This window comes from Spinacia oleracea, chromosome 4 (genome assembly GCF_020520425.1).
Source record: "Spinacia oleracea cultivar Varoflay chromosome 4, BTI_SOV_V1, whole genome shotgun sequence".
Lineage (NCBI taxonomy): Eukaryota > Viridiplantae > Streptophyta > Magnoliopsida > Caryophyllales > Amaranthaceae > Spinacia > Spinacia oleracea.
In genome coordinates, this window is record NC_079490.1 from 118,550,261 (window position 1) to 118,663,392 (window position 113,132).

Below are 113,132 nucleotides of genomic sequence, written 5' to 3' on the forward strand. Positions count from 1 at the left end.
TCAAAGTCTTCCTCTGGATCAGACTCATACTCCATATCCTCATTGTTTTGCTGTAACACACTGTTTACCTCATCATTGTCGACTTCAGGCTCAATTTATGTGTCACTGGAGATCTCAATAGTGGGTTCAAGAATGATAGGGTTAGGGTTCTCAATCTCAACAACATCATCATCACTGTCCTCATCCATCTGAGTCTCTGTATCATGATATACTCCTACATTGTGAACACTCGACACCATCTTGCCATCCACAAAATATTCCTCCGCTAACTCTATAACTGTAGTCATAATCTCCAAATCATATCTCCATCTACCATCTGGAGTACCATACTTGTAATAATTAGGAATACCATTCTCCATATGCATATCCCGAAATCGGTTCTTAAGCTCTATGTATGGGTTCTTGGAAGGTAAGCAATGAATAACCATCTCTGCCATAACATCTTTCTTTCTCAACTCAGGTAGGTTCTTCGCTGAAGCAAAGTAATTGCAGGCAAACTCAATCTTCTTGACATAAATGTGTGGGGTCTCACAGTCTAGCTTCTCTAGGTTTCCTAGATTTGCGTCTTTGAAATCAACATCTTCATCCTGAAAGTTAACAACTACAAAGTCTTACTAAAAGTGTTCCAAAACAAAGTAAGTTCGTTGAGCCATACAATTTTCAATGCACAAGTACATGCTTAATCATGAATCGTGATGCAATTAATCACATAAAGCAAAACAAAACATGATCAAACTTTAATTAAAAGATCACAAAAATCAAGGCATAATCACAAAAACACTTGATTAGAAAGGCATATTTAAACAACACATACTTAGACTAATTATACCCTTCTTATTCTACCCACTCCTCACTTAGAAAAGAAATAAAAAATTTCGAATTTAAATAAATAACTTCAAATATACGCGAAATTATTAAAATTAAAATCGAAAATTTAAAATAATTAATCGAATAATTTAATTAATTCGATTGTTTTCAAAAATAATTAAAAGAATTAAGTAAATAAATAAATAATTAATTAATTCAGAATTTTCGAAAAATATTTACTATTATTTTTTTTTCGAAAATACGGAAAAATCCGAAAATAAATATATATATATATATATATATATATATATATATATATATATATATATATATATATATATATATATATATATATATATATATATATATATATATATATATATATATATATATATATATATATATATATATATATATATATATATATATATATATATATATATATATATATATATTTTGAAAAATCCGGAAATTCCGTAGGAAAGAAAAAAAATATTCGGAATTTCGAAAATGTAATTCGAATTCATTCGAATTTAAATAAATTCGAACCATTTAAAATAAAATCGATAAATTTCAAATACTTAAAATAATTAGTTTTTGACCTTTCGAAATATTGAGTACTCAAAATAGCATTTTGACTTTAGGAAAACGATTTTTTCAAAAATCCTAAGCTCCGCATTAGTCTCCGATTACCACTTTGTAGTATTGCTTACTACAAAGAAGGAATGAAACTAAGCTCTAGTATACCACTTTGTAACACCCTAATAATTCCTTGCTTTTTATAAAACATTTTCCGACTTAAAACACAGGAATTACCAAGATATTACCGCCACCGTGATAACGGCTAAGGCTATTTACCAGAATTACGTAGCGGAAATAATTAACTTTCAACACATTAAATAAATAGTTAATGGTCATTAAAACAAGTTGGAACCGTTGAGGCCCAAACTAAAACAAACCGTTTGAAATCCATTAACTGAAAATAGTAGTATTAGTCATGACTATAAATAGAAATAGAGTTTATAAATTACGGAAGCATAAAACTCTCAACTCGAATCCCATGATAACTTCTCCCGCAAGTTATCTCTACAAACCTGCTTTATTGAAAATCTACTCCCCAACAACGCAATTGCAATTGATGGATCATCATAGGGTCATTAAGGCGAAGGCCGTGACCAGAAGACTTGAAGCACGAAGTCCGCGAAAGCTGAGTACGGACAAGCTAGAATAACATTCTATCCTAACATGCTTCACTCGACAATTAAGTAATCCACATGCAAAAGCCATAAAATAAACAAGTAAACATGGAGACAAGACTCGACACGAGACACGACTCTTGACTCACAGTTTAATATAAAGTAGCTTTGAATGGGTAAAGCAAGGTATCCTCAAAAGGAAAGAAAAGGGTGATGGGAGCCAACCATACACCAAAATAAGTCGGGCTACTACCGACAGTCGGGCCATACCGACAGTCGGGCCATACCGACAGTAATTCCAATGCACAACGGCATAAAAGAGAATGAAACAACGTCTTGTATCATTCTAGGAGTACAAGTTTTCCGGCAAGACTTCCACCATTGTTCATACTCAAGGTATATACGTTCCAAGAGTTTTGAAGCTCTTTGGGTTACACTTTACGTTAATTAGTTTATTATGTTCAAGGCGACTCAAGACACAACATACAAGCAATTGAACAATTAAACAATTCAACAATGACTCTTTAATATTTTACTTCTTTAGGACTTGTGATCAAACAAGACTCAAGTGAAATTACTCCCATTGTTCCTTCTCAAAAACACTGTTTGAGATAACCCGACATTGCCTATTAACAAGCGGGGTGTGCCATTAGCACGAATTGTCCTTAATTCAATTCACATAGACTCTCTAACATATTCTACCCCTTTGGTAGAATATATATTGCTCACTGGCAATATTCGACTGGCTCAATAATTATGCTAGACATCCTGTACTATAGCATAATAACGATAACAACTTGCATGCGCAATACTCATACATGCAAACCAACTTGAACAACATGCTTGACATAATTTAACGATTATAAAAGTCCATAACATGATAGTTCAATGGAATCTATAAAGCATAATTCAATTCATAACATGCTCGTTCACATAGATTCAACAATAATAATAACATGCTCGTTCTCAACATTAAACATGAATTCATAATAACATAATCATTCCCAATCATTAAACATGAATTCATAGCATATAAGTTCACATGATTCGCATTCAATACACTTCACAAAGTCCTCAAGGGATGGATGGTCACCCTAGTCTTGTACGTGAAGGAAATAATGCCCTTGGTCCAAGTATGCATTTAATGGTAAGTCTAATAAATGCGGTTCAGTATTAATTGACAAGTTAATAATTCAGTGAGATCAAGTGAGCTGAATGCCTAGCTACAGGCCGCTTCAGTTCAAGTGGAATTAATGATATTGATCCACAGGTTACTCTTGACTAAACCCGTAGGGTCACACAAATAGTACGTAAACGGATCAAGTATTTAATGGCATTAAATACTCCATCTATGGATATTCGGAATCGACGGATCTTGGTTTCAGTGGGAGCTGAGATCGTCAAAGGCAAGCAAATGAATACTCCGGAAACGATGATATTGCCGGAAACGGAAATATGGATCGTATCGGAAATATAAATATTATCCAAGTCGTAGATGTTGCCGGAAACGGAAACATGGTACGTATCGGAAAATATTATCGGAAATGGAAATATTGTCGGAATCGGAATTATTGCCGGAAACGGAAATATTGTCAGAATCGGAAATATTATCGAAATCGGAAAATAATTCCGGAAACGGAAATATTAAATATTTGTTCGAAACGGAAATTAATTCCGGAATCGGAAATATTAAATATTGTTCATATCGGAAATGAATTCCGGAATCGAGAATTTGATCGGAAGCGTATCGTACGAATTAGCATCAAACGAGGCCTGCCAGACGAAGGCCTAGCACAAAGCCGGGCCATCGCCCAGCAAGCCAAAGCGCAACAAACACACACCAAGCCTCGACCAGGCCCAGCGCGAAGCCAAGGCCCAGCCAAGGCTTGGGCGCGCATGCGGAGCAAAGGGGCTGCGACGACTTGGGCCTTGCGCTGTGCGCTCGGCGTGGGCCGTAAGGCCTGCGTGTGGGCGTGCGGTGCTTGTGCGCCACTCGTGTGTGTGTTACTCGAATCCTAAAGCTACCGGGATTCGTCATATGATTAAATCTAATCCTAATAGATAAAGTTTATTTAAATAGAGTCCTAGCAGGATTCTAATTAAATAAATTTGTATTCTAATAGGATTATAAGTCCTTTCCACAAATTCTATAAATAGGTGCCTAGGGTCACATATTTATATACAACATTGAAGTATTCAAAGGTAAGATTTTGAAGCAAAAATCAGCCAAACACTTGCAACCTATTTAGCCGAAATTCTTAGAACCTTAAGGGCAATTCTAGTTGGTCAAGCTTAAGGCGGATCCGGACGTTCTGTGGACTATCTACGGAGGGACGACACTTGGAGTACTAAAGACTTGTTTTTGTTCGGTTCGGGCGCAGCTAGGGGGGGCACGCTACAAAGTGTATGCACCTAAATTATGCTAAATGATTATGTGTAAATCATATGTTTCCTGGCATTAAGGTTTTTTCGCATGATTTATGTTTTGTCATATGTATCATAACCTAACAGTATGTACCTGGAATACCTAAGTACGGGGGCCACTGTGCGAATCACGACTCACTAGAAATCAACTCCTATAAAACAAAATAAGAGAACTAAATTATTATCCATGTTTACTAAATTTCCAGCAACTATTTAAGAAACTAAAACCCTTAGTTTAATTGAAAATCATTCATTAATTGGTAATTTAATAGTCTCAAATAGTCAACTCAAGTCCTAGCATAAAAACATTGACTTTTTCGCTTTAAAACCCTTAAAAACCAACTTTTTAAAGCTCATAAACATTCTGAAAATTTTGATTGATTCCCATAATTTAAATTGACATTAAATTATGTAAATCAATTGCTTAATTAATTTGAAACCAAAACCCTAGCAATAGTTTAATCCGAAAACATGTTTTGACTTCAAAAATCCACACTTTATAACATATAAAATCTGAAAATCATAATTTAAATCATCAAAACCAATCTCTTTAATTAAAACACAATACTAACCCAATACGGTGTTTATAACCGTTTTAACTAATCCAAACAATCCAATAATTAAATTTAATCACAATAATTAAATCAATTTAAAACTGAAAATTAATATTTTTGAAAACATAATTTGATTGGCCCAATTCAACAACACACACGCACACAACAATTAATTGTTTTATGTGCGTGTGCGTCGAACAATCAACGCAACAACACAACAACACACCCACACGCACCGCAGCAGTGCAGCGCGCAGCGAGGGGCGACGAGAGGGACACACGCGAGTGCTCGACGAGGGCAACAGCAGCAGCAACAGCACGAGGCTGGGCTGCGGGCTGCGAGGTGAAGCGAGGCCGGAGCAGAGCACGCGGCTGCGAGGCGAGGCGGGGCGGGGCACGGCACGGCACGCGGGCAAGCCACAAGCCAAGCAACACGTTGCTTGGGGCCGAAGGCAAGGACGGGTGAGAGGGGTGTGCCGCAAGGAGAGGAAAAGAGGAGAGAGAGAGATTTCTGAATTTTTAATTTTGGGGGTTTGATATGAGGTCTATTTATAGGTTTTCTCTCCCTTGTGGGCTAGGTTAGGGTAATTTTGAGTTGGGCTTGCTTTCGGGCTTTGTTCATTAAATTCCTTGCAAGCTTTGTTGGGTTTAATTAATACAAAACGACCGGGCTTTAAGTTTATTAAATTCGTTTTTGAAATACGACCCAACAATTCCCGATTAAATAAATTCCTTGAATTTATTTAATAAAAATACGGTTTTTGAAATAATTAATATTTAAATTAATTAAAAATAAAAGTGCATTTAATTCTCATTAAATGAAATTAATTTGTAAAAATACAACGAAATGCTTTATAAACATAATAAAATATATTTATAATAATAGAAAAATACGAGGTATTACAGTCTACCCTCCTTAAAAGAAGTTTCGTCCCGAAACTTGGGCACGGAAATCACAATTTTAAAACTAAACTTGAGACTATTTTGAGACTTTAGTGCGTTTTATTTGCAAAAAGTTTTAGTTGATGTACTCTTTAAGTAATTCAACATGACAATAAACAGTGAAGCTTCACTGGAAACAACAATTCAAGCATATCCTTAAGGGTAAATTGGGCAAATAAGGTAAAAAGCGCGAAATTCTACCGCACTCTACCCCCCTTAAAGAAAACGAGTTACGGCCCCGTAACTCAACTAACCTCGGGAAAAAGCTCGGGATATTTCTTTCTCATTTCCTCCTCCGCTTCCCAGGTAGCTTCCTCAGACTCTTGGTTAGACCACAACACTTTTACGATCTTAACATCCTTAGTTCGAGTGCTACTTGCTATGAAGTATCTTGACAGGTCTTTCCTCAAAGGTCAAACTTTTGTCTAACTCTATGGTCTCCGGTTGCAGTACATGAGACTTATCCGGGACATACTTCCTCAATTGGGACACATGAAACACATTATGCACTCTATGCAAATCCATGGGCAAGGCTAGTCTATACGCTACCTTCCCTATCCGTTCTAAGATCTCATATGGGCCTATATATTTTGGGCTAAGCTTTCCCTTTTTCCCAAATCTCATTACTCCTTTCATTGGTGAAACCTTTAACAACACTTTGTCACCTACTTAGAACTCTTCATCCCTACGCTTTAAATCTGCGTAGCTCTTTTGGCGATCTTGCGCGGCTTGGATTTTGGATTGAATAGTCCTAACCTGATTCATAGTGTCCTCTATCAATTGGGGACCTAGTACAACGGTTTCACTAATGTCACTCCAACATAGTGGACTTCTACATTTCCGTCCATACAGGGCTTCGAATGGTGCCATTCCAATACTGGCATGATAGCTATTGTTGTATGAAAACTCAATTAGATCTAGGCTATCTTCCCATCCTCCTTGGAAATCAATCACATAAGCTCTTAGCGTATCTTCTAGGGTTTGAATAGTCCTTTCGGTTTGTCCATCCGTGGCTGGGTGGAATGTTGTACTCCACTAGTAGAAAAAACCTCAAGTACTTTGAGCCAAGTGCTTGGGTTTTAGAGAAACCCCAAGCACTTAATTGAACCTTAAAAAAAGTTTGAGTAAGTGCTTGGGGTTTTTAATTCACCCAAGCACAAAATTAAAAATTTTACAAGTGCTTGGAGTTTACTATTCACCCCAAGCACTTAAACCACCTTTTCACTACATCAATTAGGTTTATTTGCAAAAAAAACTTTCCCCAATTCCAATTTTCATTTCCCCGCCCATTCTCAAACTACGTTCTGCGTTGCTGCGTTTCTTCCCCAACCTTCTCACCTGCACTTCTTCACCAGACCTTCTCACCAACGTTTCTTCCTCCAACACCGCCCACCCCAAAAGCACCACCATGTCGTGGCTGTCATATTCCCTCCCCCCCACCACTCGCGTTTCTCCTCCCTGTGTGACTGAAGCCGACTCCCGTATTGATGGAATCCCCGGTCTTTCTCCGACTCGCAGACTTCTGGAAGACGCCCTGCAACCACCTCGTCTCCTCTCCTGCGCGCACTTCTGCCGTCTCTAGCTCTCCTCCCACCGGCCACCGCTAGGTTATTTCTGCAATTTTGTTATTTCTCACCATTTTTGTTTATTGTGGCCTGTAAATTTGATAATTATCGCTCAAAAGTATCAATCAATGAATTAACAGCCAGTTAATTCTGTAAATTCACCGTTGATTTTATTAAAAACTTTGTAATTTTGGTAAATTAGTTTATATGTTATGTTCCATGTGTGGAGTTGATCCTGAAATTGCAGTTTGACAATTGAATTTCAGTCTGAAATGGGAGTTTTACATGCAGTTTTGGTAAATTGCAGTTTTACAATGCAATATTTTTGCTAAGTGCTTGTTTTCTTTGGTTTAGTGCTTGTTTAATATTTACGATTGGGAGAAGGCTAGATGTAATGATGATTGTAGGCATATTTTGATTAGCTAAGTGCTTGTTTGCTCCCCTTGTTTGTGAAGTGTTTTTGTTTTGCTGGTTTTTAGGCCGAGTTCAGCTTATTATGATATATGCAGGGGATATCTTTTGCTCTTGCAGTCTGTTGATGTCTGTTTGCAGCAGTTGTTGCGTGTTTCTGCTGCTCAGTACTGTCCTTCTGTTGCTGGGTTTAGGCTGTCATGTTGTTGCGGAGTTCTTTGCTAGCTGCAGTTCTGCTGTTTGCAGTTTCTTATTCAACTGCAGTTTGGTGTTGTGCCAATAACTGGCAGTTTGGTGTTCTGTTTGGTCGGGTTGTGGGCTGTGCACCCTGTCCATTTGTTTTTTTGTTTCTTTGTTTCGAATTCGGGTAGAATTAGGATAAATTTAGTTCGCTATTCTACCTAAAAAGAAAAAGTTACTTTTATTGCCATTTTTTTTTTATTATTTTATACGTTTTCTTAGTTACAATATTTTTATTTTTTGGTTATTCTAAGCTTTGGCTATCACTAGTTATTTTTATTTAAGAAAAAATCCTTTCATTTGGGATCTCTTTAATTCTCCTCAAAGTATATTTTCGAAATATCATTTTTTATACTCTTACTTGTTGACAATGAAAGAAATTAATGCTGAAAATTTAACTCAATAAGTGTAAAACTTGAAACATGGAAATTAATAGAAAGCAGAAAAAAGTGAATAATTTGCAAGTAATAAGTAAGGTACTTTAGGCCATATTTGGTTCAACTTACTATATTTTGTTTAACTATTTTATTCTAGCTTATCAGAAAATTTATCCAAAATTATTTGCACTTATCTAAATTTATTTTGTCTAGAATAAGTAGAATAAGTTCTTGTAAAAAAATGTGCTAATTAATGTGCTAATATTTATGATTGATTTTGTAGCGGTACGATTCAACTTGGAGCTAGCGAGGAGTGTAGCGATCGAAATTAGTATCCCCCGTTGATATTGTTATGTATTTCTAATATTTCATTACTTCTCTCTCTATTTAGTCTAGGTACAATATTTGCATACACGTGGTATTGTAAGGTTTTTGATGGAAATGATCTAGTTAATTTGTTATATATAATAGAAGTTAATGCATAATTATCATCATATTTTCCTATATACATGTTCAAGACTTATTCATTAGGAGTAAGTCTTGAATAGTCCCCGGTTGGGACTGTTCTTAAGCGGTGAATGAGTAACACAATATGTCCTATAATGGTCAAACGGGCCTCAAATGTGCTTAACTTTACCAAATTAGTTGAGAATGAGTCTTAGCAACCTAATCCTAATTATATTAAACGTGTAAAGGATGTAAAATACTTATTTAGGTTCGTTAGTTAAGAGTTGGGAGCGAAAACGCCCATTATAGTAAAAATATGTCCTATAATGGCCAAACGAGCCTTAAACGTGCATAAGTTGACCAAGTAGTTGATAATGAGTATTATCAACCTAATACTAAGTACATTAAACGTGTACATGTTTTAGAATACTTATTTAGGTTCATTAGTTAAGAGTTTGAACCGAAAACGACCATTTCAGTCAAAATATGACATATAACGATCAAACGAGCCTTAAATTGCATAACATGACCAAAGTAGTTGATAATAAGTCTTATAATCCTAATATTAAGTATACTAAACATGTAAAGGTTTTAGAATACTTATTTAGGTTCATTAGTTAAGAGTTGGAACCGAAAATGACCGTTTTAGTCAAAATATGTCATAAAACGATCAAACGGGCCTTAAATTGCATAACTTGACCAATGTAGATGAGAATGAGTCTTATCATCCTAATATTAAGTATATTAAACATTTAAAGGGCTTAGAACACCTATTAGCTTCATTAGTTGAGAGTTGGGAGTGAAAACAACCATTATAGTTAAAATATGTCCTATAACAGTCAAACGAGTCTCAAATGTGCATAACTTGACCAAAGTAGATGAGAATGAGTTTTAGCAATCTAATACTAATTATATTAAACGTGTAAAGGGTTTAAAATATTTATTTCGGTTCATTAGTTAGGAGTTGGGAGCGAAAACGCCCATTATTGTGAAAATGTATCCTATAACGGTCAAACGAGGCTTAAATGTGCATAAGTTGACCAAAGTAGATGATAATGAGTCTTATCAACCTAATACTAAGCATATTAAACATGTAAAGGGTTTAGAATACTTATTTATGTTCATTAGTTAAGAGTTTGAACAAAAAACGACCATTTTAGTCAAAATATGACATTATAACGATCAAACGAGGCTTAAATTGCATAACTTGACCAAGGTAGGTGAGCATAAGTCTTATAATACTAATATTAAATATATTAAATTTAAATGGTTTATAATAATACTTATTTCAATTCATTAGTTAAGAGTTGGGAGCGAAAATGCCCATTATAGTCAAAATATGTCTTATAACGGTCAAACGAAGCTTAAATGTGCATAAGTTAACCAAAGTAGATGATAATGAGTCTTATCAACTTAATACCAAGTATATTAAACATGTAAAAGGTTTATAATACTTATTTAGGTTCAATAGTTAAGAGTTTTAACCAAAAACGGCCATTTTAGTCAAAATATGAGATATAACGATTAAACGAGCCTTAAATTGCATAACTTGACCAAAGTAGGTGAGAATAAGTCTTATAACCATAATATTAAGTATATTAAACATGTAAAGGGTTTATAATACTTATTTAGTTTCATTAGTTAAGAGTTGGAACCGAAAACGACCATTTAAGTCAAAATATGTAATATAACGATCAAACGGGCCTTAAATTGCATAACTTGACCAAAGTAGATGAGAATGAGTATTATCATCCTAATATTAAGTATATTAAACATTTATAGGGCTTATAATACCTATTTAGCTTCATTAGTTGAGAGTTGGGAGCGAAAACAACCATTATAGTCAAAATATGTCCTATAACGATCAAACGAGCCTCAAATGTGCATAACTTGACCAAAGTAGATTAGAATGAGTTTTAGAAACCTAATACTAATTATATTAAACGTGTAAGGGTTTTAAAATATTTATTTAGGTTCATTAGTTAAGAGTTGGGAACGAAAACGCCAATTATAGTCAAAATATATCCTATAACGGTCAAACGAGGCTTAATGTGCATAAGTTGACCAAAGTAGATGATAATGAGTCTTATCAACCTAATACTAAGTATATTAAATGCGTAAAGGGTTTAGAATACTTATTTAGGTTTACTAGTTAACAGTTTGAACCGAAAACGACAATTTTAATAAAATATGACATATAACGATTAAACGAGCCTTAAATTGCATAACTTGAACAAAATAACAGAGAATGGGTCTTATCATCCAAATTTTAAGTATAGTTAACATGTAAATGGCTTATAATACTTATTTAAGTTCAATAGTTAAGAGTTGGAACCGAAAACGACCATTTTGTTCAAAATATGACATATAACGATCAAACGAGCCTTAAATTGCATAACTTGACCAAAGTTGATGTGAAAGAGTCTTATCATCCTAATATTAAGTATGTTAAACATGTAAAGGGCTTAGAATACCTATTTAGCTTCATTAGTTTAGAGTTAGAACCGAAAACGAGCATTATAGTCAAAATACGTCCTATACGGGTCAAACGAGCCTAAAATTTGCATACCTTGACCAAAGTGGATGAGAATGAGTCTTAGCAACCTAATACTAAGTATATAAACGTTTAAAAGGTTCAAAATACTTATTTAGGTTCATTAGTTAAGAATTGGGACCGAAAATGACCATTATAGTCAAAATATGTCCTATAATGGTCAAATGGGCCTTAAATGTGCATAAGTTGACCAAAGTAGATGAGAATGAGTTTTAGCAACCTAATACAAAGTATAGAAACGTTTAAAAGGTTCAAAATACTTAATTAGGTTCATTAATTAAGAGTTGGGAGTGAAAACGACCATTATAGACAAAATATATCCTATAACGGTCAAACGAGCCTCAAATATGCATAAGTTGACCAAAGCATATGTGAATGAGTCTTAGAAACCTAATACAAATTATATTAAACTTGTAAAGGATTTAGAATACCTATTTAGCTTCATTAGTTTAGAGTTGGGACCGAAAACGACCATTATAGTCAAAACATGACCTATAACGGTCAAATGGGCCTTAAATGTGCATAACTTGACCAAAGTAGATGAGAATGATTAGAAACATAATACTAAGTATATTAACGTGTAAAAGCTTCAAAATACTTATTTAAGTTCATTAGTTAGGAGTTGGGACCGAAAATGACCATTATAGTCAAAATATGTCCTATAACGGTCAAACGAGCCTTAAATATGCATACGTTGACCACAGTATATGTTAATGAGTCTTATCAACCTAATACTAAGTATATTAAACTTGTAAATGATTTAGAATACCTATTTAGCTTCATTAGTTTAGAGTTGGGACCGAAAACGACTATGATAGCCAAAATATGACCTATAACGGTCAAACGGGCCTGAAATGTGCATAACTTAACCAAAGTAGATGAGAATGAGTCTTGAAAACCTAATACTAAGTATATTAAACGTGTAAAAGGTTTAAAATACCTATTTAGCTTCATTAGTTAAGAGTTGGAACCGAAAACGACCATAATAGTCAAAATATGTCCTATAACGGTCAAACGAGCCTAAAATTTGCATAAGTATGAGAATGAGTCTTATAAATCTAATACTAATTATATTGAACATATAAAGGTCTTATAATACCTATTTAGCTTCATTAGTTGAGAGTTGGGAAAAAAACAACCTTAAAGTCAAAATATGGCATATAACGAACAAACGAGCCATAAATTGCATAAGTTGACCAAAGTAGCTGTGGATCAGTCTTATCATTCTTATATTAAGTATATTGAACATGTAAAGGGCTTAGAATACCTATTTAGCTTCATTAGTTGAGAGATAGGAGCGAAAATAACAATTATAGTCAAAGTATGACATATAACGATCAAACGAGTCTTAAATTGCATAACTTGACCAAAGTAGATGAGAATGAGTCTAATCATCCTAATATTAAGTATATTTAATATGTAAAGGGCTTAGAATACGTATTTAGGTTCATTAGTTGAGAGTTGAGAGCGAAAAGAACAATTATAGTCAAAATATGTCCTATAACGTTCAAACGAGCCTTAAATGTGCATAAGTTGACCAAAGTAGATGAGAATGAATCTTATCATCCTAATATTAAGTATATTAAACGGGTAAATGGTTTGGAATACATGTTTAGGTTCATTAGTTAAGAGTTGGAACCGAAAACGGCCATTGAAGTCAAAATTGTTCATATAACTCAATTATTGTTTTAAACTAATGTTTATATTATATTTTACAATATTCATTTCTCTTACTAATTTATTACGTGTTTTTTTGTTGGATTTGATTATAGGAATTCATGAACAAACCAAGGGAGCGTCCTTCACGACTGATGAAATAAAATGTGTCCGTGACAAGTTGGCACGATTTATTACAAAAGAATGTCTTTGATTGTTAGCGTTTTTAGCATTATAATGAATCTAATACTGTAGTTTGCTACCTTTTTCCATTAACAATTTAGATACAATATGTTTTAACCCGTTGTTTGATATTCATTTTGATTTTTATTTCACTTGTGTTATTGAATGGTGTATGGATGAGCTAAGGGCATGTTTATTGGTGTATAGTATATATGTTGTGGTTGAATGAGGTTGTTTGGTGCAGGTACAGGTTTTATAGCTATAACATATTGTGCTAAAGTGGTACAGGCCTGACAAAATTTATAAAAAAAAGAATATTATGTGCTTGGGGTTTTTTTTAAAAAATACCCCAAGCACTTGATAGTAGCAGATTTTATTTAAAAATATTGTTAATATCAAGTGCTTGGGTGTTTTGGAAAACCCCAAGCACTTCACAAGTCAAGTGCTTGGGGCTTTCCTAAAACCCCAAGCACTTAACATGTCAAGTGCTTGGGGTGTTCCATAAATCCCAAGTTAAGTGCTTGGGGTTTTTTCGTTAAGCCCAAGCACTTAACATGTTAAGTGCTTGGGGTCAACCCCAAGCACTTGAAATATTACAAAGTGCTTCACCCTCAAGTGATGGGGGCATAATCACCAGCACTTGATGGCATTTTACCCCAAGCACTTAAGGTTTTTTCTACTAGTGCTCATTTTCAATGTGGTACCAACGTTCTTCTGCACACTTTTCCAGAAATTCGAAAGGAACCTAGAATCTCTATCTGATAAGATATCCTTAGGAACTCCATGTAATCTCACTACATGTTTGATGTAAGCTTTGGCAAGTTGTTCCATTTTCCAGGTTTCTTTCATTGGTATGAACACTGCTGACTTAGTCAACCTATCGACCACTACCCAAATGGTGTCATTTCCACTTTTCGACTTGGGTAAACAAGTGACGAAGTCCATTGAGATACAGTCCCACTTCCAACTCGGAATTTCTAAAGGTTGGACCTTTCCCTGAGGTCTCCTATGCTCAATTTTAACCTTCTAACAAGTCAAACACCTTGCCACGAATTCAGCCACTTCGTTCTTCATCCTTGGCCACCAATAGACCTTTTTCAGATCCTTATACAACTTGTCACCTCCCGGGTGAACAGAATATGGCGTATTGTGACCTTCTCTCATCAACTTCTCCTTTAGTTCACTACACTTTTGAGGTACGCACCATCGTCCTTTATACCTCAAACGTCCATCCTCGTGGATCTTAAAATCAACCTCCTTTCCTTGCGAAATCTTCTCCTTGATCCGTTCTAACTTAACATCACCAGCCTGATTCTCCCTGATTTCATCAAATAGTGACGACTGGATGGTTAAGGCATTCATCATATTCTCAAGGCATTCTCCACTCACTATTTCTAGATTCAGTCGTTGCATGTCCTTACACAGCTCGTTAGCCACTACTAACACATTCACACCATGACTTTTTTTTTTTTTTTTGGCAAATAATAATGAGCTTTATTTACCAAGTAATCAGAGTGTTAACAAACTCTGAAAACACCAACTGTCCAACAGACACAACCAAACACCTAGCTAACCAACACAAGCTAGCTAATGAGCACAGAGGCTACTACTGACATCTACAGTCTTAACTGGATCAACATGATCCCTAAAGACCTTAGCATTTCTTTGCAACCAAATACAATAAACAGACTCAATGAAAGCTATACTATACTTGCAAGCTTGCTTCTGTGAGCTTCTGCTTTTCTTCACTGCAATCTGAACTTCCTCATGCCAAGGCAACACAGTTCTATTCACACCTAAAGAAAGCAGAACCTGCTTCCAAATCTCCTGAGAATAGGAGCAAGAGAAGAAAAGGTGCTCCAAGTTTTCATTTTCCACCTGACACAAACCACAAATACCATCAATATTCAGCTGCCATCTTATCAATCTGTCTTTTGTAGCAAGTCTGTTCTGCACTGCTAGCCACACAATGAAGGTGCTCTTTGGACTAGCATGGCTATTACAAATCAATCTCTTCCATCCCACCTGAGCTCCAACTGGATGAAGAAACTTGTACATTTTCTGAATTCTGAATTTACCAGCTTGCACAAACTGATCCACTCCATTTGCCTGCAGAAATACTTCTCTATTATGCCAAATTTTCCTTAATGACCAAGTTAAACCATTAGGAATTGGCATAGTCCAGAAGTCTCTATGCTGAATGTAATAAGCATGAATCCACCTCACCCAAAGCCTATCCTGCTTCAAAGCTAAAGCCCAACAGTGTTTCAAAACTGCTGCTTTATTCCACACAGTTAGATCTTTAAGATTCCCTCCACAACTCTTAGGGAAACACAATTGCTTCAAAGCAATTGTGTTTCCCTCCACAACTCTTAGGGAAACACAATTGCTCCCAAGAGATAGAAGCTTTCCTAGAATCTGCATCAGCACCAGTCCACAAGAAACATCTACAAATTCTCTGAATCTCCTTCATCACCTTTTTAGGCATAACAAAAATCTGACACCAGTAGAGTTGTATACCAAAAAGTACAGATTTCACCAGTTGCAGCCTACCTGCATAGGAAAGGAACTTAGAAGTCCAGCTCTTGATTCTAGCAACAGTTCTATCAATGAGAGGCTTGCAGTCTGTGAAGGAGAGCTTCCTAGTTGTAAGAGGGACACCCAAGTATCTGAAAGGGAAAGAACCCTTAGGAACCTCAATTGAGCTAACAATACTGGAAGCAACATGATTAGAAACACCTGCCAAATAAACTTCACTTTTGTGCAAATTAGCTTCCAAACCAGAAGCCAAAGAAAACTTGGTAAAAGCATCAAAAAGAGCTTTCACAGCACCCTCATCAGCTCTGGAGAACATCAACAAATCATCAGCAAACATCATATGGGTGAGATCCAACTTTTTGCATCTAGGATGATAAGAGAAGTTAGTATCTTCAGCAAGAGCAGCAAGACACCTTGACAGATATTCCATACCCAAAGCAAACAAATAAGGTGAAATGGGATCACCTTGTCTCAACCCTTTCTTTGCAGGAATTGGTTTAGTGGGACAACCATTTATCAGAATGGAATAAGAAACAGAATAGAGGCACTGCATCACCCAATTCACAAACTTCAAAGGGAATCCTAGCTCTGACAGCATGGTTTTCAAGAAAGGCCACTCTAAGGAATCATAGGCTTTTTTCAGATCCACCTTGATCATACACCTAGGAGAAACATGTTTTCTACATTCACACCATGACTTGATTTCCTACTCAAGGCATCTGCGACTACATTGGCTTTTCCCTCATGGTACTGAATATCCAGATCATAGTCCTTAATCAATTCCAACCACCTTCGTTGGCGCATATTTAAGTCGTTCTGTGTGAAAATGTACTTCAAACTCTTATGATCCGTAAATATCCTACATTTCACACCATACAGATAGTGTCTCCATATCTTCAATGCAAACACTATGGGGGCTAACTCTAAATCATGGGTAGGGTAATTGGATTCATATGGCATCAACTGCCTCGATGCATACGCAATCACTTTCCCGTTCTGCATCAACACACACCCTAAACCATTCTTAGAGGCATCACTATACACATCATAAGTACCACTCTCATTTGGCAAAGTTAACACTGGCGCGGTTGTCAATCGCGTCTTTAAGGCTTGGAACGCTTCCTCACACTGGTCATTCCATTCAAACTTCGCTTCTTTATTCATCAAGGTTGTCATTGGTTTGGCGATTCTAGAAAAGTCTTGCACAAAGCGTCTATAATAACCCGCTAAACCAAGAAAACTTCGAATATCGGTGACACTCTTAGGTGTAGGCCACTCACTGACAGCTTTTATCTTTGCAGGGTCCACTGCAACTCCTTCCTTAGATACAAATGTCCTAAGAACGCGACTCTTTCTAGCCAGAATTCATACTTCGAGAATTTGGCATACAATTGATTGTCTCTAAGGGTACTCAACACTGACCTTAAGTGTTCCGCATGATCCTCCTCATTCTTAGAGTAGACCAGAATATCATCAATGAAAACCACTACAAACTTGTACAAGAATGCATGGAATACTCGGTTCATTAAGTCCATAGAGTTTGCAGGTGCATTGGTTAACCCAAAAGGCATAACAGTGAACTCATAATGACCGTATCTAGTCCTAAATGCAGTCTTTGGTATATCGTGCTCTGCGATTCTCAACTGATGATAACCTGACCTCAAGCCAATCTTTGAAAACATTCCTGCTCCTTTCAACTGGTCAAATAGATCATATATCCTAGGCAAAAGATACTTATTCTTGATTGTGACCTTATTGAGTTCCCTGTAGTCTATACAGAGTCTCATGCTACCGTCCTTCTTCTTCACAAACAAGACTGGCGCTCCCCAAGGCGATGCACTTGGTCTAATATAACCTTTCTCTAGCAATTCCTCAAGTTGACCTTTCAACTCACTCATTTCTGCTGGAGCCATTCGGTATGGGGCTTTCGAGATAGGTGCATTTCCGGGTGCTAAATCTATGGTAAAATCGATTGGTTGACTGGGCGGCATTCCCGGGATCTCCTCCGGAAACACGTGCAAGAATTCACTCACCACTGCAATATCCCCTGGTTGCTCTTTCATTACATGGTCTAGGTCTCTCACATTTCATAAGAAGAAAGGGTTCCCTTTGTGTATTAATTTCACGAGCTCCATTGCCGTGACGATTCCTACACTCCTAGGCTTCCCAAAATGGCGATACGATACCACCTTTCCTAGACTAGACTTCAAGTGAATCTTCTGCTTCTCACAATCAATCTTAGCTTTAAACATGGCCAACCAGTCCATTCCCAAAATCACATCTAAATCTCCTAACTCAAACTCAATTAGGCTAGACAAGAATATGGTCTTGGCTATGGTTAAAAGTACATTCCTATGGATCTTAGTGCATTTCACGATCTCACCTGTTGGTATCACTATGGGTACTTTTATTTCTTCGGGTTCCTTCAGTTCTAACTTCTCTAAGATACCCTTTGATATAAACGAGTAAGTTGCACCAAAATCAAATAGTACTTTAACTAAAACGGAGTTAATAGAAAAAGTACCAGCTATGACGTCAGACGAGTTTGGGCTTCCTGCCTAGTGATCACATTCAGCTTCCCTTGGGCAACTCCCTTGTTATAGCCACTTCCATTGGCATTTCCATTGGCATTTCGGTTCCCATTTGGTTGATAGTTCCTTCCGGGTTTTCCATTACCCTGGCCACTATTGCCATTATTTCCACTCTGGTTACCCCTTTGGTTTCCACCATTATTTCCTCCATTCCGATTTTGGTTATTCCGGTTGTTATTCTGGCGGTTTCCTTGGTTACCTTGGTTGGGTTTCCCATTCTTGGCCCAACACTCAAATTCTCTATGGCCTTGCTTCTCACAAAACCTACAGACAACTTGGTTTCCATTACAGTCTCGACCTGGCTGATTAGTATGGCAACGTCTACACTCATAGACTCTCGTTCCATTCCCCGCAGACTGATTCTTATCTCCATTGTTATTGTGGAAGTTGTTCCTATTTCCACCATGGTTTCCCTTGAACTGGAAATGGTTGTTTCCCTTGTTTTTATTAAAATTCCCTTGATTCTGCTGACCACCACCTTGGTTTTGGTTGCCAACATCCTTGCTCTTTTCACCAATCCCATTCTTTCTTTGCTGTAGGCCATACAGATGGGCAGCTTTCCATATAGGGTGTCAAGAGATGTAAAGGTCTCTCCCGCAAGCATTAGTTGCAAGTCCATACTCAATCCACTCTCAAATCTCTGGGCTCTAAGCTCCTCCATTGCCACCACTTCCGGTGCAAACCTAGACAACTCGATGAACTTCGAATAATACTCTGTTACAGACATACCATCCATTTTCAACTCGATGAACTCTTGAGCTTTCTGCTTCTTCAGATATGGTGGGTAAAACTTGTTTCTTAAGGCTACCTTGATTGATTCCCATCCAAATCCAGGTGTAGCTCTCAAAGCATTCTCACATCTTTGCCACAATAGATCGGCTTCTCCCCTAAGGTAATAACCAGCACTATTAACCCTAAGGTTCTCTGGGCAATTGACAGCTACAATAAGCTTATCGAACTCCCTTACCCAGTTCTCAAGTACGGTTGGGTATATCTCCCCTTGGTACAAAGGAGGCTTACTTTGTGCCACCTTCTTAAACATCTCACCAGCTGGATCAATTCCCTGGTTATTCCTATTCTGTGCTAAGTTCTGCACTACTTCAGCCAGTTGCCTGACCACGTCAGCAATTCCTTGGGAAGTCATTTCCCTTCTCCTGAATAAAACAAAAGAATAACTTTAACAACTGAGGTTGGACACTGACTTACTAACACATTGCACTAGCTAGTCATTCAATTGGTGCACATACACAAAAATTTTGGACCCTAGGCCGGATAGACGCCTGTTTGTGGGCCGCTTTTCCCCTTAGTCCGCATCACAAAGTTCAAGTGGTGAAAGATTGAACCACCTTGCAAGTAAAATTTCATTGAAGAAATGCATAAAATTCCTTTTGCGATAATCGCTCAAAGATAGTATAGACTTAGAATTAAGGATATAAGAAGGAATTCTAGATTTTATTACTTCAATGGAAAAAATGATACATCCTTTGGATCGTACTTTATTCGGAAAGCCACAAAACTGAACTACTAAAACCATAAATAGTAGTGTACTACTTTATTGCTTTACTAAATCTAGGCAATAGCTATTACAAAAGCTTAAAATGCTACTCAACTATCCAGCCACCCTTACAAACAGGTGAAGAGGGCTCATGGTCTTCAAAATCATCAAAGTCTTCCTCTGGATCAGACTCATACTCCATATCCTCATTGTTTTGCTGTAACACACTGTTTACCTCATCATTGTCGACTTCAGGCTCAATTTCTGTGTCACTGGAGATCTCAATAGTGGGTTCAAGAATGATAGGGTTAGGGTTCTCAATCTCAACAACATCATCATCACTGTCCTCATCCATCTGAGTCTATGTATCATGATATACTCCTACATTGTGAACACTCGACACCATCTTGCCATCCACAAAACATTCCTCCGCTAACTCTATAACTGTAGTCATAATCTCCAAATCATATCTCCATCTACCATCTGGAGTACCATACTTATAATAATTAGGAATACCATTCTCCATATGCATATCCCGAAATCGGTTCTTAAGCTCTATGTATGGGTTCTTGGAAGGTAAGCAATGAATAACCATCTCTGCCATAACATCTTTCTTTCTCAACTCAGGTAGGTTCTTCGCTGAAGCAAAGTAATTGCAGGCAAACTCAATCTTCTTGACATAAATGTGTGGGGTCTCACAGTCTAGCTTCTCTAGGTTTCCTAGATTTGCGTCTTTGAAATCAACATCTTCATCCTGAAAGTTAACAACTACAAAGTCTTACTAAAAGTGTTCCGAAACAAAGTAAGTTCGTTGAGCCATACAATTTTCAATGCACAAGTACATGCTTAATCATGAATCGTGATGCAATTAATCACATAAAGCAAAACAAAAAATGATCAAACTTTAATTAAAAGATCACAAAAATCAAGGCATAATCACATAAACACTTGATTAGAAAGGCATACTTAAACAACACATACTTAGACTAATTATACCCTTCTTATTCTACCCACTCCTCACTTAGAAAAGAAATAAAAAATTTCGAATTTAAATAAATAACTTCAAATATACGCGAAATTATTAAAATTAAAATCGAAAATTTAAAATAATTAATCGAATATTTTAATTAATTAGATTGTTTTCAAAAATAATTAAAAGAATTAAGTAAATAAATAAATAATTAATTAATTCGGAATTTTCGAAAAATATTTACTATTATTTTTTTTTCGAAAATACGGAAAAATCCGAAAATAAATAAATATATACATATATATATATATATATATATATATATATATATATATATATATATATATATATATATATATATATATATTGAAAAATCCGGAAATTCCGTTGGAAAGAAAAAAAATATTCGGAATTTCGAAAATGTAATTCGAATTCATTCGAATTTAAATAAATTCGAACCATTTAAAATAAAATCGATAAATTTCAAATACTTAAAATAATTAGTTTTTGACCTTTCGAAATATTGAGTACTCAAAATAGCATTTTGACTTTAGGAAAACGATTTTCAAAAATCCTAAGCTCCGCATTAGTCTCCGATTACCACTTTGTAGTATTGCTTACTACAAAGAAGGAATGAAACTAAGCTCTAGTATACCACTTTGTAACACCCTAATAATTCCTTGCTTTTTATAAAACATTTTCCGACTTAAAACACAGGAATTACCAAGATATTACCGCCACCGTGATAACGGCTAAGGCTATTTACCAGAATTACGTAGCGGAAATAATTAACTTTCAACACATTAAATAAATAGTTAATGGTCATTAAAACAAGTTGGAACCGTTGAGGCCCAAACTAAAACAAACCGTTTGAAATCCATTAACTGAAAATAGTAGTATTAGTCATGACTATAAATAGAAATAGAGTTTATAAATTACGGAAGCATAAAACTCTCAACTCGAATCCCATGATAACTTCTCCCGCAAGTTATCTCTACAAACCTGCTTTATTGAAAATCTACTCCCCAACAACGCAATTGCAATTGATGGATCATCATAGGGTCATTAAGGCGAATGCCGTGACCAGAAGACATGAAGCACGAACTCCGCGAAAGATGAGTACGGACAAGCTAGAATAACATTCTATCCTAACATGCTTCACTCGACAATTAAGTAATCCACATGCAAAAGCCATAAAATAAACAAGTAAACATGGAGACAAGACTCGACACGAGACACGACTCTTGACTCACAGTTTAATATAAAGTAGCTTTGAACGGGTAAAGCAAGGTATCCTCAAAAGGAAAGAAAAGGGTGATGGGAGCCAACCATACACCAAAATAAGTCGGGCTACTACCGACAGTCAGGCCATACCGACAGTAATTCCAATGCACAACGGCATAAAAGAGAATGAAACAACGTCTTGTATCATTCTAGGAGTACAAGTTTTCCGGCAAGACTCCCCCCATTGTTCATACTCAAGGTATATACGTTCCAAGAGTTTTGAAGCTCTTTGGGTTACACTTTACGTTAATTAGTTTATTATGTTCAAGGCGACTCAAGACACAACATACAAGCAATTGAACAATTAAACAATTCAACAATGACTCTTTAATATTTTACTTCTTTAGGACTTGTGATCAAACAAGACTCAAGTGAAATTACTCCCATTGTTCCTTCTCAAAAACACTGTTTGAGATAACCCGACATTGCCTATTAACAAGTGGGGTGTGCCCTTAGCACGAATTGTCCTTAATTCAATTCACATAGACTCTCTAACATATTCTACCCCTTTGGTAGAATATATATTGCTCACTGGCAATATTCGACTGGCTCAATAATTATGCTAGACATCCTGTACTATAGCATAATAACGATAACAACTTGCATGCGCAATACTCATACATGCAAACCAACTTGAACAACATGCTTGACATAATTTAACGATTATAAAAGTCCATAACATGATAGTTCAATAGAATCTATAAAGCATAATTCAATTCATAACATGCTCGTTCACATAGATTCAACAATAATAATAACATGCTCGTTCTCAACATTAAACATGAATTCATAATAACATTGTAACATCCCGCTCTTAACGAGCTGCTAAGTAAAATTACTTAATAGCATTAATCAATCTTAGCTCTTAACCAACAAGGAACTAATCCATGAAATTCAATAACTCTTCATATTTAGCTTAAGAATATTCACACAAAAACTATTACAACCTTATATATGAAATTCAGCTAGCATATATCGCTTTTTGCATTCGCGATCCCTGATTCAACTTCCAGCATTAACTAAACCTGCAAAATCACGAATAGGAATCTGCCCCCACCAGGACAGGTTCAAAGAACAAAGTCAGGGAAACTGAGTACACATTGCCCAACCTGAAACCCATTTTAGTGGCTTAAAACATAATTTCGTGAGTTAATTTATTTGTAAGGTAAAATCGATTTGATCCGATCAAAAATCATATTTCAAATTTGCAAGAACTTAAATCATTTCACATAAAATCTTTAATCATAACTGTAGTATTCGTGATTGATTAAATAAATTAAGCAAAGGTTTCAGACTTATTCACTAGGTGTTCAAAAGATGTTCATAGCATAAGAAGTCTTCAAATCCACAATTCAACATAATCAAACCTTAACACATACCGGAAAAGTATCCATCATGGATTCACAATTCGTCTCTCATGATCTTAATGACGAACATAAGCTAAGTACAAACACATCTCGAACATAATAGCCACTAATGATTCTCCATACTGAGTCTCTCATACCAATACACATATATATTCTCTCAAAGCCATTCGAACTTCGATTCGTATCGATCTCGATAATTTATTTTTGAAATTGTATCATAATACTAGTATAAACTTTTCAAAAGAGTAACTATAAGTTATTGATACTCCAAAACTATAAATTTTCCAAAAATACTTCTTATAAATGATAAATAACGTATCAAAATCACACTTCGAATTTCGCAAACAATATATGTTTGATATTTCAAAACACATAAACATACTTATTCTTTCACAATATTTGCTTATTCCAGCAAATTCTAACATGTTTGTCTTTAAAACTTATAAACTAACTAGGGGAAGAGAACACGAATAGAGATGGGTTGAAGAACCACTGTCTCCAAACTTTTAGGGGTCGTCACCCACCTTTTCACACAAGCTTGCAAGACTTTTAGGACATGTCCCCACACAGATGTACATATATACATTTACACAGATGCACAGATGTGCATTTACAAAGATCACACACAAATACACAAGTGTTGTTCATGGCCGTTGTTAACGGCTTCTTCCCCACTAAAACACATTTGAAAACTCATTTAATAAATTTAAGAAATATAATTCTTCAAAGGCTTATATCACAAACCAAATCACATCTGAATTAACACAATTAAACACAATTGAAAATATTGTCACGATGATACTTATTCAATTTGACAGATCCATTCAAAAGATTTGCTTAAAGATCATAATAGCTTATCCAAAGATTTTTCACAAACTCTGTATACATAAATCTTGAAAACAAGATAACCTAAGCACCTATATGTTATTCGGTTCGCTTGAAAGCACTCGCATATAGTTAAAATACAAGATATATAGTCGAAATCCTTAAGCTTGTCAGGAATTATACTCATGAATACAAAGTAGTGAACTCAATATTAATCTATTGATATATTCTCGGTCCCAAAACGCAAATATTAAGTTTGTAGCACAAAGATCACCATTTCAAATTACTCCAACCTTTAGTCACAATAGTATAATAAACTCAAACCCTTATTATACTATGAAACATTCATAACTCCAAGTATAATAACCCAAAATCTTCCTTATCTAACTCCAGTTGCATATAGGTTATACCCAAGTTAGCTTAACAGCTCAATTAAGACTAGTCAACTTAATTTTCTCTTGATCGTACGTGGTTTCCTACCCAACACTGTAATTTAGATCTTAAAAATAATTCTCATTAAGAATAAAGTATAAAATGATGTGTAAGTACACAATCTAATCATATCAAAATATATATATATATATATATATATATCATTTATATTATTTTATCTTAGTTAAAGAATAATCTTAAACTTTTAAATTCAAACATACTCTTAAACCGGATAAAGATCTCAAATGAAATAATTTAATAAACATTGAGCTGCAAAACTCGATAAAGGATAACTTGGTAAATATAGGCCATAAATCATAATTCAGAACATTAAGATGCATTATATATTGAGTAGCTCAAAACTGGATTTTTAGAAGATCAATTAGTTTATCTTTATGGTTACCCAATTCATAAAACTTATTTCAAAAAGCCATTCACGTTGTAACCAATCCTTATCATCATATTCGAGTTAGAATTATACGATAACTAATATGTTAGTAAAACTACCGTTTAGTGATAACGTTAACTATAACATAAAGAAAATATTTATCTTATAGATCTTATTATAAAATTATATCGCTCAAATAATAGTTCAAGATAAACAAAAGAATATAGAGGAATATATCTATCGCTTATGATTCAACCGATAGTCCCTGCTAAACCTTATTAATCCCAACATAGGTTAATATTTATGAGTCACACTCATAGTTCCCTAATCATGTACTCCGTACCTTATTTCATAATTTGTCATATCTATAGCTTGATTGCCCATAATGATATTCAACTGTATTTTCCGAAATGCACTAAATATACTGAAGCTAACATGAGCCGACTTAGAGTATGGAATTCCGATTACATTACAACCCATATTATTCTTAATAAATATATGTATCTTTATAAATCTCACATGGGTCACATCCTCCAACTATGTAACCAACCCTTAATAAATCTCGCTACCAAGTCTTCACAAGTCTCACAATCGAATTGACACAAGTTTCATTTCCAAATGTATCAAAATGTCTCACGATCAAAATTTCAAGTCTCAAAAATCGAGCTTTCAAAATCCTCATGTTTAAATCAATTGAGATATATATAGATTAAAAACACAAATATTAAAATCATTGAAATTCTATAAATATAATGTTCATATTCACATCTTATATAGGATTTCCAAATCACAATATTATAAGTAAAACTTAAATCGAAATTCATATTGTTAAACGTAAAATCACATTCTTAAAATAAAGATAACACAAGCCGGCGCCATAAATTTTCATCAAAGTGGATGGACAATGTGTACCTTAAGCATGCGACAATAATACTCCAAGAGTACGATCTCAGGTTCATAATCCGATCATCAACACCAATTTCATGATACCCATCACTCCTTTGCTTGAACTCCCAATTATACATCCATAGTTCAATCTTCATAATATATGCATGAACTCAACTCTTTAATAAGCTCCATATATTATCTTAACAAGGGTTCTACTTCGCTAATAAAATCAGAGTTGGGAACTCAGAGGAAGGATCAACAACAACAAGGCCGCAACAACACTAAATTGAGGTATCAACAACAACTTGTAGCCAGCAGCAACGACTGATTTCAGAAGAGCATATCTCCTAAAATATGGCTCCAAATTGAGTGACGTTTGAGCCTAAATTCATCTACGCAAAGATATCTAAAATTTTTGTTTAGAAACAAGAAGGGAAAAATTAGCGTAAGATCTTCAAAACATCACAAACAGAAGCTAGTTCTGAAAACAACAACTGCAGCAGCAGTGACAAGAAGAGGGCGTATCTCCCACAATACAACTCCAAATTGAGTGATTCTTGAGGCTAAATTGATTAGCTTTTCAAGGGCTACAACTTTCCTGAAGAAACTATTGGAAAAATCCGAACTCGTGTTGTAGAAAACGAACGAAAAAGAAGCAGCAGCAGATAATCAAGCTAGAGGAGAGAGATTTTTTTTGGGTTGTGAGTGTTTGCACCTAGGAGAAACCATTAAACAAATTTATTTTCTACCTTACTTGCCACTCAATTGTGAAGAATTAACAAGAAAATGACACCAATATTTGTGTGTGGCAACTCCCATGAGTGACACATAGCATGGAAGAGCAAGGCATATGAAATTATTTTATTTTTCTCACCAAGGGCAAAATTGTAATTTTACATTTAAAATAATAAAAAAACAGATTTTCCTCTCTTACACATTGAAAAGATAAAATACAATAATAATACTCATCTTTTATTAAAACTGTTTCAATCTATTTTAAGATAATAAAATGTTATTAGCCTCTATTTAAAAACACCTGGAAAAAATTGCGCTATTACAAACATAATCATTCCCAATCATTAAACATGAATTCATAGCATATAAGTTCACATGATTCGCATTCAATACACTTCACAAAGTCCTCAAGGGATGGATGGTCACCCTAGTCTTATACGTACCTGGAATACCTAAGTACAGGGGCCGCCACTGTGCGAATCACGACTCAGTAGAAATCAACTCCTATAAAACAAAATAAGAGAACTGAATTATTATCCATGTTTACTAAATTTCCAGCAACTATTTAAGAAACTAAAACCCTTAGTTTAATTGAAAATCATTGATTAATTGGTAATTTAATAGTCTCAAATAGTCAACTCAAGTCCTAGCATAAAAACATTGACTTTTTCGCTTTAAAACCCTTAAAAACCAACTTTTTAAAGCTCATAAACATTCTGAAAATTTTGATTGATTCCCATAATTTAAATTGACATTAAATTATGTAAATCAATTGCTTAATTAATTTGAAACCAAAACCCTAGCAATAGTTTAATCCGAAAACATGTTTTGACTTCAAAAATCCACACTTTATAACATATAAAATCTAAAAATCATAATTTAAATCATCAAAACCAATCTCTTTAATTAAAACACAATACTAACCCAATACGGTGTTCATAACCGTTTTAACTAATCCAAACAATCCAATAATTAAATTTAATCACAATAATCAATTTAAAACTGAAAATTAATATTTTTGAAAACATAATTTGACTGTCCCAATTCAACAACACACACGCACACAACAATTAATTGTTTTGTGTGCGTGTGCGTCGAACAATCAACGCAACAACACAACAACACACGCACACGCACCGCAGCAGTGCAGCGCGCGGGGAGGGGCGACGAGAGAGACGCACGCGAGTGCTCGGCGAGGGCAACAGCAGTAGCAACAGCACGAGGCTGGGCTGCGGGCTGCGAGGTGAAGCGAGGCAGGGGCACAACACGCGCCTGCGAGGCAAGGCGGGGCGGGGAACGGCACGCGGGCAAGCCACAAGCCAAGCAACATGTTGCTTGGGGCCGAAGGCAAGGACAGGTGAGAGGGGTGTGCCGCAAGGAAAGGAAAAGAGGAGAGAGAGAGATTTCTGAATTTTTGATTTTGGGGGTTTGATATGAGGTCTATTTATAGGTTTTCTCTCCCTTGTGGGCTAGGTTAGGGTAATTTTGAGTTGGGCTTGCTTTCGGGCTTAGTTCATTAAATTCCTTGCAAGCTTTGTTGGGTTTAATTAAAACAAAACGACCGGGCTTTAAGTTTATTAAATTCGTTTTTGAAATACGACCCAACAATTCCCGATTAAATAAATTCCTTGAATTTATTTAATAAAACTACGGTTTTTGAAATAATTAATATTTAAATTAATTTAAAATAAAAGTGCATTTAATTCTCATTAAATGAAATTAATTTGTAAAAATACAACGAAATGCTTTATAAATATAATAAAATATATTTATAATAATAGAAAAATACGAGGTATTACAAGTTTAGTTTGCTAAGTTTTCGCCACTCCATCACCTATCTAGTTCTGTTATAACCAAACGTGTGCAAAGATCGATTAGAAACAAACCCTACAAATACAATATATAACAAAAAGCAAAAACAATAATAAAGACAAAAGTATTTGTGAGGAAATTTAGATTTCCTACCCTCAAATATTATCGTATTATTAAGTTCCTAAAAAATAATACAATAACCCCTCAATTAATGATTCCTCTCACCAATGTGTTTTTGCCTTTTATTTTTTATCTAGGCCTAAACTAGAAACCCTAGTCTACTTATATTATAGTTGCTCCCCAAGACTAAATAATTTTAGAGATTATTACATACCATAAAATCACTAGTTTCCTAATTAACATCGAGTAAACTAGGAAAGTAATAAGACACAAGATAAAAATTCCAACCAAGATTCCTACATTGTGTTATATGCTACTGCACCACGTAGTCACATTATGGTAATGTGCCACTTGGAAACATCTAACATAAGCATCCACACATTCACTCATAGTAGCCCAAAATTATCGTCTTGGTCTACAATTAATTATCTTCTTTAAACTTATGATTTTGACCGGTGTTCTTGCCGGTTGATGTAAGTTGCGTTTATTTTCTAACAAACCTTCCCTTAAGCTTAACTTACTATTCTCATGAACAAAAGAACAACTTTTGGAGCTTGCCTTTCCTTGAGCCCAAATCCGTCCCTCACTACCTCCTTCAAGTATGATGATTTTGTTTTATTAAATCGTCCCTTGAAGATCACACTCCTAGGTTTGGTGATCACTAACCGACCTCCCTTAATATGAATAGCATAATCCAAGCCAACCAAATGGCCCAAACATATGAGATTGCGATCAAGTCTCGAAATATACCTTACCTCTCGTAATTTTTGAGTCTTCCCATCATGTGTCTTGATATCAACCTCACCTATACCCTCAACCTTAGTCGATCTGTTCCCCATTAGGCAAGGTAACACACACCATTTCACTTTGTTTACAAGAAGTAAACCACTCTTTCCTACAACATATATGTTTTGAGCATCCCGAATCCAAAATCAAACCCTCTTTTGGATCTTTACTCTCCTCCACCATGAGAGCCATATTCTCATGAATAACAATAGTAGAAGCACCTCTAACCCTACAGTTCCTCAACACCATCATGTCTTCCTTGTACCTATGACATTTTGATTGTATATGTCCTACCTCATTACAGTACCAACACTGGATGATTGGGTTTGTAGTGTTCGCCTTCGTCTTGTCTTTCCATTTATTGCTACTATCCTCCGCTACCAACCTTACTCCTCCATGGATTAACGATGATCCGCCTTGCTGCATGAACCTCTCCTCCTTGAATAACGCCACCACATTATCGTCCAAAGCAATTATTGTCTTCCCTACAAGTAAACTAGTTATCACAAAGTTATTACTTTTAGGGAGAGATTTCAACAATAAATTGTCTTGTCCTCCTCCTCGATTTTCACATCTAAACTCGCCTATTGGGTGTAAAAGCCATTAAACTTATTTAGATGATCTTGTAGTGAACTGTCTTCCTCCATCTCGAGGAATAAGCACCAACCCATTCACGCACAGTAGCCCAAAATTCTCGTCTTGATCTAATATTAATTATCTTATTTAAACTTATGATTTTGACTCGTTGCTTGCCGGTTGATGTAAGTTGCGTTTGTTTTCTAACAAGTTCCTTACCTATTCTGTTTTTTAAAGTAAGAATTACATTAATAAGCCAAAAACTTGACAAGTCTACGAGGCCTAGGCTCAAATAGACAAGCACAAACTGTTTACAACTAAAACAAACAAAAGAACAACTTTGCAATTAATGACTCAATCAAAGCTCTATCTACAGCAGAAGTTTTCTTTTGTAGAACTGTTCAAACTCTACCATTTACCAATTCTTTGATACAAATGACAGTAGCCTTCACTATAGGAATCCTAGAATTCCATTACCCTTCATTTCTGAAATTTCAAATATGATATAATCAAGTTCTAGTAGCAACAAAGAATACTAATTGCTTCCCGAAGCTAGAGCATCTACTTTTCGACATCCCAATTGCACAAAGACACCAACTATATCCTAACACTTTAAAACATGCAAACTTGAAATTACTACTGCAGCAATAGTGTAGTTACAATTACACCCCCACCTCAACCTCTTTACTACTCGTTTACCCCTATGTCCAAATTACGCCCAGTGTCATCTTCATCCAACGTTTGTTGTTGAGTCACTTATCCTCTTCGGTCTTCACTCTTCAACTCTTTAAAACCTCTTTTTTTTAGGGTTTCCCTCTTTCCTCTTCGTCCTTTCTTTTCCTCCATTCCTCATCTTCCCTTCCCATCTCAATTTCTTTTTCTTTGTTCTTTGTTCTTCCTTTCCCACTTTCTTTTTCATCATTGTTCTTTGGTCTTCCCTTCCCGTCCTCATTCTTTCGACTTCAAAGGAATTTTAGGTATTTTCTTCTTATCATCCCTCAATATGTGATTTTTTTGAATTTTCTATGTTTGTTATTCAAGTTTCGATTTTTTGAGGTTTTGTTTTCAGATTAGGATTAACTATTTCAATCAGAAGACGTTCTCGATCAAGTATTTTCTTCTTATCTTCCGCAATTTCGATGGTGCAGGCGTGTGCACCTAGATCTAGGTGCACTGGGATTAAAACGCAAACATTTTAAAACAAAACGCGTATTTTCATTAATTCTGCAGTTAAAAAGAACAAGTCTCACAATACAAAAGAACATCATGTGCTCTGTTCTTCCCTGTTTAGTTTTCGCGATTTTTTTTGTTCTTCGCTCCTTTTTATATGTCTGGGCTTCATAATTTTGAATTCAAAAAGTGTGAATAGGAGAGAGAAAGCTTACATTTGTGCATAAATTTTTTTTAGAGAGAGAAACTGATGGAAAATTCTCAAATATTCCATGATTTCTCTGTTTCAACATCAATTTCGAATGATTCTTCTTCTTGTCATCTGAATTCTTCAGCTGAAAATCAGAGTTACGAAGGTATTATTTCAATTTGTAATAACGAGTTGCATTTTTCTTTGATTTTATGATTTCGATTTCATAATAATCGTACTTTTTATGTTTTTTGTGATTGTAATTAGTTTGATTAATTTAATTTTGAATCTCATTCTTCGTTGATTTTGGTGATTGTTGATAATGAAGGTTACGAATTGGTTTTTTTCGTTGATTTCGCATTTATTTCATTTATGTGGTGAAACTGATTCTGTAATAACTATTATATTTAAGGAAGATACGTTGATTTTGTCTGTTTGCAGAAAAGAACATTGTATCATTTCAGAAGAACATTTTTCAGTATCAAATGAACATGTTAAGAATACGTATTGAGACGTTCCTTTTTATTATATTTAGCTTTTCAAATAAACACTGATTGTTCTTTATTGATTGTTCTTTTAACTCTTCATTGATTGTTCTTTAAGTCATAGTGTTCTTTTCGGTCACCTTTTGTGTTCGTTTACTCTATTTTTATTGTTCATTTTAATAGTTACTGTTCCTTTGATTCTTTATTGGTTTTTTTATTATATTTGCACGGATTTTTCTTTTATGTTTTTATGAGTTTACATTGTTCTTTTGATTGACAAAATTGATTGTTGATAATTATGCCGATATTGTTCTTTTAGGTTTTAATGTGTTCTTTTGATTGACAAAACTGATTGTTCTTTTAACTGTTTATTGATTGTTCTTTTAATGCGTAGTGTTCTTTCCAGTCTAGTTGGAGTGTGTAATTTACTCTTGATGCATTGTTCTTTTCTAATAGGTACTGTTGTTTTTTATTCTTTATTGGTTGTTCTTTTATATCTGCCCAAATTGTTCTTTTAAGTTTTAATGTGTTCTTTTGATTGACTAATTGATTGTTCTTTTAACTCTTCATTGATTGTTCTTTTCATGCCTAGTGTTCTTTTCAGTCTACATGGATTGTTCGTTTACTCTGTGCATTGTTCTTTTTAATGGCTACTGTTCTTTTAAGTTCTTTTGTTCTTTTCTTTTTCTGATTTTTTTTATTTTATAAATTTCCAGATATATTAAATAATTCAGTTAATAATTCAGAACAAAATGATGCTAATGAGGATCCAGAATCCTATGTGGTTGTTGGCCAAGGTACATGAATTGTACTTTTACTTGTTTATCACAATGTTCGTTTACGTCTTGTGTTTGTTCCTTTATCATACTTATGATGTTCTTTGTGTTCTTTTTTATCGTCATGCAGATTTTGAAGAACCAGTTTCATTAGAGGGAAGTGTAGTTAAGGATGATGATGAGGCGTATGAGTTATACAACAGTCATGCATTTAGGAATGGTTTTGGTACTAGGAAGGGTAAAAAGGAGTATAGAAGTGGTACTAGAATAGTTCGACAACGGTTTTTTGTTTGTGCATACGAGGGGTTTAAAAATCCAGATGGTGTTGTGCCTAAATCCTTTAAAAAAATTGATAGGAGAACTGGATGCAAGGCTTCAGTTCAGTTTGATGTTGATAAGAAAACTGGAGTGTATGTTCTTTCTAAACATTCCCGTCTGCATAACCATTCAATGGTTCCTGCTAATAAGAGACACCTTATTAGGTCACATAGGCACATTTCAAAAGAACAATTGGCTTTTCTTACTACTTTTACTTGTAGTGGCACGAAGCTTGCTGATGTTCTTAGAGCTATGAGGAAAGAAGTTGGTGGCCTGACGCGTATGATGCGTGTTGAGGAAAGAGCATGGTGAGGCGAATTTAGGGTTCACTGTTCCTGACGCGTATGATGCTGTTTTGGCAGAGAAGAAGAAAAAGTTGGATGGTTGTGATTCAAATCAGTTGATCAGATGGTTCGCTATGAGGCAAGCTAAAGAACATGATTTTTATTATGATTTTCAATTGAATGAAGAGAATCAGTTGATCAATTTTTTTTGGAGAGATGGAAGAATGCGGTCTGATTATGAAGCTTTTGGTGATTTATTGATTCATGATACAACTTATCGTACTAATAAATACGATATGATTTGTGGGCCTTTTGTTGGAATGAATCTTCACACTCAAAATATCATGTTTGGAGTGGGTTTTATATTGAATGAGAAGGCAGGTACTTTTGACTGGCTTTTTAATTCTTTTTTGACTTCAATGGGAGGGAAGCAACCTGTGACTATCATGACTGATCAATCTTCTGCCATGGACAAGGCTATAAGGTAAAGTTCTTTTAGGTTGTTTGTATGTTCGTTCATCAAACACTTTTGTTCTTTTGTATTTTTGTACTATTTTTTATGTTCTTTTTCTTTTGTCTTTTTGTTTAGTTTATATTTTTATCTATTTTTTTGGTTTATGGTTTTTTAGGGAAGTGTTTCCAAAATCGAGGCATCGTTTGTGTACATGGCACATTGGGGAAAATGCTGTTGTAAACATCAAAGGTGTTATGGCCAAAGAAGGTTTCAAACGTCGGTTTGATTATGTTTTGAAATATACTGACACAGTTGCTGAGTTCGAGCATTATTAGAATAGGTAAAAATTATTTTGCTAATAGACTGATTAGTATTTAAAATTTTGTTTTGTTCTTTTCATTCGACGACATGTTTTTTGTAATGTTAAATAGTGTTCTTTTCATGGTTGATGAAACTTGTTCTTTTAATCTGGTATTTTAATGTTCTTTTCTTTGTTTAATAGAGTCCATACTTCTTGAACTGTGATTGTGTGTACTTTCTTTTCAAGTTTTATTGTACTGTATATTGTTCTTTTTTTGTCTTCATTTGTTCTTTGTTTTACTCAGGGTGTTCGTTTTGTGTCTCTGATTGTTCTTTTGTTCTCCTCGTTTGTTCTTTTGTAGTCTTATGACTGATTACAATTGCAAGACACACAAATGGATAGAGAGGTTATATGATTTGAAAGAGAAATGGTGTCCTGCATATAACAAAGAGTGGTTTTCTGGGGGTATTTTATCTTCTCAAAGGAGTGAGACGACAAATCATTCTATTTCTAGGAGGTTGCATAAAACGAATGGTTTATGTGATTTTTATAAGTGTTTTTTAGATGTAATTGATGAATGGAGAAGTAAGGAGAACAAGGGAGATTATAATTCTTCTACTGGAAATAGATATTACGCATGTGCGGATAACATGTTATGTTTGCATGCGCGGGATGTGTATACCATTGCAATATATTTGATATTTGAGCAACGATTCATCAAAGCAATTGGTTTGAGGTGTCAACGCATTTCCTATGAGTTTCCAGTTTCTAAGTACATTGTTGGGCATCCTACAAAGGATTTTATTAGACATGTTGTGATGTTTAATGAGCAAGAGTTGGTTGTTGATTGTACTTGCAAGTCATATGGAGAGATAGGAGTTCTTTGTTCTCATATTCTTCGAGTTTTCATTGTCCATAATGTTGAAGAGATTCCCAAACAATACATTATGAAGAGATGGACCAAAAAGGCTATGAACATGATTGTTGAAGAAGGAGAAGATAGAGATAATGAAGTAAGTGTTGTTTCTGCTTCAGTTTGGAGGATGCAAAGCATAAGAAATTGCATTAAAGTTATAAATGAAGCTCAACATTGTCCGGCTGCAAGGAAGCTTATTGATTTGGGTGTGTTGGATATGTCATGCAAAGTGAAGGAGTATATTGGTGGTGTTGAAGGGGATGGTAATGTATCAAACAAGTATGTGCGAGAAGAAACTCTACTTGATGGCATTGAGCCTTCAACAGACACAGTTTTGCCGGATGTTGTTGAACCGATTGCTGAAAAAGTCATTCCAACAATGATTCAAAATCCACCAAAGCGAAAGAGGAAGATTAAGAACGGGACTGAAAAGGCTAATGAGAGGAATGTGAGACCTAAAGGAATTGTTGAGAAGAAACGCAATAAACTGAAAGGTTGGAACAAGAGAAGAGAAAGACATGTTGATAATTTGAGGGAGGAAACTCAGTCTACTGATCAGGTAAACTGTTCTTTTTAAACATTTATTTGTTCTTTTATTACTTTGGAATGTTCTTTTTGTTTATCATTGTTCTTTTTTCCATTTTTATTTTCTATTTATCCTTTTTGTTTATGATCTTTTAGTTTACTTTATTATGTTCTGTTCTTTTTAATAATCTATTTGTTCTTTTATTCCTTTAGTTTGTTCCTTTTGTTTATCATTCTTCGTTTTTCTTTCTATATGTTCTTTCGTCTTTTTGTTTATGTTCTTTTGCTAAACAGTTCATTTTTAAAAAAAACATCTATTTGTTCTTTTAATGTTTATTACGTTCTTTTTTGAACTGTTCTTTTTTATTATCTATTTTGTTCTTTTTTCTTCTTTATCATGTTCTTTTATTCCTTATTGTTTGTTTGTTCTTTTTCAGTGTATCATAAATTTACCTGTTGGTGGGGTTTTGGTTCATCCAACATCTTCAAATTCACAATTGGAAGCATATGTTCCAGATGATTATTTTGGAGTACACATACAACCTTTGTAGATTCATTTACGATTGGTAATATTTTTATTTTTAGTTTGTTGTGTTTTTAATCATTTGTTTTTGTATTCTCAATAATGTTCTTTTACTCTTTTGATGTATATTTTTACGGGCTACTGATGTTTGGCTCATTCAATATTTTGAAATGAGAATTTTTAGTTGTATATATTCTTATTTTTGTTTTTATTTTTGTGCAATTAGGATTGCAAAATTATTGCATAAAGGAGTATATTCTTAAATGTGAAAAGAACTTACTAAAAGAGAATAAAAAGAATTTTGGAAAGGAAAGAACATATCCCATGATATAGAAGAACATGGTCTGGGATTGAAAAGAACTTGAACCTTTAATTGAAATACTTGTTTAAAATATCCAAACTACTTATCTGCAACTACTAGAACATCTAATTGTTTCCAAAAGAACACCACACATGTTTAAAAGAACAACCCATAACTCCAGCAATAACCATATCTACAAAATATACCATTGTTTTTTAAAGCATACTTCTAATAAAAGGTAAATATTATTCTGCCTTCATGAAAACAACCAACTATTCAACTTGATTAGCTCTCTTCAATGCCAGATACATTAGCTCATGCCTTTTGTTCAGAACGGATAATAAGATTTCAGTACCGTACCGCATTCTCAGCCTGCAAATAAAGTCTTTCTGAAAACATAAAATAGTACATTAATAAAAGATTATATATTAAAATAATATACGTACATATATTCAAAATTTACTTACATCTTCATCTGTGTTTTTGAAGCCACAATTCCAAGTCTGGTTGCCTTTGTAGGTCTCCATATGCCTCATTGCATATACCCCACAATCAGTCTTGTTTGTTCTGTTCTTCCATGGCATTTCAAGCAACACAATTTCATATGCTGAAATCTGTGCCTTCCGCAAAGGATGTCCTTCTTGTTCAGAAAATATTGTCCATGCTTCAAACTGAAATAAAAAGAACATTTAACTTAGTAAAAGAACAAAGAACAAAGAACAACAAAGAAACAGAGAACAACAAAGGAAGGAAAAAAGAACATTTAATTTAGTAAAAGAATAAAGAACAACAAAGGAAAGAACAAATAAAATATATAAGAGGAAATTCTTCAAATAGACTTACAGTTCTTTCTGCAAATGTTTTATATTTATCATCATATGTAATTCCTTCAGGTAAGGAGAGATTGTCAATGATCTCCACCTTCTTCGCCTTTTGGTTGATTACAATGAGATAAAAATGATCACCAGACCAGACTGGAAAGAACAACTACAAGCAGAGAAAAGAACATTAAACAAAGGAAAAGGAACATATGTAAAAAAGAAAAGAACAATTTTATAATTTTACCAGATGGAATCCCTTCAAAGACTTCACACCAGCAGTTTCATACTCATGGCGTACACTTAAAATAAAATTTTCTAAGCGTTTGCTTTCGGTTGCTTGACTATCCTGTGATCCACCATACGGTTCATTCTGGCAGAGCATATTCTGCACCGAAAAAAAAAAAATTTAAATATATGTTATATAATAAAAAATTATTGAAGAAGTACGAAAATATGATTTTTTAGTGATATTAAAACTTACGAAAGGGATTGTAGAGAAATAGAACTTCAAGTTACTCTTGACACTTTGATCTGGATCATTTTTGCCATATTGAATGGCAGACTTTTTTTGACATCAATAGTAGTGTCAAAGAACTTTCTGGACAACGACAATAAGTCGTTGAACTTGTTCATGACACTACTGAGTTCAGTAGTGGTTTTAGTGAATTCAGCATGGAATTCCTGTTTAACAATAACAACAATAAGGACTGGATAAATAAAAAGAACATTCGAATGGAAAAAAGAACAAGAGAGATCCCTAAAAGAACATTCAAGTAGAGCATAGAAACATTGTTAAAGATCGAAAGAACATGTTAAAGAGATAAATGAACATGTAAATAACATGCTTAAACATATAAAAGAACATTCAAATGTAAAGAACATCTTTTTAAGAAAAAAGAACATGCTTAAATAACATGAATAAACATTTAAAAGAACATGTAAAAGAACGTAAAGAACTAGTTTTTGATAAAAAGAACATAAACACAGAAAGCAAAAAACATGGTAGGAAAAAAGATTATATTGAGTACGTAAAAGAACATTTGTTGGAGGAAAAAGAACATTACAACAAAAACGTTGAAAAAATAAATGCAATGGTTTTGTTGAGTGAATTTAATTTTTACCTCAATTGTAGAAGGGACTTTTGCTTTCTCACTGGGGTCTGCCTGTTGCTCTGGCAAATCTTTGTCATCCCCGAGTTGAGTCACTGGTGCACCTTGATGTTCTCTGGACACATCATTTGTGGACCAGTTAGGCTCTTGGTGTTGATGTTGCTGTTGTGGTTGCTGCAGTGGTTGCTGCGATGGTTGTTCATCATGTTGCTGCTGTTGTTGTTGTGGGTGTTGAAGAAGAAGTGGTGGTGGTTGTTCACTGAGTGCTTTTTGCTGTTTGAGCAGCTCCATTGCCTCCCTGTACAGTTGTAGCTCAGGTGGACCTTGAATTCTGTCCAGAATCAAGCCATGTCCGAAGCCTGTAGCATTGTCATTGCGTACCCTGCTGCTTATCATATCTCTTGTCCAGCAAGAAATTAGGGGGAAGTTCCTTGGAGGGTACTCTTCCATGATCTGCACCCGATCGAAATAACATACCTAATTTAACAATAACAACATAATTTATTGTTAGTTAGGTGAAAGAAGAAGATGAAAGTAATATATATAACAAAGGGGAATGCTAGCTTAATGATTGAAATTTACCATTAGAAATGGTAGTGGACCAGCAAACCATCTGCTACGGTCCACATTCTAGTACATAGCTGCCCCAAGAAGGCTGGTGTATGCATACTCGCACCAATTTAGATTCCTCACTTGCTCCAAGTCAACAGTGCTTGCTAGGAATCTGAAGTTTGGCTTTTGAAACAGAAAAATATAAAAGAAAAGAACATTAATTATGATTTTAAATAGAATAAGAAAATAGAACATTCAATAGAAAATAAAGGAACATTAGAGAGAATGAAAAGAACAATGAAAGAAGAGCAAAAGAATATTGAATACAACTGAAAAGAACACAACTAACATTCATATAAAGGAAAGTACAACAATAGGACAGTGAAAGAGAAAGAAAGAACATGGAATTCGACAAACAAATAAAAGAACAATAAATATTAATAAACATTTAAAAGAACATAATACGCAAACAAAAGAACATTAATGAGAAATAAAAGAACATAAATGAGAAACAAAGGAATTTTGATGTAAGAAAGAACATGGAATATCATACAGAATAAAAGAACAGTGAGAAATATTTAAAAGAACATAATACGCAAACAAAAGAACATTAATGAGAAATAAAAGAACATTAATGAGAAACAAAGGAATTTTGATGTAAGAAAGAACATGGAATATCATACAGAATAAAAGAACAGTGAAAGAGAAAGAAAGAACATGGAATTCGACAAACAAATAAAAGAATAATAAAAATATTAATAAACATTTAAAAGAACATAATACGCAAACAAAAGAACATTAATGAGAAATAAAAGAACATTAATGAGAAACAAAGGAATTTTGATGTTTACCGATAAATTAGTAGTGGATTTAATGCAGGTGTTAACTGCAACCACTAGGAAAGATCTCTTCCAGTTATCATCAACTGGAGTCTCATCTTTGATCAGTTTTTCAACCATTTCTTTCAATTTTGGGCATCCAGACTTCACTTGCCAGTATGCCCAAAATTCAGCAAAAACCCTCAACACTTCAGGATCTTGTTCATCCGTCCATTCCACGACCGGAGCTCCTCCAATAGGTATACCGTACACCAGGTATACATCCTCTACAGTAATATCAAGGGAAGACTTTGGTAGATGCAAGGACCGGTCGGACGAGTTGAAATTCCTAACCAACTCGTACGGGAATGGATTTTCGTTTTGTGGGATGTCAAGTTGCAGAAGAGATCCAAAGCCTAACTCCACGATGGCTTGTTGTTTTCTTATATCATGTGGTTCATTAGATGCAATTCCCCTCAAGAATCGCATCATCAATTGCGGAGTTTGCCTTAGATTTAGTTTCCTTTCTTCAGGTTTTGGTTTGGCAACAACCAAAGATTTTGGTTTCTCATCATCCACCACCTCCATGACCTCATCAGAAACAACAATTTGTTTACTTCTTGTTGCTCTCTGGAAAAAAGAAAAAATATAAAGAACATTAGTCAGGGAGTAAAAGAACATTATATGGAAGAAAAAGAACAAATAACTTAAGAAAATTTTTGACCTTCTCAACTACTTTTTTCCCCTTCTTCATTAAGGGTTCACTTTCCTCTTCTACTTCTTCACCTTCTTCTTCACCTCCTTCTTCATCTTCCTCGTCTTCATAAACCTCCCTCACAACTATCTGATTAACTTTGCTACCCCTCTGAATGAAAAAAGAACATAAATGATTATGTAAAGAACACAAGACAGGAAAAAAAGAACATTCTTTATTTAAAACATAGCATTTATCTCTATTATAATATAACATTAAGGTAAATAAAATGATTGAAAAAGGGTAATGTGAAGTTTACCTTAAGTGCTGTAGTCTTTTTCAAAGTAACTCCATTCCCCTTCTTAGCATTTGGTGCAACTTTTTTTGTTGAAATTTTCTCAGCAGGCAACAAGCTCTTCTTCTTATGTGCCTCTTCCAATTCCTGCTTTACCTCTTTTATAAGATCGGGAAATTCTTCTTTCAGCAATTGACTTCTGTTGACCAAAACAATAGAACATAAGTAGTAAAAAAAAAAGTAAAACACAGAAAATAAAAAGAACACCATTTATGTAAGTTACCTTGTCCTTTTCCTGTTTGGTATTGATTTCCTAGACTTCCCCTTTGCTTTTTCAGGTTCCTCACCAGCTTCTTCTCCGTCTTTTTTCTTTCTAGTAAAAACATAAATGCAAAAGTATGTTTAAGAAACGAAAATAACAACTACAATGTAAATATGAAATAGTATTAACAAACACAGATGATACCTCAAAGTAATTTTTAAGTTCGTTTTCTTTTCTTTTCTTTCTGGTTCATCCAGCTCTTCTGGAACTTTTACCTCAGCCTCCTCTTTTTCAGGTTCTTTCACTTCTTCATGCACTTTTACTTCATGCTCTTTCTTTTCAGTTTCTTCCTGCTTTTCAGGATCTTTGCTGGAATTTTTTTGTCCTTCTCCACCCTTCTTTTTTTGTTCAATCAGATCCAGCTGCTTTTCCTGTTGTAGCAGCTTTTCCTGAAGTGCTTGCACCATCTTCTGTTGTTCTTGCAATGCTTTCCTTTGTTTGGAAAGTCTATAATGAAAAAACATATGTCATGAAAAAAAGAACAACACCAAAAACACATGTTATGAAAAAAGAACAACAGAAAAATCTTTAAAATAACACATGTAATGGAAAAAGAACAACATGTCGTGTACAAAAGAACACAGCTATGCTTTTGGAAAGAACACATATTATGAAAAAAGGAACAACACAAAAAACAAGTGCACAGTTCTCATCCTGCACCCTTGCACAATATCTTATTCATCTGATTTTTTTATTTTTTCATATACAATATATAAATAATGTTTGTCCTCCATATTCTCATTCATTCATCATTTCATAATTTTAGCAACACGTTTTAGAGAGAGAAAAATGAGAGGTTTTATTTTCTCTCAACAGAAGAGAGAATTTAAGAGAGAGAAAGAGTGAAATGCGATTATTTTCTCTCCAACTTTTCGCATTATTGTTCCTGTTTTTTTGAGAATTAGTGAATTAATCAGAATACTAATTCTCAGGAGATGAAAAAATACAATTTGCTAATTTTCGTAGAAAGAAAATTGAAGGAGATAATGAAATTCAAGAGGATTGTGATCATTTGCTGAGGATTAAGGTATGCTTATATGTTCCTTTTGTTATGTTCTTTCTATTAAGTGTTCTTTTACTGTGTGCTAACAGTTTTAGGTTTGTCTTTTAAATGTAGATGGTTTGTTCTTTTATCCGTGATTGATTGTTCTTTTTTTTTAAATACATTTAAGAACAAGTAAAAAGAACACCATCTCATCAAATCTAAGCACATTGTTCTTTTTAATTTTCATTGATTGTTCTTTTAATGCAAGTGATCTTTTAAGTAGACATGGACTGTTCTTTTCTTCCAGATGCATAGTTCTTTTTAAGCCTACATTAATACTGTACTGTTCTTTTGAGTGTACATTGGTTGTTCTTTTGAGTCTACATTGATTGTTCTTTAAACCTGCACAGTTGGTTCTTTTAAGTTTTTATAGATAAGAACATAGATAAAAAAGAACATAGATCAAATTCAATAGATAAGAACAAAATTATAGATCTAGGTTTAAGTTCGTCAAAACAGTAGGGCTAATAAAAAGAACAGACAGTAAATAAATAAAAGAACATAGATCTACTTATTCAATTTAAATTTCCACTGTTCTTTTGAGTTAACATTCGTTGTTCTTTTAAATCTATACCATTGTTCTTTTAAGTGTATGATTCAGTGACTTAAAATACATTTAAAAAAAACATAAATGTAGATCTTCTTTTAAATTCGTTAAAAAATGTATTTGGTTTCGTTATTGTAATTAGAACATTAAGGAAAACAAAAAGAACAAACAGAAGGTGTAAATGAACCAAGGTTTTTGTTTAAAAAATCCACTTACTCGCTCTCTTCTTCTTCTTCCGTTTCTGAAATTTCTTTGTTGATATCTTCCAACAAATCCGCATCAATTGTTGGTGTAATTTCTTTCTCTTTCTTCTTTTTGTTTCTTAAGTTCAATAAAGTCGTTGTCAAAGGAATATCATCCCTTCAAATGAAATTTTATAGAAAATTAAAATTCATGGGAAATTCTCTAAAAATTAAAATTAAACTGAAATTCAAGAAATAGAAAAGAAAAATGAAGTTGAATTCTTACTCAATAGAACATTTCGCATCAACTTCTTCTCCTTTTTTCGATTTCCCCATTTTCAATTGTTAGGGTTCAAGTTTTTGTAACCAGATTATCACTTCCAAAAAACAAATTGGGGAAGTTTTTAGAGTGAAAATAGTAGAATTCCAAATTGGGGAAGTTCGGATTTGCAAGAATTTGAAAGGTTTTGCACTGTTTTTTTGATTGTTGGTGAGTGAAGGTTTTGCATGTAGGTTGAGTGTGAAAATGAAAATAAATGTCGCATTCAATGATGTATTTATATATGATAAATTGAAGAGAGAGAAAATAACTGCTACAGTATTTTCAAATTTAAACTTCCTTTTTTTTTTGTTGTTCTTTTCGTCCGCTCTTTTGTTCTTTTGGCCTATAAGTAAAGAAAATGATGTTCGTTTGAGTCTCCTTTGTGTTCTTTTTATTATCTGTTGTTAGTATTTTTAAATTTGTTTTTTATTACTGTTTTTACTTAAATTATATTTTTTAATTTTTTTTATTTTAAACAGTAATCTATTTTTTAATTTTTTAAAATACAAAATGAAAGACAAGTAACTTATTTAATTTTTTTTTTATTAAAAGATTTTGAGGAGAGAGAAATTAACTGCCACGTTTTATGTTTTCATAGGAAAACTTATGTTTTGCGGTTTTTTTCTTGCCACGTTCATTATTTCAATAAAAAACATCTGTTTGGCGGTTTTTTCACTTTTTAACGTTTTTGTTGTTCTTTTCGTTGGTTCTTTTGTTCTTTTGTGCGTCTGGTGTTGCATTTGCCATGTTCTTTTTAAAAGTGCAGAGAAATCGTTCTTTCCTTGTTTTAACCTTTCTGGTTTTTAATATGTTTGTGTTTTTCTTTTTTTCTTTTTGTTCTTTTCCTTTACTTTCTGATCTTCTCTCATTTTAGTGTATTATGTTCTTTTACGTGTTTTAATCTTTTTGGTTTTTAATATGATTGTTCTTTTCTATTTGTTCTTTCGTTTAATTGCTGATGTTCTTTCTTTTTAGTGTTTTATGTTCTTTTACGTGTTTTTACTTATTGTTCTTTTACGTGTTTTTATTTATTTGTTGGTTTTCAATGCTATTGTTCTTTCCTGTTTTACTTATTGTTCTTTTGGTTTAATTCTTGATGTTCTTTCTTTTATGTTTTTGTGTTCTTTTATGTTTTTTGTTGCTTTTTTATGTTTTTGCGTTTTGTTCTTATTTTTCTGCGTTTTCAATGCTATTGTTCTTTCCTGTTTTACTTATTGTTCTTTTGGTTTAATTCTTGATGTTCTTTCTTTTATGTTTTTGTGTTCTTTTATGTTTTTTATTGCTTTTTTATGATTTTGCGTTTTGTTCTTATTTTTCTGCGTTTTGGTGCAGGTGCACCTAGATCTAGGTGCACGCGCCTGTACCATCCGCGCGTTGCTTATCTTCCCTAATTTTGTGAGTTTCGTTTTGAAAAAAATTAATTACCCAGATGTTCGACTTGTATAGCTTGCACGAATCAATTCAATGGCGGATCTCTTGGTCCTCACCAACATCAACCGGATGAAGATGGTGATATTGTTGCAACACCCAGCAAAAAGCAACCCATCAAAGCCCTGACATCCCAAGTAAGCGATAGAATAATATTTCTGTATTTAGGAATATGTATATTAGAGAATTGATTGACTAGTTTAGTTTTTTCGTTGATGAAATTGGAAAAAATGGCAGATAACTTAAAGGGGATGGCAATGAAGGCATCTGGGGCATACAAGAACTGCAAGCCATGTGCCGGAGGGAGGAGTGAGAATTGGAAGAGTTGTGAGGAATCAAATGGTGGGTCTGTTTCTTCAAGGAGATTCAAAGAGCGGATTCCACGGTGGTAGGTATGGCGAAGATTTGAGGGAAGGAATCGGGATGGAGGGTTATGGTAAGGGAATTAGGATGGGGATTATGAGCGGCAAGGCAACGCCGGTGTCGATTAGTGGGAGGTCGGAATCAGTGGTGTTTATGGAGGAGGATGAGCCTAAAGAGTGGGTTGCTCAGGTGGAGCTTGGAGTTCTCAGTTTCAGGTGTAATTTATGTTTTTGATGATTTTGGTTTTTGGTTTGTGATGGTTGTTTACTTTGTTTGTTTGATCTAATTTTGTTTTCATTTTTAGTGGGTTCGGATTATGATATTAGATGGGTTCAGATTATGAGATTAGATGGGTTTTGTCTGTTATTATGATTGCGAATTTAGTTGAAGAGTTAGAAAATTATCTTTAAATTAGCTTATATTATTTGCAAAACTATACTTTTGCCTAAATTGCGACGGAGTAGCTCATTTGAATGTGATTTTCCTGTCACTTTGTACTTGGATGAATCATCTGCTAAAGGGTTTTGGTTTTGGACTGTGTAATTAAACTTTTACTTTCTGACATTAAATCTGTTTTATGATTTTGCACCTCTTTACCTATTGAATCTGGTATTTTAATGTAGGAGGATCTCTCAGTGCAGATTAGGACTTCAAAATGACATTTTAAGGAGGCTGAAGAGGAACAATATCGAGTTGGAATTGAAGCTCACAAGACTAACAAGAAAAACATCAGGTAATCTTTGAAACATGACTTAGTTTTTTGGCGCATATTTTAGATTAGGAATTGTAATTTAAGTTCATTCATCAGAATCTGGGATCATACTCGATTTTCCATTTTGATTTAGAGAATCAAATTACTCTTCTTCAATGTCTTCGATCATCCCCATAAGGGTTATGTTGAATTTTGTTTTTCACGGGTTATTGTGAAGGTGGATATATTTGAGTTTATATGATTGTAATTGGAGTTGAGTTTATATGATTGTAATTCAGAACTCCTTTTAATCCCATTTTAAAGCTTTAGACTTTTACTTAAATGGGGCATGTGTGGTTCTTTTCCTGTTGTTTGACTATCTTTGAACATTTTAGAGCTTCAGTTTCAAAATTTGACTTTCTTCTTCTCTATGGTGCTTCTGGATATTTTAGGGAATTTATTTCCTTATTCATTTTTATTGATGTTTCGATAAAGTAACACATGGAAATTGTCATATTTTGCAGATTCACAAGTATTTTTTCATCACCTGAGGGAAGTTATACTTTCAACCCGTCACCAAAATTGGCTCCATCAAATGGATCATTTAATGTGATGCAAACACATGCCCTTGATTTTGCTGGTATGGAGGATGAGGTGCAGCCCCTTAGTATTGCAGTTATAGAAGCCACAAGTACCTCTCCATAACGCAAATATTTCCAGCATATATTACAATGGCTTTCTCTCTGAGGTGGGGCCTCTTCTATTTTCATGTTAGCTTACATTGTTGTAGTTCTTAACTTCTTATATTCTCTTTAGACTCTAGATCAGATTATATTCTTTTGTCAAATCTGTTGTCAGTTCGTCACCTGAAATAAACTTGTGAACTAATAGTGATTGACCTCATTAGTTGATTTTTATCCTAATAAATCAGCAAATAGGAGTTACATGTGCAGAATTTTGTGAAAGAGAGCTGAACCTCTGTTGTCAAAGTAAATCTGAGGCACATATAAGATGTCAGAGACTCAGAGTATCCAGGATCACCAGCTTAGAGATATTAAAACATGTAGAGAGATATAGCATAGAAATCGAGAGGTGGAGTTAGCATACAAAAATGAGGGAGTGAAGATATTGAAGGGATGTCCTTGGATCATTATTGCAGGAATGTATAATTATGCTTACCAGGTGTTAATAACCTTTTAATCATGATAGGTGTGAAACCCTCGTGTGCTCTTTCTAATGTTCTTTCCAAATTCAAGGTTTACATCATTCTTATGTTAATATTGATGTTTTTTTCTTTGGAAATGTATTACTAGATTTTACATGTTTCCCTAAGCGTAGTATTTCAGTTGAATTTGCTTTCCTTTTTTGGGGTTTAATCTGATGTTTTAATTGTGTTTTTCTCTTCAAATTATGGCAGGCGAGTTCGAGGAATCCCTCAAGGAATCATTCACAAGTATGGTTTGATATGTTGCATGCAGTTCTTCCGTAGGAATGTTAAGGAAATTGGTTTCATCAAGGTATCATCCCCTGATTTTTCTATTCATTGTTTTAATTGTTTATTGGCTTGAATTTTTCATTTAATTATTCGTTTATGGACATGATACATCTGGGTTATTTTTTTCGGTTTCACTTGTTCTTAGCTAAAGTTGATTAGTGATCAGTGTTTAAGTTAGTGATCAAATGATGTAAATTTCCCCTCAGTTTTTGTGAGCTAATGTGTAGAAATGTTTGAGGTAGAAACACTAAATACACAGGAAGAATCGACGCATATGATTTATTAGTTTAAGCTAATGTACTACATTATTTGAAATTGAACTCTATAAATGTTAGCTATAAAATGAATATTAGGTCTAGTCTAGGAGTTGATGTTAGTAATGAGACTCCCCTTGTATATGTCAACTTCATTCTCTAACAACAATGCTCTAGCTTGAATTTTAGCTGAATAACTTTAGAGTTTAGAAAATGAGATAAAATGAATATATGATGTGTTAAAATTAGTTTGCCGGGTTAATTTGGCCTTTCATTTTGGGTTGGAGGGAATTATGACGGAAAGACCAGAATTTGGTATATAAAGTTAGTAATGGAAGGAAATAGGGTAAATTACACGAATATTCCTGTGTTGTCAAGACTTGACTTGGTCTCTAACTCTTTTACAAACAAACTACTAAGTAGTAACTTGATGAATGATGATTCTCTTAAAACCAGGGCCATTTTTACGCAATTATGATTCATGGATAACCATCTTGACTTATTAGTAATGTTTACACATCGATGTTTAATGCATAAGCATGTTGACTTGAATTGTCTAAACTGATTTGTTTCTATAAATATCAAAAACTAGAACCTTAAACCATCATTTACATTTTAAAAAATTGAACCGTTTGCTTTTAGCAATAATTTCTTACCTCTGTTTCTAGAAATACTTTCTTATGTGCTGAAATCCGGTGATTGTTTACTCTGGGGGTATTTAGTTCTAGCTTGGTACATCTTGACCTCTCTTATTGTTTGCTTTTAGGTAGCCTTTCTAATGTTTAGGCGGAATAACCTCTCTTTCATATCTTGATTTGAGTTTAAATCTTCTTGGAGGTCCGATTCCAAGCTCAATTTGGGACATGCCTAATTTTTTTCGTATCTCTCGCTAAGTCAAAATGCACTTAGTGGTTTAAATACTCACTCATTCCTAATTTTAAAATCTGGATGTTTTTGTTCATCCTTTGGAAAATACCACTTAAAATGTTGGTCTTCAAATCATGTGCAACATTTGACATTCAATTATTTCTAGGATTTTTAGAAAACAATAAAATGGGCTTAAATATGTATAATTCACAGTACGTCTAACACATTTTATTAACATTTAGCTGCACTACTTCAGTTACACATGATTGTTTATACTCAGACAACTTTTGTGGATATTAAACCAGCTGTAAAGACAACTTTCCGTTATAGCATTGCTCTTGTTATAGGTACTATATATGTTGAGTTGTTTCTCTATGCTTTGGTGTTTTTCTATTTTCATGATTTGTTAGGCCTTGTCATTGTAAGTTTGTAAGGTCTTTGCATGTTTAAGTTCCAGTGGTAAGAATTGTTATATATTGTAAAATGCCGCCGCAAGAATTCATCACTGACATTGCGAGAGGGTTGAGGGATATCATGAAAGCTAAGTCTCTTCAATTTCAATGTGATAGATGACAGTACAGACTGGTGAACAATTAGCTAGGCTTCTTTTTCTTGTTGAAAATTTCTTGTTTCTTTTGTTCGTGGAGACCTTAGTAGTTGGTTGTTTGATGTTAAATGATGTAAATCCATATTGGTTTTGGAGTTCAGGGGCTATCTGAAATACTTATTAAATTGTTGTAGATGAAAAGGAGGGATTGCTTTGGTGTTTTAGGAAGGGTTTAGTTTGTTATTCCTTGACAAGTTTTGAAATCTTGTTTCCTAAGGGAAATGTTCAAATGTGTACCCTTTTCTGGCACTTTAGATCAATGAATTTGTCCATTTCGTTCTTTAATAGCACGGTCGTATTATGTATGGTGGTTGTTTGCAATAGCCTGCTACGTATAATTGATGGTGTTTTGTTATACTTTAGATCAATGGATTTGTCCATTTGGTTCTTTAAATATCACGGTCATATTATATATGGGGGTTGTGCATAAGGCCTTATATCAGGTGATTGAGTACGACAATAGTCCGTGTATAATCAATAACTGCAGGACGGACATGTTTCTTGCTTCATCATTGATCAACTAAGTAATCATGTATCTTTTCTTGCAGAGTTGTACGTTGCCACAAAGTTAGGCCAGGAACTATCACGACTGTTCTTTATGCTATTAGGATTGTCGTGTTTAATTTCTCTAAACTTAGCCATGTATTTTTTATGCTTAGCCATGATTTCTATATATGTAACCTACATCAAGTAATTAGCCGTGTTTCTTTTCTTGATTTCAACTATTTCTATAGAGTAATTAGGCTTATGATTTTTATAGTGTTCCGGGAGATGGTTTTTTATATCTTAGGGGAACGTCCGCGCTAGCGCACGTTCCAACAACTAATATTAGTAAAAGTAACATCCAACCAGGAAAATTTTTGCGAAAAACACCACTTCTAAAATAACAGTAAAAACGTAAGTGGTTATGAGTCTAAGATCCATGGCCACATATATTGCAACCATTCACACTATTTCTTGACGTTATATATAAGTTCTTATAGGGCTTCCAACCTAAGAGTTATTTCTATACCCAGCCAAGAACTGACCTTTTACATTACAAATCAAACGACGTTGCCAATTGTCACATTTAGGTGGAGAATAGCTCCATCAATCTACCCTTAAGATTTACATGATCCACCCATTTCACCCACAGACATTCAGCTTTAGAGCCCATTACAAACATACTTTTCCATACAAGAAACATTCTAATAAAAAAATATTGTGAACTCCGAGCCCCCCAACCAACTTGGGTTTGCAAATAAAATCCCAAGTCAATAAAGGAACTTTAAAACCACCAATTGACATAGACAAAGAATGCCTTTAGTTAGTATAAAAATACTAACCCAATAGAAATACATAGACAAAAGAACTGAGTTAATTAATTGTACTTCTTGCATACGACATATTGTAGGAGAATACAGTTAAATATACATAACATGTGCGGAACATCCCCAAAGCCAGGAAACATGTATAAAGCACAGTTTAAGCAAACTTACATTCGAAGCGTGTTTTCCCGTGTATTGTATCAACGAACACGAATAAAGAACTCCACTTGTCGTTCCTCTATTTGGTTCACCGACACGCCCAAATCCGTCTTGATTATTGTATCTTAGACAACGCACAAGATTTTTGCTTTTCGGGATGAACAGTTTTTCAGAGAGAAAAACTGAAGAACGTAATTTAGGCATTAGGTTTAGGGTTAGATGGAAAACTGATTGTATTGGAGTGTGTGCCTAATTATTATTTTAGTGTAACAGTCCAAGACCAAGGGCCTTGACCGGCCACACTTACACACGACCACACACCCGCGCCCAGCCAACACGCTGCAGGCTTCGCCCACAGCGCGCGCAGCCTAGCAGCATGGGCCGTGGGCCTTGCGTGCTCGCTGCTGTGTTGCTGTGCGGTGATGCGCTGCCACGCCCCGCTGGCTGGCTTGCTTGCTGCATTGTGAGCTTGTTGGCTCGTTGGGCCTTGCGCGCTTAACTTGGCGGGCCAGCAGCTCCAATGCGGCTCGTATTCGCGACTAACGCCTTACGGCTATTATTTATCGTATCGTATAGGACGAATCACCGTCGTACGTTACGATTATTCGTTTTGCCCAGCTTACGAATATTCATACGATATACGATTCCGACGCGAGGTCGTATCTTATAATACGTTTTCCAAACTAATTCCCGAAAAGCTATTAAATGAATTTCCGATTCATTTAATCCGGTGATCTGTTACATGCCATTGGTGTGACCTTATAGGTTCAGTCAACACTAAGTTGTGAGCCTAATATAGATTAGAACTCACTGATCGGAAGCATTGCTCTAGCTAGCTGTTCCGATCACTTGATCTTACTGAATTAATTGTTCGCAATTAATCTGAACCTTGGTATTAGACTTAATGCACCTTTGGTGAAGGGCATATTCAGACAAGTGTGCATTCACATTCCTTCGCCGCTTAGTGTTACTTGCTGAACATAAGGTAAGATCCAAGCCATCCTTATCAGGTCCAGAAGTGTTTCTCGGATTACAGAGCTCAACTGTTAAACTTTTACAGAAGGTTAAGCCTTAACCATTCTGAGCACGGCCATGCATTTTCACAGGATCTAACTCTCCGAGAGGCTTTGTTACACAACAACACCATATCCTATCAATAATAGGAGGACAATCCATTCTTGAAATCTATGAACACTCACTTTAATTCATAGTACGCCCAATAACTGCTTTTATAGCCTCCTTTTACGGTGCCACGTTTATCTAGTATCAAAGCGAACTAATTCTCAAACGAGCAGACATAATCACTCATGTTCTAAGGAATGGTTCCAATTACCATTAATGAGAACTACTTATGAAATGACTTTAATCTTTTAAAGTGTTCTCATGGTCAATCCGATACATGATCCAATAAGTATCTATGCAAAAGATTCTGACATCCAGTTAATCTAGTTAAAGAAACAGAACCAAAAATCTACTTGCAATCTAATCTTCATTAGTCATTGCTCGTCCACCTTTTAATGACCTGGATTAGGGATCCTTTGTGACTTCAATATTCAAGTTCACTTATGGGTGTTTCTTTGTCAATGAATCCATCTTGACATCGCATTTGAATGTCTTGAATCACATGGACTTATCATTTAATACTAAACCAAAATTAAATGAATATGAAATAAATTTCATAAATATGAAATGGTTAAACCAATTGTTTTAAACACAGATCTAACAGATGTTCTAAAGCAAAACTTAGAAAATCAAAGCCATCCTCCAATATGCTTGATTCCCATGGTTGCTACATGTGCATTGTGCTTCGCTTGTGGCAACGGTTTAGTCAATGGATCTGCAACGTTGTCGTCAGTTCCAACCTTGCAAATCTCGATTTCTTTCCTTTCAACGATTTCTCGAAGTATATGAAATCGCCGCAGTACGTGCTTGGACTTCTGGTGGCTCCTAGGCTCCTTTGCCTGGGCAATGGCTCCGCTATTTTCCTTTAATGGAGGGGAAAACCCCAAGTTCTTCGATGAACTTCCGAATCCAAACAGCTTCCTTTGTTGCTTCTGAGGCAGCAATGTACTCGGCTTCAGTTGTAGAATCCGCAACAGTGCTTTGCTTAGCAATTTTCCAGCTTACTGCTCCTCCATTAAGGAATAACACAAACCCAGACTGTGATCTGAAATCATCTGTCGATTTGAAAGCTTGCGTCCGTATAGCTCTTCACAATTAACTCATTTGTACCACCATAAACTAGAAACTGATCCTTAGTCCTTTTCAGGTACTTTAGGATATTCTTGGCAACAATCCAATGTGCCTCACCTGGTTCTGACTGGTACCTACTCGTTGCACTGATTGCGAACAAAACATCCGGCCTTGTACAAATCATAACATACATGAAGGATCCAATAGCCGAAGCGTATGGAATTCCACTCATCTTTCTACGCTCATCAGATGTCTTGGGACACTGAGTCTTGCTTAGATATGTGCCATGTGACATGGGTAGATGGCCTCTCTTGGTTTCCATCATATTGAACCTAGATAGCACTTTGTCAATGTAAGTGCTCTGGCTTAGTCCAATCATCCTCTTAGATCTATCCCTATAGATCTTGATGCCCAATATGTATTGTGCCTCTCTTAAGTCCTTCATTGAGAAACACTTTCCAAGCCAAGTCTTTACAGACTCCAACATAGGAATTTTGTTTCCAATAAGTAGTATGTCGTCTACGTACAAGACTAGGAATGCAATTTTATTCCCACTGACCTTCGTGTATACACAAGATTCGTCCTAATTCTTGATGAAGCCAAACTTATTGACTGCTTCATCAAATCAATTATTCAAACTCATTGATGCCTGCTTTAATCCATAAATGAATTTCTTAAGCTTGCATACTTTCCTTGATTCTTTTGATCGACAAACCCTCCGGCTGCGTCATAAACACAGTCTCTTCAAGAACACCTTTCAATAAGGCAGTTTTGACATCCATTTGCCATATTTCATAGTCATGAAACGCGGCAATCGCAAGGATTATCCGAATAGACTTAAGCATCATGACTGGAGAAAAGGTTTCATCATAGTCAACGTCGTGAACTTGCCTGTAACCTTTTGCTACCAATCTAGCCTTGTATATGTATACAATTCCATCTTTGTCTTCCTTCAATTTGAAGACCCATTTGCATCCGATAGGTGTGAACCCACCCGACAAATCTACCAAATCTCAGACTTGATTTTCAGACATGGAGTCTATCTCGGATTTCATGGCCTCTAACCATTTAGTGGAGCTTGGGATCGTCATAGCTTGCTTTTAAGTCATAGGTTCATCACTATCTAATATGAGAACGTCTAAGTTTTCAGTCAAGAGGACGCCTGTCCATCTGTCCGGCTGAACCTTAGTTCTATTTGACTTACGAAGGGAAACAACGTTTTGAGGAACTAGCTACTCCCACTGGCTCTTCTAAAGACCTTGGAGGTTCTTCGACCTGAACTGCTTCTAAAGATTTCTTGGTTCGTTGTTCGTCTCGAATCTCTTCGAGGTCTATTATTCTCCCACTTGTCAATTTAAATATGATTTCTTTCCAAAAAGACACCATCACGAGCAACGAATACCTTGTTGTCTGACTTGTTGTAGAAGTAATACCCCTTTGTTTGTTTTGGATACCCAACGAAGAAACATTTGTCAGATTTTGGTTCGAGCTTGTCCGAAATTAATCGCTTGACATATGCTTCGCAACCCCAAATCTTTAGAAAAGACAACTTTGGAAGTTTCCCAGTCCATAATTCGTATGGAGTCTTTTCAACAGCTTTTGAAGGAGCACGATTCAGTGTGAGTGCTTCTGTTTGCAACGTATGTCCCAAAAATTGTAAAGGAAGTTCGGCTTGACCCATCATTGACCTGACCATATCGAGTAAGGTCCTGTTTCTCCATTCCGACACTCCATTCCATCGAGGTGTCCCCGGAGCATTCAATTCAGAAAGAACACCGCATGCTTTTAGATTGTCATCAAACTCGTGGCTTAGATTTTCAACTCCTCGGTCTGATCTTAGAGCTTTGATTTTCTTGCCATGTTGATTCTCTACTTCATTTTGAAATTCTCGGAATTTCTCAAACGATTCAGACTTGTGTTTCATTAAGTAAATATAGCCATATCTACTGAAATCGTTCGTAAACGTTACGAAATAGCTGAACTCACCTCTAGCTTTCGTACTCATAGGCCCACATACGTCCGTACGTATTAGCCCTAGTAGTTCTCTTGATCTTTCTCCCACCTTCGAGAAAGGTTGCGTTGTCATTTTTGCCAAGTAAACAAGATTCGCATTGATCAATCTTCTTTAAGTCGAATGATTCTATAATTCCCTTCCGTTGAATAATTCAATGCGCTTTGTGTTTATATGGCCTAATCGACAATGCCACATAAATGTGAGATCGAAATCACCAGTTTTAGCCTTTTTAGTATTTATGTTATAAACGTGTTTACACGTATCTAGCACATATATACCATTTTCTTGTTGTGCTGAACGAATAAAACATTCCATTCAAAGAAAAAGAACAACTATTGTCTTTAAATTGAAAACTAAAACCTTTAGAATCCAAACTTCAAACAGAAATGATGTTTTTGGTGATACTAGGAACATAGTAACAGTTTTCTAGTTCCAAAACAAAACCACTAGGCAAAGAAATAAAATAAGATCCTACGGCTAAGGTAGCAATCCGTGCTCCGTTTTCCACGCGTAGATCCATCTCGCCTTTATCAAGCCTTCTACTTCTCCTTAGTCCCTGCGAATTGGAACATAGGTGTGAGCCACAACCAGTATCTAATACCCAAGAAGTAGAATTAGCAAGATTACAATGTATAACATACATACCTGAAGGAGAAGCAACGTTTCCGTCCTTCTTCTCTTCCTTTGGTTTAGGCTAATCTCGCTTGTAATGACCAATTTCATTACAATTGAAGCATTGCGATGTTGAAGGAGAAGCATTTTTTCTCATCTTGCTCTTGGAAGGCGCCTGTTGCCCCCCGGGAGTGGATGAAGATCCAACCTTGCTTTTCTTCCCCTTGTACACTTTCTTGAATTTGGTGCACCTCACATTCAAAGGGTCTTGCTTGAACTTGAGGATTCTCTCGAATTTCTCGAGCAATTCCACAAGTTCACAGAATGTGCTCTCTTTCTGATTGAAGAGATAGTGCATCTTAAACCCCTCATAATCCCTATGAAGAGAATTCAGCACTAGTGCAATAACTATCGACTCTTTGACAGAACCACCAAGTCTCTCAATTGTGAAAAATAATCCAGACATCATATCCACATGAGACCGAATTGGTGTGTTTTTGTCCATCTTAATTGAGTAAATGCGCTTTTGTGCCTCTAGAAGCTCGTTCTCTAGGCACAAACCGTGTGGGGTAATGAGTTTGAGATTGCTCATTGAATTAGCCAATTCATCAACCCTTTTGCCACCAGTTTGGCACTTGGGTTGAAACCCCACACGACATCTATCCCCAAGACGACTTAGGAGAGTATGAGGCTCAAAAGTAATGAACCTTCCTCTCCAAATTTCGGGAATAGACTTTAGGATAAACTCCGTGACAAGGTACTTGTGAAGTGACCAACTTCTGTACCTTTCTGGAGTCATACCCTGCTCATCATAGCTAGGAAAAGGTTTTTCAATGACATAGTGCATGTCATTAACTTTTAAAACTTCGATAAGTTTCCTTTCCCATTCAAGAAAGTTTGTCAAGTTTAATTCGACATCCAGAATTTCCGATGATTTGATTGTTGTTATGATTGCGGCCATTTGATTACTACATTTGAAAAGAATTCGCAATAAATAACCATTCATAACTTAATAACTTAAAAATAATTGCTAGCATATAATCATTAAAGCGATTAAACATTTCATTCATGTAAAAGAAAAAACATGGTCCAAAATGAATGAAACGATTCCAAAACCATAAAAGTCCTAAATCCTTAAGCAACTTTGGCATGTCTTAAGTATTTTAAGATTCTAGGTAAGCAAAACCTATTGCTAGTAATCTCCAAAACAATCTTGGTTAATAAATTAATACCATAATTTATCCCATTCCCACAACATAATGCCATTGTCGTTTGAGTTGAAACCACAATCAACGTGCTCCTTTGGGACGCCTTACCATCTAAGTCAACTAATGTAGCACCTCGCTTTGGCGCAAACCTACTACGTTTTGTAAGTGCTTGATTTGGAAGGCAACTTTTGAACTCAATATTTCTTTGGACCTAGTTGTTTCTATGTTAGTTCGATTATTTAGTGAACTAAATCTAATCGAGTAATACAAACAACCTACACTACTACAAAAATACCTTTATAAGTCGCCCTTTTAGAGTCGCCTCAAATTAATGTGCGACACCAAAACATTTAGAGTCCCATTTTATAAAACAGGCGACACGTAAAGTTGCTAGCAGATATTACAAAGAGACTAGCGTGTCGCCTGTGTTATAAAATGAGACTCTAAAAGTTTTGGTGTCGCACATTAGTAAAAGGCGACACCAATTTCTTCTTAATTTTCATTTCAATATTTTTTAAAAAAATCAAATTAAATACTTTCAGTGTCGCCTATGTTCAAAAACGAGACTCTATAAGTTTGGGTGTCGACAATTAATAACAGGCGACACCTATTTTATTTTTTCTAAATCAAATAAAATAATTTTAGTGTCGTATGCGGTATAGAATGGGACTCTAAAAGTGTTGGTGTCGCACATTAAAACAAGCGACACTAATCCCTCTTTAATTTTATTTCAAATTTTTTCTAAAAAATCATACGAAATAAGTTTAGTGTCGCCTGTTAATTATCTTGCGAAATAAGAGGCGACACTATACTAAAATACTGGCATACGAAGTATATTTTTAATTGCAATATACGAAGTATATTTTTAATTGCAATATACGTGAAAGAAATAACAATGCCTACACAATAAGTTGTTTCCAATCATAGGCCCAAGTGTATTTTTTTCCACTAAATTAAAAAATGACGGTGTAAAAAATTATTTTGGAGTGTTGGCTACTTGCGCAGTTCCCAGTTCCCAGATCTCTCACTAATCAAATTTCCCTCGCACATTGACCTATCCCTCCATCGATGAAAGATTGATCCATCTGCGGCGATTGAAGTCCTGCGGTCGTAAAATACTAGGTTGAGGCAAGGGCCCATCTTCAATTCTTAAAGTTTTAGCCATTTTTTGCTATTGAAGCCAAGCTAAAAAAAATTGAAGCTCTGCCCAAATTTCAAGTTGAAGGTGGGATTCATACGACTACTTGAGCACAGCCACAGGTAATTATTCTGCTTATATTTATGTTGTTTTCATTGAAGGATTTTGGGTAATCTCTACAATTCTTCCACTAGGGTTTTATCATTTGGGGTTTTTTTTGTTAGGGTAAATTCTTTGTCTAATTTGTTTATAATCGGATGTAATTTCCTTGATTTCGAGTCTGTTAGGAAAATTCTTGGTAGAATTTGCTTGAATTCGGGTCTGTTTATGTCTTGAATGTGAATTTGCTTGAGTTTTGGTTTGTTTATGGATTGAAAGAGCATATTGTTCGTGCTTCCATTCCCATGTACTTGATTCAGGTACGAGTTTTAATCATAAGTACAGATGAATAAACACTGCTTTATTATTTAGTCCCAAAAACTAATAATTAAGATCAAGGTGCAACCAAGCTCGTTGTTTTATCATATAGGAAAAAAATTACAATGGGGATATGCGATATAATAGGTGTTGTTTTCTTTACAAATGCATTTTAAATAAAACACATGACTAGAAGAATTATATTTGCTTTGGTGCCTGCAAAACTAGCAAACCAGACCATGACAGGAAGTATCCAATGAGTGGGATGCAACCCAAGTTCTTGGTGTTGCCACTGGTTAGCCTTCTAGTTACTTTTGAGGTTCAGAAGGGTTGCAAAATCATGGATTTAATAAAAAAAATCGATAATGTTGTAAAGAAATAGTGCAGATTCTCATTGAAATTTTACGGATGGAAAGCTAACTGATGACAAATCTCCACAATAATGATAAATATTTGAAGAATTAGGATGTTGTCAGTGTAACTCCAAAATCGGATTATAGGTATGCTAATATGTTTAATCCAACAGAGCTGACATGAAGAAGTACAAACTTTGGGTTGTATTCAAACCCAACAAAGTGTCTTTATTGAAATCATCTGGTTCAACCCTCTAGGATTCTTTTATACACTTCCACTAATGTTACCATGCGTATCTTGGACAAAACATAACGTCTTAACCTGCAACAGTAATAGACGTTATATTTGTATCTATATACAAATTATAAGAGGTGATTGGACCATCTCAAGAGGCTTCTGAACTTTGTAAGGACAAAATGAACTTAGGGTCTAGTAAAATTATAGGGTCAAAATGACCATTAGATAAATCCAACAGGCTTCCCTAAGATCAATTTCATCATCCTCTAACTGTTCCTGAGAAGATTTATTAAGGGACTTATTTTACAGCTTTGTATAGGGTTCCCTGGCGTTATCTCAATGCTCATCTCATTTGTGGTCCACACAAACCCCTAAACAACCTTTGTCACCTGAAACCTAAAGTATTTTAAGACAGTACTGTATACAAATGCTTGGTGTGGTTGCTTGTTTCTTGTTTAGTGGTTTTGATTGCCTTCTTTACACCGAACTCTTAATCAGAATCAGATTCGTCACAGTTGTTGTGTGAATAATATATATATATATATATATATATATATATATATATATATATATATATATACACTCTTATCTGATGCCCTTTAATGCAACTTTTTAGCTGTTGCTTGTCCGAAATTATGCTCTTCTGATTCTTTCTTATTGAAGTTTTGATGCAGAAATCATTACTGTTGGTATCTGAAATGTTCAATAAATTTTCTATGCAGTAAGCTGGTACATGATATTGCTTGGTCTGTTACTGATTGCAATACTTATGCAGGTTCCATGTACTACTATCATGGCTATGGGGCGTCTCAATAGGCCAAGTATCATGATATATATACATCGGTAATATCAAGGTTTTCCCTATATTCTTGATGTTGATCTAGCTTGTCCTAAACTTTACCTATTAGGCTTATTTTTCATGTTGGATTTGCGGTTATGCGGTCCTAATGGATGGTTAAATTTTATCAGACCCAATATCTCTTTGTCAGAATGATTCTAGGATCAGAAACTGATGGTTGGTTTTTGTTCTCAGTTGCAGCCTGCTCATTTTCAAGGACGTACCTTTGATATTTCAAAAGCTTTAGAGGTATCTTATTTTTCACTTTGATTGCGGAGTATTTGTTAATTTCATCAAGGTTGTCCTAATTGAAGCCAGAATATTTGCGATAACATGGCTTATAGTATTTTCGCATGTTAACGATCATATTAATCAGTTTATTTTACTTATCGAATAGATATAGTCCTTCATTGATACCTATATGAACACAATTTTGTAAAGTAAAAGTTAATGGCTTTATACTTCTATTAAATACAATGATTATGGTCGTGGCCCTAGGTGGGTCTACAAATGTTGTACTGCATCTGATTGCCATTGCTACGTTAGAGCCATTGCTCCCACATTTCGTCCCTTGCTTTGAGCTAAATTCCTAACAGGGTTAATGTTTTATTTTGCAGGTCTGTTGGTCTAGATTTGACTCTCAATGACTTTCAGAAGGTTAGTGAAAAGATTTCACTGCTTGCAGATCTTAAGCCGAGTGGTAAATATATATGTCATGGAAGCTTTACACAAGTTAAGTTTATAGCTTCTCTCAGTTAATATAGTGAACACATTCTTGGTCAATGCCTAGGCAAATGCAGATTGGTGGTACTCCTGCACTTATTTGTCACCTTGAACTGGGATACTTGGACTTGTGTTATTTTAAATCATTCATTTGGTCCTAGTCAAACCCCATCAAGAAAACACGGCATATCTAGATAATATATATGAGGAGATTATGTAAGGCTGTTGTAGTGGGCTCTCTGTTGTTGTTACAGGTGCTTGCTGTGGCTTGCAGGTGTGGTGCACTGGTATGGCTGCAGATTCTGGTGTAATTTTGCTGCACTATTGTTTCTGCACTGATGTTCCGTGCCCTGCTGCTGCTGGGTTTTGCAGCTGTTTCGTGTAGTGTTGATGCGTTTTGTTTCCCCGATGGTGCTGCTGGTTCTGCTTGTAGTTGTATCTTTTATTCTGCTTTTTTTGCTGCTTGTATTATACGTAGCTTCTATGTTCTAGCTGTATCTTTTTGCTGGTTGTGTAATTTGTCAGTTTGGGATGCAAGTTGTAATTTTTCAGTTTATTTCTTTGGTTTGGATATATATTACGTGTATTAAATACTTCCTTTTGGTAATATATTTTCTCCATTTTACCAAAAAGTAAAAATAAAATACACTTTCGGTGCCACATCCTGTAATCACTTGCGACTCCTAATAGTTAATTAATCATTTAAAAAAAAAAAAAAAACTTTTCGTGTCGCCTTTTGGTATAATAGGCGACTCAAAATCGGTAAAAAGGTTTTAAAAAATAATTCAGAAAATATTTTTCGTGTCGCCTATAATCTTAAGAGGCGACTTTAAAGGTAATTAGTTTAATAAAAATAATTTTGCAAAACATCTTTCGTGTCGCCTCTTAGTATATTAGGCAACACGATTATTAAGAATTTTAATAAAAATGTCCGGAAAATATTTTTTCGTGTCGCCTATAAACTTTAGAGGCGACTCGTATAACTAAAAAATATATAAAATAATTCCGAAAAATATTTTTCGTGTCGCCTATAGAGATTAGAGGCGACATTAAAGGTTATTTAATTCTTTTTAAATAATTAAAAAGTACCTTTCGTGTCGCCTCTTATTATAATAGGCGACTCGGAAAGATTAATTAATAAATTAATTTTTTTGAAAAATATATCAGTAGTGTCTCCTCTTCCATAATAGGCGACACGTATAATAACATTCGTGTCGCCTCAAAGGGGCGACTCCAAAACACCAAAAAGTTTTAGATTCCCTAGCTTCAGAGTCGCACCATAGGCGACACTAAAGGCAATTTAGAGGCGACACGAAAAGGTGTTTTTGTAGTACTGTTATTCATGCATAATATACATTCATTCAAGCATAATATATATATATATATATATATATATATATATATATATATATATATATATAGTGTAGAATTAAATTGGTGAACTAGTATGGCCCAAAACTCTTGTCTTGAAGCATCCAATCTTCTTCACCAACTTGTTAGCTTGGCATCGTCTTGAATCTTCATTCAATGCTTACTTAAAGTTCTAAACTAGAAATACTTGAAAAAAATAAATTACATCAAATTTTCCATGGTTCGCAGACCATATTTAAAACTTTACATTCAAAGATAGAACGATTCGCAGACCGTGTTTAACTATCCTAGATTGGACATACTAGTCACTTGGAGTACCTGCATTACATAAAATATACATTCTATGCATTACCCATTCGTATGCTAAAACGAATGACCCATATAATTATGCAAGTATTTAAATGAATTAATTAAAATTCACGTTCACATAAACGCGTCCTAAAAGATTAATCAATTTCCAAATTATTAATCCTTAGACTTTATTCTAATTAAAATTGAATTTAATTAAAATAATGCGACCTGCGAAAATAATGAAAATAATCATTTCATTTTTAATTTCATTTAGCGGCTCCCACTCAAATGAATAATAATTCCGGAAAATTAATTATTTAAATATTAAATTAAACTCACGGCCTGGTCCAAGTTAAATAAAATAATTATTAATTATCCCGTTAGCCAATTTTAATGCGAACATAAAATTCAAGCCCAACAAAACAAAACAAAATTTGTTCGAGTGCAATGCGGGCTAGGCTTGCGCCTAGCCCAGCAATGCACGACGTGTGGCCTACAAGGCACACGAGCAGCTGCCCATGCCCCCGCAACCCACGCCCACGTACCGCAGCTATCGCTGGCCCATGGTGCCTGTTGTGCTCGACGCTGCGCAAGGCATGGCAGCCTTGCTTGCTCGCAGCTCGCAAGACAAGGCGCGGCGTGCCTGCCTTGCTTGCCCCTTTCCTCGCTGCGGCTCGACATATGCGTGGCAGCCCGCATGGCTCGACGAGCCACACGTCCACCCAACCTCGAGTTCGTGCCTTTGGTTCGTGCCTATGGACCAACTAATTAAAAAAAATTAATTTCAGGAACATTTGCATTAAGTTAATTTTCACAAAATTTACGATTTTTATTTTCGAAAAATAATTTTATTACGATTTAATTAATTTAACAACAATCCAATTTCGTTAAAATTATTAAATCCAGGATAACATTATTCAAATTTTAAGAACGAAGAATTTCAACTGAAAATTTGAACTTTTAAATAATCGAACCTAAAACTTTAAATCGTTCTAAACATTTAAATTTCTGATTTTTACGAATTTGGTTTAAGTGTCGATTAAAATTAACGAAACTATTCAAAAAATTTATCCAATAATTTTTGAAATTCGCCACTGAACATGAAATTATATTCCCTTTCCCAATTTACCAAATTACTAGATCCAAATTATTTAAAAAATCAATTAAAATTTACGAATTTGGGAAAAGCAAAATTAGGGTTTATACATGATAAAAACGGCTGAAATTTTACCATAATTAAAGAATATACCAGCATTGTGTCAAAATTTTAATCAATTCCGAGTAGTTTAGGTCGACCAATTAATTGAAAAACTTTCCGAATTTATTTATTTTAACTCGAAAATTAACAAAAACGCCCAAAAACACATACTTCGAGGCTTGTTTTTGCAATTCCGTTCTCATTAGATTATCTTAGAAAATCGTTTTCAATCAGATTAGGGTCAGGAAAATCGAAATTTCAACAGTTTTCGAATTCAGAACTGATCCTGCGATAAATCCAATAATCCAGAAACATTCGAAAAAATTCTGAAAAATACAAGAAAATTCGACAATAGCAAAAACAATAATTCATGCTAAAAAATTCTTTGAACACATAAGGCTCATGATTCCATTGTAGGGGAATACAGTTTAACATACATAACATGTGCGGAACATCCCCAAAGCCAGGAAACATGTATAAAACACAGTTTAAGCAAACTTACATTCGAAGCGTGTTTTCCCGAGTATTGTATCAACGAACACGAACAAAAAACTCCACTTTTCGTTCCTCTATTTGGTTCACCGACACGTTCAGATCCGTCTTGATTATTGTAGCTTAGACAACGCACAAGATTTTTTTTCTTTTCGGGATGAACAATTTTTCAGAGAGAAAAACTAAAGAACGTAATTTAGGAATTATGTTTAGGTTAGATGGAAAACTGATTGTGTTGGAGTGTGTACAAAAAATATAATAACCTAATTATTATATTAGTGTAAGCGGCCAAGACCAAGGGCCTTTACCGGCCACACTTACACGCGACCACACACCCGTGCCCAGCCAACACGCTGCAGGCTGAAGCCCACAGCGTGCGCAGCCGGGCATCATGGGCCGTGGGCCTTGCGTGGTCACTGCTGGGTTGATGTGTGGTGATGCGCTGCCATTCCCCGCGGGCTGGCTTGCTTGCTGCATTGGGAGCTTGCTGGCTCGTTGGGCCTTGCGCGCTTGGCTTGACGGGCCGGCAGCTTCGATGCGGCTCGTATCGCGACTAACGTCTTACGGCTATTATTTATCGTATCGTATACGATGAATCACCCTCGTACGATACGATTATTCGTTTCGCCCAGCTTACGAATATCTGCGATACGATATACGATTCCGACGCAAGGTCGTATCGTATAATACGTTTTCCAAACTAATTCCCGAAAAGCTATTAAATGAATTTCCGATTCATTTAATCCCGTGATCTGTTAATGATAGGCTAAAGTTGTATCACCTAATAAAAAATAAACCTAAGTCCACTAGCTAGGTAGCAAGGGAAGTCAGGATCGAATCCACAGGAAAACATGCGTTCTTTCTACTATTAATCAATTAATCTAGACTATTGGGAACAAGAGTTTGGTTGATGGTTTGCTAAGACTACGGCGATAATTAAACAATTAAGAATCAAGAAAATAAGGAATCTAGGGCATAGGTTCACCAACAAATAACAATCCAGGACGATAAACAATCACAATAATCAACATAGTAATTAATTAGACTAGCATGCTCTCTCGAATCGATACTAATCATAGATTTAGAATTAATGGGCTCTCGCCACGTATTAACTCTAATTCCACCTATTGACATAAGCCTAAACATCAAATTGCATCTCTCGAATCTTAACTTGATATTTCATGACTATTACAAATAAACCTGCGCAAATCTAATTGCATAGTGAAATAAACCAATCAATAGGAATCAATTACAATGCCAACAATCACAATTATTCAATCATCCCTTCATATTATTCATGGATCCCAAACCATAGAAATTAGACTACTCAAGCATATTGACAATAAACAAAGTGATAATCATAATTGAAAGCATTATTAAAGCAAATACAATTGAATAAAAATAAGAGCAATACCTAATTCAAGAACAATGGAAAATGAAAGCTTCGATTTTCATTGAGAATTAAACTAAGTGTTTGCATAAATTTTGAGAGAAAACTAAAGCTTAAGGATAATAAACTAAGGTTTCAATACTAGGAATAAAGGTGCCTCTAAAAATAACTAAGGCTTGTTTATATAGTTTGCAAAAATAAAGCCTAAAAAACGGAAAAGAAAGCACGCGAAAAGCTGCAGAGGTTGGCGTCGCCCGATCGGGCGATGTGCTCGATACTCGGCCCGATCGGTCCAAATTCCGCCCGATGGGGCGGTTTGCGAAAGCCCAGGATACGCCCGAGTATGGGCGCCCGATCCGGACCGGGCGAAGTGCGCCCGATCGGGCGCGTACATATGACTTCAATTCCTTCTTCTTTCCACCCGATGGTCGCGTTTCGCCCTCAGCTCACAGCGCGATTTGCAATCCTCAACATCCTTCGCCCATATCACCGAGTCTAACTCCCGGGGCTCAACCATAAGCATCTAAGGCTCCCGAAAGTCGACGATAGAGGTCCCGAACTTCCTCGGGCTCGTGTAGTGGCCTAAATCACCATGAATCGGGTCTAAAAAGACCAATTTCTCATAATCAAACCTGAAACTCAAGGCACACTCAATAACACAAATTAGTACTAAAAACGGCTCCTAAGAGCTCATTTGACGCATAAAAGTACTAAGGGACGGGGGTAAAACACTATATAAAACACACATATCAAACTCCCCCAAGCTAGATCCTTACTTGTCCCTAAGCAAGGAAATCATCGACGAATACAAGACCAACTTCACCCCCAACATATTTCAAAATGAAAAATATAATTCAAGGCAAAATCCAACGAGCATGCATCAATGTCAACCAATCAAATCCATCCAACCGCTAATCCACCTTAACAATCGTCACGCAAAGCGAACCACAAATGCACAATGGAATTCAAGACTAGTGCTCACACACCCGTCACTCATTTATGTGGCGGATAAAAGATGTACCCGTTCGCTCTCCTCCCAACATATAAGTGTACAATGCCCTCCCAAACTCACAACACGTACTCGTGTATCTAGAAAAACATACACTCAACCTAGTAGTCGACTCGAAATGTGTCATGTCATAACTTGCGTTGATAAACAACTACTTTCACATAAGTACGACTCTATGCACAAAGGTCGGAAGGTCTTCAAAGCTTGTAATGTTAGGCTTAGGTAAGGGTGCGGTAAATTTGGACATAATGTGAGCTTTAAAGCCTTGGGTTTAGGGAGCATAAATCCGAAATACAACCATGATCAACCAAAATAATGACCATAACCCTCTCACTCAACACATGATGAAACAACAAACACCAACACCATACTTTCTTGCCTTTTTCACAATTATAACCAATCACTCATAAGGATATGAATTTGCAAAACTTGATTGAAACAATACTTTGAACTTTTTCTGAGAGTAATAGATTTTTCTCTCTCTTTTCTTTTTCAATCTCTCTTTTTTTCTTTCTTTTAGAAACCTTCACATTTGTTTTATTATTTCATCTCTTTCATTTTCAACTCATTTTCAACAACAAACATGATAAGACGAACTCCTTTTTCAACACTCACTTTGTGCTCAAAATGTAACACACTACAACTCCCTCACCTCACTACTATTAGCTCCCCCAAGCTAGGCTTGGGACTAGTAGCCAATGGGGTTTTGACAGGCTTGTAATGTGGCTAGTCATCGAATAAAGGGCACAAGCAACAACATGGGTAGAAAAGGAGGGAACAAATGTATCTAGATTCATCTGAAGGCTACCTAAACAGAAAAATGCCTTCGTCCTCCACAATGTGCATGTATATGAGTCATAAAACGCTACTAACAGGTGCAAACCAACACTCAAAATCAAAGACACACCAGGAAGCTATCACACATCATAACCAAGTCAACTAGCCAAGCACCAAGTCCACAAATAGTTAGTCAGAGTTGACTCATGCTAAGGCATCAAAGTAATCGAATATTAAATCATGGCTAACACATCTACATTGCTCATCATCAAATACCAAGAATCAAAACAATTTTCAACCAAGGGGCACAGGGAAGCATGATTTTGCATTCATCGGAACATATTTTTGTATTTTTTTCAAAGCAATTAATAAACTACTCTAGAAAGCAATAAACACACCAAGATAAACACACCAAAATAAGTAAAGCAAAAATAAAAAGAAAACATACCTAATATGTACAGGTAAGTGAAACACACACCCCCAAGCTAAATCAGACAATGTCCTCATTGGCTCAAGGGGCATCGAACCATCTCGATCATCCTCAGCATCACTGATGGCCTTGACCATCATCACCATCATCACCATCATCACCACCTCGACCACCATAACCGCTAGTGCCCGCTCCATACCCACCGTAGTGGGTGGGTGTGAAGGTGCCCATAGAACCGGGAGCTCCATATCCCTCCGCGGGATAGGTAAACCAGGAAGGGTGCTGAGAATCCGGAGCAATATAGCCCTGCCTGGCATACTGATCATAGATAGGGAACATGGCCCTCTGGTGATCACTTGCGAACTCATGAAAACCAATCTCAAGCCTCCCTAACCTCTCATGAACGGACCCCTGCTCCTCCTCTGGTGTCGGGCCACCCTGTGGCCTCCCCTCATCCCCTCGACGCCCCCTACTAAAGTAGGTGCGAGGCTCGGGCTGAAACTGGTGGGGCTCTGGCTGTGGGTCAGGCTCGGGCTGTCGGTCAGGCTGCTCTTGCTCAAATCCAACATATAAATAGTGAGCCTGGCCGGGTCTAAAACAGGTGCGGCCCTGAGGGTCAGGCAAGGAGAAAAGCATGTTCCCCTCGAACATCCAATGCATGGCACCCGGCCTATACAACCCATGCTCACCCTGCAAGCGGCGGAGTCCAGCAAAATAGGCCAAATCTAGTAAGTTGCTACCCAAAACCGGAGTCTGGTTAGCCTCAACAAAGTTTATCGTGGCCATGGCAATGTGGGTGATCAACCCACCAATGGTGATACGGGTGGTGTGCCTGCTAGTAGCTATAGAATAAAGTTGGGAGGCCATATGATGTGCTAAGTTCATGGTATACCTCGCTTCCCCCTCTAAAACATAGCCACCCAAAATCTCCAGCTCCGTACTCCTAATGTTCTGAGTCTCATCCCTACCAAATATAGTGAACCCCAAGAACCTGTAGAATACAATAGGGACAGGGTGTTGTATCTTGGAAGCATGCAAGTGTTGCATACTACCGGGATCATCATTACCAGTCAGCTTTCCCCACATGGTACAATTATTATGGGCACTATCAGGCTTCCTACTAGGGGTAGTGGACAAACCAAAAATTCCACCAAAATCAGCAATACTCAAGCTAACATTACGGTTCATCAAGCGAAAGTGAACCGACGACACATTCCTATAACCATCTTTACGTAATTGCAAAGAACTCAGAAACTCCAAAGTCAAACGCCTAAAGGTGAGACGCAACATGATATACATTCCTTTCACACCGACACCATAAAAGACACGTTTAACATCATTCTCAATACCCATATCATTCAAAGACCTTTGACAAATGAATCGGGCTGGAATTACCTCCCTCTTTTTGAGGTGGATGAATCGGTCTCGTTGCCACTCTGTAGCAAAAATAACATCCGAAAAGTCCCGATCGGCTTCGAATTGGGATGGCGGCGGTGGTGGTGTCGGCTCACGAGCGCGGCTAGTCGAAGCCTCATGTTGGTTCCTTTCTTGCATTGTGCAATTCCTTTTTGGTCGGCTAGACATTGTGGAAAATCTGAAAATTTGAAGGTTTTTGAGGTTTTTGGTGGAATTTGGGGGTTTGGTGGAGAGTTGGGAGTAGGTTGTAGAGGATGATGAGAGGAAGATTTTGGTGTATGGTGTGTTGAATTTGGTGAAGGATTGAGTGAGATATGAGGGATTGAAGTTTGTGAAGCTTGGGGTTTAATGGAGAAAGAGAGAGAAAATAAGTTGAAGAAGGAGATGAAAGTGAATGAAAGAGGGGAAGCCGTGCTTAAGTCCGCTGAAATCGCCCGACGCCCGATCGGGCGAAAAAATAAACTTCGGAATCCTTCCGTGCGCGCCCGATCGGGCGCACCTCGCTCGATCTATGCGATCCCCTTTCAGAACCCCTTCTTTGACCAAAATTTCGCCTCTTGACTTCCATATGACATCATCAACACTCGCCCGATCAGGCGGAATTTCGCCCGATCGGGCTTTTTACTCGCCATACCCGCCCGATCGGGCGGACCTTCGCCCGATCCGGGCATTCCACTCGACAGACGGCCCGATCGGGCATCCTTCGTCCGGTCGGGCAAAAAAGAATCCCTTTACTGATGTCGACACGCGCCCGATCGGGCGCACCTCGCTTGATCCGGATCGGGCGGATTGCAGTATGCTACGTATCAACTAGAATTTCACTTTTTCGAACTTGGAGCTTTAGGCCTGCACACTATTAAACACCCAAATAGCGTAATTCCCTCTTCTCACCTCTCTAACACCAAAAACCAATACCGAAACACACTTAGGTAGGGGAAAACACTAACAAAACACACAAAGGAAAGAAAAAATTGTAACATTATACTACCAAAGCAATAAAGTACGGGTTGCCTCCCGCAAAGCGCTGGTTTATTTCTAGGTCCCGCTCGACCTCATTACCTCGAATATGCAGTTCATAGGGCGGAAGGATTAAGGTGTTGAACCTCAACCACTCCTACAGTAGCCCCTTCGTGGTACAACTTCAGACGTTGCCCATTCACTTTAAAAGCACTCACCACTGGTGTTCTCTACCTCAACTGACCCAAACTTGTTGACCATAGTCACGGTGAACGGCCCAGACCACCTAGACTTAAGTTTTCCAAGAAACAACTTAAGCGTGCCTTCCCTAGCTGCTCCCGAACCGAACAAGAACAAGTTTAGGACTCCAAGTGTAGTCCCTCCGTAGATAGTCCACATCACGTTCGGATCCGCCTTAGATTCAATTAACTAGAATTTAGCTTAAGGTATTATGTTATTCGTTTATAATTGTGTGGCAAATTATTAACTTTAGTTTTTAACTTAAAACTATATGAATACTTGAATTGATTTATTATAAATTGTGAATGCCATCACTTATTTATAGGGTAGGATTATCGGAACTAGAAACCTACTAGGATTCAACTTATCTAATTCTATTAGAATTAAATACTAATTAAATCTATTAAATTAGTGTTTAACTCAACAACTAATTCTAGTAGTTTTAGGAAAATAATCTTTAATCGAACTAATCCTAAATGCTTAAGGATTCGAGGCATGCATGAACTCAACGCACACGCACGCACAGCCCACGAAGGGCGCAAGGCGCGCGCGCGGAGCTCGGCCCATCAGCGATGGCTCGCAGCCCATGCTTGGGCGCGCCAGCCTGCTGGCCTTGCCTTGCTCGCTGGGCCTGGCCTTGTGTGCTGCTTGGCTGGGCCTTGCTTGCCTTGGCGGGCTGCTGGCTCGCCTTGCTGTTCGCGGGCTTCTCTAGGCGCAGGCCTGACTTCGTGTTGGGCCTTGCTTCTAGCAAGCTCGTCCGATGTTTATTTCGTACGACGCGCTTCCGATTAATTTTCCGATTTCGGAATTCATTTCCGATTCGAACAATATTTAATATTTCCGATTCCGGAATTAATTTCCGTTTCGAACAAATATTTAATATTTCTGATTCCGGAATTAATTTCCGATTCCAATAATATTTCCGATTCCGACAATATTTCCGTTTCCGGCAATATTTCAGATTCCGGCAATATTTCCATTTCCGATAATATTTTCCGATACGTACCATGTTCCCGTTTCCGGCAACATCTACGACTTGGATAATATTTATATTTCCGATACGACCCATATTACTGTTTCCCGCAATATCATCGTTTCCAGAGTATTCATAATTTGCCTTTTGACGATTTAACCCACTGGAACCGAGATCCCTCGATTCCGGATATCCATAAATGGAGTATTTAATTCACTTAAATATTTGATCCGTTCACGTACTATTTGTGTGACCCTACGGGTTCAGTCAAGAGTAAGTTGTGGAATAATATTATTAATTCCACTTGAACTGAAGCGGCCTCTAGCTAGGCATACAGTTCACTTGATCTCGCTGAATTATTAACTTGTATAATTAATTAATACTGAACCGCATTTATTAGACTTATCATTGAATGCATACTTGGACCAAGGGCATTATTTCCTTCAAAAACATCCTAAGCCTATCTGCAATCCATTTGTGAACATTCAAGCTTGAGGATGACCAAACATCTATCTCCTTACTCCTTCAGCTGCTGCTGCTCATTCACCACATTCTTGCCCTTAATATCCCTTTCTGTCTTCTTCAAAATTTTGACACTGGTTGTTACAATTGTTGGGATTGTACCAAACAGGATCTGCTTTGTGACTGTATGCGGGGAAGAAACTGACGTTGTGGCCGCCTCTATATCAATAACCCCTTGTGCATTCTGCCCCTCTATTGTTGTTTCCTTATTTATTTCTGGAAGTTCCTTTTGTGGATTAGAGATTCGAGCAAATGGTGGAGGATTTAAAAACATTTTGTGGCCAATCGCCATACAGAAAGCATATTGTGCAAGGCAATGAGCCACCTTGTTCGATCCTCGTGGAATGTGAGTAAATTCTATGGACCTGAATTTGCTCATAAGACATGCAACATCATTAAGTACTGGTGAGAGCTCATGATGGTATGTATCATCGAGGTTCCTGAGGAGTTTCACCAAAATCTCAACATCCGTTTCCAGCTTTAGATTTTGAATATCATAACCCACTTCCATAGCGAGGCCCTCACGAATTGCATAAAGCTCCGCAACCGAAGGTGTGATAGCATCATACTTGCTTGAGAAGCCCTTATACCAATTCCTAGAGACCCCCCTGAACACATCCCCCCTATGCTTCATTTTGTTCTTTCCAACTACCATCAACATTTAGCTTCAAGTAATCAAAAGAAGGTGGGAACCAAGTTGGTTTTGATCCATTAGAAACTTCTTTCCCTTTCCCCTGAAGAATATGAGAAGTGGAAGAGTGATCCATGAACAAAGTATTATAAATAGAGAAGGGTTTAGTCATCTTTAAATCGAATACTACTTTGTTTCTAGCAATCCAGATATGCCAAATTGCTATACTAAACAAGGATTTCCAATTATGGGCTTGGGACAAATTATAAGACAACCAATTCCTCCAATTCGTGTTAAAAAACTTTGTCAAATCTATAGTGGAAGCAAAATTAACTCTTTGAAATATGTAATTCCATATTATTGGTGATTCCCAACAGTCTCTAAAAAGATGCAAATGACTTTCTGGGTTATTGTGGCACCTCACACAAATTGGGGAAATAAAATCCAAGATATAACAAAGCTTTTGAGCCACAGGTAGAATCTCATTACAACAATTCCACAATAGCATTTTGTATTTAAAAGGGGATTTAATTTTCCATAAGGATTTCCAATTAACTGTAGAGGGGGTGGAGTGGTTAGTAGAAGTAGAATTTGTTTAAAGAGAATAAGAAGATTTTGTATTGAAAATACCATTCTTGCTATAGGTCCATCTAATGTAATCTTGAGTGTTTCGGTATTGGGAGAGCGGTGTGCTTTTAATCAGATTACAAATGTGCGTGGGAAGGTAATCCTTTATTTTATCAATATTCCAAGAGCCATCCTTAATAATATCCTTTACAAACCAGTGACTAATTCTGTCCGGGATATCTTTAGAAGTCAATTTATAAAGTGGCTCCGGGCCCACACAATGATGATACCATAACGAAGTTGATTCCCCATTCCCTATCCCCGCAATTAAACCCTTAGAGAGTAAATGCCTACCTTTAAGAATATCCCGCCACATAGGTGATTGATGAGCCCCTGGATTGCAGTCAAAGAAAGTGGTTCTCCTTAAGTATTTTTCTTAAAAAATTTTAATCCATAACTTATCCTGACCTGTTAACAATTTCCATCCTAACTTAGCCATAAAAGCGATATTCCAATCTCTTAATCTCCTAATACCTAGCCCCCCTAGTCCCAAAGTCCTAGTGATATTAGACCAAGAAGTGCGGGCAATGTACCTACTTCTATCCACTTTATTCCAAAGGAATTTCCTACTTCGTTGTTCACTTAATTTAATAAATTTTATAGGGAGAACATAAGTTTGCACAGAATACAAAGGATAAGTGTTTAAAACTAATTTAATTATCTACCAGCCATATTTAACAGTTTTTCTTGCCACCTGCGAATTCTATCAAAAGTTTTGTCTAAATTAAAAGACCCATGAAATTTGCAATCTTTGATTTGTTTAGCCTTATATCTACTTCTATGTATTTCCCAAAGGTCGAAGTCTGAGTGAACCCATAAATAGACGCAATAGAGTTACGCACTACATGACTCATATGAAGAGGGAAAATAAGGGAGGATTTTCTCATATTAATTTGTAATCCCGAAATAGAGCTAAATTTAGTAAGAGTTTTCATGATATTAGTCATATTATCCGTAGTGGCACTACCAAACAAGAAAACATCATCCGCATAAAACACGTGGGATAAATTAATATTTTTAGTAATACGAAGAGGTTTCCATAAACCTCTTTGAACTTGTTGCTCAATCATAGTGGATAGTCTATCCAAACAAAGTACAAAAATGTACGAGGATAAGGGGTCACCCTGACGAATTCCTCTTGCCGGGGTGAAATTATTTTTAATCTCTCCGTTCCAAAGAACTGTTATATTTGAGGAACAAATGCAACTCATTATTAGATTTGTTATCTGTTCTGGAAACTAATAATGAATTAGAGTTTCACGAATAAAACTCCATTCTAGAGTGTCATATGCTTTGGTGAGATCCAATTTTAAAGCCATGATGTTTTTTCCTTTTCGACACTTATGGAATAAATGGGATACTTCCTTAACTACGATAACATTGTCTTCAATTCCCCAGTCTTTAATAAGTCTAGACTAAAGGGGACTTATTATTTTCGACAAAATTGGGCGAATTCTCCTGGAAATAGTTTAGTTATCAATTTATAAATCATATTAATTGCAAAGCCCTATAGGCCTAAAATCTGACATTGATTCAGGTGCATCTGTCTTAGGGATCAAGGTAATGTAGGACTCATTAATAGAATGAGGAATAGAAGCAGTAGTAAAACACTTAACACAAAAATTAGTTAAGCAATCTCCTAAATCCTCCCAATATTTCTGGGAAAACACTAGTTGGATCCCATCCAGCCCTGGGCTTTTAATAGGGTCCATTTGGAAAAGATTATGCTTAACCTCCTCCTTATTTATTGGTTTAGTCAAACTTCCCAAATCCGTTTCATCAATACAAAATATTGCTTACTTCTATAGCCTTCCAGTTACTTTTCATCTTTGTGTTGCGAAAATTTTGCTAAAGAAATGAACAACCATATTTTTAGATCATCCGGTTTAGTAATCCACTCCCCTACTTCATTCTTAAGAGCAGGCACCTTACCCCTACTTTTTCTAACAGTGGCTAACATGTGGATATACCTAGTATTATAATCTCCATATTTTCTCCAATTTATTCTAGCTTTTTGCTCCCAAATTAGTCGTTCCTTATTGAAAATTCCTTTTAATTCCCGGAGTAAATCTTTCTCCAAATTATAAAGAAAAGTATTATGATTCTTAGCTAAAGCAATTTGGATCCCATTCAGTCTTTCTAGTAGTTGTTTTTTTTATTCTTTAAATTCCCAAAAACATTATTATCCCAATTCTTTACATTTTTCAAAAATCAAGTTCTACCCACCAAAAATTCATTCCTATTACTCAACCAATTATTCACAAAAAAAAACCCAAAATTGTGGGTGTTCCATCCACACATCTTTACATCTAAATGGAAAGGACCCTTCACAATATCATTATTAAGTGAAATCAATAAAGGTGAATAATCAGAGTGAGTACGAGGAAGATGGTGTACCTTGGTATGCGGGAAAACTTGCCTCCATGGGGAATTCACCATCGCACGATCAAGCCTTTCCCTGATTAAGTGCAAACCCTCCCTTGAGTTAGTCCATGTGTAAGGGCACCTGTTGTTGCCCACATCCACTAGACCCGCTACATCTGTGAAATTGTTCAAGTCTTTGCATTGACCCGGTCTTAAAGGACGACCTCCCATTTTCTCTGCTTGAGAAGTGACCTCATTCATATCTCCAACCACCAACCATGGAGTATCTGGCAGCGGAAGGTTATCCTTCACCTCTCTCCAAAATTGGTGTCTTGGACCCGGAGAACTTGGAGCATGCATACTCGTCACCAGAACTTCTAGTTTAATATTTTTGAAGTGAAACAAAACGTGAAATTGATTAGTATCAGCTGTGAAGAGAATCAAATTCACGGTTTGCTTCCAAAATAACCATATTCTACCCCGCCTTTCCACTTGAGAAACCACCTTATATGCATCAAACCGGAGATCCCTCATAACTTCCCTTGCCCGGTGATCATCACTTTTTGTCTCCAATAGTATGAGAATCGACGGGTGTTGATCATCAATTATCTCCCAAGCATGAGGAATAAAGTCATCCTTCAACGCCCCCCTTACATTCCAAACACAAATCTTCATATATAGACTTAGAATAGGACGCTCCAACCACACACTAGATACCTCCCCCGATCCCGGTGCCGGAGGCCGAAAGTACTCCTCCCAATCCCGCCAATGTTCAGATACTCTCATCATTCCGACGTCCTCCAATCGAATCGGAGTTACGTATGTGAATATCCTCATTGTCCAGTAAATTTTGGTAATATCTCCCTGCACTTGCACCCTTACTACTTCCTTCTGAGTTACGTAAGTTATTGTATGGCAAAACGCCTTTCCCATGTCTCGTCCTTGAGTTTCGAACTGTAAGGGTTGAATCTTTACCTCGCTTGGAACTCGTGGAATCAGATCTGGTCGCATGTTGATCGGGTTTAAAGCGTTAACCTGAGTGATCAAAACATTAGGAGTGCAATAAAAAAAACTACTAGGAAAGAAAATGGGCGATGCCTTCAATAAAGAGTTTAAGCAATTTATTATTCCCCGTCATTCTATCTAGCTTGTAAAAAACTCTATTCCCCCCCCCCCCTCCATCTTGCTTATCATTCTAGGTACAAAAATAGCTAGTAGATTTTATATTCACCAAATTAACCATATAATTCCACACAGTTACGAAACCCTGCAATTTCATATAACCCAACAGTAGAACCAACTCGATCTTGGGGATACAGGGGGTTATTACACTACTACAAAAAATGGAATAGAGAACTGTTGAAATAGGCTTTAGAGGACGCCTGAGGACCGTTCTCCTGCTAAGCGATCTCTATAGCTTAGAGGACGGTTGGGATAGGCGTTCTATATACATATAAATAGAGTACGATGGTCTTAGCTAACCGTTCTCTATTCCCTTTCCTTAAATTAGAAAATATAAAAGGAATAGAGAACAGTTGAGGCACTTACTGTTATATATTTATTTGAATAGATGACATCTTGCTTAGATAAGCGTACTCTATTCTTCATTTTTTATATAAACATAGAGGACGGTTTTCTGAGATAACCGTCCTCTATTCCACCCTTTTTTTTAAAAAAAATATATAATTTTTTTTTGCATAAACAAGCATTAAATATATTAAAAAATAACGTACGTTTTCCAATTAATCCTATGCATTTACTCTATTCTTCGTACAGGTTCATTAATCAAGAAAAAAATGCAGCTTGTGGTGTTCTTGAATGAGCATGCACATCAGTAGGAGCAGCAAAAAGTTAGTGTTCGCGCCATTGGAGGAACTTCATCTTGCACTCTGCAATTCCCTGAAATTTGTAATACATCACAGCCAAGCTTGTCATCAATGGAACATAAAAGCCACCAAGGTTCTGTTTCAAAAAAAAGCACACAAAAACGAAGTAAGTCATTTAAGATTTTAATAGCAAAGTATTAGTTTGGATCATGTAAATACTAGATAATTCATGTGCAATGTAGGCTGACAACATCACCAGAACTGAAATTGCAAAGACCATGCCATACAGGCGATATAGTACCACAATGAAAATTAACTAATGTTTGACAAAATGCATTTACATATTCCTCAAATTCAGGGCTAAGAAAATGGGCCGAAAGATTTTTCATCAATAGCAGTACTTGGTAATTTCAAAGTAAACATCATTAACTTACACAAGAAAGTATAGATCATAAACATATGAAAGGTTGATCTGAATATTGTTCAGTTTTGTTGATTTGAATATTTAATACTTGGTTATTTTGTAACAATATCCTCATCAGTCATCACATATTATCGACATGGGAAGTAGGGCACGGCCAAAGTGTTTTTCCCAGTAACAAATAACAATTAGAATTTCCTTTCAATAAATAACAGACAGCTAAGGCAACTAACCTGAATGGGCTTATGATGAGCAAACTCCGAATCCGCCCGATCGTCTAATAATACTAACCTGAATGGGCTTATGATGACAATTAGGAAATCTAACAGGTGAGTGGGCACACTGGCCAGTGCCCACGTGGCACCAAGTGTCAGTGCACATTAACGCATGCCCTGTCAACTAAACACGGGACCATAACTGAGAAGATATGTCTTAGTGTCATAAAGACACACCCAAGCTATGGAATGATGTTGCAATAAGGTTCCAAAAGGATGTTGGGAGTTTTATGAAAATATAAAAAAAGAAGGGGGTTTTCAAACTTTACTTACGTATTGGGTAAGTAAATAGGTGAACCTCCTAGCATCACATCATTTGAGCGTAATCAATTCTAAGGCTACAGGGGATCACAACTTAAAATGATGACTAAAGGAAACAATGTTACAACTTACAACTCAGCAAAAACTATATAGATATAATAAGCTAGCAAGACAAACACGGACAAACAATCTTTGCACATATTCAGCAGCTGAAAATTCACACTCAGGAAATTCAGACCTGATCTTGTTTTTGGTTGAATAGCACAACTGAACCTAGCTGTTTATTTTCCAGGTCATTCTAATCTTGTGGTCAAAACTGAAGGCTTCCAACTTGGAATTGTTACTTGTTAGGCATATCTAGAAATTAATCGCAGGAGAACTAAACTTGCAGTTATGAGAAACATCATAGCAGGATTGTAAAATCCAACAACTAAAATAAGTTAACCCTACACCAAATATATAGATAATAAGTCCAGATATATTAAAAAAGAAATTAGAGCACGTTGCACAATGAGAGGGAATTTGGTGTTTGGTATATACTTGCGTGTGAGAGACGAGGGCAGAGAGTTGAATGCCCTGAGGCTTGATTAGAGATTCATAATAATACAAAACTTATTCTCATAAAATTTTAAATAAACTTCCAGGGAACTAACCTTAGAGGTAACAACAGAGCAAGAATTTTGGAGTCCATCCACTGTATCTAGCAACATAATAAACCAAGTACTGCGAGTATGTCCAGGAATATCCAATAACAAATGATCAAGATTTCAGTGCCTATAAGCAGAAAAAATATTACATTTAGCCGAGGTATGATTCTCGGCTTTCTCGCCTTGGGTACAGAGGTCCTTAGCTAGATCAATTCTCAGAATACCCCGAATAAATCCAAATAAGCAAAGATTTTTCCAAACTTGTAATAGATTATTCAAATCTAGGCTTATTTTAGGCAGAATGAAGTTATAATATATCCTAAACATACATACAATCATAGGAACATCATCCAAGAAACAAAGAACGGGAAATCAAAGAGAACAAAACACATCAGCTCGTCAACAATAGCATCTCCAACTTATAGAGAAGTGTATATCTCCCAGCACAAAAAACTAAATCAAATGATTCTGTAGTCAATATAAAATCACTATCCAAGAGTATTAACTTTAATCAAGAGGCCTGCTATAAGATGAAACTGACTGAAAGGTGACAACAAAAGAGAAATAACATTCAGTTATTGAAGGTCTAAATTAATTACAAAGTGTAACTTGGTTTGAGGTCAGGCCACTTGAATTACTAGCTTAATTATTTTGGTCTATGATTTTGTTCTATGACTTATTAACTTTGAGACTCATGGTTTACACCCATAGGAAAGGAAGGGATAAAAAAAGCAGACCAAATCCTTATAACTAATCTTCTATACCATCCAAACAACTATGAGACTTCAAGGCACAAAAGGAGATGAAGAAGAGTTGATGCAAAACACTCTGTAATTCAATCTGATATTTAATGCCATTAAAAAAGAGAAAAAATAGTATTCAAAATTAAAATTTTGAAACTTCAATAAAGTCATAATTGATCCTCTAAATTCAAAAAACCAATTAAATATAAACCCTAAAACCCCAAAAAAATGTCTAATTGAACAAACCCTGGACTAAGAACATGATACGAATGGGGAAACAAATTCACCCCAGGACAAAGAAAAATAATAAACTAAACAAGTAATCGAATTTCTTGACAAAATTTAGAAGTGATGAACAGAATACAAAGAAATTACCCAAGAATTTCTAGGGTTAGCCGCAATCAACCATCATCAACTTCACCTTAAAATCGAAAAAATATCGGTTTTCTTTAGATTAGAGAACAGAAGATTATATTAGGGAATCTAAAAGTTACAATTAAACTGATGAACTCAAATTGAAGACGGAAAGAAAACGAAACTAATAGTAAGAAAAAAAATAACCACACAAACCTCAGATTTGGAAGTTTTTGCCCACCGGAGGTTGGCAAGCAGTCAGAAGCAGCGGTGGGCAGATGAGTATCGGTGGTGCAGATGGTGCAGATGGTGCAGATGCGTAGCAGCGGTGGAGAGTTGCCTCTGTGGGTTTCTGCGGGACTAACATTCTCCAGTAGGTTGAGGGTAAACATATTCTTTTGGTTTTTTTTCCTTTTAAATTTTTTAATTTGTATTTATGCAAAAAAATGGTCTTACCCAATTAAAAAAATGTTTTATATTAAAGGTTTTTTTTATTGTAAAATAATTTTTTAAAAGAATATTAGACAGTTACATTGGACATAACTTTCTATTCTATTAATTATTTTGAATTTAATTAATTATTTTTGATATGGTAAAGAATACAAGATGGTCAGGTAAGGTAACTGTTCTCTATTTTTTTTCTTCACACAACTGTTATGAGAGAAATGCGTTCTCTATACTCCTAGACAACGTTTAGCAAACTTAACAGTTCTCTATTTAGCGTTCTCTATTCCCTATTTTGTAGTAGTGTTAAAATCCCCGCAAACTAACCAAGGAATATTCGATCAATTCAACGACTTTTCTTAAGATTTAAGTTCCTTACCTATTCAAGGAACTTAAATTTTAACTTTATGTTACAATAACGTTACATTATTGGCGTGGTGTTATTTTAAGCTATAAAACTAAATACACTAATCCATATTCATTCCCTCCTAGATACTTGGATTGTAAATTATATTGTGTATTTGATACTAGTATTACACATTTATATGAAAGGTTCATAACTTATGTCCTGATTGAACATTTAAATTTATGGATGTCTATTTGACCATAAATGACTGGATATATATAGGGAGGGAATCCTTTACATTTTGATAAAAGAAATGAATAATTCATCTAAATCAAAGACTGTGAATGTATGGAAGGGAAAAATAAACAGGTGGGGGGGAGATTTTCTAATTATATTTTACTAGTTTGTATATCATGCATCATCCTAATTAAATAGGAAATACCTCGTAGATTAAAAGAAATATATAAGAAAATCATAACACGGATACTTGACCCAAAATTTTCCAAAGATGAATGGATGTTCCATTTCCCGAGGGATGTTTTAGGGAAATCATCTTTAATACTTAAGGGGCCGTTTAGTATTGCTTTTAGTTTAGAGTTTTTCGTAAAACACAAAACTCGTTTTATTTATGTTTATAGTATTTTTCAAAACTACTAAAAAACGAAAGACTTGTAGCTTTTATTTTTTATTTATTTTAGAATAACTTGTTACTATTACTTCTTGAAAAATTCAAATCAAACCCACGTGACTTGTCTATGAAATTGGGGAATCTTCCTCACACCTCCCTTCTTTTACTTTTTTCATCCTCCATTCTCTTCTCGTTAATTTTTTTCTCTGGGGTCTTCATCCATCTTCAAATGTTTTAACCTAAATTATTTTTCTACATGTATATGTCTTCAATTTTTCTTCCCAATTATTTTTCCTACATATTCGTCTTCAACCTTTTCTCATTTCTTCGTATTCTCCATAATACCAAGAAACTCAAAACAAGAAAAATATTTTCATTGTCGCAAATTAATACTAATGTTTGATGTTTTATAACCAGATTCTTAAATTTTACTATATTTTGGCCACAATTTCTTTCATTTTCTTTTAAAATCTCTTGTGAAAGAAAATATTGAGTATTGAAACTTCCCCCTGCCTCCCTCTTTCCTGCCACAGGAGAAATTTCATCCACAATAAATTTGAGCTTAATTGTATTTGCACAACCACGACCGTTATTAAAAAAAGAAGTTGCCCAAAGGTGCTCTAGCTGCTCGAGTTGGTTCTTCCTCCAAAATGCCTGAAACTCACCCGACCCTTCATTTCTCAACATTCAAAGCAACAATAACATCATAATTTCTCAAAAAAATTCTAAAAAAGTACATGATTTATTAGGATTAGTCTTTTATCCACGCGATGCGTTGATGAGCGGCATATGTCGCTCTTAGCTTAGGATTTTATTTCATTTTATTAGCATTACATTATTATTTTTGCTTATTTTTATTGTTTTTAGTTCGTTTATCACATTTTTGCATTAATCGTTATATTTTCTGGTTTTGCGTATATTTTTGTCGTTTTTGCTCTAAACGTGCATTTTGTTCGCATTCTCATTGCGTAAAGGTAATTTTGAGTATTAACGTGTTAAATAATGTGTCATTATGCTTGACGAAGTTTAATATGATTTTACGATTTGCAAAAATACGATGCGAATTAATAATATGCTATGCGATTTAATAAATGTGCTAGGTGATTTTGATAACTTGGCTATGCGTTGTTTGTTGTGTGCAATGACGAAGTATGCCACGAGCATGGCACATACCAGCAACATCTATAGGGGAATACAGTTAAATACATATAACATGTGCGAAAGATCCCCAAAGCCAGGAAACATGTATAAAGCACAGATTAAGCATACTTACATTCGAAGCGTGTTTTCCCGAGTTTACAATTCACGAACACGAACAACGAACTCCAATTGTCGTTCTTCTATTTGGTTCACCGACACGTTCAAATCCGTCTTGATAATCGTAGCTTAGACAATATTCAAGAGTTCGTGCTTTTGGGAAGAACACATCCATGGAGGCTAAGAGAGAATTAGGGTTTCTCTCTCCTCCATAGGGTTTGATGTGTAAACTGAATTGTGTGTTATGGAAAGGTGTAATAAGGTTATTAGAATAAGCTAGTAGTCATAATAAGCAAGCCAACCAACTTGGTGGGCTACCCAACCAAGTTGGCCGGCCAAGCCCACACGCAAAGGAAGCAGCTGGCGCGCACAGCTGGGCCGTGGGCCGCGTGCCGCTGCTGCTCCTTACTCCTTTGTTTCATGCGCGCTACACAGCCAAGGCCTTTGGGCCAGCACTGCATTGCCATGCAAGATGCGCCCATGGGCCTTGTGCTTGTGCGCTCTGGCTCGTGGGTTGCTTTCGTATTGCGATTAAATTATCCTTCGACAATTTATTTATCGTTTCGTACTTGACGATCCAATGTCGTACGATACTTTTATTCGTCTCGCCTAGCTTACGAATATACGCAATACGATATGATTCTCTACTCTATTCTTTAATTCGTTCTTAATTCTTTAATTTCTTCATTAAATTCGTTTATGCTGTGATTTCATTGTTTGATTTTAGAATTAGTTTCATATTTTGAATTTTGTTGATTTTTGCCTCAATTTTCATGTTTGAATTCTCTGAGTTTTGTGGACTCAATTAGTTTAATTGTTGAAATTATTATCATGATTAGGATTAGTTTTAGTGTAATCTTATTTTTGATCATGCTAATTGAGTAGTTATAGTCTAGAGAATAGGGGTGAAGTTTGGGGATTAATTAGGGATTTTTTAAGTGAATTCATGGTAATGTTGTGATTGAATTTTGATTTGGTGATTAGGATCTCCATATCTAGTTAGATTGGTAGTTGCAAATATTAATTCTAGTTAGTTGATTGGAATGTTTTATGCTAATTTGTCAAGAGATTGAGGATTAGTATAGGCATATGGGATGAACTAGTTCTAATTGGTAGGTGCCTAGTCTAGAGGTCATGCGAGAGCTCTCCTTCGGATTAGGCAACTCAATGCACTCTATCCGAGAGGTGGCGAATTCAATATTTGTCGGTTTTCCCCCTAATTATCATTTCCTTGCAATGTTGATTGATTGAACTTCGACCTTTCCTAATGAACCCAAGCCGGTCCGAATTACCTAGATTATTCATTTACTTTTCCTTGATTTTCATAGATTCATACATACATACATACATACTTTTTCCCCTCGAACTAGCTTGTTAATGCATTAGATTGAAAAGTCAAATATATCCATTCTCTTGGGACGATCCCTAGATTGCCACTATAGTCAATCTAGTCGGTTCGTTTAGGTGGTTTATAAATATTGTTTGACAGGCGGAGTTCGTTTCAACGACCGAAAAACGCCTTATCATGCGTGCGTGGATTTTAGAATGCATGTATGATGACATTAAGAAATCAAAATTTATTAACGTAAAATGACTATTTTTCTTTATCTCCTTCAGATAGTATTATAACCAATTATATAATGTCAATTCCAAGATTTCATCACAAATGACTAATCACAAAGTTAAGAAAATGTTAAAAAGATCTATATCAATCCAATGTGTGATTATTGTTGTGGAAATTGATAAATCTCAATAAGGAAATTTATGGTTTTATTTTCTTAATTTGTGCATGGATTCGGGAGAAGAATATATATACTCACATGTGTCTGCTCGACTACAACAAAAATGGTGGTGGAGTTTTTTGGATACACTCATTTCTGTGATTACTTTTTTTCATTAGAATTGTTAAGACTCCTATTACTTTTACACTAAATCGAATGATAAAAGTCATTTGAGTAATTTTAGTTTTTCGTATATAGAATAGAGATTTTAGCAATTAATATATAATAAATTTGTAGTATTATTTGATTTTTTGTATCTTCTTTTGACTTTAATTTACAAATTTTAATTATTATCGTGAAAGAAAATGAGATATTCCGGGGTCGGTTTCAATATTTTTTACTTACTTGCTTTTATGATTGTTGGATAAATTATATAATTATTTGTTGCCTTTTTGTTGTAAATATTGCCAATAGGGAAGATTCTGAATGATATTATTTTATTTTTCTAACTTACAAATTTGCATTAAATAAAAGTGTTTGAAATTACTAAAATAACTAATCAGCTTTTAATTTGTAAACTAATTAAATTGTCGAGGGTATTTTAGTCTATTCTATAAGGGGACACCAAAAGACCATTTACAAAAATGACCTCATGAATTCTCGTATTGAATAGAGATGAGGATTTTAAAATGGAAGGAGTAATAGTTTGAATTATAAAAACGAAGATCTCAAATCGAGAAAAATAAATCTGGAATGTAAAGATCAATTATGGGGATAATAAAGTAGAATTTTCTGGGAACATTTTGATGTCAAGAGGAGAGAGAAGTTTTATTGAAGAAAGATAAAAATGAAGGGCATAGGAGGGAGAGCGAAAATCTAAACACCAATCAAGCAAAATCTAAACTAAAATTTGTATCATTTCGAAAACAGGGAGTAAATAATATAACTTCAATCTCCACATGGACCATCACACATTACAATAATCTCCAACAAGATAACTAAAATTAATAATGTAATATTTCTATTAAAAAATGGTATGATAAAATTAGTGGAGTTAAATTCATTTCTTTATCAAAATAGAACACCATTGTTAAATTCATTATCCGAATGGTACGATCGTATACAAATTTAGCAAAGCGATCCATATCAAAAACAAAATCATATATATATACATATATATACATATACATATATATATTAATATATTGTTTTCAAGGTATGTTACTTTGAAGTTTTCGATGCAAATTATAGTGTTTGATATTGATGAAGTACTTTCACTAAGAGAGGCTATGTTGATTTTGGGGATCATACTTTATGAAATATTTTTGTAAAAAAAGAGTTATACAAAATTATCCCATCAAATTTAATTGGTTTTAGTTGAACCAAGAACAAAGCATCTTATGATTTCTTAACCATGTGTGCTTTTGAGTGAGCATATACTATATATATATATACTGAAGGAAATAATGCCCTTGGTCCAAGTATGCATTCAATGCTAAGTCTAATAAATGCGGTTCAGTATTAATTAATTAAACAAGTAAATAATTCAGTGAGATCAAGTGAGCTGAATGCCTAGCTAGAGGTCGCTTCAGTGCAAGTGGAATTAATAATATTAATCCACAGCTTACTCTTGACTGAACCCGTAGGGTCACACAAATAGTACGTGATCGAATCAAGTATTTAAGTAAATTAAATACTCCATTTATGAATATTCGGAATCGACGGATCTCGGTTCCATTGGGAGCTGATTAGAAAAAGGCAAAATATGAATACTCCGAAAATGATGATATTGCCGGAAACGGAAATATTTATCATAACGGAAATATAAATATTATCCAAGTCGTAGATGTTGCCGGAAACGGAAACACGGTACGTATCGGAAAATATTATCGAAAATAGAAATATTGTGGGAATCGAAAATATTGCCGGAAACGAAAATATTACCGGAATCGGAAATATTGTCGGAATCGGAAATAAATTCCGGAATCGAAAATATTAAATATTATTCGAATCGGAAATGAATTCCGGAATCAGTAAACGAATCGGAAGCGCGACGTGCGAAACGATCAACGAACGAGCTTGCTAGACGCAAGGCCCGGCACGAAGCCAGGCCCGCGCCTAGCGAAGCCCGTGCGCCGCAAGGCCGGCGAAGCCCGCGAGCAGCGAGCAAGGCAGGCCCAGCTGCAAGCGAGCAAGGCAAGGCCCAGCAGCAGCGCCCAAGATGGGCCGCGTGCTGCCCGCGCCCTGCCTTGGGCCGAGCCGCGCACCAACGCCCATGTGGGCTGCGTGTGTGTGCAATGCTACGTACGACCAATTCCTTGGTCGTTTAGGATTGCTTGATTAAATCGTTTTCCTAATTCTCCACGAATTAAATGTTTTTGTGTTTGATTAAACATTAAATTCTAGTGGATTAATTGAACTAGAATCCTAATAGATTTAGTTATTTGAATCCTAGTAAAAATCTAAGTTCGTTATTTCCACCCTATAAATACGTGGTTCATAATCACAATTTATAAACAACAATTCAATAAGTATTCATATAGTTTAAGCTCAAGTGCGAATTTAATAAATTGCCTAAAAATATATAACTAAGGTTTCGAATAAACATAATACCTTAGAGAATATCCTAGTTGGTTGAATCTAAGGCGGATCCGAACGTGCTGTGGACTATCTACGGAGGGGCAACATTTGGAGTCCTAAACTTGTTCTTGTTCGGTTCGGGAGCAGCTAGGGAAGGCGCATCACATGTATGTATCCTAAATTATCCTAATTGACTATGTGGAAATTAATTGGATTGTTGGCTTTATGGTATTTCCGAATGAAATATATGTTTTATAGTTGTCATAACCTAACAGTGGTATCACGAGCCTCTAATTAATTCGATAATGAATTATAGTTAACATGGTTAAATTTTATAAATTTGCAATGAATTAAAGGGGTGATTAATTTCGTTGTATGTAATTAATTGCAAATTGGTGCGATTATTTGATTATACGTTCGCAGGATTTTTCGGCAGCTTTGTCAATAATGGTCGGAGTCGTATAATTTTATAGTCAATTTCACATGTAAACGACGTTTTAAAATTTTGACGACAATCAAAGATTTGTCGCCGAACCCAGAATTCCCATATTCGAAGCCTAACTATGACTTTTCGGAGGTTTTAGTTTTTCGAACGCAAAAGTTATAATTTTTATGATGTTAAATTAAATATTTGTGAATCTTGTATGTAAATCTTGAATCTATGATTGACCTACTGTATATGTTTAACAATTTTAAGGCCTTATCTTTTAATTATACAACCTAATTTGCAATTGTAATTAATTTGTTGAAATTCGAATAATTTAGAATTTGTTTTTATTTTCATAATTAATTAGCAATTTAATTAGGATCCTATGATTAAAAACCACTATAAAATTTGTAAAAATTGAAAACGTTTTAAAATTTAATGACCTAGATTATTGTGGAAAACACGCTTCAAATGTAAGTATGTTTAATCTGTGCTTTATACATGCTTCCTGGCTTTGGGGATTGTTTCCGCACATGTTATTATGTTTAACTAGATTCCCCAACAGTGGTATTATGAGCCTTATGTATTCAAAGCATATTTTAGCATGTTTTGTTTGTTTTTGCATTTGTCGAAATTTTGGAATTTTTTGTGAATTTTTCGGATTTATTATGAATTTTTGGATGAATTGCGTAATAAGGTCTGATTTCAAAAAGATTCGCTTTTTCGACTTTTCAAACCCTAATCTGATTGAAAACGATTTTCTAAGATCAACTCATGCGAACGAAATCGCAAAAACAAGCCTCGAAGTGTCGTTTTTTGGGCTTTTTTGTTAATTTTTTAATAAAAATTAAAAGTGTTGGAAAGTAATTCAATTAAAAGGTCGACCTAAACTACTTGGAATTGCTTGAAATTTTGACACGATGTCACTGGGTATATATTTTTCCGATAAGTATAAACCCTAATTTTGATTTTCCCCAATTCGTAGAATTTAGAACCCAAATTGATTTTTTAAATAATTTTGGTCTAGTAATTCGGTTAATTGGAAACGGAATATAATTTCATGGGTCAGTGGCTAATTTTGAAAATTATTGGATTAAAATTTTGAATGGTTTCGTTAATTTTAATCGCACTTAAACCTAATTATTAAAATCTGAAATTCAAATGTTAAAGAACGATTTAAAGTTTTGGATTTTATTATTTAAAAGTTCAAATTTTTCAAGTTGATTCGTTCGTTCTTAAAAATTTGAATAATGTTAGCCTTGATTTAATATTTTACGAAATTGGATTGTCGTTAAAATTTTATTAAATCGGTAAAAATCGTTGTTTTTCGGAAATAAAAATCGTAACTTTTATGAAAAACAACATTAATGCAAGTTCGTGAAATTAATTTTTTTTTCAATTGAGTTGGTCCGTAGGCACGAACCAAAGGCACGAACATACGAGTATGGTGGACGTGTTCTGCCGTACGAGTGTCGAGCCGCAGCGACGCGGGCAGCAGCAAGCAAGCTGCGTGCCGCGCGCGTGCTGGGCGAGGAAAGGGGCAAGCAAGGCACGCCTTGGCTTGTGAGTGTTGCGACGAAGCAAGGCACGTAGCCTGCGACGTCCAGCGCTGCGATGAGCTCGACGAGCGCGCAGGGCAGCGACGAGCTGTGGGCACGCGCGCGCATAGGCTGCGGAGGATGCGAGCTTGCTCGTGTGCCTCGTAGGCCACACAAGGGAGCAATGGGCTGGGCGCAAGCCTAGCCCAACCATGCACTTGGACTTTTTCATTAAAATTGTTTAATTCGTTGGGCTTCACATGTTTGCATTAATTTGGGCTAACGAGATTTTTAATTTAATATTTAATTTACTTGGGCCGGGCCGCGAGTTTTAATTTAATATTTCATAATTAATTATCCGGAATAATTATTGGTTTGAGTGGGAGCCACTAAATGAAATTAAAATGAAATAATTATTTTCGTAGGTCGCATTATTATAATTAAATTCAATTTTAATTGGAATAAAGTCTAAGGATTAATAATATGGAAATTAATTAATCTTTTAGGACGCGTTAATGTGAACGTGAATTTTAATTAATTCACGTAAATACTTGCATAATGATATGGGCCATTCGTTTTAGCATACGAATGGGTGAATGCATAGAATATATATTTTATGTAATGCATGTACTCCAAGTGACTAGTATGGCAATTTAGGATAGTTAAATACGGTCTGCGAACCGTTCTATCTTTGAATGTAAAGTTTTAAATATGGTCTGCGTACCATGGAAATTCTGATGTAATTTTATTTTCAAGTATTTCTAAGTTTAGAACTTTAAGTTAGAATTTGAACGAAGATTCAAGACGATGCCAAGATAACAAGGTGGTGATGAAGATTGGATGCTTCAAGACAAGATGTTTTGGGCCATACTAGTTCACCAAATATTTATGCATTTTGATATATATATATATATATATATATATATATATATATATATATATATATATATATATATATATAATATATATATATATATATATATATATATATATATATATATATATATATATATATATATATATATATATATATATTATGCTTGAATGTATGTATGTATGTTTTGCATGAATAGGTTGTTTCGTATGACTCGATTAGATTAAGTTCACTATAATCGAACCAACATAGAAACGACCAGGTCCAAAGTAATATTGAGTTTAAAAATTGCCTTCCAAATCAAGCACTTACAAAAATCTAGGGATCTAAGATAGTAGGTTTCCGCCAAAGCGAGGTGCTATTTTAGTAGACTTAGGTGGTAAGGCGTCCCAAAGGAGCACGTTGATTGTGGTTTCAACTCAAACAACAATTGCATTATGTTGTGGCAATGGGATAAATAATATATGGTATTAATTTATTAACCAAGAGTAATTTGGAGATTACTAGCAATAGGTTTTGCTTACCTAGAATCTTAAACTACTTAAGACATGCCAAAGCTGCTTAAGGATTTAGGACTTTTGGGGTCTTGGAATCGTTTCATTCATTTTGGACCATGTTTTGCTTTTTGCATGAATGAAATGTTTAATAGCTTTAATGATTGCATGTTAGCTTTTATTTCAAAGTTATTAAAGTTTATGAATGGTTATTTATTGCAAATTCTTTTCAATTGTAGTAATCAAAATGGTCGCAAACATAACAACAATCATATCAGCTGAAATTCTGGATGTCGAGTTAGACTTGACTAATTTTCTTGAATGGAAAGGGAAACTTGTCGAAGTTTTGAAAGTTAATGGCATACACTATGTGATTGAACAACCTTTTCCTAGCTATGATGCGCAAGGCATGACTCCTGAAAATTACAGAAGTTGGGCACTTCACAAGTACCTTGTCACGGAGTTCATCCTTAAGTCTATCCTTGAAGGTAAGAGAGGGGGGTTCATTATTTTTGAACCTCATGCTCTCCTAAGAAGTCTCGAGGATAGATGTGGTGCGGGGTTTCAACCCATGTGCCAAACTGGTGGAAAAAGGGTTGATGAATTGGCTACTTCAATGAGTAATCTCAAACTCATTACCCCACACAGGTCGTGCCTAGAAAACGAGCTTCTAGAGGCACAAAAGCGCATTTACTCAATCAAGATGGACAAAGACACACCAATTCGGTCTCATGTGAATATGATGTCTGGATTGTTTTTCACAATCGAGAGACTTGGTGGTTCCGTCAAAGAGTCGATAGCTATTGCACTAGTGCTGAATTCCCTTCATAAGGATTATGAGGGATTTAAGATGCACTATCTCTTTAATAAGAAAGAGAGCACATTCTGTGAACTTGTGGAATTGCTCGAGAAATTTGAGAGAATCCTTAAGTTCAAGCAAGACCCTTTGAATGTGAGGTGCACCAAATTCAAGAAAGTAGGCAAGGGGAAGAAAAGCAAGGCTGCATCTTCATCCACTCCCGGAGGGCAACTGGCACCTTCAAAGAGCAAGATGAGGAAGAATGCTTCTCCTTCCACATCGCAATGCTTCAATTGTAATGAAATTGGTCATTACAAGCGAGATTGCCCCAAACTAAAGGAAGAGAAGAAGGACGGAAACGTTGCTTCTCCTTCAGGTATGTATGTTATACATTGTAATCTTGCTAATTCTACTTCTTGGGTATTAGATACTGGTTGTGGCTCACATTTATGTTCCAATTCGCAGGGACTAAGGAGAAGTATAAGGCTTGATAAAGGCGAGATGGATCTACGCGTGGGAAATGGAGCACGGATTGCTGCATTAGCCGTAGGATCTTATTTTATTTCTTTGCCTAGTGGTTTTGTTATGGAACTAGAAAACTGTTACTATGTCCCTAGTATCACCAGAAACATTATTTCCGTTTCAAGTTTGGATTCTAAAGGTTGTAGTTTTCAATATAAAGACAATAGTTGTTCTTTTTCTTTGAATGGAATGTTTTATGGTTCAGCACAACAAGAAAATGGTCTATATGTGCTAGATACGAGAAAACACATTTATAACATAAATACCAAAAAGGCTAAAACTGGTGATTCGGATCTCACATTTCTGTGGCATTGTCGATTAGGCCATATAAACACAAAGCGTATGGAATTACTTCAACGGAAAGGAATTCTAGAATCATTCGACTTAGAGAAGATTGATCAATGCGAATCTTGTTTACTTGGCAAAATGACAAAGCAACCTTTCTTAAAGGTGGGAGAAAGAGCAAGCGAACTACTAGGGCTAATACATACGGACGTATGCGGGCCTATGAGTACGAAAGCTAGAGGTGAGTTCAGCTATTTCATAACGTTTACGGACGATTTCAGTGGATATGGCTATATTTACTTAATGAAATACAAGTCTGAATCGTTTGAGAAATTCCGAGAATTTCAAAATGAAGTAGAGAATCAACATGGCAAGAAAATCAAAACTCTAAGATGGGATCGAGGAGGTGAATATCTTAGCCACGAGTTTGATGACCATCTAAAAGAATGCGGTATTCTTTCTGAATTGACTGCTCCGGGGACACCTCAATGGAATGGAGTGTCGATACGGAGAAACATGACCTTACTCGATATGGCCAGGTGAATGATGGGTCAGGCCGAACTTCCTTTACAATTTTGGGGACATGCGTTGCAAACTGCAGCACTCACACTGAATCGTGCTCCATCAAAAGCTGTTAAAAAAACTCCATACGAATTACGGACTGGGAAACTTCCAAAGTTGTCTTTTCTGAAGATTAGGGGTTCCGAACCATATGTCAAGCGATTATTTTCGGACAAGATACAACCAAAATCTGACAAATGTTTCTTCGTTGGGTATCCAAAAGAAACAAAGGGGTATTATTTCTACAACAAGTCAGACAACAAGGTTTTCGTTGCTCGTGACGGTGTCTTTTTGGAAAGAAATCATATTTCCAAATTGACAAGTGGGAGAATAATAGACCTCGAAGAGATTCGAGACGAACAACGAACGCAGAACTCTTTAGAAGAAGTTCAGGTTGATGAACCTCCAAGGTCCTTAGAAGAGCTAGTTGGAGTAGTTCCTCAAAACGTTGTTTCCCCTCGTAAGTCAAGTAGAACTATATTTCAGCCGGACAGATGGACATGCGTCCTCTTGACTGAAAACTTAGACGTTCTCATATTGGATAGTGATGAACCTATGACTTACAAGCAAGCTATGACGAGCCCAAGCTCCACTAAATGGTTAGAGGCCATGAAATCTGAAATAGACTCCATGTCTGAAAATCAAGTCTGGGATTTGGTTGATTTGCCGGATGGGTTCACACCTATCGGATGCAAATGGGTCTTCAAGTTGAAGAAAGACAAAGATGGAATTGTATACATATACAAGGCTAGATTGGTAGCAAAAGGTTACAGGCAAGTTCACGACGTTGACTACGATGAAACCTTTTCTCCAGTCGTGATGCTTAAGTCTATTCGGATAATCCTTGCGATTGCCGCTTTTCATGACTATGAAATATGGCAAATGGATGTCAAAACTGCCTTGTTGAATGGTGTTCTTGAAGAGACTATGTTCATGACGCAGCCGAAGGGTTTTGTCGATCAAAAGAACCAAGGAAAGGTATGCAAGCTTAAGAAGTCCATCTACGGACTAAAGCAGGCATCAAGGAGTTGGAATAAACGATTTGATGAAGCAGTCAATAAGTTTGGCTTCATCAAGAATCAAGACGAATCTTGTGTATACAAGAAGGTCAGTGGGAGTAAAATTGCATTCCTAGTCTTGTATGTTGATGACATACTGCTTATTGGAAACGACATTCTTATGTTAGAGTCTGTAAAGACTTGGCTTGGAAAGTGTTTCTCAATGAAGGACTTAGGAGAGGCACAATACATATTGGGCATCAAGATCTATAGGGATAGATCTAAGAGGATGATTAGACTAAGCCAAAGCACTTACGTTGACAAAGTGCTAGCTAGGTTCAATATGATGGAAGCCAAGAGAGGACATCTACCCATGTCACATGGCACATATCTAAGCAAGAATCAGTGTCCTAGAACATCTGATGAGTGTAGAAAGATGAGTGGAATTCCATATGCTTCGGCTATTGGATCCATCATGTATGCTATGATTTGTTAAAGGCCGGATGTTTCGTTCCCACTCAGTGCAACGAGCAGGTACCATTCGAAACCAGGTGAGGCACATTGGACTGCTGCCAAGAACATCCTAAAGTACCTGAAAAGGACTAAGGATCAGTTTCTGGTTTATGGTGGTACAGATGAGTTGATTGTTAAGGGCTATACGGACGCAAGCTTTCAAACCGACAGAGATGATTTCAGATCACAGTCTGGGTTTGTGTTCTGCCTCAACGGCGGAGCAGTAAGCTGGAAAAGTGCTAAGCAAAGCACTATTGCGGATTCTACAACTGAAGCCGAGTACATTGCTGCCTCAGAAGCAGCAAAGGAAGCTGTTTGGATTCGGAAGTTCATCGGAGAACTTGGGGTTGTCCCCTCCATTAAAGGACCAGGGGCTTTGTATTGTGACAATAGCGGAGCCATTGCCCAGGCAAAGGAGCCTAGGAACCACCAGAAGTCCAAGCACGTACTGCGGCGATTTCATATACTTTGAGATATCGTTGAAAGAAAAGAAATCGAGATTTGCAAGGTTGGAACTGACGACAACGTCGCGGATCCATTGACTAAACCGTTGCCACAAGTGAAACACAACGCACATGTAGCAACCATGGGAATAAAGCATGTTGGAGAATGGCTTTGATTTTCTAAGTATTGTTTTAGAACATCTGTTAGATCTATGTTTAAAACAATTGGTTTAACCATTTCATATTTATAAAATTTATTATTTCATATTCATTTAATTTTGGTTTAGTATTAAATGATAAGTCCATGTGCTTCAAATCATTCAAATGGGAAGTCAAGATGGATTCTTCGACAAAGATGTTAGGTTATGATACATATGACAATTCATAAATCATGCGGAAAAACCATAAAGCCAGGAAAGCATATTATTTACACATAATCATTTAGCATAGTTTAGATGCATACACTTTGTTGCGTGCCTTCCCTAGCTGCGCCCGAACCGAACAAGAACAAGTCTTTAGGACTCCAAGTGTCGTCCCTCCGTAGATAGTCCACAGCACGTCCGGATCCGCCTTAAGCTTGACCAACTAGGATCGCCCTTAAGGTACTTAGAATTTTCGGCTAGTATAGGCAATTGTATGACTGAATTTTTGCTCTCAAAAATCACTTTGAATACTTGAATACTCTATACAAAATAATGACCCTAGGCCTTTATTTATAGAGGTATGGAAAGGGAATCGTTATCCTATTAGGATACGAATTAATTAAACTAGAATCCTAATAGAATTCTTTATTTAATTAATTCATCCTTTTAGGTTTAGAAATTTAATCATATGTCGAAACCTGATAGCTTTAGGATTCGTATAGCACACAAACACACACATGCACGCACAGCAGCCCAAGAGGGGCGCCATGCGCGCGCGCGCAGCCCGCGAGCTCGCAACCCATTGCCACGAGGCCCACGCGCTGCCGCAGCGTTGGCGCGCGCTGGGCCTGCCTTGCGGTGGGCCTGGCGCAGCCTTGGCTGGTGCGTTGTGGCGCGCTGGCTTGCTGGGTGATGGCCCGGCTTCGTGCTGGGCCTTCGTCCGGCAGGCCTCGTCCGATGCTAATTCGTACGATACGCTTCCGATTAATTTCCCGATTCCGGAATTCATTTCCGATACGAACAATATTTAATATTTCCGATTCCGGAATTAATTTCCGTTTCGAACAAATATTTAATATTTCCGTTTCCAGAATTATTTTCCGATTCCGATAATATTTCCGATTCTGACAATATTTCCGTTTCCGGCAATATTTCCGATTCCGGCAATATTTCCATTTCCGATAATAGTTTCCGATACGTACCATGTTTCCGTTTCCGGCAACATCTACGACTTGGATAATATTTATATTTCCGATACGATCCATATTTCCGTTTCCGGCAATATCATCGTTTCCGGAGCATTCATTTCTTGCCTGTGACGATCTCAGCTCCCACTGAAACCAAGATCCGTCGATTCCGAATATCCATAGATGGAGTATTTAATGCCATTAAATACTTGATCCGTTTACGTACTATTTGTGTGACCCTACGGGTTCAGTCAAGAGTAAGCTGTGGATTAATATCATTAATTCCACTTGAACTGAAGCGGCCTCTAGCTAGGCATTCAGCTCACTTGATCTCACTGAATTATTAACTTGTTAATTAATACTGAACCGCACTTATTAGACTTAACATAGAATGCATGCTTGGACCAAGGGCATTATTTCCTTCAGTCTCCCACTTGTCCTTAGGGACAAGTGTGCATTTCCTAATTCCTTTGTCGCTCGATGCTTGCTCTTGAACATAAGGTAAGAGTTGTCATCCTTATTATGTCCAGAGGTGTTCCTCGGTTTCAGAGTTCAACTGATCAAATAAACAGATAATCATAGCCTATGATTCATCCGAGCACGGCCATGCATTTCACAGTTTCTAGCTCTCCGAGTGGCCTTGTACAACTTTTAAGCATCTCATCCCGATTTATGGGAGGACAATCCCAATCTTGCGATCTTGAGATTAGACTTCGTTTGATAGGTGATTACCTGAGCGTTGCCTTTATAGCCTCCTTTTACGGTGCGAAGGTTGGTCAACGTCAAAGCAACCAGTTCTCAAACAAGTAATCTCAAATCACTCAGGTATTGAGGATTTAGTGTCTAATAATTTTAATGAAATTTACTTATGACAGATTTTCATCTCTTACAGTAAAGTTTCATAGGTCTTGTCCGATACTAGTCTTCCCAAAGTAAGTATCTATGCAAATGATTATGACATTGCCATGTCCACATAATTCAAGAAACAGAACTACTAGTCATCTTGCATTCTAATCGTCTAACGTTTTCTATGCGCCCAATTTTATAGAAAACTCCGACTAGGGACCATTTTCAACCTTTGACATTCAAGTTCACTTGATAGACATTTCTTAGTCACAGGACTGGTCCTGACAGTCTATCTTGAATATATCGTCAAATTGAAGGGACTCATCATTTAATAAACCACAAATAAAATGGAAAAATGAATTCTTTTCATTTGTTGTGAATGATTAACCAATAACGTTTTACAAAGATTTAAACTCTAAAACTTTTAAAACATTAAACAGGGATATCAAAGCCATTCTCCAATATGCTTGATTCCCATAGCTGCAGTGTGCGAGTTGTGCTTCGCCTGCGGCAGAGGTTTAGTCAATGGATCTGATATGTTGTCATCAGTTCCAATCTTGTTTATCTCGACTTCTTTTCTTTCAACGAACTCTCGTAGAAGATGAAATCTACGAAGTACATGCTTGACTCTCTGGTGGTGTCTAGGATCCTTTGCCTGTGCAATAGCTCCGTTATTATCACAATACAGGGCTATTGGTCCTTTAATGGAGGGGACTACACCAACTTCACCTATGAACTTCCTTAGCCATATAGCTGCCTTTGCTGCTTCATGTGCAGCAATGTACTCCGCTTCAGTTGTAGAATCCGCAATGGTGCTTTGCTTAGCAGTTTTCCAGCTTACTGCACCTCCGTTGAGGCAGAAGACAAACCCAGACTGTGATCTGAAATCATCTTTGTCGGTTTGGAAACTTGCGTCTGTATAGCCTTTAACAATTAATTCATCATCTCCACCATAGACCAGGAAGTCATCTTTGTGCCTTTTCAGGTACTTCAGAATATTCTTGGCAGCAGTCCAATGTGCCTCTCCTGGGTCTGACTGGTATCTGCTCGTAGCACTGAGTGCGTACGCAACATCCGGGCGTGTACATATCATAGCATACATTATTGAACCAATCAATGATGCATATGGAATCCCATTCATTCGTCTACGCTCATCAAGTGTTTTTGGGCACTGAGTCTTGCTTAGAGTTATTCCATGAGACATGGGTAGGTAGCCTCGCTTGGAGTCCGCCATCTTGAACCTATCAAGCACCTTATTGATATAAGTGCTTTGACTAAGTCCAATCATCCTTTTAGATCTATCTCTGTAAATCTTGATGCCCAATATGTACTGTGCTTCTCCTAGATCTTTCATCGAAAAACATTTCCCAAGCCAAATCTTGACAGAGTTCAACATAGGAATGTCATTTCCAATAAGTAATATGTCGTCGACATATAATACTAGGAAAGCAATTTTGCTCCCACTGACCTTCTTGTATACACAAGATTCGTCTGCGTTCTTGATGAAACCAAAGTCACTGACCGCTTCATCAAAACGTATATTCCAGCTCCTGGATGCCTGCTTCAATCCGTAGATTGACTTCTTTAGCTTGCATACCTTTTTAGCGTTCTTTGGATCCTCAAGGTTGTGTCATAAACACAGTTTCTGTTAAAACGCCGTTTAAGAAAGCAGTTTTGACATCCATCTGCCATATTTCGTAATCGTAATATGCAGCGATTGCTAACATTATCCGAATAGACTTTAGCATTGCAACTGGTGAAAAGGTTTCATCGCAATCCACACCGTGGACTTGCCTGTAACCTTTTGCAACCAATCTAGCTTTGAAAACTTCAAGTTTCCCATCCTTGTCCTTTTTCAGTTTGAAAACCCATTTGCTTCCAATGGCTTGGTAGCCATCTGGCAAATCGACCAAATCCCATACTTGGTTTTCAGACATGGAGTCTAATTCAGATTGCATGGCTTCTTGCCATTGCTTGGAGCTAGGGCTCGTCATAGCTTTTTTGTAAGTCGCAGGTTCATCACTTTCAAGTAATAGAACGTCATAGCTCTCGTTCGTCAAAATACCTAAGTACCTTTCCGGTTGAGATCTATATCTTTGCGATCTACGCGGGGTAACATTTCTAGATTGACCATGATTCTCACCAGATTCTTCTAAAGATCTCTGAGTTTCATCCTGAATGTCATCTTGAGCATTCTCTAGAGTTTGTTGTTCGAATCGAATTTCTTCGAGGTCTACTTTTCTCCCACTTGTCATTTTGGAAATGTGATCTTTCTCCAAAAAGACACCATCTCGAGCAACAAACACCTTGTTCTCAGATGTATTGTAGAAGTAATACCCCTTTGTTTCCTTTGGATAGCCCACAAGGATACATTTGTCAGATTTTGGATGAAGTTTGTCTGAAATTAATCTTTTGACGTATACTTCACATCCCCAAATCTTAAGAAAAGACACATTTGGAGGCTTTCCAAACCATAATTCATATGGAGTCTTTTCGACAGCTTTAGACGGAGCTCTATTTATAGTGAGTGCAGCTGTATTTAGTGCATGTCCCCAAAATTCTAATGGAAGTTTGGCCTGACCCATCATTGACCTGACCATGTCTAGCAAGGTTCTGTTCCTCCGTTCCGACACACCATTCCATTGTGGTGTTCCAGGAGGAGTCAATTCTGATAGAATTCCACATTCTTTCAGATGGTCATCAAATTCATAACTCAGATATTCACCACCTCTGTCAGACCGCAGTGCCTTAATCTTCTTGCCTAATTGATTCTCTACTTCACTCTGAAATTCCTTGAATTTGTCAAAGGATTCAGACTTATGCTTCATTAGGTAGACATAACCATATCTACTGAAGTCATCAGTGAAAGTGATAAAGTAGCTGAAACCACCTCTAGCATTTGTACTCATTGGTTCACATACATCTGTATGGATTAAACCCAATAGTTCATTTTCTCTTTCTCCAACTTTAGAGAAAGGTTGCTTTGTCATTTTGCCAAGTAAACATGATTCGCATTTACCATAATCCTCTAAGTCAAATGGTTCTAGAATTCCTTCCTTTTGAAGTCTTTCTAAGCGTTTCAAGTTTATATGGCCTAATCGACAATGCCACAGATAGGTGAGATCTGAATCATCCTTTTTGGCCTTTTTGGTATTTATGTTATATACTTGTTTGTCGTGATCTAATAAATAAAGTCCATTGACTAATCTAGCAGATCCATAAAACATCTCTTTAAAATAAAACGAACAACTATTGTCTTTTATTAAAAAGGAAAATCCCTTAGCATCTAAGCAAGAAACTGAAATGATGTTTTTAGTAAGACTTGGAACATGGAAACACTCTTCCAGTTCCAAAACTAGCCCGGAGGGCAACGACAAATAATAAGTTCCTACAGCTAATGCAGCAATCCGTGCTCCATTTCCCACTCGTAGGTCGACTTCACCCTTGCTTAACTTTCTACTTCTTCTTAGTCCTTCTGGATTGGAACATAAGTGTGAGCCACAACCTGTATCTAATACCCAAGAAGTTGAATTAGCAAGTATACAGTCTATAACGAAAATACCTGAAGATGGAACGACTGTTCCGTTCTTCTGATCTTCCTTTAGCTTCAAGCAATCTCTCTTCCAATGCCCCTTCTTCTTGCAGTAGAAGCATTCGGATTCAGAAGTGGGTTGACTGACCTTCCTCTTTACAGATTTGGCGCCAGTTTGCTTAGTGGGGCTGGCCTTGTTGCCACCTTTCTTAGCATTCCTCTTCTTTCCAGATTTCTTGAACTTGCCCCCACGCACCATAAGCACATCCTGCTTATCACTTTTGAGCATCTTTTCAGCGGTCTTCAGCATACCGTGAAGCTCAGTGAGCGTTTTGTCCAGACTATTCATACTGTAGTTCAGTTTGAACTGATCATACCCGCTACGAAGAGAATGGAGGATGGTGTCTATAGCCATTTCCTGAGAAAATTGCTGATCCAGCCGACTCATATTCTCAATGAGTCCAATCATTTTGAGAACATGTGGACTTACGGGCTCGCCTTTCTTAAGCTTGGTCTCAAGAATTTGCCTATGAGTCTCGAATCTTTCGACTCGAGCCAGATCTTGGAACATGTTCTTCAACTCACTAATGATTGTGAAAGCATCTGAGTTGATGAACGTTTTCTGCAGATCTGCACTCATGGTGGCGAGCATTAGACATTTCACATCCTTGTTGGCATCAATCCAACGATTGAGGGCTGCCTGAGTGACCCCGTCGCCTGCGGCTTCGGGCATTGCCTCTTCTAGGACATACTCCTTTTCTTCCTGCATAAGAACTATTTGCAAGTTCCTTTGCCAGTCAAGGAATTTTTTCCCGTTCAACTTCTCCTTTTCGAGAATTGATCGAATGTTGAATGAATTGTTGTTTGCCATATTTAAAACTACAATTGAAAAGAATAAACAAATAAATAACCATTCACAGTTTCTCTTAATAAACTTAAATTCTAGCATACATGCATAATTTAATGTTCATTAAGCATTTTATTCAAGTTATGTGTTCCGGCAGGTGTGAATAAAATGATTCCAAGATCCTAAAATCATTGAAGAACTAAGCACAGTTTGTCGACTTAATCCTAAAACATCTTAGGTAAGCAAAAGCCTTTTGCTAATAGTCTAGAAACTATTCTTGGTTGATAGGTACGTCTAAGAACTTATTAGGTAAACCTATCGATTTTGCCATGACATAAAAGGACTCCTTACTTATATCGTTGAGTTTCACCAAAACTAACATGTACTCACAATTATTTGTGTACCTTGCCCCTTTAGGACCAATAAGTAACACCTCGCTGAGCGAAAACTATTACTAGATTGATGTAAAGGATATCCAAGCAAGTGTATATTTTGGCATGGCACCTTTTAACTCAATTTTTAAGTTTGGAACTTAAGGCTCTTACTATGTTGGTTAGATTTTAAGTGAACTAAAATCCTTAATCATGCAACATAATCAAGCTTTTGATCTCATGCATTTTAAGACATATTTAAAAGCAATAAATAACTTAAAACATGCATAAGATAAATGTGATCTAGTATGGCCCGACTTCATCTTGAAGCTTTAACTTCAAAGTCCGTCTTGAAAATCTCCGTGGGAGGCACCATTTTCTTCAAATAGGATAAGCTATAATTAAAAAACTAATTACAACTATTTGATGGTACGCAGACCATATTTGAATTGAAAAGCAACTTTGGTACTTTAGACCAATTAAATTCAAATTAATGGTACGCAGACCATATTTTCTATCCTATTTGGGTCATACTAGTCACTTCATAACCTGCAAAACAGTACATATACAATATATACCATTCACCCATTCATTATCATGAATGGCCCACATAGCTGGTTAGTAAAACACATTATGCATCACATAAACATTTGCAGCAATTAATCAAGGGCACCAATAATCTATAAATTATTCAGCCCTTATTAATTCTAATCAAGTTGTTTTAACCTTAAGGATTTGTAGACCTAATCAAGAGTTTATGACTAAAAAGGGCTCCCACTTAAACCAATAAATTCATATGCTTTACTAATTTTAAACATAAAAATGTATTTCTAGTCTAACCGGAAACATACAAATTTAATTAAAATTTAAAGCTCATATAAATTTATAATTGAATCCAAAAAGTTTAATTTAATTTCAGTCGTATTTAAATTAATTCATGATTTTAATTTTAGTAAAATAATTAGAATAAATAAAATTTATTATAATTACAATATTCAAAATTAAAATCCAAGAAATTAATTTAAATTATTAATTTTAAAATTAATTAAAATTACGTAAACTGAAAATTTCAAATTAAAATTTCAAAACGATCTAATCGCAACGCAACAATCCCACGCAACGCACACCCATGGGCCACACGCACACAGCCATCGCTGGCCATGTGCGCGCAGCCCATGCGTTGCGTCGCATCGCTGCTGCTCACCATCGCAAGGCATCACGCGAGCTGGTGCTCGCTGCGCGCGCCAGCGCTCGACGCAACAAGCATGCTGCCGCAGCCCATCGCTGGGCGCAGCGCTCGTCGCACGTCGCAACAAGCACGCTGCCGCAGCCCATCGCTGGGCGCAGCGCTCGTCGCACGTCGCAACAAGCACGCTGCACGCCATCGCTGGGCGCAGCGCTTGTCGCACGCACAATAGCGCTCGCTGCGCGCGAGCGATCGATGCTTGGCGTAGCACTCGTGGCACGCGAGCTTGCGCTCGCAGTGCGAGAGGCAGTGCGCGCTGTGGCGCAGCTCGCTTGCTGCCCACACGCGACTGCTCGTGCCTTGCTCTCGCCCTCGCCCATTCGCCCATTGCACACAGCCCACGACACAAGGCAGGGCTGCTGCCTTGTGCTCGTGCACCATGGCCTTGCTCATTGCATTCGTATCACATGGGCGACGAGCTCCCTTGCTCGTCGTCACATGCCCGCACTATACAACACCCCTTAAGGGTAACACGTAGCGTCCATTGCTTTGTGCGTGCAAGTTATATGAGCGAATCGCATAAAAATTTAAAATTTATATTCAAAATTAATGACAAATTAATAAATAATATTAATTTCATAATTTTAGGGCGAAAAATCAAAAATTTATTATTTAATTGATTTCCGATTAACATGGATTCAAGTCTAGGTCATAAAAATTTAAAATTTAACATAAATTTACAATTTTTATGGTGGTTTTTAATCATAGGTATCTAATTAAATTATAACTAATTATGAAAATCAAATTAATTCTAAATTATTCCAATTTTCAACAAATTAATCATAATTACAAATTAGATTACATAATTAACAAGGCTAGGCATTCAAACTTGTTAAACATATACAGTAGGTCAATCAAAAATTCAAGATTTATCAACAAGAATCGCAAATATTTAATTTAACATCTTAAATTTACGAAATTTTGCATTCGAAAAACTAAAACCTCCGAAAAGTCATAGTTAGGCTTCGAATTTGAGAATTCTGGGTTCGGCCGAAAAATAATTTTTTTGTCAAAATTTGAGAATGCCTTTTACATGCGGAATTGACACAAAAATCACTCGATTTGGATGAGTAACGAAGAAACTGCCGAAAAACTGCGTACGTATAATTAAATAAACGCAATTTGCAATTAATTAACAATTACGAAAATTAATCACCCCTTTTAATTCTTGCAAATTTGTAATATTTAACCATGTTCATGCAATTTAGATTATGAAAATAATAAGAGGCTCGTGATACCACTGTTAGGTTATGATACATATGACAATTCATAAATCATGCGGAAAAACCATAAAGCCAGGAAAGCATATTATTTACACATAATCATTTAGCATAGTTTAGATGCATACACTTTGTTGCGTGCCTTCCCTAGCTGCGCCCGAACCGAACAAGAACAAGTCTTTAGGACTCCAAGTGTCGTCCCTCCGTAGATAGTCCACAGCACGTCCGGATCCGCCTTAAGCTTGACCAACTAGGATCGCCCTTAAGGTACTTAGAATTTTCGGCTAGTATAGGCAATTGTATGACTGAATTTTTGCTCTCAAAAATCACTTTGAATACTTGAATACTCTATACAAAATAATGACCCTAGGCCTTTATTTATAGAGGTATGGAAAGGGAATCGTTATCCTATTAGGATACGAATTAATTAAACTAGAATCCTAATAGAATTCTTTATTTAATTAATTCATCCTTTTAGGTTTAGGAATTTAATCATATGTCGAAACCTGATAGCTTTAGGATTCGTATAGCACACAAACACACACACGCACGCACAGCAGCCCACGAGGGGCGCCATGCGCGCGCGCGCAGCCCGCGAGCTCGCAGCCCATTGCCACGAGGCCCACACGCTGCCGCAGCGTTGGCGCGCGCTGGGCCTGCCTTGCGGTGGGCCTGGCGCAGCCTTGGCTGGTGCGTTGTGGCGCGCTGGCTTGCTGGGCGATGGCCCGGCTTCGTGCTGGGCCTTCGTCCGGCAGGCCTCGTCCGATGCTAATTCGTACGATACGCTTCCGATTAATTTCCCGATTCCGGAATTCATTTCCGATACGAACAATATTTAATATTTCCGATTCCGGAATTAATTTCCGTTTCGAACAAATATTTAATATTTCCGTTTCCGGAATTATTTTCCGATTCCGATAATATTTCCGATTCTGACAATATTTCCGTTTCCGGCAATATTTCCGATTCCGGCAATATTTCCATTTCCGATAATATTTTCCGATACGTACCATGTTTCCGTTTCCGGCAACATCTACGACTTGGATAATATTTATATTTCCGATACGATCCATATTTCCGTTTCCGGCAATATCATCGTTTCCGGAGCATTCATTTCTTGCCTGTGACGATCTCAGCTCCCACTGAAACCAAGATCCGTCGATTCCGAATATCCATAGATGGAGTATTTAATGCCATTAAATACTTGATCCGTTTACGTACTATTTGTGTGACCCTACGGGTTCAGTCAAGAGTAAGCTTTGGATTAATATCATTAATTCCACTTGAACTGAAGCGGCCTCTAGCTAGGCATTCAGCTCACTTGATCTCACTGAATTATTAACTTGTTAATTAATACTGAACCGCACTTATTAGACTTAACATAGAATGCATGCTTGGACCAGGGGCATTATTTCCTTCAAAAGAAACACCCATAAGTGAACTTGAATATTGAAGTCACAAAGGATCCCTAATCCAGGTCATTGAAAGGTGGATGACCAATGACTAATGAAGATTAGATTGCAAGTAGATTACTTAGTTCTGTTTCTTGAACTACAGTGACTGGATGTCAGGATCTTTTGCATAGATACTTATTGGATCTTGTATCGGATTGACCATGAGAACACTTTAAGAGATTAAAGTCATGTCATATGTAGTTCTCATTAATGGTGACTAGAAACCGTTCCTCAGAACATGAGCGATTATGTCTGCTCGTTTGAGAATTAGTTCGCTTTGATGCTAGCTAAACGTCGCACCGTAAAAGGAGGCTATAAAAGCAGTTATTAGGCGTACTATGAATCAAAGTGATTTTTCAGAGATTGCAAGAATGGATTGTCCTCCTATCTTGATAGGATATGGTGTTGTTGTGTAACAAGGCCTCTCGGAGAGTTAGATACTGTAAAATGCATGGCCGTGCTCAGAATGGTTAAGGCTTAACCTTCTGTAAAAGTTTAACAGTTGAGCTCTGTAATCCGAGAAACACTTCTGGACCTAATAAGGAAGGCTTGGATCTACCTTATGTTCAGTAAGTAACACTAAGTGACAAAGGAATGTGAATGCACACTTGTCTGAATGACAAGTGGGAGACTGGAGGAAATATGTCCTTCACCCAAGGTGCATTAAGTCTAATACCAAGGTTCAGATTAATTGCGAACAATTAATTCAGTGAGATCAAGTGATCGGAACAGCTAGCTGGAGCAATGCTTTCGATCAGTGAGTTCTAATGAATATTAAACTCACAGCTTACTCTTGACTGTACCTACAAGGTCACACCAATGACACGTAACAGATCACCGGATTAAATGAATCGGAAATTCATTTAATAGCTTTTCGTGAATTAGTTAGAAAACGTATTATACGATACGACCTTGCATCGGAATTGTATATCGTATCGCGAATATTCGTAAGCTAGGCGAAACGAATAAATCGTATCGTACGACGGTGGTTTGTCGTATACGAAACGATAAATAATATTCGGAACGATGTTAAGTCGCAAATACGAAGAGCGACCCACGAGCCGAGTGCGCGAGGCACTCGAGGCCCATGGTCGCTCGGCACGCAAGCAAGGAAACAATACGGCAGCACTGGCCCATGGCCGAGCAAGCTGCGCGTGTGTGAGCGCGGGCCAAAGCAATGACACAGCAACAACTGCGCGCGGCCCACGGCCCAGCACGATGTGTGCTCGTGTGTTGCGCGGGCTTGCTGGCCGGTCATGGCCCTTGTGGCTTGGCCGGTTAGCAAGGTTATGTTAATAACCTTCTAACCCGATTTTCCAACAACACAATTCACACATACTCAAACCCTAGAGACTCAGAGAACCCTAATTCTCTCTGTGCCTCCAAAGTGAGTTCTTCCCAAAAGCAAATTATCTTTATCGATTGTCTAAGCTACGATAATCAAGACGGATCTGATTGTGTCGGTGAACCAAGTAGAGGAACGACAAGTGGAGTTCTAAGTTCGTGTTCGTTGACAGATTATTGTGGAAAACACGCTTCAAATGTAAGTATGCTTAATATGTGCTTTATATATGATTCCTGGCTTTGGGGATTGTTTCCGCACATGTTATTATGTTTAACTGTATTCCCCAACAATATATCCATCTCAAAAATACATAAGTATATGACTATCTGAGTTTGAATGATACTCAATATGTTCTTGTCCTCAATTAAATAAGCCACTAAATTTCACTAATTCTCTACTCAACATAAACTAATCTCTCATCGTGTCCCTTTGGTTTTCTCTCTCCTCCAGAGGATGTGACATTTCTGTGTGTGCTTGCACCATAAAGTTGCCCCTTGTGTGTGTAATTTCTAACATGTATGATGTTAAAACAGAGATAAGCCAGTAAATCCATCAGATATAACCAATGAAGGAGGAAAGGAATATACTCAACTCTATCTCATCGTCTTTGGTTTGTTCTAAGGCTTCTACTTCTCCTTTAATCTGCATCAATTTTGTGTCAGGGAAATTTCCAAATAAAATTATTCACCCCTTTGATTTCATAGTAGTACTACGAAAACTGCATTGGTTTGAGTGGATAATCAAGTGATCTCGTGTCATAAAACACCATCAAGAACATTCTACATTACACACACACGGAATCATAATCGTAAAGGAAACAAAACTACAAAAGCAGCAATATTATAGACTATAACAATGAATCAAATTAAGAAATAAAAAACAAGGGAAAGCAAATCTTAGCATCACAATCAATTTTACCTCACTAAACCACCACTGAGTATCTATCTATGGAGAAAGAACATATTCTGTAGTCTAGAGACCAAGAGTATTCGCCTACAAATTTGATTGATACCAGATGCACATGAAAGGATCCTCAGGAAAACACAAACTTAAAGTAAATGTCAGTAGAGAACACTCAAAACTTACTAATAAAATCATAGCCACAAATGTAATACATTGCAAAATCAAAATCCTAAAGGAGCAAATCCGAGAAAAAAACTACTCGACATTTTTAGCAAAATCATACCACGCATGTCTACCGCACAGTGACTATGTAATCGATCTTTAAAAATCATCCAAACACACTCTGTTGCCAAATTGCACTTGTACTTGTTGGAAATAATGCAAAGAAAGAGTATTACCATATTGTGAAAATGTCCCACATTGGTAGAAATGAAAAGGAGGCTTTTCAAGTGGAGTATTTAAAGAAAATGACTTTGTCCCACATGGAAAGAAAACAAGTTTTTCCCTTTGTTTAAATATAGGGAAGTAATGTTTATACTTTGAAGTACTTCCCCAAGTGTTGTGGGCTGAAGGGGGAATCCCCACGCGCGCCGCCGCCGCCCGGCCGGTTCGGTTCGTGTGCGGTGCGGCCTCCTTTTTGGGCCAAGTCGTAGCTGACGGTCCAGTCTTTATGAGGCCGGTCAGTTACGTAGCTCACTCCACAATCGTAACGGTCGTATTTATTACGTCCCTTGATTTTCGCTTCCGTTTTAATTACTCAAATCAATTATGATTTTCAGTTATCAAAAGTTTTATTACATGATCAATTCTGATCAGCGGTTACAGGTGCTTTAATTACCCAATTAAATGTTAATTTTCGGTTACAAAATTTTAGTGGCTTTATAATCAGTTTGGGGATCAGTTTTGAAAACACATCGAAAATAAAACTCTCTCTACTCCTATTCTGAGCATTATTGTGAGTTCCATGTTTCTCCACGCTGTGTAAAATCTTGGGGGGCAACGCCTTTTCCGATTGCACCATAGTCGGGGCGAATTTTGCTTCTAAGACAGTGTTTCGTAACACGTCACAGCTTTATTTACATCAAATATTCGGCCCACATTTAATTAACATTTTCGGATTTTACAGTCTTATTTCCTACAGTACTCACCAGCAATGGCTGCACCACATTCTCCTCTAAGATATTAAGGATCTGCCCCTTCCTTATATTGATCCCAAACATTGATCTCTCCATGCGCATGCTTGTTTCTCAACTCAGTAACAATAGAAATTGGTATAATTGTGGCAGCGGTACTTGATCAATGTAAAGGATGCTATCATAATTCCAAAAACTAGCCAAGACTTTTTTCGTATGTAGGCATGATGACTCAGTTTCATGGAAAGATAAAACCTATCAGCAAAAATCATCTTTTCATTCCTTGAACAGAAAAATATCATCTAATAAAATATCCTACCATTGTATTAGAATATCATCTAATTTTTGATAAATCGATCCAAATCAAGAAGAACTAACTACTTGATGAAAACATAATTATCTATCTTTTTCTTTTACCGTGTTGAAGTATTTCTCAACTTTGTCAAGAAGTTGGGCTAGAGGAGACTCAAGTTTCCACTCATGTAATTCAGAAAATATTCCACTCAGTTTCTTGTAAATCACCGCTGCCATCCTCAAGGCAACTAGTTTTTTTTACTAGGAAACCTGAACCTAGCTAGACAGAACCCGGAAAAAACAAGAACCCAAATTAGTATCATCCGACTGCAAAATATAGTGACCCAAAAGGGGGAGAGGGCCGGAATTAGGACCTGGTAGTAGAAAAGAACACTGGGTAGATGGGTTCACAATAATAGGATCTACACCCGATCCAATAGAAGGTAGTAGTACCAGATTTGCCGTGTTAAAGGTAGTTGCGAAGGATTAAACTCGAAAAGCATAGATTCAAGTCAAGTAGACAGATCTGAAGGATTATAATGAACCGTCTCAGAAGCCAATTGAGAAAGACCATGTTCTCTAACATTCCCCATAGCTTGTTCTAGCTGTTCTAGCTTTTGTGCGGCTTCCGCCATGTCTGATGATCGACCTCACCTTGTACCCCAAAAGAAAAGTAATAAAAAATTAAGGATAAATTGAGATCGAAAATAAATAAATAAAGTAAATAAGTAAAAAATTTGAAGAAATAAGGTCGAAAGAGCACCTGTTCTGCCATTGTTGAGTGGTTGCAAGATGAGATTCGCAGGAAGCAACAAAGCCACAGAGGCGGCGAGGAGGTGAGAGTGAGAGAAAGATGAAGAATAGCAAAAACCCTAACTGTCGATGCTACCAAGTTGAAATAAATGATTTTTCGTTTTGGTTTTTTTTCAATTTTACACTTATTTTGTCATTTAAGTCACAAAAGTTTCGTAACAAAAGGGAGATCACTTTTCATTTAGATGTGGTTTCTTTGTCTTCTACGTCTTAATTAATTATTAAAAAAATATTTATGTTTATCTAAGAAACCATATTTCTTTAACGTTTGGTATCTTATTAATTTTCTAAGAAACCATGGTTCAAAATTGTATGGTTTCTATATATAAGAAACCTATAAAGTGTCTTGTATGGTTTCTTATTAATGGTTTCTTAGCTAGTTTTTGTAGTTGTGAGAATCAGAGAAAAAGGTAAACTATATCCCTCAAATTTGTACTATTTAGACAATCATACTCACGCAATTAGATTCCAAAGTGGAAAGAAAATATCATAAACCAGTGTTCCTTGGCAACACAAAAAAATAAGTTCACCCACATAACAAAAAATAAAAATAAATGAAAAATTGTTTCAAAATACATAAACACCACCAATTTGTATTTTGCAGGGATAGGATAATTTATGAGGTAAAGGTTAGACATGGCTCATGAGATTAATGGATGTATTCCTTTGTCACTATTTTCTCTACATGCTTCCTTCTTTTCAAACTTTCAACTGAAGTTCCTCGCCATAAAGTACTTCATTGTTGCTTCTCTTTCTTCTACTCTTCTTTAGCAGTACGTGTAATTTCTTTGAAGCTTTTTGATACTTCCTTGATTTAATTTTTGTAGGAACTCGCATTTATGATGTAAGTTCTCATTTGAATCTTGAAGGAACCTCATATTCTTTGAGATATTTATTTGAGGTATAGACATCTTCATTTTCATTTCAACTTGGAAACTTGAAATTCTTGTAGGAACTTATGAATCCTTCTCTTTCTCCCTTCACATATCTCTCCTTTTATTCCCCTCTTCTTCTTTTTTTCTTATTTCTTTTTTCTCCTTGTTTTTCTTCATCTCCTTTTATTTTTTCTTTCAAAATATACATGAACACTCTATTAATCAACTGCCTCATTATTTCCCCCTCAACTATTGCTACATCGATATCGATTAAGTGACAAATGAGGAATATTTCGTAGAGGATTTTTATATAGTTATAATGTTTTTGAAGAGGAAAAAGAAATCAACGTGTGATATGGATTGACTTTTGTGATCTCTAATACATTGATATTGTAAAGGAAAATTAGGAAATGTTTTTGTGAGGAACAAAAACTTAATTGGTGGTATAAGTCTTTTAGGAGAGGTGAAAGAGGTTTTAAGTGTTTTAGGTGTTTAAGATAGATTGAAACATGAAAAGATAAAATTTTAATTAATTGGGTGTAAGCTAACTAAAGATAGAACATCCTTGAGGAAAATTAAGATTGATAAGGAGTCCTTTTATTAAGAAAATACGAACAGAAAAAAGATTGTAAAGAAAAGAAGAAAAAAATTGAATCAAAAGGAAAATGTTAAAACTGCTTGTTGCATAGGAACACATAACAAAAAAAATATGGCTTATGACTCTTATTTTTACTTTTTCATCAGTTAGCACAAGTAATTGTGAACTAAACGTACATGAAATTACGAGAGTCATTCACAATGTACAATCCTGATCTATGTTTACACACAAGAGTTGTGCAGGATTAAATTTACAAAAAGCTAAAGACTTATAGTTTTCCATACTTGGGGAACTTCAAGGAAAATATATTCAGCTTGAATATACCGATTTCTAGTCACATTTTCTCGTGCTTCTCTTTAAGTTTTACACAATGGTAAAATACGACTTTCAGAGATTTGATTGGAACCTCTTGCTTAGATTTATGGAGATGGCAATATTTGGTCTAGTAGCGGTTAAATATTAGACAATTTAGCAATCGTACCTCTGAACCTTTGTGTATGGTTGACAATCATCCCTAAGGAACCTTCATATAATCTTGCTCGTGTTCCTGTGGGAGTGTGATGCGTCTCTGTGTTCTTAAGCTCATATTTCTTTGTGAGTTTAGCAAAGTACTTACACAAAGTTTTGTTAGTTGTACCAAAGAATATATGATTAATGATAAATAAGTACAACTACCAAATTACAACATGCATTCATATGAAGGATTTTCAAAGAAAATTCATGATCATGAAAAAACACTTCTTTGGAAAAATAGAATATGCAATCATGCGTTTGCCCAAAGAATTTAAATTCCATGTTCCTTGGGTTTATTTATGCATAGTTTGATATATGTGTTCCTTAAAGAATTTTTATTTAACTGATAATATAGAATGTAAAATCAATTAGAAAATCTAAAATTTGTCCCATAAAAAAATTTGAGAAAATTCAAAATCGATTAAAAAGATTCAAGATATATTTGAACAATTTTTTTAAAAATCTTGACAGAAACATGATTAAAATAAATAGTTTATGCATAAATAAAGATCTCAAACAATAAACGCTTACCTCAAAAGCATCGATACAAACCTTTTTTTATTGCAACCATTATCTATTCCTTGGAAAGGTATTGTAGTGAGTTCCTTTCTTCTTCCAAAGTTCCGTCGTAGATTATTAGATCTAACGAATGCGAACTTTCTCGTTGCAGCCACTTAAGTTCGTTGGCGTTTCCATCATTTGAATTTCCTTCTGTTTTGTGGATCTGTGGAACTTTCATTTTAAATTCCAGGAACTTAATTATTCCTTGTGTGTTCGTTCCTTCGATGGAAGAACATGAACTTGTTCCTTCATTTTGGGTCATCATAATTTTAGAGATATCACTAGAGGAAAAAAGCTCAAGTGCGGGCTCATTTTAAGGGGTTTAGTGCGGGCTTTTACATGTGCAGCACATGGCGTGCCCGCACTTGATGTTTCTCAAGTGCTGCCAAAATATTGGCAGCACTTGATGTTTCAAGTGATGCCAATTTGGAAAATGAGCCCGCACTTGACTAATTTGGTGGTGCCAATTTTTGAATATGAGCCCGCACTTGACAAACTTGGTGCTGCCAATTTTGAAAATGAGCCCGCACTTGACATATTTGGTGCTGCCAAATTTGAAAATGGGCCCAAATTTGACATTGAAATGGGCAGCACAAGCATAAAAATGAGCCACACTTGATATATAAATAAGCCGCACTTGGCTTATAAATAAGCCGCATTTGGTCTATAAATAAGCCGCATTTGGTCTATAAATGAGCCGCATTTGGTCTATAAATGAGCCGCACTTGGCCTATAAAATAGCCGCACTTGATCTAGATTTGTTTAATAACCGATTTCCCTGCTACATATTACAATTGGACCACGCCATTGATTAACCTCCATACATCACATAAAAAGTATCTAATTATATAGATAATTAAATTAAATAGTATATAATTGTAAATATAAAAGTCGATTACATTACAATCACATGAAAAACTAGCATCCATGATCTAAGATTCAGTACAAGAAAATATCAAAGACAATCACTGGTAATGAAGTTTGCCAACTTTTCTCGAACTTCATTTATCTCCTCAAAGGTGAATGCCTGCTCCCTCGGATTATTGAGTACCTTAAAAAGATCGACCATCAAATAATATATATATACTTTAGTTATTATATAAATATAACACTACTAGAAAAATCGGATATAGGGGCAAGTCATAATTGCCTCTAAAAATGGGGATGTAGCATCTAATGAGTTTTTGAAGCAAAAAAGTGGATGCCTCTAATAAGTCCGTCGCTAATTAGTGGTTGCCTCTAAAAGTCCCTTTTTGAGGCAACACAACGTGTTGCTTCTAAAAGCCCATACATTTAGAGGCAACCATATATCCTTGCCTCAAAATATACTTTGAGGCAACCATATATCTTTGCCTCAAAATATAATTAGAGGCAACCACATATTATTGCCTCGAAATATAATTAGAGGCATCTGTATATTCTTGTCCCAAAATATAATTAGAGGCTAACCTATATTCTTGCGTCAAAATATATTTAGAGGCAATATCAAAAATTGGTTCTAAAGACACTATATATTTAGGGGCAGACATATAATTTTGCCTCGAAAGATAATTAGAGGCAAAATAAAAAGTTGGGGGCAACCATATGAT

The 113,132-nt window shown here is 36.1% G+C and overlaps 4 protein-coding genes and 4 long non-coding RNA genes across 14 annotated transcripts; 4 read left to right on the top strand and 4 right to left on the bottom strand.

Moving 5' to 3' along the window:
• Positions 1–14,942: 14,942 nt before the first annotated feature.
• Positions 14,943–16,551, bottom strand: LOC110785298 (uncharacterized). The gene is made up of 2 exons (XM_021989734.2): positions 15,886–16,551; positions 14,943–15,773 (listed from the first exon to the last, which is right to left on the bottom strand). The coding sequence occupies exons 1-2, from the start codon at positions 16,549–16,551 to the stop codon at positions 14,943–14,945; spliced, it is 1,497 nt and encodes a 498-aa protein (XP_021845426.2).
• Positions 16,552–31,582: 15,031 nt separating this feature from the next.
• LOC130471818 (protein FAR1-RELATED SEQUENCE 5-like) lies at positions 31,583–34,174 on the top strand. Its single transcript, XM_056842137.1, has 5 exons — positions 31,583–31,688; positions 32,724–32,804; positions 32,914–33,381; positions 33,464–33,869; positions 34,015–34,174. The coding sequence occupies exons 1-5, from the start codon at positions 31,583–31,585 to the stop codon at positions 34,172–34,174; spliced, it is 1,221 nt and encodes a 406-aa protein (XP_056698115.1).
• On the top strand, positions 33,420–36,257 carry LOC130459908 (protein FAR1-RELATED SEQUENCE 5-like). The gene is made up of 3 exons (XM_056827529.1): positions 33,420–33,869; positions 34,015–35,615; positions 36,019–36,257. The coding sequence occupies exons 2-3, from the start codon at positions 34,506–34,508 to the stop codon at positions 36,130–36,132; spliced, it is 1,224 nt and encodes a 407-aa protein (XP_056683507.1). The 5' UTR covers positions 33,420–33,869; positions 34,015–34,505; the 3' UTR covers positions 36,133–36,257.
• A 279-nt stretch (positions 36,258–36,536) lies between these two features.
• Positions 36,537–43,126, bottom strand: LOC130471819 (uncharacterized). The gene is made up of 14 exons (XM_056842138.1): positions 43,077–43,126; positions 42,825–42,968; positions 41,161–41,463; positions 40,978–41,067; positions 40,719–40,893; positions 40,430–40,570; positions 39,739–40,335; positions 38,918–39,070; positions 38,348–38,812; positions 37,708–37,907; positions 37,471–37,611; positions 37,249–37,392; positions 36,873–37,076; positions 36,537–36,794 (listed from the first exon to the last, which is right to left on the bottom strand). The coding sequence occupies exons 1-8, from the start codon at positions 43,124–43,126 to the stop codon at positions 38,966–38,968; spliced, it is 1,605 nt and encodes a 534-aa protein (XP_056698116.1). The 3' UTR covers positions 36,537–36,794; positions 36,873–37,076; positions 37,249–37,392; positions 37,471–37,611; positions 37,708–37,907; positions 38,348–38,812; positions 38,918–38,965.
• Positions 43,127–44,438: 1,312 nt separating this feature from the next.
• On the top strand, positions 44,439–49,539 carry LOC110785282 (uncharacterized). The gene is made up of 6 exons (XR_002532569.2): positions 44,439–44,677; positions 44,778–45,118; positions 45,527–45,636; positions 46,119–46,342; positions 47,012–47,111; positions 49,366–49,539. It is a non-coding gene; the product is annotated as an uncharacterized lncRNA (long non-coding RNA).
• A 7,705-nt stretch (positions 49,540–57,244) lies between these two features.
• LOC110785283 (uncharacterized) lies at positions 57,245–60,677 on the top strand. Its single transcript, XR_002532570.2, has 4 exons — positions 57,245–57,570; positions 59,232–59,299; positions 59,490–59,543; positions 59,912–60,677. It is a non-coding gene; the product is annotated as an uncharacterized lncRNA (long non-coding RNA).
• Positions 60,678–76,347: 15,670 nt separating this feature from the next.
• On the bottom strand, positions 76,348–79,651 carry LOC110785284 (uncharacterized). 5 transcript variants are annotated; one of them, XR_002532572.2, is made up of 4 exons: positions 79,449–79,649; positions 79,254–79,299; positions 77,186–78,262; positions 76,348–76,667 (listed from the first exon to the last, which is right to left on the bottom strand). It is a non-coding gene; the product is annotated as an uncharacterized lncRNA (long non-coding RNA). The 5 variants fall into 5 exon arrangements; XR_008932980.1 differs by having other exon boundaries at positions 76,349–77,351; positions 78,142–78,262; positions 79,449–79,650; XR_008932979.1 differs by having other exon boundaries at positions 76,348–77,351; positions 78,142–79,299; positions 79,449–79,650.
• A 26,405-nt stretch (positions 79,652–106,056) lies between these two features.
• On the bottom strand, positions 106,057–109,254 carry LOC110785285 (uncharacterized). 3 transcript variants are annotated; one of them, XR_008918759.1, is made up of 3 exons: positions 108,947–109,134; positions 108,307–108,837; positions 106,057–106,495 (listed from the first exon to the last, which is right to left on the bottom strand). It is a non-coding gene; the product is annotated as an uncharacterized lncRNA (long non-coding RNA). The 3 variants fall into 3 exon arrangements; XR_002532576.2 differs by lacking the exon at positions 106,057–106,495 and adding an exon at positions 107,809–108,144; XR_002532573.2 differs by lacking the exon at positions 106,057–106,495 and having other exon boundaries at positions 108,148–108,837; positions 108,947–109,254.
• Between the last annotated feature and the right edge of the window lie 3,878 nt (positions 109,255–113,132).

What these genes read in the sequence shown, in the direction of transcription:
- LOC130471819 (XM_056842138.1), bottom strand. Translation starts at nt 43,126, where the DNA reads ATGGGGAAATCGAAAAAAGGAGAAGAAGTTGATGCGAAATGTTCTATT. An exon ending in GATGCGAAATGTTCTATTGA is followed by an intron (nt 42,969 to 43,076) that starts GTAAGAATTCAA and finishes TTTCATTTGAAG; the next exon opens with GGATGATATTCCTTTGACAA. An exon ending in GGAAAAAAGTAGTTGAGAAG is followed by an intron (nt 40,336 to 40,429) that starts GTCAAAAATTTT and finishes TCTTTTTTCCAG; the next exon opens with AGAGCAACAAGAAGTAAACA.
- LOC110785298 (XM_021989734.2), bottom strand. Translation starts at nt 16,551, where the DNA reads ATGATCAAGGTGGATCTGAAAAAAGCCTATGATTCCTTAGAGTGGCCT. An exon ending in GGCTGCAACTGGTGAAATCT is followed by an intron (nt 15,774 to 15,885) that starts GTACTTTTTGGT and finishes GTGCTGATGCAG; the next exon opens with ATTCTAGGAAAGCTTCTATC.
- LOC130471818 (XM_056842137.1), top strand. Translation starts at nt 31,583, where the DNA reads ATGGAAAATTCTCAAATATTCCATGATTTCTCTGTTTCAACATCAATT. An exon ending in CTATGTGGTTGTTGGCCAAG is followed by an intron (nt 32,805 to 32,913) that starts GTACATGAATTG and finishes ATCGTCATGCAG; the next exon opens with ATTTTGAAGAACCAGTTTCA. An exon ending in AGAAGTTGGTGGCCTGACGC is followed by an intron (nt 33,382 to 33,463) that starts GTATGATGCGTG and finishes CTGTTTTGGCAG; the next exon opens with AGAAGAAGAAAAAGTTGGAT.
- LOC130459908 (XM_056827529.1), top strand. Translation starts at nt 34,506, where the DNA reads ATGACTGATTACAATTGCAAGACACACAAATGGATAGAGAGGTTATAT. An exon ending in AAACTCAGTCTACTGATCAG is followed by an intron (nt 35,616 to 36,018) that starts GTAAACTGTTCT and finishes GTTCTTTTTCAG; the next exon opens with TGTATCATAAATTTACCTGT.